General features: G+C 38.6%; 3 protein-coding genes and 1 non-coding gene across 8 annotated transcripts; 1 reads left to right on the plus strand and 3 right to left on the minus strand.

The window, feature by feature from the left end:
* Nucleotides 1-53,475: 53,475 nt before the first annotated feature.
* Nucleotides 53,476-82,133, minus strand: Uchl5 (ubiquitin C-terminal hydrolase L5). Of its 4 annotated transcripts, XR_003485690.2 has the most exons (12): nt 81,922-82,133; nt 75,419-75,482; nt 73,967-74,072; nt 71,004-71,129; nt 70,864-70,925; nt 70,605-70,735; nt 69,108-69,171; nt 63,610-63,712; nt 62,341-62,454; nt 59,680-59,778; nt 58,972-59,121; nt 53,476-54,107 (listed from the first exon to the last, which is right to left on the minus strand). XR_003485690.2 is itself a non-coding variant. In XM_027417425.2 (11 exons), exons 1-11 carry the CDS (start codon nt 81,995-81,997, stop codon nt 54,063-54,065), a joined length of 987 nt encoding a protein of 328 aa, XP_027273226.1. In that variant the 5' UTR covers nt 81,998-82,131; the 3' UTR covers nt 53,476-54,062. The 4 variants fall into 4 exon arrangements, 3 of the variants coding, with proteins under 3 accessions (XP_027273226.1, XP_027273225.1, XP_027273227.1); XM_027417425.2 differs by lacking the exon at nt 58,972-59,121 and having other exon boundaries at nt 62,341-62,451; nt 81,922-82,131; XM_027417424.2 differs by lacking the exon at nt 58,972-59,121 and having other exon boundaries at nt 81,922-82,131.
* Nucleotides 80,335-80,468, minus strand: LOC113835967. Its single transcript, XR_003485870.1, has one exon. It is a non-coding gene; the product is annotated as a small nucleolar RNA U109 (small nucleolar RNA).
* A 207-nt stretch (nt 82,134-82,340) lies between the features above and the next one.
* Ro60 (Ro60, Y RNA binding protein) lies at nt 82,341-104,425 on the plus strand. Its single transcript, XM_027417422.2, has 9 exons — nt 82,341-82,494; nt 89,310-89,910; nt 92,794-93,014; nt 93,842-93,988; nt 94,209-94,346; nt 96,662-96,778; nt 97,962-98,075; nt 98,382-98,528; nt 100,466-104,425. The coding sequence occupies exons 2-9, from the start codon at nt 89,331-89,333 to the stop codon at nt 100,616-100,618; spliced, it is 1,617 nt and encodes a 538-aa protein (XP_027273223.1). The 5' UTR covers nt 82,341-82,494; nt 89,310-89,330; the 3' UTR covers nt 100,619-104,425.
* On the minus strand, nt 100,721-119,241 carry Glrx2 (glutaredoxin 2). 2 transcript variants are annotated; one of them, XM_027417427.2, is made up of 5 exons: nt 119,064-119,241; nt 115,639-115,702; nt 111,808-111,984; nt 110,543-110,705; nt 100,721-100,871 (listed from the first exon to the last, which is right to left on the minus strand). In XM_027417427.2, the coding sequence occupies exons 1-4, from the start codon at nt 119,159-119,161 to the stop codon at nt 110,571-110,573; spliced, it is 474 nt and encodes a 157-aa protein (XP_027273228.1). In that variant the 5' UTR covers nt 119,162-119,241; the 3' UTR covers nt 100,721-100,871; nt 110,543-110,570. The 2 variants fall into 2 exon arrangements, with proteins under 2 accessions (XP_027273228.1, XP_027273229.1); XM_027417428.2 differs by lacking the exon at nt 100,721-100,871 and adding an exon at nt 109,020-109,119.
* Nucleotides 119,242-124,160: the final 4,919 nt, after the last annotated feature.

Here is a 124,160-nt window from a genome sequence, read left to right on the forward strand (position 1 = left end):
AAAGATGGTAATTTTAAAACTTAGGTGACCTTATTCAGTGGGCATGTGTTACCCCTGCAGGAATGTACATTATTCACACAGGAGTGTATTCTTCTAGAAGAGAATATATAAATAAAACACTAAGAGGCAACATCATAAGGGGTGCTTCAGGAGAGACCTATACATATTCATGAGAGCACACAGAAAGACACTGTCTTTACCTCAATGTCCCTCCAAGGATCCTTTCCTCCTGCAATTTGGTTTTTGGATTAGCTTTAGAGGCAAAAAGCCTCAGAAAGAATAGTGTAAAGCACAAAGGAACCCAACAATTCAGTGGCCATCAAGTGGGAGACCCACACAGAGCAGAGGAGGAAAGGCTGCAACTGTGGGCAGGGGTGAAATAATAGAAACAGAAGCAGACCTCCTCCTCCTAAACACAGTCTCAATTTCCTTTAACAAAATGTGCATTTTTGCAGTTATAAAACAAAGGACATAGAAAAGTGCGGTTAGAACCTGAAGCTAGACCCTCTGGACTAGTTATCTCAGAAGTACATCAGAGTGACTCTCCAAGCTGGGATCCACCAGAAAATAATTTTTTTTTACCAGCAAAAGAGGAATTAGGATAAATAAGCACAGCAAAGTGGATTTTGTATCTAGCTATATTCAGGATTTTTATTCCTTGTGTCTGTCTGTGTTCACAAAACAAAAAGAAGATCAGTGATCTTATGTTGGCATGCCTGATTTATTTTCCTTTCTCAGCCAGGAAACCTTAAACCCAGGAACCCACCAAACTGTAATTGTCTACTTTCACCACTTACTCAAAATAGCCAGAAAAAGGAAACTACACAAAGGGAAAACACAGGAAAAGAGAATCAAATTCAGAGGAAATTCCAGTGGTCCGGGAGGTATGGACATGAAAAAAAAGGCAGTTAGCCTAATAACAAATAAAACGCTATTTCCAGCAGTCTTGCAATAAATCTTTTTTTATTTTCTTTTTATTTTAAAAAGGCCTGAATATATCCTTCTTTTTCCATTTCCATGTCGAACTTCTACTTTGTGCTTTTGTAGTTTGAAGACTGAAAGGCCAGGTGTGTACACAAATCCCCTTCCTTTAGGAGATGTGTGGCTTTAGCATAGCTGGCTACAAGGGGAATTTTTTACCAAAGATACATTCATTGTTAGAGTATGTTTAAAACAATTGCAGTTTTGAGGGCTGCAGAGATGGCTCAGTGGTTAAGATGATCATTGGCTGCTCTTCCAGAGGTTATGGGTTCAACTCCCAGCACCCATACAGCAGTTTATAACTGCCTAGAACTCCAGTTTCAGCTGATCTGACATCTTCACACAGATATATATGGAGGAAAATGAGCACACATGAAACTAAAATTAATTAATTAATTAAAAAGTAATTGTGATTTTGAAAATTCTGAGAATTCCTGGTAACACTGAGTTATTGTCCCTGAATCTCAAAAAAAATTATATTAAATTTTAAAAAATTAAAAAAAATAACATGCCAAGAATTTGAAAACACTGAGAAAGTTGCCTCCTAACCCTCCATTGTAAGTTATAATTCTAAAATGTATCATTGTTGCTAAATAAACACACTTTTTAATTCAAAAACAAAAATTTTAAAAGAAATATTCACCACCATCACCACCACCACCCTTTTTTTTTCTAAATACCAAAAGCTTCCCTAGGTAGTTGATGTTGACAGCTTTAGAGAAAATGAAATGGAGTTCATGTCCTGGCTTGTGGAATACGAAGGCACTGCAAGACATTGCTGGAAATCTCATGTTAAAGCTCACTTTTCTTTTGCTTCATCTCTTTCCTTGCTCTTTTCGAGTTCCACAGGACTTGTTCCTGATTGATTTGAATGGTTAATTTTGTCCTGGGCTTGTGGACTCTATCCACAAGGGTGGTTACATGATTTCTCTTGATATACAGCATAGAACCCTGCTGTTTTGGCCAGGCTTGTGGACTCTGTGAGGGTGGCTATTTGGCTTTCACTTGGTATCCCTAGAGAGCACCGGGTCCACACCCTATTTGTTTACCTGCTTCTCCTTCCTTCACAGAGTAATAAAAAAAATGATCTTTGCCCCATAATCCTCCACCTCGATTTATAGAACAAGGTATCCCATTAGTGGTTTTAATATTTATCCTGTCAATCAATTGTGTTTTAGCAGGATATCTCAAATTAAACATCATAAATTTAGATTTCATGTCAACTTATTGCTATATACATCCTTCTCATATTTTCCTTTCTGTTTGTGTTATTCAACAATAAAAATTAAATCCATCTGCTTCTAGTATATGATCACACATATTTAGAGACAAGAATAAAAACATACTCCACCAGTGATGGCACACATGGAAAAATCCTCACAGGCAGAGGCAGGGGTATTACTTGAAGCCAGTCTGGTCTACATAATGAGTTCTAAGCCAAGCAAAACTACATAGTGAGACCTGCTTCAAATACAGATAAAAATAGAAATCAGAACTAGACTAAAAGTAGATCTATATCTTTCCTTTTGCTCCGATAGTTTCAACGCCCCCAGTTTCATCTCCATCTCTGTAGCAGTACCTGTCATACTCTCCCTTGCCTCTCTGACCCCAACCAGAATGGATGACAAAGACCTTCTCCTACAACCTTCCTTCCCCAACCTCATCCCAGTATCCCAGTCTCCAACACCAGCAGGCACTCCCTTTGAACACACCAGCTGAGCAGGCCAGGAAAACGGGCAACATACAGCCGTCACACTCTCTGAAAATCAAGAAAGGAGAGTTCAAGGTCAACCTGGTCTACAAAGGAAACTGATTTATCTCAAGACCCAGCTATATACTACTTTGTGGTATATACTCAAAGGATGCTCTGTCCTACTACAAAGATACTTGTTCAACCATGCATGTTCTTTGCTGCTTTATTCATAAAAGCCAGAAACTAGAAAGTACCTAGATGTCCCTCATCAGAAGAATGGATAAATAAAATGTGGTACTTTTACACAATGGAGCATTATTCAGCTATTTAAAAAATAAGAGGAAACTTGCAGACTCAGAAAGATAAATATGGTATATATTTACTTATATATTGTGATGGCTATTCTTGGTGTTAAACCTAACTATATCTTGAATGAACTATAACCCAGAAATGGAGAGTACACTTGTGAACCAGATGTTTTTTATTAATTTTTTATTTATTTTGCATACCAACCAGAGTTTCCCATCACTCTTCTCCTCCCATTCCCTTCCCCCACCTCCTTTCTATCCCTCCTCATCCACTCCTTAGAAAGGGTAAGGCCTCCCATGGGAATCAACAAAAATGGCATATCAAGTTGAGGCAGAACCAAGCTCTTCCCCTCTGCATCAAGGCTGAGTGAGGCATCCTATCATATGGAATAGGTTCCAAAAAGCCAGCTCATGCTCCAAGATAGATCCTGGTCCCATTTCTAGGGGCCCCACAAACAGACAAAACTACACAACTGTCACCCACATGCAGAGGGCCTAAGTCAGTCCCATGCAGGCTCCCTATCTCTCAGTCTAGAGTCCATGAGCTCCCATGCACTCGGGTCAGCAGCTGTCCCTGTGGGTTTCCTTGTCATGATCTTGACCCCCCCCCTTACTTACATAATCCATCCTCCCTCTTTTCAACTGGAGTCCCAGAGCTTGGCCCAGTGCTTGGCTATGGATCTCTGCATCTGCTCCATCAGTTACTGGATGAAGGGTGAACCAGATTTTGAAGCAGGGAGACAACATGCCTTTGATCCAGATCTTGAGGGTGGAAGACACACTTTCTTGATGTGAATCTTGAGGTAAGAAGACACACCTATAATCTGGGCTCCACTTTCAGTTGGAAGCCTATGTAAGGACAAGAACAGAAGGAAGGGTTTGTTCATTCTTCACCTGCTCGCCATTTGTCAGCACAGCCATTCCTTCACTGGCATTGGAGCCTACTTCTTCGGGATTCCAGCATATACAGAAGGCCAGCTGAGGACTACTGGATTCTTGGAATTTCCATTCATAGCTAGCCATTATTGGACTGCAGCCTGTAAGTCATTCCAATAAATTCCCATATATACATACACACATGCATATATGTACATACACACACACACACACACGTGTGTGTGTGTGTGTGTGTGTGAGAGAGAGAGAGAGAGAGAGAGAGAGAGAGAGAGAGAGAGAGAGAGATTCATTCCATAAGTTCTGTGACTCTGGAGAGCCCCAACTAACACATAGGTGAATATTAGCCATCTTAAGTAAATTATAACCAAGCTACAATCCATAGACCCAGAGAGGTTAGGTACAGTGGGAGGGTCTAGGCTAGACACATGGAACTCCCTAGGAGGAAGAAATAGATTTTGTAGGTGAACTGGGACAGGGGTGACAGGAACTGGAGGATCAGTTGGGGAGGGAAAGATAGGGTAGGGTGGAGGGATAGTATATGGGGAGAGACAGCTGCAATTGAGGGGCATTTGAGGGGAGATATTAAAACCTAGTGCAGTGGAAGCTTCCTGGAATCTATGAAGGTGATCATAATGATCTCTTATAATGGGGATATGGAATCTCAAATAGTTATCTCTTACTACCAAATGAGGCTTCTGGGAGTGGGGATGAGTTGCATTCAGTTGAGTTGCTGGCCAAGAGGGTCACATGAAAATCCCCTGGCATCGGGGCCCCATTGCTGAGGACAACACTCACACAACCCCTCGAACATGGAGAAGTTGAACGGTGCTTACATGGAGCCGTTACCTCTACACTGTAGTCTCCTTGGTTCAGGAAGTTACTCTGCAGACTACCAAAAGAGAAATGTAGACACTAACTTAGCCACAAAACCTCTGACCTACAATTTGTCCTGCCTGTAAGATATGCTGGGACAATGTTGGCACAGAACTTGTGTGAGCAGCCAACCAATGTCTGATTTGACTTAAGGCCCACTCCACAAGAAGGAACTCATACCTGACAATGGGTGACTAAGAACCAGAGACTAGAAAGCCCAGAGACAAAGAGCAAAACCAAATCCTACTGGTCTTTTTAAAAATATATATATATTAATAAAGTGCATCTTAATACTATTCTGCTACACTCATAGATCAGTGCCTTCTTCAGTCATCATCAGAGAAGCTTCCTCTGGCAGCAGATGGGAACAGATGCAGAGATCCACAGCCAGACATCATGCCATGTGAAAAGAGTCTAAAATGGATGTCTCAATAAAATCCCTCCCCTCAGAGCTTAGGCAAACCCCCTGAACAGGAAGTGATAAAAAAAAGTAAGAGCCAGAGGATATAGAGAACACCAGAAGAACAAGGACCTCTGAATCAACTAAGCAAGGTACATATGAGCTCACAGAAACTGATGCAGCAATACCAGGTCTACATGGGACTGAACCAGATATCTGTATATACATTATAGCTCAATATTTTCATAGGACTCTTGACTGAGAATGGGTAGGTCTGTTTCTTGTGCCTGCTCTCAGGACTCTTTTCCTTCTGTGGGGTTGTCTTGTCCAACTTTGAAATGATGGTTTTTGCTTCATCTTTTCATATTTTACTTTGTCATGTTTGGTTATCTCTTAAAAGCATGTTTTTTTTTTTAATGAAAGACAAAAGAGAGTGAATCTAGAAGGAATAGGAGGTGGGGCAAAACTGGGAGGAGACACTGTAAACAGGATATATTGTATGAGAAAAGACTATATTTTCAAAAAAGAAAAAGATGCACAGTATATGACAAATATATTTATAAAGTCTACACACTGTCCCAATTTTGTATCTATTTAAGCAAATACCAAAAATTAAAAAATAAAGATAAAAATAGAAACCAAAAGGGTAGTTCTGAAGACAGGTTTCCTTCCTATATTAGTCTCTTGATGTTACTCCCCATGAGTTCCTCTTTCTTTGTTTATCCCCAACTGTGAGTAAGTTTCAAGAGTCTCACTGCATTTCTTCTGTCCTGATTCTAACCAGCTTTTGTAAATCATTTCTTTTAATCTCATGCCTACACTGATAGATGACTCAAAACTCGTATCTCCAGCCCAAAGTCCCCCTTTTTATACTCAGAACTTCTACATCCCATTATTTATAAGGATTTTAATTTATTTATTTTATTTTATGTGCATCAGTGTTGTGCCATGGGTGTTGCGTCTCCTGGAACTGGAATTACAGATAGTTGTAAGCTGCCATGTGGGTGCTGAGAATTGAAACTGGGTCCTCTGGAAGAGCAGTAAGTGCCTCTAACCACTGAGAAATTTATTCAGCCCCTTACTGAAGATTTTTAACTAACTCTGAAACCAAGTCTTCCCACATTTCGTGAGTCTTATTTCTTTTTTTCTTTTCTTTTTTTTTTTACTGTTGGAGATTGAAAATCAAATGTTTATGCATTCCATTCTCTGGTGTCTCTCTCTCTCTCTCTCTCTCTCTCTCTCTCTCTCTCTCTCTCTCTCTCTCTTCTCTCTCTCTCTCTCTCTCTCTATATATATATATATATATATATATATATATATATATATATGGCTAGGGATTTTAAAATATCTACTTTGTTTGTAATATGTCTTCACTTGATTAATTTTTCATCCAATCCCTCTACTTTGTTACATAACAAACCTAATTTGTTCTGTGCCTTGAATTGTATTTCCTAAAAAGTCCTCCCGTGTGTCCACCCCCCAAGGCAGTTCCCTCCTTTCACATTCTTGCTCAGCCTCATCCTCCCACACAGCACTCCCTGTGCTTCCTGCAGAGAAGTGTTTCAGAAACAAAAAGAAGACACCTAATAATAAACAATTTAATGAAATTTCAAAGCTGATTTTAAATAAACACTGTGTATTATCTAAATTTTCTAGGCTGCTTCTTTATTTTAAAAACAACCTAAAGCAATTGGATATGATTGTGTAACAGGATTACCTATCTGGCAAGACGACAATAAGGTCCTTTTGGTTTAGACATCTGTTTGTATCACCATGTGGGGGGCTCTGTGGGGAACAGAAAAATCTGTAGAAAAGTAACTGAACAAACGTTTTTATTAACATTTTTATTAATTTATTTTTTTACATTCTGATCCCAGTTCCCCCTCCCTCCTCTCCTCTCTCTCCCCCCACTCCCCCCCACCTCCCATCTGCTCCTCAGAAAGGATAAGATAGTTTACTAGGTAGTTCCTAATAGACTAAGATTAAGATAGTCCCCTAGGTAGTCTACTAAGTCTGTCCCATCATCTCATTGAGGCAGGACCAAGGCACCTCCCAACTCCCCACACCCCTGTGCCTTGTGTCTAGGCTGAGCAAGGTTATCTCTCCATATAGAATGGGATCCACTAAGTCAGTTTGGGCATTAGAGTTAGATCTTGGACCCACTGCTAATGGCTTCATATATTGTCCCAACTGCACAACTAGTTTGGTCTTCTGCAGGTAACTGAACAAACTTTAAAAAACACTAAATAGACAAAATTTTACAGCATTATAAGAATGTAAGTGGCCATATTCTTCCTTTAATTTCCCAACAGGGACTCTAGAGCAAACAATAGAGTTTCTTTAAAAAGGCAATTTCAAATTGTAGTTTGTCAGGAAGTAGATGCAATAAAAACTGGGACTTTTTCGGCGTCTTTTTTCAGAGAGATCCAAATCTTCACAGTTCAAAATGTGGAGGAAGAACCATACCCACTGGAACACTCTGGTCATGTCATCAGCTGTAGCTTTGTAAAAGAAATTGAATGTAGATTACGGGACAATGAGAGAACATTTGTATTCTTTCTTGATAGTTTAGTTTGTCCTTAAAAAGTACATTTGAGGCTTTTCTTCTTTTTTATGGGTTGTTGGAGGGTGATATCAAATTAAATATTTGTTAAGCAATTGTATGAATAAAGAAGCCCATGGCTCACATTAAGTGGAAAGCCTTAAATGGGATCAACCCTCAGTCTGCTCAGCAGGGTTCTGAGGGACCAAGGTCTCTGTCTTGCACTCTTGCCTTGCTGACACCTTTTAGGGACTTAGAACATCAATATCTCCCAAAGACTCTCCTGCCTAAGTACTACAAAATGTCCTTCTGAAAAGACTAGTTGAGAAGCTAGGCAGATGGCTCAGTGAATAAGAGCACTTGCTATGAAAAGAAGAGAACCTAAGTTCAAATCCGCAGTACCTATTTAAAAGCTGGGCATGGCCATACTTACCTGTCACTCCAGCTTTTCTGGGTGGAGATAGGAAGATCCTGGGGGCTCATTAGCCAGTTAGCCAGGCAAAACAATGAGCCTCTGGTTCAATGAGAGACCCTTTATCCAATAATATTAATAATGACAACAACAATACAGAGATCAATAGAAGAACACACCAGCATCTTCCTTTAGCCACTCTATGTCCCACCATGGACACTGCCATCTGTGTACATGTGCATATATACTACAGCACGTGTGTTCACATGCTCGCGCGCACGCACACACACATACACACACACACACACACACACACACACACACACACACACACAAGGAGGGAGAGAGAGCGAGAGACTACTGAGAAAAAGATGAATCACAGAGAATGAATACCAGCACCCAGGAGTAGATATTACTATGAAAATAAGTACATGAGGAAGCACAGGAAATCATAGAAACAATGATGTCATGAAGGAGCCGAGGTCTGAAACAAGGGGAAAGTGTTGGTGGCAACCACAAAATACCTGACTTCCAGCATACTTCACATCTGACATGATTCTCCTTTGAATTATGCAGAAAAGTCACACTTATGAGTGTTTTCTTCTCCTGCTATGTTCTAATTTCCACAGGTCAAGACAACCAATCAGCTAAACTCTAATGTCAACTTCAGTCTTCTGTGCAGTTAATACAGAGGACAAAGCTGGACAGTGGTGCATCCCACCTCCTCCTGTTTCTGATAGTCATAGGAACAGGGATGCTATCTTGCAAGGGACAGTAGAGCGACTGATGGAGAGAGAACAGGAGGTTGTGAGACAGAGGTCAGTTGCTATAAGAGAAGTAAGTTAAGAATAGCTATTGGCTATCTTATTTTTTTGACCTAACACAGTGATATGAAAAGATTTTCAGAGAGAAACAAAACAGCACGTGAGTACTAACAAGTTACTGTAAATCAAGTATAATATGACATCCATCCCAGGCCCTATTCATTAACGGTCTGTTGATACCAAGCAATTTGGACAAGGGATAAAGTCTAGTTACAGTGTCTTCCATCTGCCCCAAACAGTTCTGTCATGATTTCTCAGGACTGGGATATCTAAATCTTTCTTCAAGACCCTGCACAAATAGGCCTTTGCTTATTGACCCTGGGAGTGACTGTAAGGCTCCGAGTTCTTTCTCTCTGGAGTTATCTCGCTCCCTCTGTGTTGTCTTGGATAGCTGCCTCCTCTAAGAAAGATTAATATTCTTGGTCCAGCCACTTTGTTCTCTTATTTGTTCTGACAATGAAAACACTTTAAAGGTTCTCTGGCCAAAGAGATTATTCCTGCCTGGAAACCATAATGAAAATAGATCTGACATTTGGGCAGAGCCTTAAAAAGCAGCAGTCGTAGTGAATGCCACCGTGCCCCTGCAGCTCTGAGGCCCAAACCCCGTTTCCAGCAGTGCTGTCTATCAAGGAAGTACAGCAGAGGCCCTCCTCAGGAGCTAGGTGCAGTTGAGGGAGCATATTTATGTCCTCTTCCCCACTCCAAGCAGCCTGCCTCTGTTTTGGATGACTCCGGCAGTCATGCTGTCTGTGAAGGTCCCATGGCACGTGCTGAGACCCCAGCTGCAATGGCACCACAAATAAGGTTTTCCTTCTGACCCATTCTGCCTCCTTCCCTCCATTATGAGTCTGTGTCTCATCCATCTCGGAGTCAACTTCACAGAGAGACTAATCATATCTGATGGCTGTATTAGGTCTACTCACTTGTGGAAACTGAAAATAATAACTGGAACAGCTCATGCCCCTGGTGCGAAAATAGTCTAACTCACTATTATCTAAATTTTGATCTTAATTATCAGTCACTTCACATTTATAAATTGTATATAACAATGCATAGTTTAATAATGAGTTTACAGGGAAAATGTGAAATCAATACAAGGTTTTATCCAAGTTTACCCACAGCACAGGTTTTGAATATCCAGTCTTGATTATTGCTTGTTTTCTAATTTTGGAATAACAGTTTTGGAAAATTTAATTTAAATGTTTTTATTGGTGATCCACCTTTGTTCTTATTTCCATAACTAGATTTAATACTAAATGTCAAGACACTTTAAAATTTCAGGAAAAGATTCAAGTAGACCTATGTTTTTGTCTGCCTAAACCTTCCTACTTGAGAAAACTCAATACCCCTTTAGCTAGTGGTCCTGATAGATGGTCAGACGGGACTGCTCTGACCCAGCCAAAGCAGAGATTCGGGCTGGCCAACAAGGGCGTATCATCTCCTTGGCATGGTGATTGATCAGAAGAAAGTTAGTCACCTTTCTGACTCTTCTCCAGGATTTCTCTGCGCTGGACTGGGAGGAAAGAGGTAGACCTGCGGAGTTGCTGAGGAATGACCTATCCACTCTGTGTCGGAGCTTCCAGGCTGAAGCTAATGACAGATTGAAGCGCAACTAAAACCGGAAATCACCTCGTGTGGGTGTTTCGAGGTATTTGATTGTCCTGTGAAAAAGTGTCACTCTGATTGGTTTAATAAAAAACTGAACAGCCAATAGCTAAGCAGGATTTCCAGGCACAGATGACCAGTGGTAAAAAGGTAAAGGAGGAGCTGCGAAGAGACCCAGGAAGCAAGAAAGCAGGATTGACATTATGAAGATGAGGTAAATGAGCCTCCAGGCAGCACATAGATTAATAGAAATGGGTTAATTTAAGTTGTAGGAGCTAGTTAAAAACAAGCCTAAGCTATCAGCTGAGATTTCATAATTAATAATAAATCTCCATGTCTTTGTTGGGGAGCCAATGATCCCGACTAAACAGCCCGACTACAGTATGGAGACAGCCTAGTGCCAGTAAAGGCCCAGCCTACCCTTTGGATTCCCCAAATATAAACATCAGTAAATTCTATCTTATTTAACTCCTGTGAGTTTCTAGAGCATTCAAAGAGGCCTGGATCAGAGTTCCATCACCACCTGAGGGCTCACACTGTTTCTCTGAGAATGCAGGTCCCAGCATCTCTCTTCTAAGGATGAAGGCAAGGACCACTGTATTCCACATTCAGGTAAACCTTCTCCAATCATTTCCCATCCCTCTGTAGTTATTTTCTATAAGTTCCCACAACTGCTGTTTTCCACTCAGCTAGTGCTTAAATTGATTCAAAACACACCACTGTTGGTTTCCTTGCAAATGTCACCTCCTGCTTCCTGACCCAAACCAGTTTCTTGTCCTGAGGTCTGAGTCCTGGTGTGTTACATTTTCTCTGACTTACCATATGCCTGTGTGAAGGTGAGTTTTCAACTTGAAACTTCAACCAGAGGAGATAGTTTTTCCTCAATGGCAATTTCCCCAAACTGTTGACACACTGCTTAGGAAAAAAATAGCCTGTACACTGCTAAATTTGCAGACCTATCTGTTGAGGCAGCAAATATCGCATGCTTCACTACAATAGTAAAGGGAAGTCAGTGTTAGGACAGTTAATTGTGGAAGCCTGCCATTTAAGGGTGTAACAAACAGGCTTCCTAACATCTTTAGCATGGTTATCTATATTCCATTTTAAATGAGTCCCATGAGAATCGCCATGACAAGGTCAGCTCATCAACATATGACTTTTCTAGTTCTAGAGTAAAATTATTCTGCAATTGACAAGCCCATGGCTTTGATTATAAAGCTAATTTAAGTGGATTTTCAAGCCATCTGTTACCTGCTGACATGTTCACAGACATTCATGTGGAGTAGTGAGGAGTCTAAAATAGAACCGAAGATCACACACAGTCATATCTCTCTGGTAGTCCCTGGGGAAGCATTGCAACTTATATAAGGCATGATTTGTACCTAACCTGCATAAGCAATTCTTGGTTACAGAATTGGAGAATGCTAGAATCAATCAGAGAGTATGTACCAGATCTCCACAGTAATTCCTTTAAATTGGCGTGCAGGGAAATGCAGTGATTCACTTCATGTCCTCAGCTAATGAATGCCACAACCACCTGCAGACTCTGCTCTCTTGCAGTAAGAGCTATATTACTTCGCATGCTCTCCTCCCACCCCCCAAAGATTTGTTATTTTTAATTATATGTATATGTGTGGGTGTGTGCACATGAGTCCTGATGACTGCAGAGTTATCAGAGCTCCTAGAGGTAGAATGACAGGTGGTTGTGAGCCATCTGATGTGGGTACTGGGATTCAAACTTGGGTTCTATGCAAAAGCGGTGTGTGTTCTTAACCACTGGGCCACCTCTCCAGCCCATTATCACTTCTCTCTTATAAATGTTGCTTTACCATAAACCTTTGGTTTGTCCAACCTTTAGCTATGTTTTGGTGAAAAGAAGTCTAGGGTCAGAGCACTTAGTGGTGGGTCCTAGATTTGATACTCTGCATTTATATTGAGGCAAGGTCTCCTGTAGCCAATGCTGGCCTCAGATTCATTGTGTAACTGAAGATGACCTTGAATTTCTGATCCATCTGCCTCCAACTTTAAAGTCCTGGAATTGCAGGTGTGTACCACCATTGTTTTGTTTTGTTTTGATTGTTTTGTTTTGTTTTTTGAGACAGGGTTTCTCTGTGGCTTTGGAGGCTATGCTGGAACACGCTCTAGGCTGGCCTCAAACTCACAGAGATCCACCTGCCTCTGCCTGCCAAGTGCTAGGATTAAAGGCATGCATCACCAACACCCAGCATGTGTGCCACCATTCTTAAACTTTCTTTTTCTTAGAAGAAGGGACAACAAGACAGGGTCTCACTATAAGCCCAGGCTAGCCCAGAATTCAGAATCTGTTGTCTCAATTTGCAGTGTCCAGGGATTATAGGCATGCCACCATCATGCTCAGTCCAAAGAATGCAACCTTTCTTGCTCTGACTTTTTTTTTTTTTTTTTTTTGCTCTGTCTCAGGGCCGTGGCAGATACAGAGGAGAAACTATTAATAAAAATTCAGATTCTAGCTATCTTGTCGATTCTATAACAGTAAGGAGTAACTAGAAATTAAATTCCTCTGAGTTTTGTTGGCATTCTGTTTTCACTACTGTGCTTAGAAGTTTTATGTCAGCTGGACACACTCTCAATTCATCTGAGTCCATGAACTTCCCCTTGCTCAGGTCAGCTGTTTCTGTTGGTTTCCCCAGCACCATCTTGACCCCTTTGCTCAAGTTATCCTTTTATTTAGACAGAAAAGAGGAGATGATGGGGAATGTACTGTGTATGTTTATCTTATTGATTATTGAATAAAATACTGTTTGGCCAATGAGACAGCAAGTTAGACGGAACTAGGAGTCAAAGAGGATTCTGGGAAATGTAGTAGAGAAGTGGTGATCCATACAGGAAGTGACATAGCAAGGAGACTCATATTTAAGCGAAAGAGAAACAGGAAGGGCCCTCTTTTTCCCCCTCGGCTCCTGCTCCAGCGGCACGATGTGATCCACCAGCTAGGAGGGACGCCAATAAGGCGTCCGATAAGATAAGTCTTCTAAAATATATAGACGTATGATAATTGAGACTGAGCTAACAGATAAAAATCCTAGTCATTGGCCAAGCAGCATTGTAACTAATACAAGTCTCTCTGGGTATTCATTTGGGCCTAACTCATTTGGGCAGGCGGCTGGCGTAAAGCACACACGTGGTGGTGGGGCTCAAGCGGCTTTTGGCAGAAAGATTTATAGTAACACCCCTCCCTCTCTATAACTGGATTCCAGAAGTTCGGCTCAGTGCTTAGCTGTGGATCTCTGCTTCTGCTTCCATCAACTACCAGATGAAAGCTCTGGGATGGCATTTAAGGTAGTCTTCAATCTCAATATAGGGGAAGGGCATTTAAGGGATGGGGGTATTGATGGAGAATATAGGAAGATGAGAGGGAGAGGGAACTGGGATTAATATATGAAACAAGTTTGTTTCTAATTTAAATAAAAATTTATTTTAAAAGAGAGAGAGAGAGAGAAGAAAATGCCTCAGCCAGGAGGTGGTGGCACAGGCCTTTAAACCCAGAACTTTGGAGGCAGAGGCAGGTGGCTCTCTGTGAGTTCACAGCCAGCCTGGGCTACAGAGCGAGTTCCAGGACAGGCTCCAAAGCCACAGAAAAACCAAGAGAAAGAGAGACAGACAGAGACAGAGAAGAAGAAGAGGAGGAGGGAGGGAGGAAGGAAGGAAGGAAGGGAAGAGAAAAAGAGACAGAGAGAGAGAAAGAAGAAGAGAGAGAGAGAAGAGAAGAGAAAGAAAAGGAAATGCCTCTGTAAGATCAAGCTGTAGACAAACCTATAGGGAGGGCATTTTCTTCTTTTGGGGGGTGGCATTTCTTAATCACTGATTGATGAGGTAGGGCACAGTCCATTGTGGGTGGTACTCTTTCTGAGCAGATGGTCCTAGGTTCTATAAGAAAGCAGGCTGATCAAGCCATGAGGAGCAAGCCAGTAAACAGCACTCCTCCATGGCTCTTGCCTCCAGTTTCCTGTCCTAACTTCCTTCAATGATCAACAGTACTGTGAAAGTGTAAGCCTTATAAGTAAGCCCTTTCCTCCCCAACTTGCTTTTTGGCCATGGCGTTTCATCACAGCAATAGTAACCCTAACTAAGACAACTTTATATACTACCTTGTTGTGGTGGTAGCCATATTTTTAAAGAAAGAGCAAGTTGTGAGTATGATAAATGTAACAGAATATGATTTTCCCCTTTTCTGTGACACAAGGTCTCATGATGTAGCTCAGGTATGCACCACCATTCCTGGCAAAAGACTACTTTTAATAATGTAGAAAAACAGTAGCAGTTTGTAAAATTGAGGACAACAATGATCTGAGATAGAGAAAATGGCATCAGATATCTGGATGTTGGAATAATATAGAAAATATGATTGGACACAACAGGACCATCAAACTAAATCAGAGAGTAAGAATAAAAGGCATTTGGGTTCAATACAGTTTTACAGAAACTGGGAATGAACATAAATAAATAAATAAATAAAAGTAAAAATCTGAGAACCCAACTTGAGCCTTAGGCTACCTGTGACTGTCATGGAGGAGTGAAGGGAAGGCATTTGATTATGTCTAATTTTCAATATCCACATAGGAGCCATCTGCAGAAATCTGAAGTATAAACACTGTTCTATTCTAACAAACAAATTTTCCACATTTTGAAAACCCATCCTCTCCAGTCAGTTTCATTTAGAGAATTGTTTTATACAGATCTATCATACATTGTCCAATAGAAGCTTCTCTACATTGTTATCTCCCAAACTTTTATGTTTTCAAGACTAGCTCTCAGCAGGAAGAAACACTTCCAGTTCCTTCCTGGTAAGGTTCCTAAAAGACCAAAAGATTCTTTTTTGTAAATTACTATCCAACACCATTTAATAACAATGTTTCATTCCTAGCCAATGTGTCAAAGACGGCTGTTTTTCATCAAGATGTTAAGCACTCTGAATTGTGCGTGTCATCCATAGTCAAACAAAGAGGCCTGGGTGATTTCCTGTGCTTGTGTATGGAGGGTTTTGTTTTATAGCTAAGGTGTTAGCGACTATCATGCAGATCAGCTTCACAGTGTTATTTCTTTTCATCTCTCCCTCACCTGAAAGTTCACTTACCACTAAGAAAACTAAAGGCACTTTCTTAACATTGTCAAGATAGAAAGTTGATTGTATAACTGTTAAAATAATTAAGTATCCACTGATACAATGAAACAGGACAAAAGTATCTGAAATCTATTTGGTGCCAGTGACAACTCTCAACCATTTTTTGGTGGCGTGAACACTTTGCATGCATGAGGTCTTGGCTCAATACAAACATAAGCAGTAGCTCTGACTTGTTCCTATGGTTTCAAGTCACTGCAGATGGCATCCGTGGTGTGGCTTACCATAGCACCTCCCACTAGGACTCTGGTTGCAATACAAGTCTCCAGCTTCCCTTAAGAGATGCTATCTGAGTCTCTGACACTGTCTTTCTTCCTTTTGTAACCACTATATTGAGATGACCCTAACTACTGTTCAATACACCTTTAATTACTGTATAGTGAAAGTGTTGGTGTTGGGTTGACAAAATATCTAAGTGCCATATGAGAGAAATGTAAATTTTGGCTTTATGAAATAATATTTTAGGGTGATTCTTGACTCAATACAACAGGTGTTTGGTGAGTCCTCAGTGAGCCAGTTCCAATCTTTTTGTTAATATGACAGTCTGCTTTATAACCATTAACTTTAATTAGATAAAAATTCAATGTAATACCCTATATGTTAAGTTAAGCTGATATCTAAGGAGCCAGAACAAGGATTAGATGAACTGATTATGCAAGTATACAGAAACAAAGTAAAGAACTTCTTTATTCTGAATCCAGTTCTTTCTTCCACAATAGACTTGTAACATACATTGCATAGACTAAGAATGACACTGGCTCCTTTGGTTCTTGGGATTTTAAAATCACCCTGAATAAGATCACCAGTTTTCCTGAACTAATAGCTTACAGGTGACATAACATGGAAGATGTCTTGGTCTCCTAAGAACTGAGCTTTTGGGGACAAAGATATGGCTCTGCAGGAGAGAGTTCCTGCAGAGTACCCTTCCCTTTTCAGCATCCACAGGGTGGCTCACAACCATCCAGGGACCCCAAGATCCTCTTCTGATTTCCATAGGCACTGGTTAACAGGTAATACGCATACATACATGCAGGAAAAACACTCATACACATAATATGAAATAAATCTAAAATAAAATTTAAAAAAAGAACTGTGGGCAAAAAACATGAATGAGTGTAGCACAAAAAATAAAAGACCCAGAGACAGATATTAGGGTTCAGGCTTCAAGCTGAAGATCAGAGAAGCAAAGCAACCAAGTCACTACCTCTTACCTCTACCTCAGGCTGAAAGGATTGATCCTATTTCCATGAGCTCTCACCAAGTCTTAAGACTTCTGCCTCTCCTCAGTGTGGCTGGAGAGAATGAATGCCTTCCTATCCTCAATGTGCTGGAGAATGAATGCCAGCTCTGAGACCCTGTTCCTGTCTTAAAAAACCTCTCCTGAGCCTTGGTATTAAAGGCATTAGCTCTGTTACTCTTTTAGACTGATCCAATCTCATGTAGCTCTGGGTGGCCTTGAACTCAGAGAGATCCATCTGCCTTTGTCTCCTGAGTCCTGGGATTAAAGGTGTGTGCCATCATTGTCTGACCTCTATAGCTTGTGGCTGACTCTGCTTTCTGAATCCTCAGGCAAGCTTTAATAAATTATGATATATCAGTATACAGTGCTACTGAGGGAGACAGGACAGAACATGTAAAGCATCACCATGCCATATTATTAAGTGTTGAGCTTCTTATGATCATGAGAACCTATTAGTTTCAAAATAAGAAAGGAAATATACAGCAACTTGGGCTGTTTTAGAAGTCTGCAATTCTCATGCTAGCATCAACTCTTTCTCATTGTATGGTTTTGATGGAGTTTCTCATTGTTTTTGTATCTTCTCTTGAATACAGCATAAAGGACGAGCCTAGCTGATCTCTAGAAGTCTGTTTGGTCTCTGTACATCTATGTTTTCCTCATTATATTCTTATGTATCCCACACCAGGCCTTATGTCTGTTACTTGAATACTAAGTTAGCAAAATTCACAGATTACACATACTATAAATTCAGTTTGTTTTGGTTTTATCATCGAAGAATTTCCTATCACTAAGAGAACAAGGTCAAGCTAAAAATGTAGACACTGTCTTCACAAGACAGGAGAAACTGGAACAAGGTCTGTGACGTCAGGTTTATTCCTCAAAGTTTAAGGATAGCAAGGTTTTTCCATGTTGATTGATATTAATCAAATACATTTGGGCAAATTAAGATAGATTATTTGGTCTTGGAAAAAAAAGTGTCACCTATCAAATTTTCAGAAGGGTCCAGTTCTTCTTTCCAGATATAATATAAAGGATATCATAGAATACAAAGAATACTATAGGGGAAATATTGACACATTACACTGAGCTCTTATTTGCAAGTGTTCCATTCTCTACTTTAAAGTATCTCGGGTCACTCATGCTGGAGAAGCAACATGGAAGACAGTAAGTTAAAGGCAGATTAATATCTCCCCTGAGACTTGTGAAGAGGGTTTTGGAGGTACTAGTAAGGAGATTGTCATTAATCCAGCAGTTTGATGAAATGTGATAAGTCTCCCTCCTATCTTAGTGAAAACATTTAGATGCTTGGGGATTTCCATGATACTAAGACTGAGAGTGACTTGATAGATCAGCTACCTAAAGATGGCTGCTCTGTCTTCATCCTGCTTTTCCTATTTGTTGAATGCAGTTGGCAACAGGCCAGAGCCACAGCAACCTTTTAACCTCATAGTGAGAGAGACAAGACCCCAGTGGGTAGCCTGGGTCCTTGGATTACTTCATGAAACAAACTCCTATCTCCCTGTATTTGAAACACATTAGCTAGCACCCTCAGCAACATTATATTTCTATTCAGTGTGTGGCAGTTCCTAGGAAGCACCTTTAAAGGGAAAGGGCACCTATTTCTTTTTTTCTCCTCTCTTTTTTTAAATTAGAAACAATCTTATTTTACATGTCAATCCCAGTTCCCTCTCCCTGCTATGATGTTCATGGACTCTGACCATCTGGAACCATGACCCTCCTAGTTAAATGCTTGATTTTTTAAGTTGTTTTGGTCTTAGTGTTTTTTTTCATGGCAACAGAAAAGTAATTAAGATAGTTATTATATGTATGTGGTGTGGCATGTCCATATATGCATAAATATGTAATGATCCATTCAGGGCAATTGTCAATTTACATTTTTATATGTTGGGAACATTCAAAATCCCATCTACTAGTTATTTGGAAATAGTCAATTCATCTTTGTTTTGTTTTTTTTTTTCTTTCTTTCTTTTTTGGGGTGTTTTTTTGTTTTTGTTTTTGTTTATTTTTTTGTTTTTTTTGGTTTTCAGGAGGGGGATTCTAACAGCTCTGGCTGTCCTGGAACTTGCTCTGTAGACCATGCTGGCCTCAAACTCATAGAGTTCTGCCTGCCTCTGCCTCTCGAGTGCTGGGATCAAAGGCATGTGCCACCACCACCCAGCCTGTCAATTAATCTTTGTAAAACACAGTTTCCTACTGTTCTCTAGAACATCCAGAAGATATTCTTCCTAGCAAACTTCATTCTATCCTCATTAACCACACTTTTTTCCCTTCTCTTTGTGGCATCTTTCAGGATTTGGTAATTACTATTTTATTTACCACATCTATAAGAGCACCTCCTTAGCTTCCACATGTAAGTGAGAATATGGGGCATTTGTCTATCTGTACCTAACTTATTCCCTTCTTGTTGCTGAAAATGACAGAATATCATTTTTTCATGGGTGTGGGCTAAATAATATATGTGAACTTTTATCTTCCTTCTTAAAGTTTTTATTTATCAATATTGATGGGTAGAACACATGCCACAGCATGTGTGTGGTGATCAGAGGACAACACTGTAGAGTTGGTGCTCTCTCTCTTTAAATTTGTTTTTTTTTATTATTAGCAGTAATATTGAAAATAGATTCTTAAAAAGAAAAGAAATAGATTCTCCCCTCCCACATTAATTCTGACCACAACTCCTCTCTCCCTTGGATCCACTCCACCTTCTTCTCCTTTCAGAAAAGAGCAGACCTCCAAGAGACAACAACCGAACATGATAAAACAAAATACAATGAGACAAGGCAGAAGTCCTCAGATTAGGGCTGGAAAAGGTAACCCAATAGGAGGAAAATGGTCCCAAAAGCAGGCAAAAGAGTCAGAGATACACCCATTTCCACTGTTCAGAGTGCCACAAAAACAACAATTTAACAGCTATAACGTGTAGGCAGATACTGGTGTAGATCCATGCAGGCTCCCTGCTTGCCTCTTCAATCTCTGTGAGCCCATGTGGACTAGATTTTCCTGGTGTCCTCTGTCCCCTCTGATTCCTTCTGCCGCCTTCTCTACAGCATCCTAGGAGAGGGACCTGACAGAGACCTCAGTGGAGCTGATTCTCTTATTCCACCTTAATGTAGTTTTCAGGAATTAAACTCAGATGGCTCAGGTTTCGTTGTAAGCATCTTACTTGCTGAACCGTCTTGCTGGATCTTTGTGTTTTTTTTTTTTTTCCTTTTTAAGTAATTATTCCTCACATTTTGCTACATTTGACCTAGCCTAATGATTATCCATGTCTACAGTCGTAGCTTAGCCTGCTGGCTAGAAATGAATGGGAAGATGAACAAAATGACATAACATTGCTTCCCATGGCTAAGACTTAAAACAAAACCAATGCTATTTGATCCACCTGGTAGAGAAATGAGACATGGAACAAGTGCTTGTTCTGAGCATATATGCATCACTTAAACCAAGATTATTAGCTTCACAATAACTGTGCAAGATAGTTAACATCATCCCTATACTAAAGAACTTAAAGATCAGAGTGAAGGAACAGGTGGCTTGGCAACATAACCCCCAGTATATAAATGTCAGAATTTGAAACTTGAATTTGAGCACAGTTCTTATGAGTACTGCCCTCTCTATATGTGCTATAGCTTCAATGTTCAAGGTTCAATGTTCCCTAAGACTCATGTGTCAAATGCATGGGCCCTAGAGTAGTGGTAATAGTATTACCTTTAGAAGGCAGGACTCAAAGGGGGCTTCACAATTTTGGGGACAGCACTACAAAACTGTAAGAGATTTCTCTTTATTTTTCCTGTCTCTCTACTCTCTGCCCCCACTTGTGATAGGCACTTTCACATAGAAATGCTCTCATGCCATGGTATGACATCATCTACCACCCTCACCAAAGGCCAAATCAATGACTCTTGCCTGCTTTTAGACTTTGAACTGTCAAAAGTATGAGTTGAATAAACCTCCTGATACTTTCTAAGTTGCTTGTGTGGGTGTCTTATTATAATGATGGAAAGATGACTAATAGAAGCCTCCACCTTATTCTACTCCTGTAAAAAAAAAAGGAGAAACAAAATACAAATTAAGAACAAATTGCTTTTGAACAAATACAAATAACTTGTGTAATAAAATAAAGATTTTCTTATAGTGGGTGTGTAGCTTAAGTGGCAGAGCATTTACCTGTCACCTATGAGGTCCTAGATGCAATCTCTGCCAGCAGGAAAAAAAGTATTCTAGATTCATAGAACCAGTTTGTTGTTTATATTTTAACCTATATTTTTAAGAAAAAGATGATTTTGTAAATTAGAACAGAGTTGTATAGTCTTCAAAGGATTTCATAGAGCATTTTCTCTTCCCTAAATCAAGGTATGCACGCGCGCGCGAGCACACACACACACACACACACACACACACACACACACACACACACACACACACACACGTGCGAATAGGGGAGAGAGAGAGAGCTCCTTGTTTGCATCCTGTCACAACAGTGCTTTTCCAAATGTTGACAGTGGAAGTCTGGACCAAAGGCCACTGTCATTGCTTCTGCTTCCTCAAATCCCACCTGGAATTTTGAATTTTTTCAGTATTCTGTAGGACCCCAAATGTTGTTGAGTCTAGGAAATAACTATAAGCAAACTAGGAAGTGTTCTCTGTATGTTCAACATCTTCTCTGAATATTAAAAGAGAACAAAAACATTAATAGATATAAAGTACATATTAATCTTTGCAGTGATGTCACAAATTAACACATGATCTTCTTTTGTACTAAAAAGCCATAGCCATAAAGAATTGGACATTAAAGACATCTAATAAACTGTCTTTTCCCAGTGTCATTAAAGTCCTTCATCCTTTCATCTTTCATCATTTAATAAATTGTATTAAATATCTGCAATAAGCAGAATAGTCTTTGGTCAAGAGCACAGACTATTTTCTTTTTTATGTATAGTATCAGGGTTTTGGTTTTTTTGGAATTTTTGATGCTTTTTATGTAAATTAGAAACAATCTATTTTATATATCAATCCCACTTCCCTCTCCCTCCCATTCCCATGCCCCCCGCAGACCCCCATCCCATCCCTCTTCTGCTCCATAGAAAGAGCTATGTCTTCAATGTGGGATCATCAAAGTCTGTCACATCATTTGGAGCAGGGCCTAGGCCCTCCTCTGTGTGTCTAGGCTGAGAGAGTATCCCCCTATGTGGAATGGGCTCCCAATGTCCATTGGTACACTAGGGATAAATACTATTCCACTATCAGAGACCCCATAGACTGCCCAGGTCACCTAACTGACATCCACATTCAGGGGGCCTGGTTCTGTCCTATGCTGGTTTCCAAACTGTCAGTCTGAGGTCCATGAGCTCCCCCTTGTTCAGGTCAGCTGTTTCTGTGAGTTTCTCCAACCTGGTCTTGACCCCTTTGCTCATCACTCCTCCCTCTCTGCAACTGGATTCCAGGAGTTTGGCTCAGTGCTTAGCTCTGAGTGTCTGTTTCTGCTTCCATCAGCTTCTGGATGAAGGCTCTAGGATGGTATATAAGGTAGTCATCAATCTTATTATAGGGGAAGGGCATTTAGGATAGCCTCTTCACTATTGCTTATAATCATCATTGGGGTCATCCTTGTAGATCTTTGGACATTTCCCTAGTGCCAGTTTTCTCTTTAAAACTATAATGGTTCCCTCTATTGAGGTATCTCTTTCCTTGCTTTCCTCTATTCTTCCCCCAACTCAATCTTCTTGCTCCCTCATGTCTTCCTCCTCCCTCCTCTTTCTCCTAGCTCCCTCTCCCTTCCCACCATGCTCCTAATTTTTCAGGAGATCTTGTCCCTTTCCCCTTCTGGTCCCCCGGAGGACTCTTAGGGTCCTCCTTGTTTCCTAGCTTCTCTGGAAGTGTGGGTTATAGGCCAGTAATCCTGTGCTTTATGTCTAATATCTATATATGAGTGAGTAGATACCATGTTTGTCTTTTTGCGACTTGGTTACCTCACTCAGGATGGTTTCTTCTAGTTCCATCCATTTGCCTGCAAATTTCAAGATTCCATTGTTTTTTTTCTGCTGAGTAGTACTCCATTGTGTAAATGTACCACATTTTCTTTATCCAATTTTCAGTTGAGGGCATCTAGGTTGCTTCCAGGTTCTGACTATTACAAATAATACTGCTATGAACATGGTTGAACAGGTGTCCTTGTTGTGTGAATGTGCATATTTTGGGTATATGCCTAAGAGTAGAATTGCTGGATCTTGAGGTTGACTGTTTCCCATTTTCCTGAGGAACCACCACACTGATTTCCAAAGTGACTGTACAAGTTTGCACTCCCACCAACAGTGGAGGAGTCCACACCCTCTCCAGCATAAACTGTCATTGGTGTTTTTTATTTTAACCATTCTGATAGGAGTAAGATGGTATCTCAGAGTTGTTTTGATTTGCATTTCCCTGAAGGCTAAGGATGTTAAGCATTTTCTTCAGTGTCTTTCAGCCATTTTAGTTTCCTCTATTGAGAATTCTTTATTTAGTCCAAGCACAGACTACTTTCAAACCAAGGCTTCTCTTTCAGTTGCTTATTCAAACTTAGTTAAGTCACTTTTTTTAAGATTTCATTTACTTATTATGTATACAACATTCTGCTTCCATGTATATCTGCATACCAGAAGAGGACACCAGATCTCATAACGGATGGTTGTGAACCACCATGTGGTTGCTGGGAATTGAACTCAGGACCTCTGGAAGAGAAGTCGGTGCCCTTAACCTCTGAGCCATCTCTCCAGCCCCGGTTAATTCACTTTTACAATCCTCTATTTTCTTATTTGTAAAACAAGACAAAATATCAAGGACTATCATGAACACTCATGAGTTGATATAAGAATTAAATAGATACACAATCAATATATAGAATATCTTTATAACCTCATACCTACATCCATTGATAGATATAGAACTCCAGAAATGCTTTGGAAAGTGTGAGGTACAGCAATGGCTTACACAGACATATTTTATCTCCATGTAACATATCTTGGTTAGAAAAAGAAAATTACAGACAATAGGCTCATTAATTGATATTCTCTCTTCTTTTCTATATAGTTGAATTTTTTAAATAATTAATTGTTTCTCTTTTAAATCTTCAGTACCCGGTCTTGTATTCAGTTTAGAACACACAGACAAATAGAAACAGTTGTGGTTCCCCTACAGCATGGCAGTATTTCTTGGTATGTTCATGAGAACATTAGGTTCACGAATGCAAGCAGATGGTAATAATAGGTTTATGGGAAACCTCAGGAGCTAGCATCTAGATTTACTGAAATTAAAATTAAAAAGTTGTGTTTGTTTGGGATGCCTTGGAGCTTTAACAATTAGTTATGTTTTATGCAGGCTAAGAGGAAGGTGCATGTCCAGTATTTCCTATATTGCCCTATTTCCTGAATGGCCCCCTCCTTTTTTTTCAGAGTCTGTCATAGTCCACAGAACTCTGTGGTTATGAAGTAACGCCCTAACTTCTGATCTGACAGATCATCAGGATCTTATCCATATGTAATTTACATCAGCTTAGGATATCAAATCGTCTTTAGACTAAATATGAACCTGTTACACAGACCCACTTTCAACTGTGTATGTTGTACTGAACTAGAAAACACAAACTGGCTTCAAGTGTTACTGAAGGACAGCTTTGACATTATACCCTGCTTAAATACTGAATATGAGTATATCCACTATCATAATTATGTCTCTGAATTTTACACTCTCCTACTATTGAAATGTAGTGGATGGAGCCGAGGGAAGAAATGGACTGCTTTGCAAGACATGGGTTCTCAGCCTCCATGCCTGACCTACTGAATCAGAATGGGACATAAAGCAATCATAATGATAGCTACCTTTCATCAAGCACTCACTATTTCCAGCACTATGCTAATTGCTTTACATGACACACTTCATTTCATCCCTACAACAGCAGCCCAGTGAGTCAGCTGCTCTTATTACAATGCTTAGATAAGAGCATTGACTCTTGACTCAGACTTAAGACATTCCTAGGTTACAGATGCATTGAGCAATAAATCCTCATTTTTATTCATTTACCTCCAAATTATTTCTTTCTTCAAATTATTAGTAGTAAAATAATATTTTCAATATTAAAAGGCCACAGGCAGTGCCAAAAACTGCTTCCCAATCCTTGAGAAAAGAAACCCAACAATTGTAAGTGAAAAAGAATCAGCTGTGAGATGGATTGGAAAACAAATTGCAGCCTTGCTGGCCGATCTCTGTCGCCCAAATTAACTCAAAAGCACATAATCCACTGGCTAAAAGAAGTTACCCACTGTGTGCAATGAGAAAGGCCACTCAAGAACAGGGACCGTGCTCCACATGCTCTGCCTTCCCAGACCTGGCCTGGTTATTTCTTTCCTTTCTCGGGCGTTACCAGAACCCCATGTCTTAGTGGACAGCATTTCTAAAAGAGTTGGGTTGAAGAAAGAAGTTGGTAGAGAAATGAAAACAAGAAATGTGGAAGGTCTCAGGCACAATCTGCGCAAACTCTATTCCAACCTCCTGGTCAGAAAATTCTTGGACATTTCCAGGAAAACCTACAGCACCAAGAGCAAGGAAACAGTGTTTTCTTAGGCACCAAAACATCAACTTTCTATTTCCTGATATGCTGCGTTCAGCAAATAACAATCATCATCTTGCTTGGTCAAACTCACTTATCCACGTCACTCAAGAAAAGGAAGCCTTTCATTACATAAGAGAAAAGAAACAGGTTAGACTTTCTTTAATGTTTTCCATTTTTTACAAATTGTGGCACCCAGTAAGGCTTCCTTAAGAAAAATTTAGGTGTTAATTAAAGGAATTTAAACGAAATATTAGTTTACTTATGAAGACCACAATTGCAATGACTTGAGCTTCATAAATGGAAGTAATTGAATCAAACTGCCTCTTCTGGAGCAAAATAAATCCTGGTTTTATCATTCATAGCCCTTAGTAAGACAGTTTTCTCTGTTCAAAATTAGCATTGTTAAAATAACCAAAATGATGTGATAGTCTTTAGAAGCTGGGAAAATGCTTCTCATGGTTCCCTAATTTTAAACTTTTTTAAACAGACAAAATTTTTTTAACAAGGGGAAAGTCTACCTTTAAGTATACTGATGGTAGTGTTTCTATGACTATAACTATTTTCCCCATTCTGTGACAACATCTCTGTAACAAGGCCCAGACCTTAGTAGGCCCCAAGACTTTAGCACAACTGACCCCTTGGTGGAAGTACCACTTAGGCTATAAAACTCAGCATGTAGACAGTACCACCTGCCAAAACTAAAACAAAAACCTAATCCATGGAAGTCCACAGTTAGGGAAAGTCTCTAAATGTACTAACCTTGCTTTTTGGCTTCTGTAGTTCTGCTTCTGTGTAACTGTTCTTGTTAATTGAAGTATGTCAAACCAGGATATGGTTTTTGTGCTTAAAAGCTCACCCTGAGAAAGGCTCCAGGTTACACTGGGATCCCAAACACCCAATGTAGTTGCCAACCAGCTAGTAGAGACTTTCAATTCTGAGTAGTCTTCTATGGTGAACACGCTACAACAATCTCATCATCATGGATTATTTTACTAACAAAGATTCCAAACATATTTACACAAGTATTAAAAATAGTGAAAGTGTTAAGCTAGACTGGTCTGGGTAAAATTCTGTTTTTGTCACCTTGTAGCTATGTCACTTAGCTAATCTACTTAACCAAGTTTAATTTTAATTCTTTCTGTTTAAAGTAAGAATTGTTAACTCTAGCCTCATATACTTTTTTATAAGTAAAAAAAATAAATCTGAAGTATATATCTGAAATATATCTTTTCTGTGTGATTCTTCTAATGAAATCTTTTCATTCCCCTTCATAAAACAAAACCTATAATAAAGTCAAAAACAGGAGAAAACTAGCAGGTACCCAAAATCATTCAAGTTTTTCATTTGTTTGTTTTTTGTAATGTCCCCAGAGTATAAAGTAGCCTATTATGGTGACTCAGAGTGAAACACTCAGCATTTTATTTCCTGCAGTAACAGTTGGAAGTTATTCCCTCTTTTGAGAACAAAAAATACAACCCCAAGAAGCTTTTTAAGACTGCAAAATAGTGACTGTTGAACATTCATTTGCATAGTTTTGGGAAACTGATCTAAATTTGTCTTTCTTCAACTTCTTCACTCAGAAAGCATATCCAGTAAATGAATTATTCTTCCTCAAAGGCATAGACTTAAAAACATTTAACATGGTAAAATCCATGTAATGTTGAAAAGTACCAAATTCTTCACAAATAGACACAAGACTACAATGACAGAGCCTATGGCAATGTTGATCATTACCAGGGGACTTGGTTTAACAGTGGCTGGTTTGCTGCTGACATAAGACCACTCCAAAATAGTCCATTCCTTTTCTCTCCAGCAGAGATGGAAATAGAGTTCAAGAAGAAATACAGAAATATAGAAAAAGGCTGGGGACTGACTTTGTATAAATAGCACTGTCTGACAGTGCATTGTGTAGATCTGAGTGCTTCAGAGCAAAATGAATTAGGAATATGGCCTGTGCTTTTGAAAAAAGTCCTATGTAAATCCTGATAGAGTACAAAATATACCAACAGCCACAAGGGAGCTAAAGAACTGCATGAGATGGATGCCAATGGGGAGGCCCCTGCACTCCTGGGAGCCTCCGGAGGTGGACTGGCGTTTTGCCCTGGTGTGTAGGGGGGCCTTCGAGAGCCCATCCCACTTGAAGGGATGTGCTCTGTCTCTGAACACATGGGGAGGGGCCTAGGCCCAGCACAGGAAGATTTGGTGGACTTGGTGGAGCCCCGGTTGGGGGCCCTACCCTGCCTGGGGAGTGGTGGGTGGATGGGGTGGGGGGTAGGTTGGAGGTGGGGGAGAAGGAATGGGGGTGAGGGGAGGGAGAGGGAGAGGGGAATTACATGTGAAACAAGCCTGTTCCCGAACTTGAATTAATAATAATAATAATAATAATAATAATAATAATAATAATAATAAGAGAAAAAAAAGAACTGCATGAGACACGAGGAAAACTGCAGCTCCTCCAGTTTTCTTTGTTTGCTTGTTTCTGAGGCATTGGGAAACAGATAAAGAAGAAAATATTTAAAATGGCTGCTGGGGCATAGTGAGAGTTTGCAGAAGATTCGAGGGAATTTGGAAAGAAGAATTGGAGGAATGGAATCATGATCAGAGAACTTCAGCATCAGACAAGCTTAGAGGAAAAATAATGAAGAGTTCCTCTGGAAGTGAGCACAACCCAAATGGAATGTGAGGCACAAGAAGAAGAGGAGGGAGAGCTCAAAGGGTGAGCTGTATCCAAATGGTAGAGATGCTGTTGCTGTGTGCATAGCATGTGGCTTATTGGCCGTGTTAGAGAAGGCATTTCAAATGTCAAATGCTTAAGAAGAAAGGTGTTATGACTGGGGAAGCCAGTCGAACAGACTAAAACATGCCACTGGGAGCAAGCATAAAAACAGAATTAGAAATCAAAACGATTATTAGTTTGAGTAAGGGTAAACTATTTCCACTAATGATGAACCTAAGAAACAGTAAAACACAGAAGCACAAAGAAACAGTAAAACACAGAAGCACAAAGAACATTTTTAAAAAATCACTTTCAGTGAACACATACAGTACAGACCTGATTTGATCAATGTACGGAGGAGATGGGAACCTTACAGTGCTGGTACAGCTCTACCAGTCTAGGGTGGTGGCCACAGAGATGCAAGGTGAGATGATGAGTCATGACTAAGGAGAACTCACTCCACAAAAACAGCCATGGAGTGTAGGAGGAGAAGGTAAAGGACTACTCAAAGATGACTACATTTAATTTAGGGTGACTAGTCATCAGTAAGGGAGCAGGTACGTCAGAAGGAAAGATGTGAGCATATTTGGGGCCATGACACACTTGGGATTACAGAAGAATATCTAGATGGAGAAGTTCAGTAGGTTGTTAGGCAGGAACTTAGGAGAGAAACTGGACCTTGGGAATCATCTAAATGGATGTGTGAGTGGAACCTAGGAGAACAGGGGAATCTAATAAAGACAGCAGGACATCACTTAAGAAGAAACAATACTATTTTCCTTTAAAGAAGCAGAATTTCCTTCTAGCTTACCCTAATAAAAGTTAACGTCTTGTTGTGCTTATTCTGAGTGTGGGAGAGATCTGAATGCAGGTGATCATTATAGTGTGGATGTGTGAATAGTGCTTGGGACAACAGAGGACTAGTCAAGCAAGACATTTCATTTATCATTTGCCCACTGGGTTGCACAGGAACCAGTATTCTTCCTGGGTACGTTAGGAGCAGCCTATTACTGATAGGAAGTGTGCTTCCAGGCTCAATGGGAAATAGGTTATTATGATCCTCAAAATGTCTCACCCTGTGTGTGGGCAGAATGTGAGAGGACAACAGAATGGTCCTAAGGACACTGTGGGAAGAACAAGTAAGCTGAGAGCCATGAGTCAGAAATCAACTCAGTCATCTTTCAACTATGTTAGAACATCCCCAAGCTGACACACATGGAGACATCAATGGAAGTCACCTAGGTCAGGAGGAACCAGAGGGAGGAGAAAATGGGGAGAAGTAGGGGAGTATGTAAGTAGTTATGACATCCACTTTGCCATTTTGTTATATGATTTTACGCAAAAACATTTTTTAAGAAGCTTTGAAGAGCCACGGTAGAGGCTGTTACCCTTGGCCAAGTACAGGCGCTTTCAATTTCTCTGTAAATGTATCAGAAATTTGGAGGACTTGGTTCTAAGCATAAGTCTAATGAAGTAAGACTAAGCAAAAACCAGCCTTAACCCTTGATAACTCTGATCACCTACTGAAACAGCGATAACCTCTAACAAAGGAGAAATATACATTTTCTCCAACTGTGTGATTTGGATGCCTGGGTTGAGCATCCACAGAAATAGCCAAAGTCCTAATGGACCACACTGGGATGGATCTGAATCCCATGAGGTCAACCACTAATTTCAGTATTTGCTTCCCTCTGCTTCCTTCCCAGATCACTAACCAACTATTTCTTCATTACTCCATCTTTTTGTAACCAAGAAATCCATAAATCTATTTGGCAGAGTGGTGGGAAATCACTATTTCCAGGCAGAAGACTTTTGAAAAGGTAAAGCCCTACAAACTGATGCCATTGTGGATGTGGACACAGTATCCTAGTGTAGCACACCTCAAAAACGATAGGCTCTCCATTTCAGAAAATCAAGGAAGCAGGCAGAATACAGAAACAAGGGTTGGATGGAAAATGAACATGGGGTAGAGTCTTCATAGAACCTGGCCCCTGGACTGCTGAGGCTCTCCGTCTCTCTGAAGCTGACTCAACCACATCTGTGGGCCAAACCTAGGAATGTGAGACATTCATTCCTTTTTGGAGAATAAAAGAAAGAAATGAACACAGAATGGTTATTTTAGCCAAAGATTTTTGGTTGTTTCTTAAGTTTAGTAGAATTATTTTGATCATAGGGTCGGAGGGATATCTCAGCAGTTAAGAGCAAACACTGTTCTTATAAAGGAATCTCCATTTGCCTTCCAACATGCACACGGTAATTCACAACCAACTGCAACTCCAGCACTTGGGAGGTAGAGGTAGGCAGATCTCTGTAAGTTCAAGGCCAGCCTGGCCTACAAAGTGAGATCCAGGCTAGCCAGAGTTATATAATGAGAGCTTGTCTCAAAAACAAAACTAAAAAAAAAAAAAAATTATTATAGTGTCAGACCTCTGACTGTCATGGGGACTCTTATTGGCAGCATGTTGGAATAGGTTATGGAATTACACTGCTACAGAATACATTCAGCTATCTCTAAAAATAACAACAAAGATTAGCGATTCTAATTTTTCCTGCAATAAGACTGTCTGAGGTAGACCATTCCAGGCTTGATATAGCAGCCAGTTCCTCCCAACTTCCTGGGCTGGCATTCTTAGCATTCTGATCAACAGTCAACCCACAACAGTACATCAATAGTCCAGGTGGACAACAAAGGAATTCTGGTAAATCCCAAACCCAAATTGGAAAGAGATCAAATTCAAGGGTTTTTATTATAATGATCTAAGTAGAGTAAACCGATATAAAATATGGTTGCCTAATGCTAAGGCAATCAGAATTTAAAAGGCAAATATTAAACAACTTTTGGTTAGAAAAATAATCAAAACCCTTTAAAGTTAAAAGCAGTAAGCATACTACACAAAAAATGTATAAGATGGGGCCAAAGCCATTCTTAATGTGAAATCCTAAATCTTAAATATATATATTAAATATATATTGCTAATAAACATTAAATTTAATAACATTAAAATATTTAAGGTTTCAAATGATAAGATCAACAAATTAAAAATATAAAAATAAAACTGATTAAAATCACATTATTAAGGATGATTAAACAAATAGTTAAATAACTAAGAGGCAAGTAAAAGATTATAAAGAAGAGAAAATAATTGCAGCAGTATATGTATATCTCTTCTTAGAGATGTGTGATACTATTTAAAATGGCAAAATTTCTTTTGAAATATGTTTATCAAATGTGACTTAAAATAGAAAACTAAACAGATCCATATGTGAAAGAAATGAAGAAATTTTCAAAGAATTATTCTTTTAAAAAGAATATTATATTCCTATATGCAAGCCTTAAGTTTGATCAAAGCAAACTAGTTACTGTTCTATTTAAACTATTTTAAGTCATAAAACACAATTTCTAAAGTAATTTTAGAAAGAAATTGTTATTTGTGAGGCTGGCTTACATATTCAGAGATATTTTTTTATATGTAGAAAATTAACTTTCCCCAAAATGGAAAACCAGCAATCGCATATTGAATATCAACAGATTCCTTCCTGCTACTTCTTTAGAAAAGTTCTTAAACTTTTAAGAGGTTTTATGGATCTTAGTACAAAAACTGAAATTCTGAGAGACAGATGGTTCAGTGGTTAGGAGCACTCACTGGTCTTCCAGAGGACCGGAGTTGGTGTCCTGCCCCATGTCAGATGGAGTCCAAACCACCTTCAACTTCAACTCCAGGGGTTCTAGCGCCCTCTTCTGGCCTCCACTAGAACCTGCATACATGTGGCATATAAAATACATAAATAAAAATTTAAAAAATCTTTGGTGTAGCTCTCACATACATATATATTCATACACACATGTGTGTGCACATGCATGTGCATACACACACACACACACACACACACACACACACACACACACCCTGAATAACCTAGACATATACCTCAGTATATGCATTTGTTCTGTACATCTGTTACACTGGCCTTGTGAATGTTTCTAAAATACTTGTTCACTCAGTTTTGTCTAGAATACTTCTCTCCCCATAAACCTGTGGTTTTTGTCTGCTTAACACCTACTCATCTTTCAGATTTCAGTTCAGATTCTCCCTTAGGAAAGTCATGTCCCCCTTTTTATAGTTTCATTGAACTTTTCACTATTTTTTGTGTGTTCACATGCACATATGTACACATGTGTGGTAGCAAACATCAGGCATCATCATCTAGCAGTCTTCGAGGCAGGGACTTTCATTGAAATTGGAACCCATTGATTGGTTCGACTAGCTGGGGAACTCTGGGAGTCTCTGACCACACCCAGTTTTTATGTGTGTGCTGAAGATCCAAATGGAGGCCCTAGAGCTTACACAGCAAGCACATAACTTGCCATCTCCCAGGCCTGGTTTGTTAATTATGCATTTATGACTGTTTCATGTCTCACCTAGTTTATTAGACAGCAAACTGCATGAACATAAAGAGTGTATCTATTGTCTGCACCACATTTCTTACTGTCTGCACAGTCAGAAACTAAGTCTCTGATAATGTATTCACTATGAACCAATCCAGGGAGCACTAGCCCAGAACTCCAACCAGATATCTATTATTAGTTTTATACTGACCATATAAGAGATCTTACAGTGGCAACATCAGAAACAAGAGTTTAGCTTTCTTTAGAAAACAATACTTCTTAAAATCTAAAGAGATATTATAAATGAGTGGCAAACAGGGTAATGGAGCAAGAAAAAAATAAAATAAATTCTCAGCAAACAAATACAGGGTAGGAACTTCACTAATGAAAAACACAACTGACCATTAAATTCAAAGGAGCCAGGTGTGGTGACACTAGCATTTGTGAGGCTGAGTCAGGAAGATCACGGTTTGAGGCAATCAGGGTCTCAAAGAAAACCTCTTTCTCAAAATAACTTCTAAATGCTTAAAGTATGCCTGTGGGATATGAAAATATTTGCCTAAGTTAAGCCAGGGTTATTCAGTGGAGACTGTAGGTCAGTTCATTCTTTAGTTTGGATTCTGGTGTTTAAAAAAATTTAAGCCAACATTTATGAATTGGGAAACCAGAATAGACCTTGGGTTTTAGCCTCTGGCAGCTATCAGCTATAGCTGAGAAATGGCTAACCTCCTTAAATAGGTGATTATTCTCCTGCTGTCAGTCTGGGCAAGTGTCCCTTACTAGATGGTGAGGGGTGACCTACAGAGAGGTCCCAACCTGCAAAAAAAATAAAAATAAAAATAACAGGGAAGTGGGGGAGGGAAGTACCTTTACTTGGTGAAAAGAAGAGGCCACACAGTCTCACTCCTTTACAAATACTCATTTACACATAGGTATCACATTCTGGGTTACAAGCCTGTCCAAGCCGACTGGGAGCCAACTGATTCTCTACACTACTTTCTGTGTTTACGTTCTATCTTTATATGTTGACTTTTCAATTTACCCTTCACCATGCAGTCTTATTTCTTTAATTTTCAGTTAATGGGAAGCCCATTATTAGGTTCAAATGCTGATAAAACTTAAACAGCACAATTTTACTTAATGTCTCCCTTGATTTTATTCATGTCAATCTTTATGTCACTTAATGTCTATCTCATGTCCAAACTGAAATGCAGGGACTGTCCCTGTCACTTTTCTCCCCTCCTCTATCAGACTAGCTGTTAACACACACTCAAACAAGAAAACAAACAAACAAACAAAAAAAAACCCTTGATAGTAATGTTAACAGTGTAGCCACAAAATATATCTATAAACAGTGCTTTAAGTAGAACTGAATCTTATAAACATCATTTGTACTTGTGAGGCTTTGCTTGTACACTGGTCTGTCAAAAGTGCAGGTAAGCTATTTATCCCAGGGTTGCTCCTCTGGAGAAGATACACAGTACTGAGTATTTTGCAATCCCACAGGTTTCACACACAGGCTCCAGGCAGCTTAGGAAACACCATCTTGACTCAGAGTAGATATGAAGACCTTCTGAGTGAAATGAATTAATGAGTTGAAGTTGTTCAAGCATAGCCTCATGTCTTTGCTCCCATAAGGATGATGTTCTTGTGATATTTATCTTCTAACACCAATTGATGCTAAAATATTAGCTCAAAGAATTAATGTTAATTCTAGCAACAGGCCTCAGAATTGTCTACATTTATTTTAAAACATATCCAGAAAAGATTTGGGTTTTCTTTTTTTGTGAGAACATTTTGAAAGAAGCTGTTAAGGTTATGTGTAAAAATCTGGCATGGTGACTCATGACCATAATCTCAGTAACTGGGAACCTAAGGCAGGAGGATTGCTGAGAGTTCAAGTCCAACCAGGGCTACATAGTTTGCTCCAGGCCTTATGAGCTACAGAGAGTAAGACCCTGTCTCAAAAGAAGAGAACATTAAGAAAGGAAAGGGAAAAAAAGAGAGATGAAAGGTTGTAAGGCTGTATAGAGAAACTACTAGATACCATTTGTAAGGGAATGTTTATACCAATAATGTTGGTGTGTGCATGTGTGATGCTAGGGGCACATGCATGCCAGACAAGCTCTCTAACACTGTTACATTCCCAACCTCTTTACATCATTTTGAAAGTTAAAACAAAAAAATCAATGAAAACAATGTCTTCAAGAAAATAGTTACATTTATAAGCTTATGCTATTGTTATTAGAAAGTAGATTCTGAAATATAGGGTAATAACTTACAAAAGGCGAATGTCCTAGTTTCATTTCTGTCGCTCTGATACAACACAATGCCAAAAAGCAACTGAGGAGGCCTGGAGCGACGTCAAAGAAGCCGTGAGCCTCAGTCCCGGAAGCAGCATCAGAGATAGGACAGAACTTAATAAGGCCTGGAGCAGCAGTCCAAATCCCAGCCTGGAAGCAGCCTCAGTAAGAGGCCCAAATCCCAGCTCGGAAGCAGTGGCAGAGGAAGAGTAGAGCTTCCGAGCTGGGGCAGCTTCAAGGGAGCCAAGAGCCTCAGACTGGGGAGCGTCGAGCATCATCAGAGGTAAGCCTGAACTTCAGGCCCGGCGCAGCATCAGAGGGAGGTTCAATCTCCAGGCCCCCAGCATCGTCAAGGGAGCCAAAAGCCCCAGACCCAGGAGCAGCATCAGACATAGGCCTGAACTTCAGGCCAGAAGCAGCAGTGTTTGAGCTTTAGACCCCGAGCAGCAGCATCAAAGCCCAGAAACAGTGTCAGAGGAAGGCTGGAGCTTCAGGCAGCAGCATCAAATGAGCCACAAGCCCCAGACCTGGGAGCAGTGTCAGAGGGAGACCCCAGTTTCAGCCCCAAGAGGGAGGAGTGATCACTGGGTGAAACGACAGCAGCTGTTTCCAGCAGTTGCTTCTAGGAGCTATTGCAACAAGTTCCTCTGGGAAAGAGCACCTGTGTCCTAGCCAGCATCCATTGCCATTTCTTGGTTGGAGATACCCCACTACTACATCGACCACTGAACCCTCAGCCCCATCTATTCCTCCAACGGGAGGAATGTCCACCAGAGCTGTAGCCCCACCTATGCCTCAAGGAGTGACCACCTGAGCACTGGGCCCACTTCCACCAGGAGAAGCGTTCACCAGAAGCTCTGCTCTACTTGTGCCTGAAGAAGTGGTCAATGGAGCCACAACCCCCAACTGTACCAATTGGAGAAAGAGAGAACTCCAGAAGCACAAGCTCCACCTATACCCATTAGAGGAAGAGATGTATAGACAACAAGGTAATAACACACTCAACAATATAAAGAGCAATACGGCACTAGTTCCTAGTGGTGCTGCAACAGCAAGACCTGAACATCCCAACACAGATGTAGCAGAAGAAAATAACCTAAAAATAACTTTATGAGGCCCTTAAAGAAGAAATGAAAATTTTTCTCAAAGAAATGGAGGAAAAGACAAAAAATTGGAATATATCAACAAATCCCTTAAAGAAAACCAAGAAAAGGAATCAAATAAGTGAAGGAAATGATTCAAGACATGAAATCTGAAGTAGAGGCAATAAAGAAAACACAAACCAAGGGAATTCTGAAAATGGAAAATCTGAGTAAATGACCAGGAACCACAAATGCAAGCATAAACAACAGAATAAAAGAGATAGAAGAGAGAATTTCAGGCATTAAAGATAATTTGGAGGAAATACATTCAACAGTCAAAGAAAATTTTAAATTCAACAAATCCTTAACACAAAACATGCAAGAAATCTGGGATACCATGAAAAGACCAAACTTAAGGATAATAGGGATAGAAGAAGGAGAAATCGAACTCAAAGGCGCAGAAAATATATTCAACAAAATCTCAGAAGAAAACTTCCCCAACCTAAAGAAGGGCATGCCTATGAAAATGCAAGAGGCTTACAGAACACCAAATAAAGTGGACCCAAAAAAAGTTCTCTCAACACATAATAATCAAAACAGTAAACATACAGAGTAAAGAAAGATTATTAAGAGCTGCAAAAGAAAAAGGCCAGGTAACATTTAAAGGTAACATTTAAAGGCAGACCTATCAGAATTACACCTGACTTCTCAACGGAAACAATGAAAACCAGAAGGTCCTGGTCAGATGTTATGCAGACATTAAAGGACCACAGATGCCAGCCCAGATTACTTTACCCAGCAAAGCTTTCAACAACCATAGATGGAGAAAACTAAATATTCCATGATAAAAAAAAAACAAATTTAAACAATACCTATCCACAAACCCAGCCCTACAGAAACTACTAGAAGGAAAATGTCAACCCAAGGAAATCACCTATGTCCACAAGAACACAGAAAATAGATGAGCTTATAGCAGCAAACCCCATCACCACCAACAAAAACAAAAATAACAGGAACTAACAATCACTGGTCATTAATATCCATTAATATAAATGGTCTCAATTCACCTATAAAAAGACACAAGCTAACAGCTTGGATACAAAACAATTCATCCTGCTGCTGCATATAAGAAACACACCTCAAATGCACAGACAGCCATTACCTCAGAGTAAAGGGCTGGGAAAATATTTTCAAATCAAATGGACCTAAGAAACAAGCTAGTGTAGCAATCCTAATATCTAACAGAATAGACTTCAAATAGACTTTAAAATCAATTTAAAAAAAAAAAAGATAAAGAGGGTCATCTCATATTCATCACAAGAAAAATCCATCAAGAGGAAATCTCAATTCTGAACATCTATGCCCCAAACACAAGGGCCCCTGCATTTGTAAAAGAAACATTACTAAAGCTTAAATCACAGATCAAGCCCCACACACTATTGGTGGGAGCCTTCAACACCCCACTCTCACCATTGGACAGATCTGCCAGACAGAAACTTAACAGAGAAAGAAGGGAACTAACAGAGGTTATGACTCAAATGAACTTAACAGACTTCTATAGAACATTCCACCCAAACACAAAAGAATATATTTTCTTTGCAGCACCTCGTGGAACCTTCTCAAAAATCAACCACATACTAAGTAACAAAGCAAACCTCAACAGATACAAAAAAAAAGGGAAAAACCCCTCCCTGTACCCTTTCAGATCACCACAGCTTAAAGTTAGAAATCAATGGCAACATTAATTTCAGAAAGCCTAGAAATACATAGCAATTGAGCAGTGATCAACTGAACCACCACTGGGTCAAGGAAGAGATAAAGAAAAAAATAAAAGACTTTCTAAAATTTAATGAAAATGACCCAAACTTATTGAACACAATGAAAGCAGTGCTGGGAGGGAAGTTCATAGCACTAAATATGTAAAGAAAGCACTAGGACAAAAAGAAGCAAACTCACCCAGAAGGAGTAAATGGCAAGAAATAGTCAAATTGAGAGCTGAAATCAGTAATACAGAAACACAGAAAACAATGCAAAGAATCAATGAGACAAAGAGTTTGTTCTTTGAGAAATTCAACAAAATAGACTAACCTTTATCCAAACTAACCAAAAGACACAGAGAAAATATCCAAATTAGCAAAATCAGAAATGATAGGGGGGCATAATAACAGACACTGAGGAAATCCAGAAAATCATCAGGTCATACTTCAAAAACCTGTACTCTACAAAATTGGAAAACTTTAAAGAGATGGACAATTTTGTAGATAAGTAGCACATACCAAAATTAAATCAAGAACAGAGAAACAATTTAAATAAACCTATAACCCCTAATGAAATACAAGCAGTCATCAAAAGTCTCCCATCCAAATCAGTATGGCAGTTGCTCAGAAAAATGGGAATCAATCTACCTCAAGATCCAGCCATTCCTCTCTTGGGTATATACCCAAATACTGCATGTCCATACAACAAGGACATATGTTCAACCATGTTCATAGCAGCATTGTTTGTAATAGCCAGAACCTGGAAGCAACCTAGATGCCCCTCAACTGAAGAATGGAAAGAGAAAATGTGGTACATTTATACAATGGAGTACTACTCAGCAGAAAAATGCAATGGAATCTTGAAATTCGCAGGCAAATGGATGGAACTAGAAGAAACCATCCTGAGTGAGGTAACCCAATCACAAAAAGACAAACATGGTATGTACTCACTCATATATGATTTTTAGACATAGAGCAAAGGTTTACCAGCCTATAATCCTCTTCCCAAAAGAAACTAGAAATCATGAATGACTCTAAGGGATAAATGGACCCCAGGAATGGGAAGTGGCATGAACTCCCGAGCTAATTGAGAGCATGAGGGTAGGGGAGTGGGTGCTACCACAATAAGAGCACAAGAAGAAGAGGAGAGGAGAAGAAATGGAGGAGCAGATATATTGAGTTGGGGGAAGAATAGAGGAGAGAGAGCAGGATGAGAGATACCATATCAGAGGGAGCCACTATAGGTCCGAGAAGAGATCTGGAACTAGAAAGATCTCCAGAGACCTACAAGGATGACACGATCTGACAGTCCGGGCAGTGGAGGAGAGGATGGCCTAGAAGCCCTTCCCCTAGAATGAGAGTGATGACTACTCTCTATGCTATCCTAGAGTCCTCATCCAGTGGCTGATGGAAGCAGAGACAGACATCCACAGAAATACACTGAGCTGAAATCTGGAACCTAGTTGAAGAGAGGGAGGAATGAAGAACGAAGGGGTCTGTACCAGGTTGGAGAAACCCACAGAAACAGTTGGCCTGAAAAAGGGAAAGCATATGGACCCCAGACGCTCTTTGGGAGGCCAGTACGGGACTAATCCAGCCCCCTGATCATGGATGCCAATGGGGAGGCCCCTGCACTCCTGGGAGTCTCCGGAGGTGGACTGGTGTTTTGCCCTGGTGTGTGTGGGGGACTTCGAGAGCCCATCCCACTTGAAGGGATGCACTCTGTCTCTGAACACATGGGGAGGGACCTAGGCCCAGCACAGGAAGATTTGGTGGACTTGGTGGCGCCCCGGTTGGGGGCCCTACCCTGCCTGGTGGTGGGTGGATGGGGTGGGGGTTAGGTTGGAGGTGGGGGAGAAGGAATGGGGGTGTGGGGAGGGACAGGGAGAGGGGAATTACATGTGAAACAAGCCTGTTCCCTAACTTGAATTAATAATGATAATAATAATAAAAAGAGAAAAAAAAAGTCTCCCATCCAATAAAAGCCCAGGCCCAGATGGATTCAGTGCAGAAATCTACTAGATATTCAAAGAAGATCAAGAACACATAAGAAAAATCCACCATGTTCAAGTAGGCTTCATCCCATAAATGCAGGGATGTTTCATCATAAAAAAAAAAATCAGTGTAATCCACCATATAAACAAACTAAAAGAAAAAACCAACATGATCATCTCAGTAGATGCTGAAAAAGCATTAGACAAAATTCAACACCCTGGTGGGCCTAGGCCCTATTCCAAAGGATATGACAAGCTCTGATGACCCCCCTATGGAAGGCCTCACCCTCCCTGGGGAGCAGAAAGGGTATGGGATACGTAGGGTGTTAGTTGGGGGCAGGCAGGGGAGGAGGGGAGGCAGAGGGAACTGGGATTGACATGTAAAACAATCTTGTTTCTAATTTAAATAAAAAGTGGAAAGAAAGAAAAAAATTCAACACCCCTTCATGATAAAGGTCTTGGAGAGAATAGGGATACAAGGAACATATCTAAACATAATAAAGGCAATATACAATAACCCAACATCCAACATCAAACTAAATGGAGACAAACTCAAAGCAATCCCACTGAAATCAGTAACACGACAAGGCTGTCCACTCCCTCCCTATCTATTCAACATAGTACTAAAGTTCTAACTATAGCAATAAGATAACAAAAGGAGATCAAAGGTATACAAGTTGGAAAAGAAGTCAAAACTCGCTTTTAGTTGATTATATAATAGTATACATAAGTGATCTAAAAATTCTACCAGAGAACTCCTACAACTGATAAACACCTTCAGTAATGTAGCAGGATACAAGATTAACTCAAAAATATCAATAGTCCTCCTATATACAGACGACAAACACGCTGAGAAGGAAGTCAGAGAAACATTACCCTTTACAATAGCCACAAATAACATAAAATATCTTGGGGAACTCTAACCAAACAAGTGAAAGACCTGTATGACAAGAACTTCAAGTCTTTAAAGAAAGAAATTAAATACCAGAAAATGGAAAGATCTCCGATGCTCTTAGATAGATAGGATCAGCATAGTAAAAATGGCAATCCTACCAAAGTAATCTACAGATTCAATGCAATCCCCATGAAAATCCCAGCACAATTCTTCCCAGACCTTTAAAGGACAATACTCACCTTCATATGGAAAAACAAAAAACCCAGGATAGCCAAAACAATCCTATGCAATAAAGGATCATTTGGGGGGCATCACCATCCCTGACTTCAAGCTCTACTATAGAGCTACACTAATGAAAACAGCTTGGCATTGGCATAAAAACAGGCAGGTGGACCAATGGAATCAAGTTGAAGACCCTGATATCAACACACACACCTATGAACACCTCATTTTTGACAAAGAAGCTAAAAACATAAAATGAAATAAAGAAAACATATTCAACAAATTCTGCTGATAAAATTTGCTGTAAACATGTAGAAAATGCAAAAAGATCCATATCTATCGCCATGCACAAAATTCAAGTCCAAATGGATCAAAGACCTTAATATAAATCCATCCACACTGAACCTTACAGAAAAGAAAGTGAGAGATACATTTGAATGCATAGGCACAGGAGACCACTTTCTAAATAGAACACCAGTAGCACAGACACTGAAAGCATCAATTAATAAATGGGACCTCCTGAAACTGAGAAGCTTCTGTAAAGCAAAAAACACAGTCAACAAGACAAAATGTCTCCCTACAAAATGGGAAAAGATCTTCACCAACCCCACATCTGACAGAGGGCTGATTTCCAAAATATACAAAGAACTCAAGTAACTAGAAACCAAACTACCAAATAATCCAATTTAAAAATGGGGTACAGATATAAACAGAGAATTCTCAACAGAACAATTTCAAATGGATTTATGTCTGGTATCCACTTACGAATGAGTGCATACTATATTGCTCAACTATGTTCACAGCAACATTATTCATAATAGCCAGATCTTGGAAATAACCTAGATGCCCCTCAAATGAAGAATGGATAAAGAAAATGTGGAATATTTACATAATGGAGTATTACTCGGCGGTATGAAATATTGACATCCTAAAATTTGCAGGCAAATGGACAGAACTAGAAAAAAAAAAAAAAAAACATCCTGAGTCAGGTAACCCAAAACTCAGAAAGACAAATATAGTATGTACTCACTCATAAGTAGATACCTGATATAAAGCAAAAGATAACCAGCCTACAATCCACAACCCCAGAGAAGCCAGAACCCTCTTCCAGAAATAGATGGAAGCAGATGCAGAAATCCACAACTAACCAATGGGCCATGCTCCTGGAGTAAAATCAAAGTGAGGGAGGAGAGATAATATGAACAAAGGAGTCAAGACCATAATGGGGAAATCAGCTGACATGAGCTAGGGAGAGATCACTGACTCAGATCTGACAAATGGGGAACCTACATAAGACCAAACTAGACTCCCTTAATATAGGTGACAATGGTGTGACTGGGACAATATATGACTACTGGCAGTGGGTCCAAGATCTAACACTGATGCACAAACTGACTTGGTGAAGCCCATTCTATATTCTATAGGCCTTGACCAGCCTAGACACAGGGGTGTGGGGGGTAGAGCGGTGCCTTGGTCCTGCCTCAACGAGATGGTGGGACAGACTTTAGTTGACTACATAGGGGAGGCCTTACCCTCTCTGAGGAGCAGATGGGAGGTGGGGGGAAGTGGGGGAAGCAGGAGGAAAGGAGGGAGGGGGAACTGGGATTAGAAAGTAAAATATTAATAATAAATAAATAAATAGGAAAAAAAAAAGCAACTGAGGGGAGGAAGGGCTTATCTGGCTTACAATTCTAGGTCACCATAAATCATTTTAGGGAAATTAGGGCAGGAAACTGAGACAGCTGATCACATCATGTCCACAGTCAAGAGCAGAGAGAGAGAAATATACCCATACTGCATGCTTCCTCTATAGCTTTCTTTACTCTTACACAGGTCAGAGTCTGGTCTATGGAATGGTGCCACCCACAGTGGGCTGTATCTTCTTATATCAATTAACAATCAAGACTACTTCCCAAAGATTTATCCACAACCAATCTGATCAAAATTCCTTATTTGAAGTTCTCTTCCAAGTTGAATCCAGTTTATATCAACTTGACAAAACTAACCAGCCTAGTAACTAGTTTTTTTTTTCAAGTTTTATAAGCCTCTATTCTTACATTTAGACTCAACAATGAGGAAACAAGGCACAGAAGTATATGGTCTGGCACTAGTTTAAATGGCCTGTTAGCATGTCTGATTGCTAATTGATGGTAGAGGATCCAGTTCACTTCTGGAGGAATTGGAAGGGCAGTGAGTGTGGTAGAAATGTTGTAAATACAGTACTCATGGATGAAATATCAAAAACATTAAAATAAATGTAAACAAGATTCCTACGGCTGCACTTAAAGATTATATAATCAGTACAAATTGTTGCACTGCAAGTTGTCCCGGGATCTCCGGGAACAGAGTTCTCATGAGTACTCACTCACCCAGGGCTGAGCTTTTCAGTGATATGGCTACCTGTGAATCACTGATTGTCCTGTAAGTAACTCCCCATCCCCCTCACACAGACATAAAGCTTGCTGGTTTGCTGAGCAGGATTCGGATAGTCACTTCATCTGTTACTGATACTTTATCTGAAGTAAATTGACATTTGTTCACATCTTTCCAGGAAAAGTGATGCAATAAACTCAATTTTCACCTGAAGAGGAACCAATGGACCCAAAATGAAGGAGGAAGGAATGATTGTAGAGTCCCTGAAAGGAGTGATATCACATGCAGCCAACACAAATGCAACTATGGTTGAAACATTGATAGGTACACACTAGATATGGCTACTTTTTCCTCTATGGGATGTGGTTTCCTTGCCTTGCTGACATTGCATGTTCCTTGTAATTAATGGGTGATAAGACATGCAACCAAGACTGAGGCATCTGAGAATGGAGTGACCTTGGGGGCATCCCAGGATGGCCATCTTCCTCACCACACTATGGGGTGGGTTGCCTTGCTGATGAATTGGATCTGCTTCTTGAGTACAGGGACACCTCCCCTCAAAATGGCTGATAGACTGGAGAATGCACTGCAATCCCTAAAGCATGCATGCATGTAACATGATTGTAAGAAAGGTGTGGTGGCTGTTGCATGATCTTTGCTATAGACAATCAACCGTGTAATTTGGTTTCATTAGTAAGTTTATCTCAAAAGCAGAGAATCTATTGACAGGGTAGCAGGAATATTTGGTCTGCTGGCGGTTACAACCTCAAAGTAAACTAATAAACTCTATTTTTTCAGATATATATTAGTGTCTTGCGAGTCTTACTGAGTTTGATTAATTAGCCAAAGTCCTTAGCATTTTCAAATTAGAAGCTGAAAGGTCACATCCCAGCCCTTGGTAACCTCACTAGGAGACACTACTAGGAAGCCCATCTTGCATAGCTTATTGACTTCTAATCGTTATCATAATTACCAGCCTTCAGGGAGCCACTGGAGCCCAGAGCTCACATGGTTACCACTTATACCACATATTCCTTAGTAACCTGTAAAGGTCATCAGTGGCCCCTCCAAAGCACCTAATGAACCCAGAGTTTTCTCCTGTGATTACTTCCACTGTACAATTCTGTATCTAATGCAATTTTTGCATAGGGCCAGATTGGGGCTACAGAGCAAACAAACATTCTAATTGTTATAATAAAGCACTCGGTCCCCCCACTTGGCAGATTCCATGGCAGGCAAGGGTGACCAAGGCAGAGGGACAAACATGCCAGACAGACAGGGCTTAAGTGAGTTTTATTAGGGAAAGTGGGGAAAGAAAGAAAAAAAGAGGTAAGGAGACATAGAGACAGGGAGAGGACAGAAGAGAAGAGGGAGACAGGAAAAGTCTTGTCTGCCCCAGGGGAACAGCAGGAAAAAGCATAAGTGAGCAGGAGTCTTTCTTTTAAAGGGGTCCTTTGCACCTGCGTGCATACTAGTAGGCAATGAACCCTGGCCAGTGTACTTCCTGAGTGCATTCTGCCAGGTGACAGGGGCAGGCCAGCATAATGCCTGAATGCTTACACTAATGGGAAGAGAGGTTGGAGTATGTGTAGGAGGAACACACATGAGTGTCACAAGGGAGCAAGCATGTAAAAAGGGAAGGAGGGAGAGTAAAGAAAGTGGGAGGAGAGAGATAAGGGCGTAGGAGAAAGAAAAGCAGGGAAATGCATTCCTTTAAATGTTTCCTTTTTTCTTTTATTTTAATTTAAATTAGAAATAAGCTTGTTTTACATGTCAGTCCTAGTTCCTTCTCCCTCCCCTCCTCCCCTGTCCCCCACTCACCCCCTAGACTCCCCTTATCCCATCCCCTTTCTGCTCCCCAGGGAGGGTGAGGCCTTCCTTGGGGGATCTTCAAAGCCTGTCATATCATTTGGAGCAGGGCCTAGGCCCTCCCTCTTGTATCTAGGCTGATAAGAGTATCCCTCTATGTGGAATGGGCTCCCAAAGTCCATATACTAGGGATAAATACTGATCCACTACTAGAGGACCCAGAGATTGCCCAGGCCTCATAACTAACATCCACGTTCAGGGGTCTGGGTCTGTCCTATGCTGGGTTTCCCAGCTATCAGTCTGGGATCCATGAGCTCCCCTTGTTCACGTCAGCTGTTTCTGTGAGTTTCCCCAGCCTGGTCTTGACCCCCTTTGCTCATCACTCCTCCCTCTCTGCAACTGGATTCCAGGAGTTTGGCTCAGTGCTTAGCTCTCTGAGTGTCTGCTTCTGCTTCCATCAGCTACTGGATGAAGGCTCTAGAATGGCATATAAGGTAGTCAGCAATCTCATTATAGGGGAAGGGCATTTAATTAGCCTCTCCACTATTGCTTAGATTTTTAGTTGGGGTCATCCTTGTGGATCTCTGGACATTTCCCTAGTGTCAGATTTCTCTTTAAACCTATAATGGCTCCCTCTATTATAGTATCTCTTTTCTTGCTCTTCTCTATTCTTCCCCAACTCAATCTTCCTGCTCCCTCATGTCCTCCTTTCCCCTCCTCTTTTCCCCTTCTCTTTCTCCTAACTCCCTCTCCCCTCCCCCCATGCTCCCAATTAGCTCAGGTGATCTTGTCCCTTTCCCCTTCTCCAGGGGACCATATATGTCTGTCTCTCTTAGGGTCCTCCTTGTTTCCTAGCTTCTCTGGCATTTGGATTGCAGGATGGCAATCCTTTGCTCTATGTATAAAATCCATATATGAATGAGTACATACCATGTTTGTCTTTTTGTGACTGGGTTACCTCCTTCGGGATGATTTCTTTTAGTTCCACCCATTTGCCTGAGAATTTCAAGATACCATTGTTTTTTTCACACTGAGTAGTACTCCATTATGTAAATGTACCACATTTCCTTTATCCCTTCTTCAGTTGAGGGGCATCTAGATTGCTTTGAGGTTCTGGCTATTACAAATAATGCTGCTGTGAACATAGTTGATGTCCTTGTTGTATGAATGTGCTTTTTTTTGAATATATGGCTAAGAGTGGAATTGCTGGATCTTGTAGACTGATTTCCACTTTCCTGAGGAACCACCATACTGATTTCCAAAGTGGCTGTAGAAGTTGGCACTCGCAACAGCAGTGGAGGAGTGTTCCTCTTTCTTCACATTCTCTCCAGCAAAAACTATCATTGGTGTTTTTGATTTTAGCCATTCTGACAGGAGTAAGATGGTATCTCAGAGTTGTTTTGATTTGCATTTCCCTGATGGCTAAGGATGTTGAGCACTTTGTTATGTGTCTTTTAGTCATTTTAGATTCCTCTATCGAGAATTCTCTATTTAGTTCTGTACCCCACTTTTTAATTATTTGGTGCTTTGGTGATTAGCTTCTTGAGTTCTTTGTATATTTTGGAAATCAGCCTTCTGTCAGATGTGGGGTTGGTGAATATCTTTTCCCTGTGGGCTGCCATTTTGCCTTGTTGACTGTGTCCTTTGCCTTACAGAAGCTTTTCAGTTTCAGGAGGTCCCATTTATTAATGTCAATCTCAGTGTCTGTGCTACTGGTATAATGTTCAGGAAGTGGTCTCCTGCACCAAGTCATTCAAGTTATTTCCCACTTTCTCTTCTAAGAGGTTCAGTGTGGCTGGATTTATGTTGAGGTCTTTGATCCATTTGGACTTAAGTTTTGTGCATGGCAATAGATATGGATCTATCTGCAGTCATCTACACACCAGCATTCAGTTATGCTAGCACCATTTGTTGAAGATGCTTTTTTCCATTGTATAATTTTAGCTTCTTTGTCAAAAATCAGGTGTTCGTAGGTGTGTAGGCTAATATCAGGGTTTTCAATTCGATTCCATCAGTCTACCTGTCTATTTTTGTGCCAATACAAAGCTGTTTTCAGGACTATAGCTCTATAATTGAGCTTGAAGTCAGTGATGGTGATGTTTCTGGAAGTTCCTTTATTGTACAGGGTTGTTTTGACTATCCTGGGTCTTTTGTTTTTCCATATAAAGTTGAGAATTGTTCTTTCAAGGTCTGTGAAGAATTGTGCTGGGATTTTGATGGGGATTGCATTGAATCTTTAGATTGCTTTTGACAAGATTGCCATTTTTACTATGTTGATCCTATCCAAGAGCATGGGAGATCTTTCCATTTTCTGGTACCTTCTTTAAATTTCTTTCTTTAAAAACTCGAAGTTCTTGTTATACAGGCCTTTCACTTGTTTGGCTAGCGTTACCCCATGTATGTTGTTAGTTTCCCTATGACTAGTGGGATTTATTATGCATGATAGAACCATTGAATTGCCCTGCAAACTGCTGGCTCATGGCACTTAACTTTTTTTTTCACATTTTCTTCCTCCTCTTTATCTGTTGCAAGTTTTCTGTCTTCACATCAATATTTTTCAAGTAGTATGTACATGTGGCAAAATTCTATTGACTTGATGGTTATATGCATCTGTTACTGTACAGAGTTTTATAATTTTAACTATTCTATTTCTTGGGAAGCTTTCCTTTCTATTCTCACGTAATTCTGTCATAGTTTTTCTAGTAACTTCATTCTTTCAAATGCTGAGGGAAGTTAAATTATTTTTAAAAACCACACCTGCATCAAATTTTCCTCTACTACTTTTGTAGCCTCCACTACTTTAATGCCATCACTATAACAAAGGACTAGAGACTGGCGTGGTGATGTATGCTTGTAATCCCAGCTCTTGGGAGATAGTACTATCTCACAAATGGTAAGAGGCAGCCTGGGGAACTATAAATTATAAAAGGCACATTGACTAGAGACCCCACCCTTGTCTGCTTATTTAACTGATTTTGATACTGATACCCCAGGTCAACCTTCATACCCCTTTTAACTATCAAACATCATTACATATTAGAATACTCAATTATAACAAACTATATGCAATCCATTTCTACAATGCTGTGAAATACTAGAGAGAAGACATCCTCTTCATTGATGGCTCTGCTTAACAGACCATCTTCTTCAAGGGCTTCTGCACAGCCATCTATAAAAGCTTCAGCCCACAGGGTTCTTCTGCACTACTGGCTTTTCAAATACACTTCTTTCAAGTATATGAAACATGTATGCCATCTCACACTTATTATCTTAGCACAATGGCAAGGATTTTTATCTTGTTTACATGGTATCTCCAACATCTGTGAGTATAAAGATGACTTATAACAGGCTGAATAAATTACCAAATAGTTGTTGAGAATATAATCAAGAAAAAAGCAAAAGTATAAGTATGCTATAAGCTGTGATTCCTTGGCTTTGTCAACAGTGGGATTTAGGTTTATTAAACATGTATTAAGGGAAAGAATAAATTAAGCACCATGGGTGTTTAACAGATTTAGGAATTCACATTACTTAAAAAAAAAAAAAAAATCCCCAAAAAAGCAAACTATCCAGTTTGCCTCTTTCTATGTTTATCATTTATTATTTAATTATGTTTATGCTGTGGGGCTTAGTTACATTCGAGCACATCTATACAGTATAATACTAGTTTATCACTAAAGCATGGTGATGCAAGTATATTTACTGACATGAAGTCTGAAAAAAGCATGCAATATTTAATAGTACCACATTCTCTAAAAAGAATACACACACACTTATAAATGTATATTCTTTGGAGTGACATTCTTTAAAACACTAACAGTGGGAGGCTGGAGTGATGGTTCAGCGGTTAAGAGCACTGGATGCTCTTCCAGAGGTCCTGAGTTCAATTCCCAGCAACCACAGGTAGTTCACAACCATCTGTAATGAGATCTGGTGTCCTCTTCTGACCTGCAGGCATACTTGCAGGCAGAACACTGTATATACAATAAATAAATCTTAAAAAAAAAATAATAAACCTACTAATGGTGACCATCTCTGGACGAACAATGTAATCATAATAATTTCTTATTTCATTTCTCTAAACATGTTATGCAAAAGTTTTTAAAATTTTTTCTTGATACAGAAAAGAGTAATACCATGTGACTGAGTAAGCTTGCACTCAGCATCCCTTTCAGTCTATGTTCCTATGCTGCAGACTGTAAAGCCAAAAAAAAAAAAAAAAAAAATCCCAGAATCCCTTGAAGGAAAATCCATGAATGATTTACACAGCCAAAGTAAAGCAGAAACTGTCTCCTGTTACTCAGCTATTTTCCAGGTGGCATGTTTAGATACAGAGCTTGATTTTTCTGTTGTTCCAGTTGTGTATCAATGTTTGTAGCAGATTCCTTGTTCCTGGAATACACAAGAGCACATTCTGACTTCACTATCTCCAATGATAGATACTCTCATTGTAGGTGAAGGAAAACATCCCTCGAGGCCAATATGCTTTGCTGGTAGTCAATTCTGGAGACTTAACACCTGAGTCCACTCTTCCAAACCTTCCAACAGCTTTACACAGAAAGGATGGTAGCTCCAAAATTCTCAATGTTATTCTTCCTTCCCTCTCTAATAACTAACACAGCTTGAGTGCTACATGTTATTAAAGATGTAAAAAATGAGAAACTGCAAATGTGTCATATGCATTCTGTAATACAGTACAGAAAAAGCATGCAATATTAGCATATAAGCAGGGACATTTACATAAAAAAATGAATTGCTAAATACACTAAATCTTGGGATCACCTCTGTTGGCTGTGTGTAACAAATTTTATTTTTACTCACCTGTTTCCCCTACTATTTAAGGGAAAAAAAGAAAAAAACTTCTATGTCCTCCTTACCATTTCAAAGAAACAAAATCCTTTTAAAAGGAAACAAAATCTAAATGTATTTTGAAATATTGTAGGCAATTAAGACTAACTGAAGATATTAATCTGAATGCAGCACCATAATTCATTACGTATTACACACCTAAAAGAGCAACATGTCCCATAATTCCAGAAACAAACATCCTTCTACCCCAGTGGCACAGTCAAGCTGTTGTTCTTTGCTAGACAAAGGGCAGCTATCTTGGGAACTAAACAGGAGGTGACATGAGGCAGTGCTGCAGCTGTTGGAAAGTTTTTTGTGTTTACAACAGCAGCAGAACATCCCTACAGTGAAATGCCTTTCTCTACCCAGTGGTTAAATGAGATTTTAGAAAAAGGCAATGTTCATTGAATGTTTTTAAAAGACTCCATCCAAAACTGTGTCCACTTAAACTAACACATGTCTAATTCTGGTTTGCTGTTCAGCTCTCCATTTTCTCTACCCATGAGCTCCATTACTTAGTTTCAAGTAAAAAACATATAGGAACCAAAACAATGACTTCTTTATTCATAAGCAGAAATAGCCATGAAGTTCCGTACATTCACAATTGTGAGACAGATACCCTATTCTTAAACTATGACTATTCTTACCACATTTTAGCAGAATTAGATCAATAAGTTCTAATGCCTATTAATAGGTTTATAAAACTACATTTAAAATACTAGTTCCTCTTAATTACATCCCTCAGTGGCAAGTTTTTAGTTTTAGTATTCTCTAATTTTGGGTCTTTTATTGCTGTCTATGACTTAAGAAACCTGTGGCTATCCTCAAGTCACAAAAATATTCATGTATGATTTTGCAAAAACAAAAACAAAACACTTTGAGTTTTTAGCTATTACATGTAGGTCTATGATTAAGCTCAAATTCATTTCTGAGAGTATTGAGGTCACAGTTCATTTTTTTTTCATATGGAAATTCAGCTATTCTGTCCATGTTGAAAAGTCTTTCCTTGATTGCTTTGCCAACCTTTGACAAAATTCATGGGATCAGATAAATATGAATCTATTTTAGGTTCTCTTTAGTATTCCATTCATTTATTTGGTTAGTAGCTACTACTTTCTTTAGTAAGTCTTTATAAAATGTAAGCCTCAATAGAAGTTTGGAAACAAAGCTTATTGCTCAGTCATGAGACATTTACATTACACCGCTTCCCCAATTCTCAGAAAACACAAAGGATAATGGTATAAAAATACAGTAAGAGCTGGAGAACAGAGGAGACTGCTGTGGACAGCATCTTCCGGAAAGAGCAGCTGTGCTCACCTGGTAAGATCAAGTCAGTCAACATTCCAACATAGAATGTGGGGCGCAGAGGAGGCCCCACTCCTAGCTGAGGAACTACTGGCGATGTGGTTGCTGGGAGAAGGGAAAGTCAACTTTCTCCAGGGGTGTGACCTCTGGTGTATTCACGTGCCCCCAATAGATGGTCTTATGCCCTCAGCAGATTATCAAAATAAGGAAAAGAAGAAACAAAAGACAAGAAGTTAGGAGGAAGGAATTGTAGTGTGGGGACAGGCTAGATTTAAAATGTTTTGTATACATGTATAAAATTCTCAACCAATAAAAACTATTATTTAAAAAAAAAATAAGCTCAAATGAGTTAGATCAATGTTGAGTCCAAAACAATCCCAGGAAACTATTTTCAATAATTATAACACAGCTTGGAAACAGTCCACACTACGGCTCTATCAAGAGCAAAGTCCTCACAAAAAAAAAAAAAAAAAAAAAAAAAAAACCTGAAAGACCACATCATCTGAAATTGAATTTTTTTTTCAGTTTTACTCCAAAGCTTTTGTTAGTTCTGAGTCATCTAATAAGACCTCTATCAGAAGCTTTAAAATAATTATTAGAAATTAATTTATAGGCAGGCAGTGGTGGCGCACACCTTTAATCCCAGCAGTCGGGAGGCAGATGCAGGTAGATCTCTGTGAGTGAGGCCATCCTGGTCTACAAAGTAAGGACAGCCAGGGCTGTTACACAGAGAACCCTGTCCCAAAAAACCAAAAGGAAGAAAAAAAGAAAAAAGAAATTAAGTTATAAATAAGCTAATGAACCAAATAAGTGTTTTTAAAAGACATGAAAATAACCAACAGATATTTTTTAAAGTATTCAACATTCTTAACCATCAGAGAAAAGCATACTAAAGCTACTTTGAGATTCTGTCTCACCTCAATCAGAATGTTATCAAGAAAACAAAGGACAACAAACTGAGGACATGGGTGACTCTGCTGGTCAGAATGAGGACTACTGCTGTTGGGAGTATAAACAAGTGGAGCCCCTAAGGAAATCACTGTGGAAGCTTCTCAAAAACAAAACAAGAACAGAACTACCAAGTATCCCAGCTATATCACCCCTTGGTACCTACTCAAAGGACTCTATATCCCAGAGATACTCATGTTTATTGCTGCTCTACTCTTAATAGCAAGGACATGGAATCAGGTGAATGGATAATGAGAATGTGATACTGTACATAATAATCTTATCCATAACAAATTCATTCATCTATAAAGAAAAACAAAAGTACAGAATCTGCAGAAGAAATTACTAAATGAGGTGACTCAGAAGATGCATACATGGCACGTGTTCTTTCTCTCACGGGATCCTAGTCTTTACAATGATCATGAAATTATAAAGGGCCCACAAGACAGACAGAACTGGTTTTGAGGAAGGTGGGGAGGTCAAATACAAGTTATGTGAAAAAAACATAAGAATGAGCAAAGAGGAGGGAGGTCAAAAAACAAATTATGTATGAAAATACTAAAATATAAACTACCACTTTGTATGCCAATTTAAATAAAGTAATCTGAATCAAACTGAAGCTAGAAAATGGGTACACAAGTTACCTAACAAAATAGGTTATGTTGTTTCACATAAAAATGTTAAAAAGTCATGTATTGATTTTAAAAGTATGCTTGAATGAGTAATTTTTTCATAGTGAAAATTTCCTTTAAAGTTTAATGGGGGAGGGTGGCAATGGGGGCTGGAGAGATGGCTCAGAGGTTGGTGCTCTTCCAGAGGTCCTGAGTTCAATTCTCAGCAACTACATGGTGGCTCACAATCATCTATAATGAGATCTGGTGCCCTCTTCTGGCCTGCAAGCAGAATACTTTATACATAATCAATAAATAAATCTTTAAAAAAAAAGTTTACTTTGGAAAAAAATAGAAACGACTTTTGAGAGACAAAGATCCAGCGTTGGGTCTTTTTATCCAATGTGAGATAACATACATGGCTCCTGCAGCATGTACATTTCAAATGGGCATAGAAGAATCCTCTATTACCACTGCAGTCTTTTAAAAGAATCAGGTAACTTCAAATAGCAAACCCTTAATTTTCAATGAATGCACAGGGCAAAATTTTGAAAATTGAGAGTAACTCTGAATTCTAAGATTTACAACATGTTCTAATCTCCAGTTTTGTTTCGAAGCAAAATATTCAGACCTTCCTAGAATAATCCTATAATATATTAACAGATAACCCCAAACAATTGAAGAAAGTTTGCTAAAATAAAATTGGGATGTTTATTGTCTTCTTTACAGATAGCAATGTAAGACATTAGATGGCTTTCCAAATGACTGGCCTTAAAAAATCAAATTGGTGTGAGATAAAATTCAATTTTAGGATCTGTAAAATACATACCAAAAACAAAAATACTGATTTTTTTTTCCATAAACAATTAGAAACAGATGGCCCAGTTTAAGTAAGATCTGACACTCAAAAATTGGATATATTTAAGCTGACAAATAAAAGTATTACTCAGAATAGCTACAGATTAAAAAATATCATTTGTGTATTTTTCAGGTTTGTTACTGTAGTTATGTTTCCAGAGTACCAAGAGCTTTCAGATCCAATATCAAATAATGGAATTTGGCCAGCACTTTTATGCCACTTTTATTTAATATGCTCTACATGCACATGATGCAGGTAGGGAAAAATTTTTTGAATCCATGCATAAAGGACAAGACAGACTGGTACTATGCCAAACGTGCACTGAGTCAATTAGGATGTTGTTCAAAATTCCTTAGTATTTAATGGTTTCCATGAAAATAGTGCAGCATAGTGTACACAGGTCCAAATATCCTCTTCACTTAGTTTCCTGAGCTTTCTTTGCATTCTGTTTTTCTTTTGCCTAAAAATTAAAGACAGCATATTACAAACTCCTCGAAGATTATTTTAGATAACATTAAAATAAAATGCATCCAATGGTATTCAAGGAAGACCTGTGTGGTAGACTGTAGCCCCAGCAACTGGGGAAGGTGATACAAGAAACCAGCCAGGCAACATGTAAAAAATAGGTATAAATGCATAAATAAGATTTCTGAGGGTGTTCTGAGGTACTGAGAATATGGCAGTTTATAATTTGGGACTTTGCCACAACTTTTGTTGAATTCTAAAGTTATTTACCCTCAGTAGAGATCATCTTTGGTTTACAGGAAATGTATTAATTGTAATAATTAAAATATACTCATTCAAGCCGGGCATTGGTGGCGCACACCTTTAATCCCAGCACTCAGGAGGCAGAGGCAGGTGGATCTCTGTGAGTTCGAGGCCAGCCTGGTCTCCAGAGAGAGTGCCAGGATAGGCTCCAAAGCTACACAGAGAAACCCTGTCTCGGGAGAAAAAAAAAAAAAGTATATACATACATACATACATACATACATACATACACACACACACACACACACACACACACACACACTCACACACACATACACACACTCATTCTAGAAAGTCAAACTCAAACTCAACCATAAGAATTCCAAAGGTATAAATATTTGTCCATTTCTTACTCAAACTAAGTTTAAAAATTTCTCTATACTTTTGTTATATTGAAATAAATGAATTCAACACCATTTTTAAAATATCACCAAAAGAATATACATCAGTGGTATCAATAAGTTATTTGACCTAAATATTTTTCCACATGATGTCATTTGACGTCATAATTATACAGCTTAACACAGTAATTCTATTTGTTCTTTAGTAGGTAAAGAAACCAAAGCTCATAGACATTACCAAAGTTGACCAAAGCCACACAATTAACAAATAGTGGAGTTTCAGTAGAGTCAAAAACACTTGTTCTCCAGCAGTGCACATATATACATTCATTCATACATACATACATACATACATACATATATATATATATATATCAACTGGGGTCCCTATTTAAATGTTGAGTCCAAATGACTGAGGTTCTACAACTCTTAACAAAGTCTCATGTCACCAATTCTTGCTGGTCTTTGAAAAAGAGCCAGTAAATTAGAATTGTGTATTATACAATTAAAACACAGGATAATTAGAACAGTTGTTAACTATTTATTATATATCAGGCAACTATTATGCAGCAGCATGAAAAATTCAGAGCTATGTATTAGAATTAATGGATGTGGTGGCACAGACCTATAATCTCAGCTACTTGGGAGGCTGAGGTAGAATGGCTGGCTCAAAACCAGTTGGATAAAAACAGCCGGGTACAACTCAGTGATAGAGTGCTTACTTAGCCTGTGAGAAGCCCTCAGGTTTAACCTTTGCACCAAAAAGGGGGGTTGGGGGGGGGACAAACCACACAAAACCAAGAGCAAATTATTATAAAAAATTATGTATGCATAAATATAGAAATATAGGTATTATCTAAAGTCTAACTACTGCATAAAAAAACAAAATTAGTTGTTATATGAACATATTTAATTAATAGACATAATTTGGAATTTAATATATATACCCTTTCATATACAAACTTTCATTTTTCAAATTTTGGCTTATTTATGTTTGAGACTTGTGGCCTAAGATGGCTCTACAGCACACAAGCCTCCTGACTAGGCTTCCTAAGTGCTGAGATTACAGACATGCAGCACTATGCCCTCCTATTTTTAAATCATGAAAACAATTCTGTTGTAGGCATAATGTGAAGAAAAGAAAAGTATTTTCTATTTTGCTTTTGGTCTCTGAATACAGTTTATAGAATGTTTGCTAAAATTAACAAAAATATTGTGATCAGTGTTCTACTTTACTTCTTTATTTAAGCGACAGAAAGAAGTTTTTAAGGGTTAGCTACTTATTATCAATTGGTTCAAAGTTCAATACTGTGAAATCATTTTGGATTCCTCAATCAACTACATTCATCATTTTATAATAGGTACCAGAAGTTTAAAAAGTTAGAACTAACAACAATTTAGAATTGTACAGCCAGGCGTTGGTGGCGCACGCCTTTAATCCCAGCACTCTAGAGGCAGAGGCAGGCAGATCTCTGTGAGTTCGAAGCCAGCCTGGTCTCCAGAGTGAGTGCCAGGATAGGCTCCAAAGCTGCACAGAGAAACCCTGTCTCGAAAAACCAAAAAAGGAAAAATAAATAGAATTGTACATATATATGCTAAAATACATACATACATATGCACACACACACACATTGAAGTAAAAACTTTTAAAGTACTGTAAGTATACCTGAATAAACAGAAGATTGACAAATGAATCTTTTTTTTTGGATTAAAGAATTTAATTTTTTACAAATATAGCTTAAGTGATATTTAAACAAGTATTAGCGTCACAAAATTCTGCTTAAGTAATTTCTCAATCTATTTCTATAATATTTCTTTCATATATTTTTGTTGATAATTCCTTTATTTTTCTACATTTTTTTATTTAAATTAGAAACAAGATTGTTTTACATGTCAATCCCAGTTCACTCTCCCTCCCCTCCTCCCCCCCCCCACTAACACCCTACCTATCCCATACCATTTCTGCTCCCCAGGGAGAGTGAGGTCTTCCATGGGGGGAGGGGGTCTTCAGAGTCTGTCATATTCTTCGGGACAGGACCTAGGCCATCCCCCATGTGTCTAGGCTGAAGGAGTATCCCTCTATGTGAAATGGGCTCCCAAAGTCCATTCCCATGCTAGGGATAAATAACCCTGTACAACAGAGGAACTTCCGGAGGCATCACCATCCCTGATTTCAAGCTCTATTATAGAGCTATAGTCCTGAAAACAGCTTTGTATTGGCACAAAAATAGACAGGTAGACTGATAGAATTCAACTGAAAATCCTGATATTAACCCACATACCTACGAACACTTGATTTTTGACAAAGAAGCTAAAGATATACAATGGAATAAGGAAAGCATCTTCAACAAATGGTGCTGGCATAACTGGATGCTGGCATGTCGAAGACTGCAGATAGATCCATGTCTATCACCATGCACAAAACTTAAGTCCAAATGGATCAAAGACCTCAACATAAATCCAGCCACACTGAACCTCTTAGAAGAGAAAGTGGGAAGTACCCTTGAGTGAATTGGTACGGGAGACTGCTTCCTGAACATTACACCTGTAGCACAAATGAATCTTAATCTAGCTAATTTCGTATTTCAAGAAACCAAACTGGTATATGGTAAAATAAGTTTTACAACTACTTGTTATCTCCTGAGCAGTTTTTATGCAATGTATGCAACTCTCATAACAAAACCATAAAATTTTAGTCTATGTCATTATAGTCATATGACCAAAAGAAAATCAAAGTCTTCCACTTTGCTTATTATTCAATAAAAAAGATTTTTGCCAATACTTTCACCATAGGCTGTATGTACAGCATCTTTGCACCACATCTTTTCTGTCTTTTCCCTCCTACTCCCTTTCACATTCTAATAGCCATTTTTCCTTAAAGGGAGGATGCAGGGAAGGGAGGGGGGACAACCAACAAACTAAATTCCATTCATTACAAATCCAAATCCACTTCTAGATTCTATAGATAATTTCTCTTGAAAGTATTTTAATTAACAAACATCATGAAAGCTTTTAACTACATATAATTTTAAAGTCTAATATTCATTTATTTCACTTGTTCCTCAATTTGCTTTCTAACATGTGTATTTAATTAGCAGAGTTTCAATGTAGTATAATAATTTGCTTTTTTTTCAAAAAAGGATGACAAAAATACATTTTCATGACTTGTGTTAATACTAATCACATGATACTATTCAGCAGACTATAATTATTTCACCCTTTCCCAAACCATGTCACAAATTGGTTGAGTAAATTTATAACTAAATACCTAGAATATAAGTGCAGCTAGACAAATGAGAAGAATAATTTAAAACAATTCAACCAAATGTTGAATCCAAATACCCTGTAAACCTAGCAGTTAGCACTGTTTATATAGAAAGAATATATACATTACTTATGTAGTATTGCTAAATAAAAATTTCTGAAAAATAGGTAAACTAGACAGTTGATAACTACTTTCCTTAAAAAATATGCAAACAGAAAGAGCAACTGAGCTGGTGTTAAACTAATATTATATATTCACATACTGCCACCTTGTGTCCAACACAAAGTGAACTAAGTAACTATGGTTCTAATGCAAAAACATTTTCTAAGCTCTCAAAAAAATTAAATAAAGTAAATAATAATGTGAGGAATATGCTATCATAGAAAAATACTTTAAAAATCATGCAAATTTTTTCCTCGTCTATATAAAAATATATAGTTTGAAAACAAACTTTAAAGCAAAATTAACATTGCATAAAGTGATAATATGTCCATAGGTTCCCAATGAGAAATTTTGTTCAGAATGACCCTGAACACTGAATCCACTTGCCTCCACCTCCAAGTACTAGAATTATAGGCATATACCACCACACCTAACTCTTAGTATTTTCAAAACAGAAACAATTTCAAAGAACACTGTATCTAGATAGCCTGTTAACAATTTTGAGGACCATAGGGTCTTTAATTGTTAATAAAAACTTGAAAATCAGTTTCCCATCTTGGTGAGGAGCAGAAACAGAAAAGAAAAGCCTATGTGGAAAAGAGAAGAGTTATCGGTCTTCTACAAGTTTGCATTTAATGCTAACAAGCGGGTCATGTTTCAGGTAATAAAGTAAACACAAATATATTATGAATTCAAATCTCAGTATTATTTGAAATGTATAATATGAAATAATCTGGGATAAAATGTATCGTTGTACGCTTTAAAATCAATAAGAAAAATATACCTACCATGTATTCTTGTCTTTAAATTAATGGTCCAAATTTTTATTTGCCTAGTAGTGTCTTCTCAAAGTGTTTCTCAAAATGTGGTACACAGATCAGTTGCATTAGAATCACTTGGGGGACTTATTAAAGATTCCTTCCCCTACGTGAGAATATCTGGGGAGGGGGCCAGGTAACATGTAATTTAAAGAGCATCCAGAGATGGTCATTTTCAGAAAAGCTGATTTACAATATAAACTTACAAACAATTTAGCTGTACTTCATTTATTACACAAATATTTTAAAGTGCCTAACACTGAAGAATAAATAAGAAGTTTCCACTTATTTATGTTAGTTATCCCTCAGTGGGATGTATTCTAGATTCTATTTGCTAGCCAAATTATTCTTTTACCCCCCATCAATGTCCATTCTAGTCCTAAATTCTATAGTATCAATGCAAAATTTTACAAAATTAGCTAAGAAAAAAATCCACTCCTTCAGTTATTAACACTGAAAATTTGTTTTTGTTTTTACGAAAGGAGTAAGGTTGTAGTACAGAACAATCTGAGTTCTAGACATTAAGAATTACGGACTGCTAAAGTATTGGGGAAACACTTTGTTTTTGTGTACTTCTCTTAGAATGCAAAACACTAGGTAAAAGAATAAAACTACAAAGCTTCAAGAAACTTTATGCCCAAAACAATGTATTGGGGGAAAACCTAATAAAATGCATACCTTTTCTACAAGTGGAATTAACTGTTGGTGCTCTGCTAAGGTCTTTAGCAATTCCATAATGAAAGGCAGGTAGTTATGCTTCCTTCTGATATTTTCGATCTGAAAACAAAACACATTTACTGATTATTTTTTTGCATCCAATTTATAATCCTCCATTCTCACAAACAGTATAAGAAATGAGATTTGATTCCTACTGGTAATAAGGACTGTAAAACAAAACATGTAGCAACATTCCTAGGCACAGCTGCTTTCCCTCAGCTTAGCAAGCAGGTGTTTATAAAGCCCATTCTATACAATCTGCCACTGTAAGAAAAAAAGTTCATTCCAAGGATATTTATAAAAACACAAGCCATGAAAACAAACTTCAGAAGATCTACAAGACAAATCCACACCCCTGCTACTGTAACTAACAACTACTAAAGCCCAGCCTAATGAGACCAGCTTTAGTTTTTGAAGATCAACAAATTTTCTTGGGGACTGTTTTTTATCAGTGAGGGTAGGTGAAAAAAAAAAAAAATCCATGCTTCATTAAAAAGGTCTGAAGTCGGCAGGCTTTCAGAGTATTTTGGGCAGTCTCCAAAATTATGTGCTTCTAGCTTTTCATGATCACTTAGTTATTAGACATTCCATCTACATGTTCAATTAACTGCTCCTTTCCCATAGTTAAAGCTTCTACCATTTCTAAGTCATTGAAACATTCCCTCATATAAATTTGAATTTAGAATTTCTTTTAAACTAGTTGTGATTTGTTACAGGTTCTTACAATAAGTCATAGGCAGTTTGTACACCTTTTTAGTATTATGTGACATAGAAAATAATGGCTGAAGCTACCATCTCTTACTTTCCTGTCCCTGTAAAACTTGGCCCTTTTTTTCTGCCCAAAATACTCTGAAAGCCTGCCGACTTCAGACCTTAAAAAATTCTACTTAGATTCAGTTACGGTCTATTTATTTTCCTTTTTTTTTCTTTTTTTTTAAGATTTTTATTTATTTAATTTATTATGTATATAACACGCTGCTTCCATGTATATATCTGCACCAGACCTCATAACAGGTGGTTATGAGCCACCATGTGGTTGCTAGGAATTGAACTCAGGACCTCTGGAAGAGCAGTCAGTGCTCTTAACCTCTGAGCCATCTCTCCAGTCCCTATTTATTTTCTTTAATCTTTAAAAGTCATTTGTTGGCTCTTAAGTACAATGTGACACTCAGTTGACACAAGTGAGCAAAAACAACAAAAATACAGTCCTTGCCTTCAAGCTTCATGTGAAAAAACATGCATAAACATAGGCATGCAGCTTACTAAACAGACAATAAGCGAAGGAGGATGGCAGAATTACAGAAATGTTAGTGATAACTAACAAAATTAAATAAGGGTTCTTAAAAACCTAAGAATTTAAAAGCAAAAATCAAGAGACGAAAATTTCAAGTAATTTCAAGGCACAGTGATTTGGTTGTACATTTAAAATGGGATATATAATAAGGAATAAAAGAGAATTTAAGAAAAAAACTTCAATTGTTGTTAACAGTACTGGCACATTTGTATGAAAATGGTATAATGAGATCCATTATTCTGTACACTAACAAATTAACTAAAAAAATTTTAAGTATTGTTATTACTATTCATGAAACAAATGAGCACAGTTCAGATGAACTAAAATTTTCATACTAAAAAATATAATTTATGTATTAAGTGGAAAGCCTTTTTAATATGAAACAAATATTAATATGAATCCACTTTTCATTAGAAACAGAAAATGTACTTCTTAACCTGAAAAAGATCTACAGTGAGCAGTCAGGCAAGCAACTAGTACTTTTTAAACACAATTTTCAGCTAGTCTGTAGTGGCAAATATGTATAATCCCAGCACTTATGAAGACAGGCAGGAGGATCACCACTGGTTCAAGGCCAGCATACTCTATATCCTTTTCAGCCCCAAATAAGCACACAGGAACGCTATATTAACTATTAAACTGTTGGCCAATGCTTAGAGCTTCTTATTGGCTAGCTCTGTCTTAATTAACCCATTTCTATTAATCTAAATATTTCCACATGGTCTTATCTTACCGAAGAAGGGTCTGGACATGTTACTCCTTCCTCCACTACATGGCTTCTCCTCAAGGTCTTTCTCTGCCTACCTTTCCAAGAATTCTCCTCATCTCCTAGCCCTGCCTATCTTCCCGCCTCCATTGGCCAAACAGTGTTTTATTCATCAACCAGTAAGAGAAACACATACACAGAATGACATCCCCTATCACACAGCCAGGGATACATTTGAGAAAAAATATATATATACACTAATTAACTTTTGCAAAAATGACTGCAAGTATTGATCAGGCACTGTACAAGAAGAACCTGAAGCATGTTACACTACACAACACAGGTACACTACACAGCACAGCAGTTCTCAAAGCCTATAGACAAGAGGTCCTGGTTGTCCTGGACATCAGGAAGAATAGTAGGCACAGTGAACTGATACATCTTACAGGGTAAAAATCTGTTCATAACAGCATTTAAAAAGTGAAACTTTGTGAAATGCCAGATATTGAATACATTATTCTGAAAACTAACCAACGATGGGAGGGAAAGCAATCAATCACTGAACATAACTTCATCTCAAAGTTTTCTAAACTGTTAAAGTAGCCCATTCTTAAAAACATACCTTATATCTCTTTAACTTTTGTACTTCTTCTTCAATGAGCATCTGGTTTCTGGCAACTTCTGACTGAATAGCACTTAACACAGTACTACCCTGATCTGTATCCATGGGTTCCTCCTTAGTGAAAAGAAAAAGAAACAGTACCCTAATGACTGTGGCTTAAATCCTAACTACATTTAAATGACTAAGATGGTATAATTATTTTCAAATTTCAACTTAATGTTGGCAAGAATATCAGAAAAAAAAAGGGTAAGAGTCCTAAATACGCCTTCCCATATTTTAGAATAATAGATGAATTTTTCACCTGCTACCAATACTGTAACATACTATATTGCTACTATCGATTAACATACAAAATAAATGTGCTTAAACTGTCTTAAGAAGTGATCAAAGGTCTTTTAAGACTTTCTCTACCATTTGCTGTCTTTTCCAATCAAATTTACAGCATTAAGACTAATAAAGATTACATGTATATTTATATATACCCAATTAACCCCTACAGAAATATATAATATTTATATAATGAAATAAAGAGAAAATAGTTAAAATAATTCAATACTAACATTTAGCTCCTGTTAGTCTTTAAGTGTTATGTAAATTTAATTCTAGTGATATTTTATGGCAAAAACTATAATCATCATAATACATTAAGAAACTAAGAAAAATACCAATTGGAAAAGATAGCAATTAAAAGTAGCATAAATTCAAACTATTTCCCCCTAATCTCTAATCTAAACACTTGATTAAATCTATTTTGAAAAAGAAAATCAAAGTAATTTTTCTAAGAGAATACAATACCTATTGCTAAAGTTTTATACTTAAAGACCTCAGGGAATGCAAAGAAGGCTCAATGGGCAAGAGTGCCTCCTGTTCAAGCATGATCACCTGAGCTCATATACAAGCACCCCAGAAAAAGCCAGGAATGACTACACACATGCCTATAACACCAGTACTGTATGGGTCAAAGACAGGAAATTCTTTGGGACACAGTGAGAGACCTTGTCTCAATAAAATAATAATAATAATAATAATAATAATAATAATAATAATAATGCAGTGATAGAACAAGATACTATACATCCTCCTCTGGCTTCCACACATATCTCCCCCAGCAATCCTCCCAGATACATAAAACCAAGGATATATATTAAACTGAATTTCACCCTCACAATATGTACAAAAAATTTATAATGTAATAAAGATTATAAAATCATCAGTATTAAAATGCTTCATTGTAACTATATGTATGTGGACATATATATAACCACAAACCTCTGCAAGTTGTCTTTGTAACTCAGCTATCTTCTGTTCATATATCATTTTTCTGTCAGATACAATGGCCATTAAATTAAATCGAATTTCACCTTCACTATACCTACAAAAAAAGTTTATAATGTAATAAAACCATTAGTATTAAGATACTACATTGTGATTACTAAATAATGGAGTAAATGAATCTATCACTAAGCTACCAATAAAAATTGGCATTTTATTAAGGCTTTGTATATGAAAGAGTACAATGCAGCAAAAGACTATCTAAATTGCATCAACTGCAAATATTTTTAAATGTTCTATACTACTATGAATTTCACTTAAAACATCTGAAATAACATGTTTTCATCATTCCTCCTTATGCTGCAAGAGATAGGACAATTATTATTTAAGATCTCAGAGAAAAGAATTACACCAAGACTTTACATTTGTTAAATTCTACTGGTTAAATTCTATACAGTTTCTACTGTTAGTTAATAAAATTGTATTCTTTTGTAAAATTATTACACTGATACAGATAAAAAGCTCACGACACAGTAAGAACTGCCATAAGAATACTATATTAGAAATTATCTGTAACATATGAAGAACACTTAACAACATACTATAAAAATATGAGCCCATATTTGCATTAGTTTACCTTTGAGGGTGTCTTATAATTCTGCTCATCAGAAAACACATGGACCAATATAACTAATACTTTGAATTACATGACAATGTTTAAAAATTTCTAGATTTTGTTAAAGTTGAAGGAGTTCCATATTCCTAATCTCCTATCAAGTACAACTGATATTTATGGAAATAATAAATCAAAAGGAAAAAGAAAAAGGAAAATTAAAGACATAGAGAAGGCAGACAAACTAAGGAACACAAGCTCCAGAATGACAAGACAGGGAATTCTCTGACTTTTCTTTTTGCCTTACATATCCCAGACTTAAAGCAAAAAACAAAATCAAGCTAGCAAACCCCTCCCCACCTACACATGACAACAAGCACAGACAAAAAAGACCTAGTAAAAGTCTGCTCTTAAATCAAACAAGAAAAGCTGAAAGATGGGAAGACACAATGCTTTTAGACTACAGTCCCCACACTATATCCAAAAACCACAGTAGGAAACCAAGACTTCCAACCTCACTAAGTTGTAATGAGATGCCTGGGTTAGTGAGGAGAAACAGGTGAGGGGAAAGCTGACTTTCATGTTTGCCAAGTGGTAATAAAAACACCCATTTGCAGTATCAGAAGCCTGAGTGGAAACCAGAACTGTCACTATCGTCAAATAGCAAAGAAGCCCCCCCCCCCCTTGAGCATTAATACAGGCATGCAGAGAACACTAGCAAGAAAGCCATACCTCCCCCAGCCACAGAGGATCACCAGAAGTCTTGTTGGTAGTCAGAACTCCCACTACTGCCCAGCAGTTAAGAGGGAACCTCTTTCTTCCTCAGGTGTCAACAGAGGCCAGGTGGAAAATGTGAATTTCTGCTCCTATCTGACATTAATGAGGTAGTAATCCCAATTTACCCTGCCAGAGCAGTGTTGAGTTTAAGAAAAAAAAAAAAAAAAACTGAAATAAGATCCAGAATCTCATTATAATAATCAAATGTTCAGGTTCTCGTAGATAACTATTCACTGTATCTGAAGACCATGAAATAAACTGTCAACCTGAGTAAAAAGCTACTTCATAGTGAAGTGTCAGACATCATCACCTTCTGACAGAGATTTCCGAGACATTATGAAACCATTCAATTAGCTATCACAGAACAACAAAATCAATACACTTTTAGAGAGTCAAATAGAAATTTTACAACTGATTTATGTAATAACCAAGGCAAAAACCTCAATCCCAAATGGATGGGCTCAACAGCAGAATAGAGGGTAAGACCAAAAGAATCAATAAATGGAGACAGAAAAACATACCAAAATAAACACAAGAAGTAAGCAAACAGCCTTGGATTGGATGTGGTGATGCATGCTTGTAATGCCAGGAGATGCAGACAAACCTATGAGACTGAGGTCAGCCTGGTCTACATAGTAAGTTGCAGGACTGCCAGGGCTACATAAAAGACCTTTATCTAAAGAAAGGAAAGGGTGAGACAGGGTTTGCAAGCAAGCAGCTGGGGGAGAACAACAAAAGCTTCAGGAATCCATGGGACTAAACAAGTGACCCAATTATTTGAGCGCTTGAAGGTCAGGAAAAAGGGAACAGTGAATTTTAAACATTCCAAGAGATGATGGCTGAAGGCTCCCCAAGTTTGGCAAAATAAATACATAGATTGCAGAGGAAAAAAACCTAAAGAAATCAACACAATGATACAGGATAGTCAGACCTCTGAAGAAAATGAAAGATGAAGAGAAAAATTCTGAGAGTAGCATGAGAAAAACAAAACAAAACAAAACAAAAAAAAAAACAAGAACCACAGAAGGCAGAGTCCAGAAGTAGTCTAACATTCTTCAAACACTGAAAAGACATCAATCACTCATTGTTTTATTTTGTTGTTGTTGTTTTGGTTTTTTGAGACAGAGTTTCTTTGTATACCCCTGGCTATTCTAGATCTCACTCTGTAGAGCAGGCTGTCCTCGAGATCCACTTGCCTCTGCCTCCTGAGTGCTGGAAATAAAGGCATGTGCCATCACCACCCAGATCAATTACGCATTTTGTATCTTGTAAGACTTCTCCCAAAATGAAAGAGAAAAACCAAGATATCTCTAAGGAATCTAAGGATGAAGAAAATGGAATATGCTAACAGGTAATCCACTCCAAATGAAAAGTCAAAGGAGGCTTTCCAAACAGAACAAAGATGGTAACAGAAGGAATCCTGGACCATCAGCAAGGCAGACAGGAAAAGTACAAACACAGCTCCACATGGAACACACACCTTCTCTTTAAGTTTTCTAAACTGCTTCATGATAAAAGCAAAAAAATTCTACAACTGGTGTTCTCCTAAAATATGCATAGAGGAGTTATGCATAGCAACGGTGTTCACATACATTGCACAGTCAAAGTACATGAAGGAAGGAACGATTTTCACGTTTAATCTTAACTGGTAAAATACTGACACAAATAGATTGATGGGAAACCACTACAAATACACAGAGTACACACACACACACACACACACACAGTGCAGAATTCCAAAACAGAAAGTAGAAGAGCAAAAAGAATTAACAGAATAATCTGAAGGACAGAATTAAACCACATGAATCATAGTAAATGTATAATGTATTTTACATGTAATCTTATGTCAATTGTATTTGGTAAAAATGACCTCAATACATTAAAATACTGATAGGATGTACTGGAAAACATCACTTGAATATACACTGCCTACAAAAAATTCATCTCAAATACAACATTAGGCAATCTCAAACTTACAAGATTGAGAGAGATGTGCATTTCTTTTTCTAATCAAAACAAAGCCAAATGGCCATGCTATTAGACAAACTTCATTCATAGCAAAGAAAATTACAAAAACAGACATTGTATGTTGATAAAAAAAAATCAATCCCTAAAGATAAAACACTGACCAAAATATGCAGGCACTAAACAACTAAACAAGAAAACATAAAAAGCAAAATTGGTAAAAATGAAAGGAGAAATTCAAAGCTGTTCCCTTATGCACATCATATGTTTGTTGAGGTAGAAAATGTCATTGAATATGTGTGTTCACTTAAGTTAAAGAATGCAAAACAAAGAAGTCAATTCTGTTAATTAGCAAGACTACACAGAAACCAAAAATTAAAGTATAATACCATTTATAATACCACTCAAAAATATGAAGTGCTTAAGTAATTCAAAAAGACAAACACAGGAGTTTTATGCTGAACCTACAAAATACTAGTGAGAGAAACCAACATCTAAATAAACAAATATACCATGATCAGGGATTGAAAAACTTCACAGTAGAAATAACAATTCTCAAATTGGTTTTTTTTGTTTTTTTGGTTTTTTTTTGGTATTTTGAGACAGGGTTTGTCTGTGGTTTTGGAGGCTGTCCTGGAACTAGCTCTTGTAGACCAGGCTGGTCTGGAAATCACAGAGATCCGCCTGCCTCTGCCTCCCGAGTGCTGGGATTAAAGGTGTGCACCACCAACGCCCAGCCTCAAATTGTTAAAAAAAAAAAAAAAAAACTAATTCCTATCTCCCAAGAACTTTCGTACCTGTGACAGGAAATATGCTAAAATATGTTTGAGAAACAAAGCAACTTTAATAGCTAAAGCAAACTTTGAAGAACAGACTGAAGGAGGCAGAACAGACTTTTAAAACAACAAACAAAAAAACTGAATGCAGAAATAGAATCACACAAATATGCCCAGACCACACACAAATTTTTAACAGTTATAGAAGGAATTCAGTGAAGAACAGGTAACCTTTCAACAACTAATGACAGGGAAATTGAATATGCACAAGGTAAAAAAAACAGACCTTAAACCTAAATAACTCACCATACACAAAATCATCTCAAAATAGTTCAGAGCAAAATTAAAAATAATAAACTATAAACCTCTTAGGGAAAACAAATAAAATGGAATGCAGGGCCTTGCAAAGAACTCTTAAACTTGACAATAAAAACACAATTCATACTGGGAAATATTGATAAACTAAACTTGATCAGAACTAAAGACTTTTTTCAAAGAGTGAACAGGCTAAAAGAAAAGAAAAATGCACCTTCTATACTATAGAGAACTACCCATCAACAGAAGCTGAACTGTTGCTGGAGATGTACCTTGGTGGGTGAGTGCTGGCTTAGTCTGCACAAGGTCCTGGGTTGGATCCCTAGCATGACAAAACAATAAAACCTCTCAAGTATTATGTTGAATAAAAAGATGTACTGTTAAAAGATGACAAAATGTGTGATTCTATTTATATAATGTAAAAATGTAAAACTAAGTATTAAGGTGTAAACAGAGGGAGAGTAGGTGTCAGGTCGAGGGAATTGGTTGTGGGTATAAAAGGCCAACATGAAGGATCCTAAAGTGAGCCTGAATTCTGCCGTGCTTTGTTTATACCATTATCATGATCTCGGCTGTGATAGTGCAGTGTAGGTTTGTAAGATTACAAGGTAAACAGTACACATAATCTATTACTTCTTAGAACTGAACATGGATAATTATTTCAAAATAACTTCATTTTGAAAGTCCTCAAAACCAAAACAATACTCCAAAACTACCTACATAAATATTAGCAGTGCAAAGCAGTTCATTTAAGGCTGGTGCTATAGTTCCGTGGTAGATAGCCTGCCTAGCATACCTGAGGCCCTAGGTTTGATACCCTGCACTGTCAAAAACAAAAACAAAAACAAAAAAAATCCTCACTTAATGGAAAACAATGTATTTACTTGCCATGTCACTAAGTAAAATTTCTAAAATACATTTTCTAAATGCAAGATTCAATCAAGAGTAGGTTACACATTTAGCATACAACATTAAAGAATTAAAACTTTAATTTAAAAAAGAACCTTAAAAACCAGATTTATACATCATCGACATTAGTGAAGCATTACTTTTGTATCCTTTTCTCTATAACTGGTCTCACTGCACTAATCCAGTCATCTTGATTGCATGCACCTAGAAGAAAATGTCAAACAGTTAAAACAAAAAATTGAAAAAACAACATTAACATTCTCTCAAAGTTTTAATCAACAATATTTAAGTAAATTCAAGACTTATACAAATGGTGTGTGTGTGTGTGTGTGTGTGTGTGTGTGTGTGTGTGTGTGTGTGTGGTTTTAAAGGTCTCGGTATGTAGTCTACTCTGTCCGAAAACACACAATCCTTCTGATGCGGCCGTCCCAGAGCTTGAACTACAGGTGTGAGCCACCATACATCTTGTCAATTTTTTTAGTGGAATTACGTTAGGCTTCAATTCTTACTTTCTGGTAACAGAAAGAATACTATCATTTGCACTGTCATAAAGTCATAAAGTCATAAAGTCATAAAGATAAAGATAAAGTCATAAAGATAACTATACTTGGCGATAGAGTGCTTGCCTAATACACATGTAGCCCTAGGTATGTTTATTCATATTCTCTCTTTCTCTCTGTCTCTCCCTCCCTGCCTTCCTCCCCCTAAACAGAAATTCCTTAATCTTTTTTTTTAGGTTATCATGTTTCATAGATGACAAAACTGAAGGCTTAAAAAAAAATCCACATGCTAATGGCAAAATCTTTATTGTCTGACTCTCCAAAAATGTAAAATAAAAAGTGGTAAGAAGTAATAGAGATTGAAAAGAGAAAATTATCATATGCATGTATAGAAACATCATAACGGATACAGACTACTCTTAATAATTACTATATATGCTAGGAAAAATTAAAACAATTGAAAATCACCTATGATGTAAGGCCTTCTAACCAAAATGTTTTAATTCTTTTTTTCCCAGAAGTTACATCACAACCACCAGCTATACAATAAATATTTGATAATTATAATGAATAAATAGTTGCTGACCTGAGAAGTCAACAGAAGACATGCAGAAATAAAATTATCAAACTGAGGAAAACAGACTTCTACTAAATTATTATAATGGGACAGAATAACATTCTTAAATCCAAACGAAATTCACTAGATGAATTATTTATAAATGTGGAAAATGATGAAAAAAATTACAAAAATTATAGACAAGACAAACTTATTTAATTATCTGTTTCAGGGATGGGAAATGAACCTAGATCATCATAGATGGTAGGTGAAAACTATATCATCACTTAGATGCATTTCTAGGCCTAATTTTTTTTAATGTATAAAAGTATAAAGTTTAATCAATAGCATGAATCAGATTCAAATTAAGCGAATGTTTTGCTGAATTTCAACCTAATACAACAAAAGAAGAAAGTTAAAGAATTCACAAAAAAGAATTATAATCCTTTTGGGAAGAGCTGGAGTGTAGTTCAGTGTTAAGAGTCCTTGCCTAGCACATACTGTAGGGCACATGTGCTCGAGCTCACCCCTCCAACACACACACACACACACAGAGAGAGAGAAAACAGAAAGCAAATTACCTAAATCAATTGGTCCTTCTCTTAATCCATCTAATTCATACAGCCTTCCATTAACTGGAACATAACTGACAAAGTGAAAAGCATCTTCTTCTTTGGCTGATGTCTTTGTATCAAATTCAAACATCTGCTGTCTATAGGGAACAAAAAGGAGTAAGGGCCAAAACTACAAAAAACAAAACAAAAACCAAGAGATGGATAGGGACAAAAAACAAACAAACAAAAAGAAAGATAGACAGATAGACAGATGCAGATCTTTTACCTGGCAAAACTGTTGTGCACTTGTCGAATCACATCTGAGTTGCTCAATGCCAACCCCTTCATCTAAAATAATTGAAAAGTAGTCTATTATAACAAGAACAATCACAAATACGTCGTTTTAAGATTAAGAAGACTACTCACAGCTGCATCAAAACTTTGGGAAAATTCTTTAAATTCTGACAATGTCTCTCCTAAGTGGACATCTCGATGGGTACAGTTCAGTAACACACTTACAATAGCCTGCGTGGCACAAGCGTTATTAATTACCTATACAAATAGAAAAAGAAAGAATTCTGAGTTTGTTTTAAATGTTTTTTAATTGACAAAACACCCACCCAAACAGTAGTATTCAAATTCTATTTCACATGGCATTAGCACAAACATTTAGTTCCCACTCTCCTCTACTTTAGGAACTTGATAAAATTTTTGAGTGGAAAATTTAAGACAGTCAAAGATACTAAGTAATCATTAAGACTGAAAACAATGGGGGTAGGGGAGGAGGGGAGGGAGAGGGAACTGGGATTGACATGTAAAACAAGATTGTTTCTAATTTAAAACAATAAAAAAAACTGGAAACACACCAACCAGCCTAACCTAAAACAGCCAACTAGAACAAAAGAATTTGTCACAGAGATATGAACAACAGAAAAACAAACTAATACAAAAGAAATAATTTTAATTGGCATTATCAGAGGTCCTTTCTAAATGAAATGTTTATATTTTTACATAAATTTGAAAATTTGGACAGACTAAAGCAAACAAAATGAAATTCATTCAAAGATATAGCAAAAAGGAACAAATTAAGATGATATATTTAAGAACTAAAGAGCATTTTTGGTTGTATTAGTATGGTTATTGTCATAGGGGTCAATGATAAGTTACAAATCAATGATCTTAATGATTTCCTAAAGATTTTTCATAGAGAAACTACATACTAAAAAGTGTTTAAGGAAGATCCAGTTGAAATTAAGGAGAGGATTGAAAGTACAAACAAGATCAACTAGGTTGTTATCCTAAGCCTAACAAAAGGGTGAAATACTAAAGAGAATATTAATAACAAAACTTTTATATAAATATGAAATAAGAAATCTAGAACTCAAGAATATGCCTAAAATTAAAATATAAAATAAGGAAATGCTAGCTGGGCGGTGGTGGTGCACACCTTTAATCCCAGCGCTTGGGAGGCAGAGGTAAGCGGATCTCTGTGAGTTCGAGACCAGCCTGGTCTACAAGAGCTAGTTCCAGGTCAGCCTCCTAACACAGAGAGAAACCCTGTCTCAAATAAATAAATAAATAAATAAATAAATAAATAAATAAATAAATGCTAATAACCACATAAAATGACATTAAAATTTTATGTCAAAATTGAGAAATTCTAAGTGGAACTCAAGGAGATATAAATAGCCTGGAGTTTTTATTAAACTTACAGAGTAGTTTACAAGAGTTTCACAGATGCCAAACCAAAATTTGGAAAAACAAAATCATCTTTGTTGTTGTTTTGCTTTCTTTTTCAAGATAGAATCTCACATCAGGCAGGCCTCAAATTCTCAGAGATCCGCCTGCCTCTGCCTCTTGAGTGTTGGGTCTAAAGGGGTGGGCCACTATGCCTGGCACTGAAAAACAATCACCCTAAAATAAAAGGCAGTCGATATACTAGAGAAAAATATAAAAGTAATCCTTTCAAAGTCTCAAATGATTTTATTGGAGGTAAATGAAGACCAAAGGATTAGGATAATACAACCCCCATTACTTGTGGGTAACACAATCATTTAGATGGACATAGAAACTATTATAGCAAGCATATTCTTGGAAAAGTGCAAGAAAAGAGACCTATTAGATACTAGCATACACGAAGAAGCAAACGTATTAAGACAGAGACAAGCATATCAGTCAATGGATCAAAATCAAGCAATACATGAATCAACACAGACATGGAACTTTGGGGTATAACCTAGGTAGAACACAGGGAAAGAAATGTCTGACAAACTAAGTAAGGAAAAAGAATGGTAATCTACATGAAAACAATGGAGACTGAATTGCTTGTAACTATAAAGCTATCATGAACAAAGAACTATGGCCTACTAACACCAAGACATGATTAAGATATGTGGTTTTATCAAGCCTAATTATGTTTTTGTTGTGGTGGTAGTAGGTTTTATTGTTGGTGTGGTTTTTTTTTTTTTAGAAAATTGTTCTCTATCTGAAGTTATAAAAAATATTTACCTATATAGTTTAATATTTTTTTTTTGACATTTACATCCAGTTTTCAGGAGTTGCGTTTTGACATAGAGGTGTGAGGGGTCCAGCTGAACGGGCCAATAGCAAGGACAGGCAGGGCTAGCAAGCAGAGTATAAATAGGAGAAAGGAGGAAAAGGAGCAACGAGAGAACAAGGAGAGGACGACATCAAGGGCCAGCTACCAAGCCATCCAGCCAGCCACAGAGTAAGACTGAAAGTAAGGTATACAGAAGAAAAAAGCTGAGAGGCAAAAGGTGGTTGGGATAATTTAAGAAAAGCTGGCAAGCCGGGCGGTGGTGGGGCACGCCTTTAATCCCAGCACTTGGGAGTTCGAGGCCAGCCTGGTCCCAGAGCAAGTGCCAGGACAGGCTCCAAAGCTACACAGAGAAACCCTGTCTCGAAAAAAAACCAAAAAAAAAAAAAAAAAAGAAAAGAAAAAAAAGAAAAAAAGAAAAAAAAGAAAAGCTGGCAAAAAAAAAAAAAAAAAAAAACAAATCAAGATAAGGTAAAGCATTTCTAACAAAGAATAAGCCTCCATGTGTGATTTACTTGGGAGCTGGGTGGAGGGCCCTTCAAAACGCCAAAAAAAGCCAAAAGAGCAAAACATCACACAACAATGGATTTTTTTTTAACCACTTGCTACTAATATTAATATGTAACAGTTTTGTTAAATTTTAATCAACTGATCATTTTAAATGCCTCAGTTTCATTATATAATACTAAGAGATAACCATATAAACAAGTTATTTCTGGCAATAAATTTTAAATTTGTAAAGGGACCCCCACAACCAAAGAAAGTACTAAAATCAATGCAAATATATAGTTTCTTGGCTCTTGTAATTTTTCAGAGAATCTACAGACCATACCTGCTTGGCAAAAAATATTGTTTCAAGTCTGGAGTCCTGAACCACAGAGCCTGCAGGTTCTTCTCCCGGTTGCCACTTGAAAAGAAAAATTAACCCATGAACTGGCCTACAAAATAAAAGAAACTAAATTAGCAACACCAAAACCACATCACCAATATATTAAGTCATAGTCAGCTATTTAACAAAGAGAATGCAAATTAACTAAGTTAAGTAAATATGGAAAATGTTTAAACAAAACAGTCATGCAGTCATTAGAATGTTAGCTTAAAAACTAATAAAACTAAAACCTAGATCATTTAGAACAGAATTATATAAATTTTATTCTCAAATATAGAGACAATTCATTTGTATCTTGTATCAACTCACTTTTAAAAATGGAAAAATAACTGAGTGAATGTGGTAGCACATGTCTACAAGCCCAGCACTTGGGAGGTAAAGGCAAAAAAGACCAGGAGTTTGAAGCCAGCCAGAGCTACATGTAATTCTGTCTTACAACAAACAAGGGAAACGGAAAATAAAGAACAGAGTAAAACTGGAAGCTATTCACCTACATCAAATTCCAATATGTACACATAAAGTTCCTGCAGGGTGTTTATATGAAAACAGCTGACAGTACACACTCCTGCATGATTACTGAATTTATGTATAATCTTCAAACTACAGTCTGAATGGCTACTGCTGTCTCAGACATAATAAAGTTACTCATTCTTAATGGAATTATAAGAAACATGAAGTCATTAGTTAAGATTTCTTATCTTTGACAGCTTCCTTATTTAAAAAAAAATCTTTATTGTATTTTAAAATACAGTTCAAATGATTCATCTGCACTTTGCCTGATTTCAAGCAGAATGAGTCTCTCATTTTGTATCAAATCACTGCTTTTTCTATGGGGAAGATGAAAGTGGGAAAAACAAACTCATCTTTTTCTAACTACTAAAGACAGTAGAGTAGCTATAAGTACCCATTTCCCCCTTTATATTACTTTGTAGGCTTTTTGTAACAAAGTCTCACTCCGTAGCCCAGGTAAGACTTACTATATAGCCAAGTTGGCCTCAAACTCCTGACAGTCCTCAGACCCCTAAACTGAGATTACAAAAAAAGTGGCAGCAGGCTCAACTGCCATTTTCCCCCTTGTAAAACCTATTTCTTGTCCCCATTGTAAGACTCTAAGAACACTCCAAAACAACTCATCTGGTCCTCCATTTGTAGCTACAGTTAATGTTTTTCTTGTTTGTTTGTAGAGACAGAATCTTTCTACATAGTCCAGGTTGGCCTGACCTAGAGCTATCTATATATCCATATATCCATCATTTGCTAGGACCAAAAACAAACAAACAAACAAACAAAACCTAAAGGTACTCAGCCTAGGACAATTCAAGTAAAACAAACAAACAATCTGAATCTTTAAAAGTATGCTGAAATGTAGGTAAATATAACTAAAACTTCACTTACTTTAACTTTTCAAAATTCTCAGGTTCTAAGCTCCATATTTCTTCTACTTGCACTCCTCGGCAACCTAAAACAAGAAATTATTTCCTTTAGAAAACAAATAACTTATTTTCTCCTTTACCAATGAATAAAATACTAACTAAAAGAAAAATGCATGCCAGGGTAACAAGACACTGACAAATTAAAAAGATAAAGCTAACACCCCCAGTCAAGTCCCCGGCTCCCTTGTTTCCCAGTGACTTACTGTGAGAACATAGTATTCGTTTCAAGTTTACTTGCATTAAATCAGCACCCTGTGATCTCAGTCTTTTATATAGCTCAATTCTTAGCTCTTTATGTTTCTTGCTTTCCTTAACTCTCTTTTTAAATCATTTTAAAAGAATGAGATGAAAAAACAGCACTTAACTATGACTTTCAATCTTTAGTTTTGACACATTCCAAGTACATACATTCCAAGTACATATTTTCTACTAGCCTCATTCCCTAACCCAAGCACACTCTTCTAGACCATTGGTTTCCAACCCTGGATATTTTGCTCCCATGGGAATGTCTATAGACCTTTTTTATTGTCGATAGTCTGGAGAGTACTGATATCTAGTAGAAAAAGATGATACACATCCTACATTACACAGGACACAAATTATCTGGCTGGGTATAGTTCTAGGTACTAGAAAAACTAAGACAGGAAGATAATTTAAATATAAGGAGTTCAAGGCCAGCCTGGGCAACATAAGGAGGCCTCCAGGATTATCTAACCAACAGTGTTAGTTCCAATTAAGAGACCTCATTCTAGAAGAACCATAGTAGTCATGTAGTAAGCTCTCAGCCTCCTAACTGCTAAATTTGAATCACGGCTCAACCACTTATTGTGTGTGATCATACTACATGTTAGCTAATATTACAATACATAAAATTGACTCTGCCTACCAGTGTCTCTTGTGTGTTTTGGATAGACTTTCTCTAACACCTACATATGACTAACAGAAGAGTATTCAGGATATTAAGTGGTCTGCCTGAATTCACCACAGCTACTACTAGTGAAAACCCACATTTGCCTGCAGTTATCTGGAAATCTAATATTCCTGATTATTTTCAAGTGAGTACCGGGGAAGCCTTCAGACCACCTATAAACTTCCGTTAACAGTTCTCTAATTCTATGGTAGAGTACATACACTCAGTCCCTAGCATAGAACCAAAGTGTAAGCTCAGATTCCTATCACCCCATGCCTCTTGCTTCATTCTCAACTGCTGAATTTATGGGTTTGATACCACACCTGGCTGTCTTGAAGCTCTAACTTGAGAAAACAGATTTTCCTCGTGCACATACAAAGCAAAGTCAGTAAAGGAAAAGTTTTCCTGTTACACAGAGGGAGGGAAAAATACCAAGCACAAAGAACTTAATTCTCCTAATATGTATTAAATAAAAAGCTGAGAACAGGTAGTAAGTCCCTGCACACAAGCAGGAGGGCCTGAATTTGGCCTGCCAGTTCCCACAAAAAAAGTCAGAGGGCAGGCTTCCATAACCCTAACCCTTGGGAGGCAGGGGAGTGGTAAAAGACATGGATTTTTGGAGCTTATTGGCTAGCTGGTCTGGCTAACAGGTAAGATCCAGGTTCAATGAGAGAACCTAACTCAAAAACTAAAGTGGAGAGTTAACTGAAGAAACTTCTAGCCTCCACAAACATGAACACATGCATAACACACACACACACACACACACACACACACACACACACACACACACACACACACACACAGAGTTGAGGGAAGAATTTTCAAAGTTAGTGAACAACCAGTATTTATCAAATACATTTTGAGTGCCATGTACAAGTAGTATGCGCTGGCAATGACAGACATTAATAAACCATTGTAACACTCATAAGTCCTATAATCCAAGAGATAAGTACATACAAACCTAAGACAGTGCAGGATTCATATATTGATTTGAAGGATACATAGGACATATTCTACAAGTTCAGAGCTAGACAGATCATTCATTTACTACTGATGTTTATGACATTTCCATGAATAATTGAGCTAAATCCTATACCATATGATCATATATGTCACCCAAACCAGAACACTCTTCTAAAGAGGTTCTAAAATTAAAACGACAGAAGTTTTGAAATATCTATGCACTAACATATTATATCGATATGGGTGGTTTTACAGAACTATAAAACTCCAAATTTAATCTCAAAAATATTCTCACTTTCTTTTCCCTGCTTAAAGTTTCACTAATCAACTGAAGTTGACTTTGAATTTGTGATTCTCCTGCATCAGCCTCCCAAGCCTGGCCAAGAAAAACAAATTGTTTTGTTTTGTATGGTCTGAAGAATGATTTACAGTAGTCATACTTCGGTTTTGAACGATTTTATTAAATATATAGCAAGTCAAAGTAAACGAACAAATAGTAAATTACAGATAGCAGAATGTCAATAAATTGGCCTCAACAAACCGGGCGGTGGTGGCACACGCCTTGAATCCCAGCACTTGGGAGGCAGAGGCAGGCAGATCTCTATGTGTTTGAGACCAGCCTGGTCTACAGAGCAGGGCAGTCTCCAAAGCCACAGAGAAACCCTGTCTCGAAAAATCAAAAGAAAAAAAAATTGGCCTCAACTTCCCTAGTTAGTTTCTGCTGGATGCTGTAAATATTGGCATTTGTTCTTTTACCTGGAAGCCTCCCTGGAGAGGATAGTCTGCTCTGCCCAGAATTCTCTGGGGAACTCCAGCTACCTCAAAGAGGGACTTCTCAATCAGTTTCTGCTGAATGTTTAGAGTACCTGATTTGATGACGTTTTTGGCTTTGGGATTCTATTATTTTATGGGTTTTTGCCTGTATGTATGTATGTATTGTGCACAGCTGTTGTTTACAGAGTTCAGAATAGAGCACTGGGTCTCCTGGGACTGGAGTTGCAGTCAGCTATGAGATGCCATGTGGGTGCTAGAAATTGAATCCAGGTCCTCTGCAAGAGCAACTGGTACTCATAACTGTTCAACTTAACTCTCCAGCCTATAATGATGCTTTTTCCTAAGTGTTTATTTTTTTAATTTTTTAATTATATGTGTGCATACACATGAGTTCAGGTATCTTTGGGACCCAGAAGGAGCCCCTGGAACTGGAGTTACAAGCAGTTATAAGTATACCTGTTCTTAACTACAGAGCCATTGCTCCAGTCCTGATTTGATGTTTTATCTCTCATCTTTTGTTATATGTTTTCTTACTTAAGCTTGCTATATACTTAATAAACTCACATATTCCAAACCAAGAGTATGGAAACCATAATTTCCTTAAAATACTTTGGTGGTGTTCTCCCAAAATGCTGCTAGTGCCTTCCTTAAATAACTGCTATTCTATCTCCCAAATTGTTGCTTCACAACAGTTTTTCATTGTCTTAACATCATCACTAACTCTACCAAAAGCAGTGGGGATGACTCCAGCTTCTGCATTCCCACAAAAAACATTCTCCCTAAGTTTTCCTCAAGCCCATTCTCAATTAATCCACGGCATACACGATCAGTTGTATACATATGTGCCACATGCCTGGCGACGTGAATAAGCAACCTCTCAAAAAAAAAGGACTACACAATTGAACTTAACTAAGCCTAACTCTGTAAATGATTCAGTGCTTTTTGGGGGATCCCAATAATTATAAGCAGTACTTATGGACCTCCCAGAACTACTTTTATTGTGTTAAAGCCAAGTATTAACTTGTCTCTTTCCTCAGATTAAAGTAAAATATACACCTTAGATGTGATCATAGGAGACCTAGTCTCAAAGAAACACCATGTTGAACCCAAGTAATTCACATCTGTATTAAAGCATGGGTCATAGTCCCAGATGAGGAAACTACTCCAGACCTCCTCTCTCATGGCAAAGACCTCTGTACTTTGCTACACTTGGATCAACACAATGAACTAAAAGTATGTACATAGTAGATACTAGTCTAGTCAATTTTAGTGAGTTCATTTCAAAGAAATCTGCAGTAATATTCTCAAGACAAAGACGTTTCACTTCCAAACCTTATTGTAAATACAAGAACCAAGCAGGAAAAAGGTAGAAATAATTGGAATAAAGTTGGGGTGTTTTTCCTTTGAAGCAGCTGATGCTATAAACTACTTTCATTTAAAGTTCTTCTTTTTAGGAGCCAATCCATTAATAACCATTGCTTTATTTTTAATATGTACAAACGTATTTCATATTACTCTAATGTCTAACTTTTCTCTAAACTATTTTCAAATGCCAAATTTTCTGTATACGTAAACTGATAACAGCAGCAGGTTATGGACTACACTAACTTCTTTTTCTATTTTTTGTTTGTTTTTTTTTTTTTTTTCAAGACAGGGTTTCTCTGTATTGCTTTGGAAGTTGTTCTGGAACTCGTTCTGTAGACCAGGCTGACCTCGAACTCACAGAGATCCGCCTGCTTCTGCCTCCTGAGTGCTGGGACTAAAGGTGTGTGCCACCAATGCCCAGCTCACATTAACTTCTTTTTATGGTGTAAGAGTACTAATGTGAATGTGCCGAACGAGTGTGTGGAATTCAGGACAGCTTTTGGGATCGGTGAGCTCCGATTCTTCCCTTTCTGGGGATGGAACCCAGGCCATCAGGCTTGGGCAGCAAGCACTTTTTGCCCATTTGTTTTATCACCAGCCCTAGACTACATGTGTTAATTTAAAAATAAACTTACTTGGGCCACTACCTCTAAAAGTCAACTTTTTAAATGATAGCTAAGATTCTGAAGATAAATTTTATCACTAAACCTCCGCACACTTCAAATTCAGTAACAATTAAAACTCATTTAATTTTCTTTCCTATTAAGCCTATTCTAATTGCACTTTATTAGCCACTAAGGTCATTTCTATCTCTTCTTTCCTGCATTCAGCAAACCAGCGTCCTGTTAATTATTTTTCTCTTTTTGTGTAGGAGAAATATACTACTACTCAACCTCTACTGTAAGGTTGGCAGCCCTGAGAACTCCTCTTTTAATGTAGCATGTTCTGGATGTATTCCTGCTCCAAAGAGAATGAGGAGAGGTATTTCCACATGCAACTTGAAATTGAAATACTATGTAAATACTAACTCCAGTTCCTCTGTAGCCCACGACTTCCAATCAAGCCAATAACCCACAAACTTACTATCTTCAAGAAGATATCTCATTTATCACAACTCTAACACTGTAGGCATAATCAATCAATCTTAATCACAAACTAACTTTATTTTAATATTTTTGGCCTTCATTCAAATCTTTCTTGGAATAAGACTTCAGTGACTATAAGGCAATCCAATCTATACAATATGGTATATTATTTGGCATGGCTTTATACTCTTCCCGTCCATTCATTACACCATGTTTTAGTGACTTTGCTAGCTGCGGCATAAACTACATTCAGATAACTGCATTTCAGATAACAAAGTACATTCAGATTATGCTTCCTTTTGCTCGGCTCTTTCGTGATCTATTTGCTTAAAACACTTTCTGTATACTCTTAATGTAAGAACGCCCATTATTATAGTTTAAACCCTCACTTCTGCAGAGCAGCAGTCCAGTTATTCACATTAAAATTTCCTAATCCTTTACTGTGTATGTCGAGGTACAGTTGAACATATGCTAGGCAATATTCCAAATATTCGGCCATGTACAATAGACATGATCTACATTCATATTTGTTCTATCTCGGGTACAAATTTTAACAAAACAGTTAAAAACAATACTTGAAAAAACTTAAAATTAAAAAAAAAACACCAAAGAGGTTAGGAACCAGGAGGAAAGTAAGGCTAAAAATGTCCTATTGGTTGACTAGGACGGAAGGAAATAACAGTCGGACAGAAATTCAGAGGTAAGCATGTGGCCTCTAGGAGAGAGCACTACCTCAAGGAAACTCACTTCACCGGAAGCCAAAAAGGAGGGAGTAAAAAGAACCAGGGAAGCGGCGTGCAGGCCCGCATAGTCGGCATCTGTCCGGAAGAGGTGCCCACACATGAAAGGTGAGAGTTCTGCTTCGAGAAACTAGAATCTCGAGTTGCTGGGCGGCCGGGGCCCTCAGACGCCACCCTGGAAAACACACGCCCTAGACCGGCTGCTCCGCAGGACCGACGGCCTGAGCGATGCACCTGGCCACACCGGGGGGACAGGGAGGCTCCGCGGGGCAGGGACAGTGGAAAGGACAAGATAAGCACGTGGGAGATGATGAGGGAGGGAGACAGGGAAGGAAGACGCTCGAGTCAATTCAAGTCGAGTCCCAAGTCCGGATAACACATCAGTGCACAAGGCAGAGACAGGGGATCCTTGCCCTCGTGGTGTGGCTCCCAAGATCACTGCGGAGACGCGGCTGCCCCGGGGCCGAGGACGCGGCCGCAGCCCCACTTTCCACGCACGCCGACTCCAGTCCCTCAAGTCACTTCTCCGACGCCGGGCGTAGGTGGCCGCAGGTGGCCACCTGGCCCAACCAATGTGGACCTCCTCCCGGAACCCCCGGCCCAGGACGGTCCCCTTGGTGCTCACCGAATCCTTTAATGAGCTCGGTGAAGACCCCGGGGTCGCTTTCCATGAGACACCACTCCCCGGCATTGCTCGCCATGGCCCGGGCCACACACGCCGCCCCACTCCACCTCGTGCTCTCCGAAGCCCCCCAAAGCACCAGCTGCCACCGGCCGCGGAGCTCAGCAAAACCCGCCGCCGAGCGTCAACCCCACGTCACCCCGCCTACTTCCCGACAGCCTCCGGGCGCCGTCACCTGCAGCGCGACGGAGCCCAGAAAGACGTTCCAGCCACCCGGGAGACGTCGAAACTCCTCCTCCTCCTCAGCCTCTCAGGATCCGTAGAGCGTCCTCCGCCCGCCCGGCCGGAGAAGGGGCGGGGCTTCGGAGCGCCGATGGGAGGCACATCCGGGACCCTTGGCACTCCAGCGCTGGGGCGGGGCGGTGGGAGGGGCGGGGCCAGGGAAGGGGCGGGGCTCGCTCGACCTGGACCTGGAGCTGTCCTCGCCCTTTCTGGCCGCCGCCTCTTCCCCGCGCTGCGCAGGACTTCTGCTTTAGGCGCGGCGCGCGGGTCCTGAGCATCGGCTTCCAGGCACAGGTGGGTCGGCGGAGGCCGACTGTGGGGCGGGGGAAGCGGGTTTTGTGCGGTCCGAGCGATCCTGGGCACTGGAGGTCTGGCTGGTGCGCACTCTCTTCCCACCGGCATCCCAGGATCAGAGGCCGGGCAAAGCCTTCGCCGCCGCCTCTGAGCTGCGGGGCAGCAGGACCGATTTCGCGTCAGGACATTTCGGGCCTGGCCCGGTTGCTCCAGAGGGTGGGTGGGGTCTTGGGGAACCCAGGACGACTCTGCTGCTTGCAAAGCTCCTGGCGGGCGGACGTGCCAAGGCCCCTTTTCACTTTCTCCCCCTCCTCCTGCGGCTTTCGTACAGAGGCGTTGTCTCGGATACGGGTTTGGAAAAGAGCTTTGTGGGAAAACGGAAAGCGAATTTCTCTTAGAGGAATTTATTATTCGTCCTAAAAGATTTGCCCTAAAAGTCCAAAGGAATAAGAGACTCATGTATCAGTGCCTTACGGAGAAATTACCTCCCCCCACCCTTTAATATAGTGCATTGCTTTAAAAACCTTTGAAATGTTTCTGGTGTATTAAGCAAAAATGGCTACTTTCAATTAATACTTCTCATTCATCGAACTCCTACAGAGTGCCGTGGTGTTAAGATGGTTTTAAAGAGTATTAGTTACTCAGCATTTCTTAAAAGCTTGTTCCAAGGAAGGCTTTTGCCTTATAGAGGAAAAAATACTGCTCAGAGCGTACTACCATGGTGACATTTTGCCACAGTCCTCAATACTTTTTATTGCATCGCCCTTGAGACACTTGTTTTCATTACCTTTGTGTATACCTATTTGAACTTGTGACCCTAGTTTTTGTAATGTAGTAAGTATAACTTCATAACTGTAAATTACCCCTAGCTTCCATTTAAAAGAAACTGCACATTTGCTTGACTTCTCAGGGTAAAAAAAAGTTAGCATTTTCAAATAACAGATGATTGAGAGGTATTGATTTCATAGATGTGTAGATTGAAGGAAAATACAGGAATCTTTGTATTAGTAATAGTAAAAAATTATATTGTGGTTTGGATGTTCCAAACTTGAAGCACAAGTGCTATGACACCAGTATTTTACTAGTGTCACCAATTTTACATTTCCAAGTTAAAAGAGCTAACAACATATAGAACAACACATCACTGGTTAACCTTATAGATAAGATCAAGTGTAAGATACTCAAAATCTTGTCATGTTTTTTTTTTTTAACAAAAGCTCTACTTGATAGAGATTTGATAAAATTTCAACTAGTATAAATTCTGGAGGCTGCTGTGTTTAAAAAAAGCTTAGGACAACTCTAAGAAGAATTAGCTTTTTTTTTTTTTTATTAGTTCAAATTAGGAACAAGCTTGCTTCACATGCCAATCCCTTCTTCTTCTCCCTCTCCCTTCCCTCCCCCCAGCCCTCCCCCCAGAAGAATTAGCGTTATTCTTGTTGTTGGTGTAGATTTTCAACACTTGATAACATAGGAGTAGGTTACCAGATAACCAGACTTTGATTTGCCTCATTGCCCAGCTGCCTTCTAAACCACTGGATGGGAGCTTAAGTTTAGAGAAAGAGGACACTGGCCTTTTGAAGAAAGAGGAAATTAAGCTGTTAGTTGATGGCTGTCTTGAAATTGTCTTGGGGCTCAGGATGAGTCACCTCATTAGTATTACTAAGATACTCCTAACAGTTGGTACATTCCAAGGGATTTTGAAACTATCAGGAACCATTGTATCAGCATGTCCTATAACATTGCCAATTTTAAAGTAATCTCTATTTCAGCACTTAGTGACAAGAAGGAGAATATATAGCTTGAAATATACTGCCATTCAATTCTCTATATTTAAATATATGTATAGTAAAGAAGTGCTGTAGGTGGCCTGGTCACCAGCACTGCAAGGTGCAATTTTAAGATGCCTGATCTGCAGCCTAAAGAAGTTCTCTTCAGAGACCTCTGCCCAAATGTAGCTGAGACCCTCTGACTTGCATTGCATAAGACAGTTTCCAGATGAGTCTGAAGCCATGTTGGTTATTGTAGTCCATGGACATCATAGCTAGTTGCTTCCCTCTCTTGGAAGCTTGCATGGTGTCTTCTGGTGTCATGAAAGCTAGTCCTCGAGGAGGCTTTCAGGTCAGATCCAGTTTGGGCCCTCTTGCTCATGTGTCTAAAATATGGATGTCTTCAGCATAAAGACTTACCTTCCAGCTCTGGGAGGCAACTACAGACAGCAGCAATAGCCTATAATTTTGGGGGCTCTCTTAGACAATGTTGACCAACAACTCAAAAGGGGACTTCTCACACCTACTGTTGGAGTTTTTTGTTAGATGGTCTCTGGGTCTTGGGGGAAGCATTGTCGGCCCAGGTAGATAAATTTTATTTAAAACTACATATATATACCCAGATTTCTATACATTATGTAATTTTAGGTCAATAGGTAATATGATTCCTTATGACTTTTTCAGATATCCATGTTATTTTACCGTCCTTCCTCATATTGACCTCCCTCCCCACTTCTAATTAGAGTCCCCACCACCACACTTTTTCACATTTAGGTCTTTGATCTATTTTAATTTAGTTGTGCAAGGTGGTACAGGATTAATTTCATTCTTCAAGTGAACATCTAGTTTTCACAGCATCCTTTGTTGAAGATGCTGTCTTTTCTCCAGTGTATATTTTTGACAACTTTGTCAAATATTAGAAGTCTACAGTTATGAGTCCATATTTAGGTCTGTTTTCATCCTTGTACCATTTTAATAAGTTATTATTTTTATTTTATTACTATGTCTCTGTAATATATCTCCAGTTCTTAAATGGTAAGCTCTTCAACCTTGTTCTTTTTGCTCAGAATTGTTTGCGTTGTCCAGGGACTTAATCAGTCCATCAGACTATTTACACACACACACACACACACACAAAGAAAAAAGATAGAAAGACAGGTTAGACTCTGGGCATTAACTATAAGAGCTAGTTAGTAAGGATTATTCCACAGCAATTAACAAAGACTTTGGAGTTTTGTAATAGTAACTGTATGGGTGATTGATGTAGCTTTTAAAATTTTATTACTCAGAAGACATAATTAATAATTAGATTTAAAGATTAAGTAATCGAAGCTTAAAATTAAAAATAAGCTAGTTTGCTCATTGCTTTTAAAGAAATTCCTTTTGTAAATAAAATTGTGTAGTAGTTGATGAAGTACAGTTTTCACTCTTATTGATGAGAATTGAGTTACTGATAAGTTTAAAATCAAAGGTTATAAGTGTGTGTGTGTGTGTGTGTGTGTGTGTGTCTGTGTGTGTGTGTGTCTGTGTGTATGTGTGTGTGTGTGTGTGTGTGTGTGTGTGTGTGTGTGTGTGTGTGTGTGTGTGTGTCTGTGTGTGTCTTGACCTTAAGGATTAGCCATTAGCTATTTCAATGCTCTCATTTAAGGTAGGGCTCAACAATCAAAGTATGGTTCTTTGAAGGGAGTCTTGAAATGTTTTGGTTAGTTGTAAAAGCTCCTGACTTTTGACCAATGAGAGATGTAAGTCAGATCATAGGAGCTGGGGATTCCTTTGCTTTTTCATGTCTCTGTAATTTTCCTTTCAGTGCCTTTCTGTCTTTCCTCTCTCTGGTTTGTTTTGGTTTTTCAAGATAGGTCACTCTGTAGCTTTGGAGCCTGTCCTGGCACTTGCTCTATAGACCAGACTGCCCTCCAACTCACTGAGATCCACCTGCCTCTGCCTCCCAAGTGCTGAGATTAAAGACATGCACCACCATGGCCCGGCCTGTGCCACTGTTTTATGTTGTACCCTGGAAAGTAAGTCAGAGAGACATACAAAAACCTAAGCCATTTATGCTGAAGAAATACTGGAGGAGCACATCTTTTTGGCTGTCTTTGAAATAATTAGCAAAGGAAAGAGTCCATTGATAAATTAGTTATGTCAAAAGATAAAATTACAACAAATTTTAAAGTATCGCTCTTCTTTTATTTACAATTCTAGAATTGGGCAATACCTTATTCTATAAAGTATAATAGTTTCATTGCACATTGGCAAAGCAGGGATCTTTGAAGGTAAGATGCCTGGTTAGCATCAGTTTACTTTTTTTTAGAATTAAATTAGGAGGGACTTCCTTGTTGACCCAGATAGATTAGCAGTTCCTGTTTTCCTGGAGGTCTTTTGGAGGATCTGTTCGGTCCCTTAAAACTGGTTTGATTTATAGCATCTAGCACATAATCACGATGTAGTCACTAGTTTGGTCTAGTCTGTTGAAGAGTATTGCAGACTTCAGAATGAGATAATGCACTCTCCTAAGTTGTATTTACATTTAAAGTACTAGAAGTACCTTTGGTGGCAGACACCTGTAATCTCAGTCCATGAAAAGCCAAAGCAAAAGTATTGCATGCACCGGGCCAACCTGGTCAGCGAGAGCACAGGAAAACTTAACGGAGAAATACTGATCTCTGTTGACATTTTTGCCCAGTTCTTTTTAGTTTACCTTTTCTTCTTGATTGTCTTTCCTACATAATATATTTAGAATGAAGCAGTGGTGGCACACTCTTTTAATCCCAGCACTCAGGAGGCAGAGGAAGGCAGATAGATCTCTAAGTTCCAGAATGGCCTAGACTCATAGAGAGTTCCAGGACACCCAGGGTAACATCGAGAGGTTTTGTCTCAAAAAAAAAAAAAAAAAAACTGGCAGGAGAAAGTGCGAACACCTTTAGTCCCAGCACTCGGGATCTCTGTGAGGTCAAGGCCAGCATGGTCTACAGAGTGAGTGCCAGGACAGGCTCCAAAGCAATACAGAGAAACCCTGTCTCAAAAACCAAAAAAAAAAAAAAAAAAAAAAAAACAACCTTTAGTTTATTAGAAGAATTTATCATAAAAAATTGTAGTAGTAAATTTTTCATCATAAATGTTGAGGCTTTTTCAAAAGAAGTGAAATACAGAAAAGAAAATCCACTGCAGCATTTCAATTAGGAAAATCGATGTTGATGCTATTTAGTTTTCCTTTAATGTCTATTATTCCTTACTTAGCTGTGATGTTCTAGATGTAGAAGTAAGATTTTAACATAAAACCCAGGCCTTGTTCTCCTAGAAACCAGTGATGTATACATAGATAAGCTTGGGATGAATAACAGAAGGAAAAGAATGGGAAAGATCTATTTTGAAATTTGGGCTCATATCTTTAAATCTCACCATTTGAACTTTGGGGGAGGAAAGGAGAAATAGTAGAATAATGTAATACTAAATATCATGTCAGTGTTACTCCTCTAACATATGTGAGTAAGCTGGAGTAGACAACTTGGAATATGATTGTAGTATTTTTGTGAAAACTAAGAAGAGGTTAGTAATGGAAAGATCAAAGGATAAGGATTTCTATTTGCAGTTGCTAGTCCTGGAAATGCTCTCCCACCTTTTAAAAATTTTTGGCAAACTAAGTAGGGGATAAGATAGCAAGCAGTAAAGGTGTTAAGCACCGGGAATTACAGCCTGTCCTCTATAACTATAAAACCTTCCCTATTCCCTAATGTGGTCACAATCTCTGCGACTACATGAGCCCAGCCCTACACTTGCCCTAACATAGGCAGCTCTGTACGTTTTATTTGAAATGTTGACTCTGATATTTCCAATGTAAATTATACTCAATGTCCCCTTTGTCACACACAGAATGTAGGACTCCCCAGTTCCCTGTGTGCATATCCCTATGCCATTGTTTGCTGTGTGATGTCCCTAGCTACTTGGCTTCCCCACCTACCGTGTGGAATTCTGCATTTTCTGCCAGAAGGGAATTTCTTCATTTCTCATCTCTCGGAGCTCTGTTTCTTAGCACATCTTTCACCCTCAGAAAGAAGGAGCTGTCTCGCTTTTGTCATCCATGGGCCAATTTCAAACTCAATGTTGTAACCTTTCCTGTCCTGTTTCTTTTAGGAGTTTCACTTGCTGTTATCCCGTTTCTGTTGTCTCCCATTCTCCAGGCTGACTGCTTCAGCACTAACCTCAATATCACACTCCCAAAGACAACAAGAAAGTTTTCTTCTCGGTTGTAGCTTTTGTCGTACCTTCCTTTCCAGCTTACAACTGTGCTTCTGTAAAGAGAACAAATCTGTGAAGTTGCTTCCTACTGCGTAGTCTCCTGTCCTCACTGGACTCAGCCGCTGTCTGTCACTCTACTGCACTTGATTCGCTAGTTACTTCTGTTTTCCAGGCCACTGCAGTGGTCATTCCCATCATTATTTGATTGTAGATGACATTGTCAACCATTATTTCCCTGAAATCCTCTTCCCTGTGGTTCCTTGTGAGGGCAGGGTTAGAATGGAGACCAGACATGCACAGTTCTGAGGGAGCTGACTTTTCTTAAGGTTGGCTATAGTTGCTCCCTTTTTGTCCTTATCTGGACCTACTTGATTAATATATTGTATAATTAATTTTTAATAATATAGTGTATAGTTCATACATTGTATAATAAATAATTGGACATAATATATTATACCTCAAAATTAATTGTTGTTTGTGATCATTATACTGCTTGCTTATTTTTTTTTTGAAAAATTGGGATTTCTCTAGATTATAAAAAATATCTGAGTAGATAATAAAAGTTTTAAATCATAAGCAAGGTCTTAACTCTGAGTCACTATTGGATGGCCATGTGATTTTTGAGTGTTTTTTTTTTCCTATTTTCTACCTTTTCTAATTTTTCTTGATGTTTTACTGAGAAAAACTGAACTCAAAAGATGTCTTTAAATTTAAAAGACTCATAACATTTCAATAAGCAGAGATTTACTATTGTTGCCTTTATAAAACATATTGACTCCATTTAATTGTAATGACACTTCACCTTTTTGATAGGTTTCCCAAAGGAGAAGGAAGATGGAAGAGTCTGCAAACCAGTTGCAGCCACTGAGTGAGAGCCAAGTAGCCAACTCTGAGGGCGGATACGTATGGCAGGTCACAGACATGAACCGACTGCACCGCTTCTTGTGTTTTGGTTCTGAAGGTGGCACCTACTATATCAAAGAACAGAAGCTAGGTCTTGAAAATGCTGAAGCCTTAATTAGATTGATTGAAGACGGCAGAGGATGTGAAGTGATACAGGAAATCAAGTCATTTAGTCAGGAAGGCAGAACTGCCAAACAAGAGCCATTGCTGTTTGCCCTTGCCATTTGTTCCCAGTGTTCAGACATAAAGACAAAACAAGCAGCATTTAAAGCTGTTCCTGAAGTTTGCCGCATCCCAACCCATCTCTTCACTTTTATCCAGTTTAAGAAAGATCTGAAGCAAAGCATGAAATGTGGTATGTGGGGCCGTGCCCTCCGGAAGGCTGTTGCAGACTGGTATAATGAAAAAGGTGGCATGGCCATTGCCCTGGCAGTAACAAAGTATAAGCAAAGAAATGGCTGGTCTCACAAAGATCTCTTAAGACTGTCACATCTTAAACCTTCCAGTGAAGGTAAGCATAAGATTTTCCTAATGGGTAGTAAGGCATAGGTGATGGATAAATAGCAAAATTTCATTTCATTTTCTAGAATTAGCTTTCACTCACAAAACATAATGCTGTTTAATTAATCCAGACATTTAAAACCAGCTTGAAAGTAAAGACCTACCATCGGTAATCCAGACATTGATAATCAAAGTTTGGACATGCTGGTTTTATACTTTGAGTTATTAATATTTAGGGTTTAATTTCCCTTTTAAGAAAGATTAGTAATTACTGTATTGCGACTAACTTTTCAAATCCCTTTCCACAGACACTTTCATACATTAATGTCCCCAGTGTCTAGTTCAGCATAGCCTTCACGATCCATGACAGACAGATTTTAACAGGAGAGGGGAAGAGTAACGGTCTAGAGCAGTGCAGTTTTGCTATCCGCCACCTGCTGTCCCAAAGATCTATGCTTACTAAGCCTGAGATCTGCCTGCCATTGCCTCCCGAGTGCTGGGATTAAAGAGGTGGGCCACCGATGCCTTATTTAGAAGAGATTTTTATGTGAAGCATTAAGCTTTGTCTTAAATCTGTAAAACAATAAATTATGACGGGTGGTGGCACATGCCTTTAATCCTAGCACTCGGGAGAGGCAGTCAGATCTCAGTGAATTTAGTCCACCTGGCCTATAAAGTGAGTTCTAGGACAGCCAGGACTGTTTGTTAGACAGAAAAACCCTGTCTCAAAAAAACCAAAATAAAATAACAAGTTACAATACTGTAGAAATTCTTAGATATATAAGTATTAACTTTTAATTGAATTACCTAATTGGTAATTCAAAAATAGCACATAGGCTGGCTCAGTTTTACTTAGAGATATGTTTCATTTAGCCTATAAAAATATTTTAAGAAAAACTTAAGTATTGTCAGTATATTGAAAGGTCATAAGACTTCATATAAAAATCTGCATTCTGACATGCCTTCAGATCAGCTGGCTTTGGTGCTAGAGTTGAACCTAAGGCCTCGTACATGGTAGGCAAGTCCTCTCTGTAAAGCACTAAGCTACATCCCCATCCTTTTATTCTTATTATTCATTCATCCATTTTACGCTTCCAAGCATTACACAGACCTAAGCTATTCATATATGAGGTAAATTCCCTACTACTGAGCTATATCTCCCATCCTCTGAACTTTCTTTTGAAGCTAGGCCTCACTAAATTGCCCAGGCTGGCCTTGAACTCAAGATCCTCCTGCCTCAACCTCTAAGGAGCTGGAATTAGAGGCCTGGCTCAAGACTTCTTGAAAGCCCTTTTGTGTTGCTGTTTTTGTATTTGGCAGCACTAAATCAGTGTGTGTCAGTTGATGCTCTCTGGCCGCCACAGTCCTAATGGTTTTTAGATCCCCATGGCCTGTTTCTGTATTTTACCTGAATTTGTCAAACTCTACCCTGGCATAATTTAACTAAGAGGTTAAGAGGTAGAAAGATTACAGTTTATCCAAAGTATACATTAAGGAATGGAAAAAGAAACTTATTGTTGGAGTGGTTTAGACCAAGAGTGAGCCCAAATTTGAATTCTCCACTTCTCTCCCTGTCTTCCTTCAGTCTAGTTTCTGGTCTGTGGCCTGTTTTCTGTCTGTAGGTTATCTCAAATCTGTTCCTATTAGCTGTCCTGACAAAGGACTTTGCTCTTTATTTGTTGAATAGCACAGAAAGCATGGTCTGGGAAAGGCATGAGGGATACTTTTCTATAAAAACCTTTAACAGGGTTTACAAGGGAAGAAGTTACTTTGCTGAACCACACTGACCAAAATAGCTCTTAAAACCAGCACAGGTGTTACCAACCTATGTCCATGTGTTGCTTCCAACAGTTATGAGATACTTTCTGTTTTAAGTTGCCTTAAACGTATGTAATTACCACAACACACACACACACACACATAAATACATTGGTCTTGGTCAGGAACATGGAAAAGTACATACTTTAAGATTTGCTTATGTTATAAAAGCTGATTACTTAGGAAATCCAAGGCATAGTAAAGTTGGTAGGATAGCAGGTTGAGTACATAGTTTTAAATGATCTCAAGGTGTATTAAATCGGTTTCAAGGTCTGACAAAAGTTCCGCCTCTTCAAATGCAAGAGGTGTTTTCAGCAAAAGATGTTACCAGAAACAAACTATAGGCTACAACTCAGATTTTCTCACTTCAAACCTCTTTTTACTATTAAAAAAAATGGTAAAAGGAATGCACAAGTTATTTTCCTTTTTTAAAATATTGGATTGGACCAGGCAGTGATGATGCCTGCCTTTAATCCCAGCACTTGGGAGGCAGAGGCAGGCAAATCTCTGAGTTTGAGGCCAGCTTGGTCTACACAATGAGTTCCAGGACAGCCAGGACTGTTTCACAGAGAAACCCTGTCTCAAAAAACCAAAAATGTGTGTGTGTGTGTGTGTGTGTATCTATGTACATATGTATATATTGGATTGGGCTTATAATAATTTCTGGTGTTAAACAGTTTAATACCTGTTTCCACTTAATCACTACTGTTCATAAATCCATATTTATCCAGAAGCAAAGGAAAATCAGTATGATAACCATTGGAATAGATCTGTTCTCTAATTGAGGTTATGGATGTGAAATAGACACTGTCTGCAAAGTTTATAATTTCAGTATGTCAGAAGAGCCTCTGTAGTACAATTGGCTTAAACTATAGACGGATTCCCCCTACCACCACATATTTAGACAGTAATGGTGTGTTTAAAAAAAAAAAAAAGACTCATTTCATTTGCTCATGTGGCAGAATATAACATCCCACTTTAAGGTAGTCAGCTGCTGTCTTTTTAGTTAAGCTGATCATGTTCATTCTATTTTCACTAATCCTACTTGCCTTTTCAATTCTTTATCTTATTAAAGGCCTTGCTGTTGTAACCAAATATATTACAAAGGGCTGGAAGGAAGTCCATGAACTGTATAGAGAAAAAGCACTTTCTGTGGAGACTGAAAAACTATTGAAGTATCTGGAGGCTGTGGAGAAAGTGAAGCGAACAAAAGATGAGCTGGAAGTCATTCATCTAATTGAAGAACACCAGTTAGTTAGGGAACATCTGCTCACAAATCACTTGAAGTCTAAAGAGGTAAGTTCCTTTGAAAAGAGAAACCTCAGGTTTCAGACCCAGGGTTCAATCCCCAGCCCCTCCAAAACAAGAGAAGGGGCTAGGGAGATGACTCAGTATTTACAGCATTTAATGAACAGGCAAGAGGACCAGCTAGTGTTCATGTGGCAGGTGGAAACAGAGATGGAAAACCAGAGCAAGGTAACTAGCAAGACTAGCCAAATCTCACTTCCAGGAGCATCGACTTGGACTGAGAGACCCTGACTCAAAAATAACAGTGAGATGCTAGTAAGGAAGATTCCCAGCATCAACATCAGGCCCTTTCTCTCTCTCTCTCTCTCTCTCTCTCTCTCTCTCTCTCTCTCTCTCTCTCTCTCTCTCTCTGTCTGTCACACACACACACACACACACACACACACACACACCAGAGAGAGAGAATCCAAACATATCTTTAAAGTGATGCTTATTAAAAATATTCAACATAACCAGGCAGTCTTTAATCCCAGCACTTCAGAGGCAGATCTCTGAGTTTGAGGCCAGCCTGGTCTACAAGCAAATTCCAGAGCTGTTACACAGAGAAACTCTGTCTCAAAAAAATAAATAAAATAAAGAAGATTCAATGTTAACGTGATACCTGTATTTTCTCTACAAAACCTTCAGTTTCTTTTTGATAAGTCTCTGATCAATTGATTTGCATTCTGGAAGTACTTTAAACCCTAAGTAAATACTTTACAGAATATACTGTTAATGTGGTTGATTTAGCTATGTTACATTGACTCATTTCCCCTTCATTCTTTACATTTCTAGCTATGCTATTCACCTTTTTTTGTTCCTTTCTCTCCTTGTAGGTATGGAAGGCTTTGTTACAAGAAATGCCCCTTACTGCACTACTGAGGAATCTGGGAAAGATGACCGCTAATTCAGTGCTTGAACCAGGAAATTCTGAAGTATCTTTAGTATGTGAAAAACTATGCAATGAAAAATTGCTCAAAAAGGTATGTGAGGCCCATGACTTGGTTAGCTGAAGAAATTGGCTCTCAAGTGATCTAAGACAGCGCTCATGACAAGTTGCGTTTAATTCTTAAATCTAAGTTTAATATTTGTTCTTCCTTTAGGAAGTGTCTTTATTACTTATAGTAATATAAAACTCTGAAGACTCATAATTGTTATTTTTACTTAAAGTTGGCCACTACCTTCTGTCTGTCTTATTTCTAGGCTCGTATACATCCATTTCATGTTCTAATTGCATTAGAAACCTACAGAACAGGCCATGGACTCAGAGGTAAACTGAAGTGGACTCCCGATAAAGAAATTTTGCAAGCATTGGACACTGCTTTTTATAAAACATTTAAGGTAATAGTTTTATTTTATTTATTTAAAAAAGACTTAGGGATTAATATATTTTATAAAAACACATTTTAATGGTAATAATAATAGTTTTTCCAGTGTAAAGTATATATGCATGGATTATTCATAATTGGTATGCAGATGGCTGCAAAACTGATATTGTAAATTTATAAGTAATTCTTACTACTCTGAGTAGCAGCTACTTATCCCAAGATCATTTTAATAGATTTTAAGGTCATATTGATAAACTACTGAATTTGAGAATTTGCATTTCTGTGGGTTCCTTCAACTTAGTAGTCCTTTTTAATTCCATTGCTAATTGAGAGCTGAGTCTCAGTCTCAATAATCAGGTTTTCAAAATGGAAATCAGAGCTATAAGTTAAAAATTTTTTATTACAAAGATTTCTGGATACACCACAAAACCTAACATCCAAATTGAGTAGCAAACTAAAAGCATTATGCATAATCAATAGGGGACATTTATGTGACACACACACACATAATAGTGTCAGTTGATGTGTAAATAGCATTTGACAAAATGTAATAATAAAAACCAAAATAAAAATCAAGAAATTACTTAATAAATAGAAGTTGATTTCTCACCATAATTAAGCTTATATTAAAAAAAAAATCATAAGTATCATCATACTCAGATAAAACGGCAAAAGCCTTTTCCTTAAGACCAAGAATAAGGGTGGCTACTTTTCCTACTTCAATGCCATGTAGTACAGAGAATTGTGGTAATTTTATAAGAAAAAAAGCCTAATTAGCATGCTCATTATTCTATGTAGAAAACCCTAAGGGATTCACACATAAGCCGTGTTAGAGTTAGAAGAATTCAGCAGACTTGCAGGTTATAAAGCAATGCATTAAACACACACCACACCACACCACACCACACACACACACACACACACACACACACACACACACACACTAGTTGGACCAGGTTTGGTGGTACAGATCTGTAATCCTAACTCTTGAGTAGTAGAAGTAACAGTCAAGTCAGAGCCACATTCCCCAACACCATAAGTTCAAGGCCATCGTGGGCTACATGAGACCCTGTCTCGAAAAACTAGGGGAAAAAGTATGTAAATAATAAATCAGTTCTGTACAATAGTGATAAACAAATTTGAAAAGGAAATTAAGAAGATACTAGTATTTAAAATAACAGTAGAAGAAAGACTAAGACAATGTGAAGAGAATAGGGCAATCCAAAGCGATATATATATATATATTTTGAAGTCCCAAATGGCATGTTTTGCAGAAAATTAAAAATCCATATAATAAAATCCCAAGTGACTCCAAATAACCAAAACAATCTTGAAAAGCAAATTTGCAAAACTAACACATCTGGATTTCAAAACTCAACTACAATGCAGCAGTAACCAGAGCACTATGCTACTATTACAAGGACAGACAGAATGACCAAAGGAATAAAACAAGAGTCTGTAAACAAACTGACCCATTTGGATGATTGATGTTAATTCTCAAAGGACAATTTTCAAAAATTGTCCTGTTAAAAACTGCACATTTACATACAGAAGGAGCAAAACGGATCATTTTCTTACAGCATATAAAAAAATATTTCAGAAGAGACCAATGGCTTAACTTTAGGAGCTAGAAAAAAAAAGAAAAATAAAATACAGGTGATAACAACTAAATAAATTGAACTTCAAAATTTGAAACTTGTAACTAGGCAGTGGTAGCACACCTCTTTAATCCCTAGCACTTCAGAGGCAGAGGCAGGCAAATCTTTGAGTTTTGAGGCCAGCCTGGCTGCAAAGTGAGTTCCAGTATGGCCAGAGTTACACAGAAAAACCCTGTATCAAAAAAAGAATGGAAGGAAGGAAGGAAGGAAGGAAGGAAGGAAGGAAGGAAGGAAGGAAGGAAGGAAGGAAAAGAAACAAAACTTGTGTGCATCATAGAGTGTTTTGAAGAAAGTCGGAAAAGATGGGATGGAAAAGCTGCATGATGGGAGAAAATATTTGCAGATTATATATCTGAAAAGGGTTTAATATCCACAAACTGCTGCTCAGTAGTGTAATTACAAGTCAGTTTAATAATGGGCCTAGGCCCTGCCCCAAATGACTTGACAAACTTTGGTGATTGCCCATGGAAGGCCTCACCCTCCCTGGGGATCAGAGTGGGGATGGGAGGCTGGGAGGGAGAGGAAAATGGGATTGGTATGTAAAATAAGAAAGTTTCTAATTTAAATAAAAATTTATAATTTTAAAAAAGGAATATGATTTCTTTTTTTTCTTTTTCTTAATCGTTTTACAATTCCTGACTTTTTCATGACTATTTTGTTTTCTTTTTAGACGGTTGAGCCGACTGGGAAGCGTTTCTTGCTAGCTGTTGATGTCAGTGCTTCCATGAACCAGAGGGTTTTGGGTAATATACTCAATGCTAGTACTGTTGCTGCCGCAATGTGCATGGTGAGATCCCCTACAACAATCCCACACCCCTAAAATGTAGTTAAAGTAAAACTGTAGAGGTAAACAGCATCAAGAATTAGTTTTTCAGGGCAAGAGAGTTGGCTCAACAGTTAAGAGCACTGCCTACTCTTCCAGAGGATCCAGGTTCAATTCCCAGCAAGCACATAGCAGCTTCCAACGCCTATAACTACAGTTCCAAGGGATCCAGCACCCTCAGAACAGACATACATTAAAACAAAATACCAGTACACATAAAACAAAAACAAAATAAAATATTAATTTTTTTACTTATGTTTTTTTGGTTTCTGTTTTTCAAGGCAGGGTTTCTCTGTGTAGCTTTGGGGCCTGTCCTGGAACTTGCTTTGTAGACCAACCAGGCTAGCCTCAAACTCAGAGATCTGCCTGCCTCTGCCTCCCAAGTGCCACCACCACCTAGCATCACTTATTTTTTCATTTCACTTAATTACATTGACCATTTTATATCTAAAGACAAGTTTATAAGGCAAAGTTTTAACTATACAGAAAATGTGCGTGTAAAGAACAATCAGAATTGTGTTGCCAAATTTTATAGCAAGATTGAATGTTATGAGTATTTGTAAAAGTAGGTAATAATATGCTTAGCAGGGTGGGGGGTCATGTTTAAAAGCTCAAGAAACTAGTGATAGGCATTGGGGAGGTTCAGGTCTCGACCATGCTTCTATTACTACATAGCAAGAAAGCCTTCTTCACTTCTGTGCCTTTATTCCTAGTTTAGTAAAATTGGAAGTGTGTGTGTGTGTGTGTGTGTGTGTGTGTGTGTGTGTGTGTGTGTGTGTTAACTTCAGAGGATGCTGTAAATACTAGTTTCTCAGAGATTTTTTTGAGTTCATCCTTTTCATTTGTTTTCATTTATGGATTGCATTGGGGGAGGGGGACCCCCAGAGGATAACTTAAGCAGTCATTCTGTACTTCCACCGTGGGAATTCCAGGGATTGAATTCAGATTGTCGGGTGGCTAGCACCTTTGCCCACTGAGCTATCTCACCAGCCATGAAAAGTGCTGTGACTCTGTATTCTGAACACAAAAATGCAAGTTTATGAACAATAAGCACCATAGTGTTTCTTTCAGAGATGAAGTTCTATAAGCCTTTAAGAGACTATAATTATTTCAGTGTGTTGAAAACTGTTCTCACTGCATTTTACAGGTGGTCACACGAACAGAAAAAGAGTCTTCAATAGTTGCTTTTGCATGTGATATGGTTCCGTTTCCTGTGACTACAGACATGACCTTACAGCAGGTTTTAACAGCTATGAATAAAGTAAGACACTGTTTTGTTAACACATCCTGTAATTTTTTACTTGGGGCATACATATGTATAACATCTATAAGAAGAAATTGTTCATCTCATAGCAAGCATAATCAGAAATATACATATGTACAGGCACGATGAAGCCTCAATACTGGTTTTACATAAAGTGGTGCTCTAAAAATTAGAGCTTTTATGTATTCATTTATAGACATCTAATGGACACTGAGGTGACTTTATTTTACTGCTCTTCCTTTCTTCCTTCCTTCCTTTCTTTCTTTCTTCCTTTCTTTCTCTCTTTTTTTCCTGAATCTCAAGGTTCCAGCCGGTAGCACTGATTGCTCTCTTCCAATGATCTGGGCCCAGAAGACGAACACAGCTGCCGATGTCTTCATTGTATTCACTGATAACGAGACCTATGCTGGACAGGTGCATCCTGCTGTTGCTCTGAGGGAGTACCGAAAGGTAAAACACAAACCTGTTTCACACCAAACAATACTCCATTCCCTTTGAGTAAGTTTTCTTCATTTGTGTAGGAAGCTCAGTGTCAGGTTGACTCAGCAGCACTTGGGAACAAAGGTAGGGCCTCCACACACATCTCCCAGTTCCAGTACTAAATATTAACAAGAATGCCCTTTGCCAGTAGCTTTTGATATGACCTCAGATATTTTTAATGATACATTACATTCCTTGGAAACTTATCACTTGTGAGTTTAACTAAAGAACTACATAAAGTTACAGCACATTTTTCAGTCTGTATTCTAGACTTTATGGGTATATCTGTTTTGATCATTCTCCTTGACAGAAATGTTCTGTTACTGTTCCGTCCATTACAGTAGACACTGATTATTAGGCTGCTGAGTTCAGTGAACATGTGGCTCACATGACTAGGAGGAGAAACAGAACTTGCTATGAAGAACAGTGGGCTTCACAACATAATTTTCCTACCAGCTGTAGCATCATTCGGTGTTCACATCAGATATGTAAATCAACACAGACCCCGTCAGATGTCTGCTGAGTCAAACACTGGGGGCAGGGTTCAGGTTTCTCATGAATGCTTTATTTTTGAGTGCCAAAAAAGGAGGAAATAGTATTTGGACTAAAAGCAGTCTGGATATGTTGTTGGTTGTTTTACTCTTTGGGGGGCCTGCCACCTAGCTCCTCAATAATTACACAGAGGCTTATTCTTTTTTATGAATACCTGGCCTTATCTTGGCTTATTTGTAGCCAGCTTTTAAGTTAACCCATCTACCTTTTGCCCCTGGGCTTTTATCTTTCTATATACTATGTATCTTTCTTTACCTCTTACTCCATTGCTTGTTGTGTAACTAGGGGGCTGACCCCTGGAGTCCTCCTCTCCTTCTCCTTTCATTCCCCAGTCTTTTCTTCCTAGATTTCTCCTATTTATTCTCTCTACCTGCCAGACCCACCTATTTCTCTCTCCTGCCTAAGTATTGGCTGTTAAGTTCTTTATTAGACCAATCATGTGTTTTAAGCAGACAAAGTAACTCAACTTCACAGAGTTAAGCAAATGCAACACATCTTTGCATCATTAAACAAATATTCCATAGCATAAACAAATTAACACATCTTCACCTAATATTCCACAACATGGATGTTAGTGCTAAGTCTCTTCTGATAACTGTGGATCTGAACAAATTGGATAACTGGCATGTCATAGTAGGTAATGGTGCATACTTTTTAGGGTGGATACAACAGTTCTACCCTGTCTCAAAAATAAATTGATCATTAGAACTGGGCAAGGTAGCTTAGCATGTAATCCTAGTACTGAAGAGATGGAGGCAGGGGACTAGAGAGATGGTTCAGTAGCTAAGAGCACGCCCTGCACTTGCAGAGGACCTGAGTTCATATCCCAGCACCTATATTGGGTGGTTCACAACTGTCAGTAACTCCAGGTCCAGGAGATCTGATGCATCTAGCCTCTGTAATCACTGCATCGCACACATACATATTAAAAATAAAGTATTTCAACAAAAGAGTCTGAGGTAGGAAGATCATTGGTTTGAGGGCAGTCTAAGCTACATAAGGAGTTTAAGATTAGCCTGGGCTACAATTATAGTGAGATCCTGTCACAATAAATAAATAAACAAGCAAGGGCTGGAGATGTATTTCCATTGGTAAAGTAGTTTACCATGTGTGAGGCCCTAGGCTCAGAACCCAGCACTGCATCATATTAGGTATAGTGATACAAACCTACAAACCTAGCATTTGAAAGGCAGAGGCACTAGGATCAGGGTCATACTCAGCTGTATACCAAGTTTGAGGCCTGGCTGGGCTAACTGAAATCTGTCTCAAGGAAAGTTTATCAAAACAAAGCCATTAAAATATTTTCTTTCATATAATTATGTATGTATTTGCTTTCCCCTCTATTTTCTGTACAGAAAATGAATATTCCTGCTAAATTGATTGTTTGTGGGATGACATCAAATGGTTTTACCATCGCAGACCCAGATGATAGAGGCATGTTGGATATGTGTGGCTTTGATACTTCGGCTCTGGATGTGATTCGAAATTTCACATTGGATGTCATTTAACCATAAGTACCAGAACGGCCTGAGGGGTCCACTGCTGCAGTGGACTTCACGAAAATCCACAGCTACTTCCCAGCTAAATGCAGTAGTAAAAAGCGTCGTCAGTGTGTGCATGATGGAAGCAGACTTTGCCAAGAGCAGGGAAAGAGGAAAGGAAGGAAAAGCATGTTGAGCCAAAGGTGCATGTACTCAGCTAGCTCTTGAGAAGTCTTCAGGATGCTGTAGCTTTCTCATAGAGAACTTCTTTTACTCGACACTGTAAAATAGAAGTGTTTTACTCCGGTGAATCACACATTTCTACTCAAAGCAGGTGAGATCTAAACGTGTAAGTAGCCTCACATGTCACTTGTTTAAGAAGTGCTTGTTTTCTTAAAGGTTTTCATCGGAACAAGGACAGTTTTTCATAATGTTCAAATCCTCTGAAGTGCACTAGACCATGTGACTGTGATGGAAATGAACCTCATGAGGTAAATTTTTATACCAAGGGTTTTTTTAAAAAACAAAAACAAAAAACTAAAGACACTTGGTAAAACTAAATTATGAATGAGTTTTACAAATTCAGAGTTTTCTAAGATCATATTAACAGCAGCTTTCTTAATCAATGAAAAATGTGTTTTATTTATACTTGTTAAAATCTACTACCATTTGGCCAAAACAACATGGGAAATCCCTAAGGGACTTGTTGAGTTTGAGTAGACTGAGGAATTTGCTTTGTATTCTTGTATTTACTGCCCCAAGTGAAGACATACTTAGTGATTCCCTCTGAGCAACAACAGTGTACATGTACTTAATGCTTTCCTGTTTTCATATTCATAATGAAAACAAAGTGTTTCGTATATTTAAGTCCCCCCTTTTATAATCCTGCTAGTATAACAATTAAAATCTCAACTGTAAAAACATAGTTTTTCCCATACCCCTAAAATACCTTTAACTATTTTTTATATTTTTCTAATAATTAAGTTTATCTGTGATCTTTTATATTTTTGCCCCCTATTCATCTTGTGTCTAATTTCTTCTTTAATAGAAATATAGAAAGTATAGAAGTAATAAAGCAAGCTAGATCCTTCAAGTTCAAAAGCAATTTTTAGAGTACCCAACTATCAACCATGTTTTGTACAAATTAAACTTCTTTTTCACCATACTAACATACATTTTTTTTCTTGAGCAGTCACATTATTTCGTTGGGAGGTTTAGCATGAAAATGGCCTATAGAAAGGCTAGTAGCTTTTCTCCTGATTTTATAATGGTATCTAAGGTAGTTTATACTAAAACTTTAATTTTTTATAGATTCCTTAAATATTAAAGGTTTACTGGGGGCTTATAAAGCCTTCTCTCTTTATATGAAAGGTCAGAAACTAGAAAGTATAGGTTGCATAACCTTATATGTGTTTCGGGGGTGAAGTTTTTACCTGGGGAGGAAAGGGTCTTTGCTATTGTGAAGATTTATATACATATTTTCTTCTCTTTCCTAAGAAAATAAGGCTGTGAAAATAAAAAAAAATGTTCCCTTCAGATAGGTTTCAAGTATTAATAAGGTTTGGTATGTAGCTATTCTTTCAGGAAAATAACAATTTGGTGTTATTAGCAAAGGTAGTGTCACCTCCCACTCCAAACACCATTGCTTCTGCTGCTATTCTGGCTTTAACCTCCATCACGTGGAATTTCACATCTTTACTTCTGATACACTAATATTTCATATTCAAATTTAATTTAAGGTTAAAAACCCTAAAAATTACATGAGAGCTATTTATTGACTTCATTAAACCCAGGATCTAAGTTTTAATATGATCTAACTATTATGAAATGTTATGTGGAGTGTTATACAAATGTTTATTTCTTTTACTTCTGAGCTATTTAGATAGTACTTTTAAGCAAGCAGAATATATCTAGGAGAGAATATTTAATCCGTCAGGGAAATCAGATTAGAGGTGGCCCTTCAACAGTATTTAAGTAGGCCTAATTAAATAGGTTAAGATTGAGACAGAAACCAAGTGTGGTGGCACAAGCCTTATTTCCTTCTCAAATCACAAAGCTTCAGAGTGAAAAGAAACTTTAGATGATTTTTTTTTTTTTTTTTTTTTTTTGAGACAGGGACTCTCTGTGTAACAGCCTTGGCCGTCCTGAAACTCACTCTGTAGACCAGGCTGGCCTCAGACACAGAGATTCTCCTGCCTCTGCCTCCAAAATGCTGGGGTTAAAGGCATGGGCCACCATGCTTACCATAAGGCTAGATGGTTTTGGAGAGGGGTGGCCTAGAAGGCTTGGTCTCTCTAGTTACCATTCTCACTTTTCCTTTCTCATACATAGGAGCATGTTGATTTAGTAAGAAGTATGGTAGAATTATGCAAACTTTTACCTTATTTAGACATTAGGAATTGATGATATGCATGATTGCTTTAGGAAATTGTGAACAACTCTCAAACGCAATTTTGTCTTAATAGCCTATGTTGCTATGTAATATAGCCCCATAGAAAGGCTTTACCTCATTAAGCATAGGATATACTCAAGTGGTAAACAAGTTTTATTTTCCAAATTACCACTAGGGTTACTCTTAAGTAAATGGTATGGAAAATACAGCTTTTAAAAAACAATCTTAAGAAAAGTAAACTTTATTTCCTAGATACTATGTAAATATTTCCAGGATTTAGTTGTTATTAGTAAAACAAACGATAATCTTTTCATCTCACCTTTTTTTTTTTTTTACTAGTAGAAATTCCAGTTATTAACACTATTACTTAGTAACTGTTTTAAGAGTGTTAGGAAGAATATGCTAGTGGGTAAAACATACTTCACCCTTTGGAGGTTCTTCCTTTCTTTCATGTGCTGTGTCATTACAGATCAGTTTAACATATGTGGTAAAATTTTGCTCTCCTACAAATTAGCATATCTTAGTCTTAGATCATAGAAGAACCAGTAGCTTAATATTTATCTAAAATTGAAACAGAAAGGAGACCTTTCAATACAAGATGTCACTGTTCTCTGATTAGAGAAAGAAGAAATATACTCCAAGACAGAACAAGAGCAAAGCTCAGAATCAAAATGACACCATGCTGTTAATAACAAGCACTGGCTTATATTAACCTGTTTAGATAACAAGTCTACAACTGACAAAATACCATTCGGTAGGTTGTTTCTCACTTTTCTAGACTTTGCAAAAAAAAAAAATCATAGCAATGTAAATTTGAGAATATAATGATTTAAGAACCATCTTCAGGATGCAGAGGTCATGAGGGAGCAGAAAGGTTGAGTCAGGTGAAGAATAGAAGAAAGGGTATGTGATAGGTAGGATTTTAGTTGGGGGGTAGGGGAGGAAGGAAGGAAGAAGGGAACTGGGATTGTCATGTAAATCAATCTTGTTTCTAATTCAAGTAAAAAAAAACAATAAAAAAAAAAAAGAATCATCTTCAGAAGCACAGTAAAGGTACATCTAAGCAGGAAATGAAGGCTGAATCATTGTAAGTTCTTGGAGTTATTTTCTTGTGACCTAAAGATATTGTCCCAGGGCCGGCAAGATGTCTTGGTAAAGACACTTGCCACCAAGCCTGACAAATTGCGCTCAGTTCCTGGACCCCCACATGGTAGGAGGAGAAGAACAATTCCTGCAAGTTGTCCTCTGATCACATGTATGCCATGGCATTTGTGTATGTGTATGTGTGTGTAAAAGTGGAAAAAATGAAAGATACTGCAACAGAATTGGTGACTGTGTGGTGGTGCTGAAAAATCTGGTCTTAAATTAGGTTGGTTTTGTTAAGGTACAAATTGTCCTCTTGGAGAAATGTCATATAGCCAGAAGGAAGGGTCAGAAAAGGTGATAGGTTCTTCAGTGAAATGAGCCAATATTAACTCTGAATTTACTGTGTTTTCCTGATACTTGTCCCCTAGTCTCTTGTTTCTTGGAAAATTATTTCACGACCAGTTTTCTCCATTGTAAGTCATCTCACATTTTTGTCTTTTTTCCAGTTTGATCCAATTGGGTAATAAATTGCATGACCAGAAAGACATCCCCATTCAAGTTTGGGAGTAAATCTCTTGCAGATTGTTTTTCATTTTATGTAAATGTAAGAGCATATTTTTCAGGGTTGGAGAGATAGCTCAGTGGTTAAGAGCGCTGGCTACTCTTCCAGAGGTCCTGAGTACAATTCCCAGCACCCACGTGGTGGCTCACAACTATCTGTGGTGGGATTTGATGCCGTCTTCTGCCATAAAGGCATACATGCAGATAGAGCAAAAAATAATAAATAAATCTTTTTTTTTTTTAAGACATTTTTCAGGGTTAGAGAGATGGCTCAGTGGTTAAGAGCACTAACTATTCTTACAGAGGACCCAGGTTTAATTCCCAGCACCCACGTGGTGGCTCACAACTATCTGTGGTGGGATCTGATGCCGTCTTCTGCCATAAAGGCATACATGCAGATAGAGCAAAAAATAATAAATAAATCTTTTTTTTTTTTTAAGACATTTTTCAGGGTTAGAGAGATGGCTCAGTGGTTAAGAGCACTAACTATTCTTACAGAGGACCCAGGTTTAATTTCCAGCACCCACGTGGCTATTCACAATTGTCTGTAACTCCAGCTTTGGGGAATCTTATACCATTATTCAGACATACATAGAGGCAAAACACCAATGCACATGAAAAATAAAAATAAACACTACTAATAAAGTATCTTTCCAAATTACTAAAGTAATGCCTGGATTAATACATCCCTTCTCCAGATCAAGGGAGTTGATACCTTTAGAGGTATTCCAAAAATGTTATGGCCATTCAGTAAGATCAGTTACTCAGGATCTGTTTATAATTATTGATAAGCATTGAAAAGGGAAGTGTTATACTATATAAGCAATTTGATAATTGACAAAAATTTCAGAAAGTGACACCTACATCCTCTTAGTCCCATCATTATAGACTCCAAGTTTACAAAATCTCAACTGAGTGCCCATGCACACATACACATACACTGAGCTTATACTATGAAAAGCCTTACAATGACTTATATTGGCATTCAGTATCTCTCTAATTGGTAATTATTTGCATTCTTGAAAAAAAATCACTGTGAACTTTAAAGTTAACTCTAAAATATTTTTCATATAAAAAACTAGTAATATATCTAAGTGTACTGTCTGAGTAAAATTGTAACAAATGACACACTTTCCCTGAATCCTAAAAATAAGATATATTAGAAAAGTGGAAAGGAAGATGTGCAAGATTCTATTCCTGGATTGTGATTATTTCCAGTGAGCATTTGTAAATATAATGAAGATATCAAAAGCTATTTCTGATCCCAGAGATATTTTTGCCTTTCTGTTTTATTTATCCCTGCCCTTGTGAACACAAGTGAATTTTAATTTTAAAATGTTTGAAGTTCTGTACCTTCTATAAGTTAACAGAATCTAGATTTGAAAAAAGAGAAACTAAATTATCTTCATTTCTGCTAGTTTCACTTTACTGTATATGTGGATTATTTAAAGTAATGGGTTAACAGAAATGAGTGGATTACCATCCTGACTACCTGTAAGTGGTAAATTATATTAGTAAAAACCATTGGATTGAAACTTGTGTCTGAGTGACTGCTTAGGCTTTATTTGAAGTGTAAATTTGAATCCCATTATGACTGAATTAGATTTTAAACTAGATAATGAATGAATACTAATAAACAGTTCTTGTTGCACTGTTCTGAATACAGACTATATATTTGGTACTGTTGGCCAAATAGCTTTTGTAATTTATTTGAGTTATAATTTCATATTAGAAACTTAATAATGAAGAATTCTCCAAAGGAATAAGATGTATGCAGTTGTATTTAAAAAGAACTGCAGCAGGAGTGTTACAGTCTGTTTCTAAACTATCCATTTCCATCATTGGCTAATTGATGGATCTTTCAGGAATCCAGAATAATGTCTGCATGAAATAAATTACAGTTACATAAGAGCCTTAAACTGGACAAAAGGACTCTTTTGACTGCCTTAAAATGTGACTAGCTCTCCTTTCCAGACATGCTAGTTTCTTTAGGGTCTGTTATTTAAGTAATGCCTTACTAGTGTCCTAATGCTTCTAAAGAGTAGAACTTACAGGGTCTTCTAGAGCTTTTAATTTTACATAATGAATGGAAATTTAACTGTTAGGTATTAAACCTGTTTGTACATTAGTAATTTAAACATGAAAGGAATAATCCGCCTATGCTGATGTGTGATAAATACATGACTGCAACATTAGTATATTTGTGGTTAAGGTTTTTTTGGTTGTTTTGTATAACCAGTTATACAGAAACAGGACTTCATGACCATAACATGACCTCGAAGGACCATGTTGCATATTTAACACTGAATGAAAAGTAGTTGTATAAAAGTACAGTTGTATAGTTCCAAACGAACTGCTTTTTAAGGGAAATTTTTGGGGCAAAAGACAAATATTTTGGTTCAAGCCTATGAGCAAACTCATTTAGAGGAATGAATATAATATTAAATCATTGACTCTTGCAATAAAAATATCAGTCCAGTGACTTGTTTCATTGAGTTCACATTTTGTGTTCACTTTGCCTTTAAAAGCAGGGATATCTTAATGAAACTGAAAGAGTGCTTTAAATTGCCATGCTGGTGCTTAAAGATATATTAAGCTTGATTTATAACTAGCTTATATTCCAAGGAAAGGAGCCTGGAGAGGGCAAACAGGCCTTTCTTAGGACTTGTGATTAACTGAAGCTGTCATGTCTTCCAAGTTTGCAATGTAAATAATGTGTAACAATGTAATGTTGCTGTTTTCTAATGAGGAATGGACAAATGCTTCTTTTTATTACATTTATTTCACGATAAAAGTTTTCACCAGTACTTGACTTTTCAAACCGAGCAAAATAACCTATTGCATACAAGTTGATTATCTCTTACATGAGATGCTTGGGGCCACAAGTATTTCAAGATTCTTTTTTCAAATATTGGAATTATTTGCATATGTATACTTTAATACCTGGGACATTCTGTGTGAACCTCATATATGTTATATGAAAACAAATTTGTCTTAATGAAATTGCATTTGACTGTGACTTGTCAATTGGTATGATATGGAACTCTCCATGTGGCATTATGTTAGCACTCTCAAGTTTTCGATTCTGAAGCTTTTTAAAACTTTGGATTTTCACATTAAGGATGTTTAAATAAGTCATTTCAGGTGTGGAGTGAGTGGGCACTACATGAATTGTTTGTCACTGGTTTATTGTAGAATTTGATAGGTGTACCAAATAAATTTTATGCATATCAAATAACTTCTTTCACCTCTTAACATCTGTTGATAAGTAGAGTCCTGGTTTGCAAATTAATTCCTTTTGATGTAATGCTAGACCCCAAGATGTAATCTTTTTTTTTAAGTCATTGAGAATAAAATTCATTACACTTGTTAGGTAAGCACTGGAAGAGTGCATTTCTTTTTAAAATAAAATTATAAATGATAAGACACCCTGTTATCTTTGTTGTTTTTGAGCCTTATATACCTTGTCTAAGAACAGTTATTTTAACATATGACCCTAACCAAGAGTTAAGTTCCACTCATGCTCTGTTTTCCACAAGCCTAGGAAGGATTAACTAAACCTTCTTAAGGATTAGTTGTGTAGTTCTGTGTTAAGACACCTGCCTCATGTTCAGGCCCTGGGTCAGAGTCAGATTACCACAAAAAAGTTCTTCAAAGCCAAGTACCATAGTATCACCTGGTCAGTATAGCTGTGCATTTAAGTAAACTGCCTCTGGCCCTAAATATGATTAATAGAAGCAACAATGACAATTGTTCCCTTTCTCATGCATAGCAGACTTCCTCTACTCTCTACCATGAGTTTTATACACAGCAAAAATATAAAATTTCTTATGATATAATGTAAAATAAAGGAATAAAAATATGCCATTTTCTTTTCCTATCAACATTAAAGCCTAAATGAACTCTCAGGGGAGAAAAGTCTACTTCTGACTTGTCAAGGTATCAAATGCTTGAGGTCCATGTAGGGAGCATTGCTGACAGCAAGCCACTTCTTCAAAACTTCTTGATGCCTTAGTCTGTCTCGACCAGAGAGTTGAAGCACTCACTCTGGAAGTCCATGTCATCCTACCTCTGAGAAAGACTCAGCATTTGATAATCTGTCCAACTTGACTGTGGGAATCTACTAGGAAATGCATTATTTCATAGGCACTTAAAATATTGTTGACCAGAGGCTAGAAACATGACCAGGTTAGTAAAGTATTAAAAATATCTTCAACTCTTTTAAAAATAAAACTTCTTAAAAGGTTAATTCTTGTTTGCTAAGTTGCTCTGAAATGAATTCAGTTTGAACAGTGTGTTCCTCATCAGACTATAGTAAGATAACATCAAAGTGACTTTAGGGGCTCTCTCCTCCATCTGTACTGCCAAAACAAAATGCCAGAGACTAAGTAATTTATGAAGAAGAGATTTACTGGTTATAGTTCATAGGTTGGGAAGCTTGAGGTTAAGGCACAAGCATCTAGTGAGGAGTTTCTTGCTACATTGTACACTGCAGAGGAAGGAAGAGCAAAAGTACAGGCATATGAGAGGTAATGGGGCCAAACATACTAAGAACCACCTTCTATGACAACTACCTAGATCTTTAATGTAGCACTACCTATACCATCCATAGTCCGTAAGGTTAAGATATCTTTATTCAGATAAACACCAGCCAAACGCAAGCCAGAGCGTGCCAGGGACAGCAAGGCAGGCAGGCCAGAGAGAAAGGGCTCCCATGTGCCTTGCAGCCCCTTAAAAACCTATCATCCTGACCTCACCTTGACCATGCCCTGACACCCACCTTGGTCAGGCACACCTGTGGCTAGCCCTTAGGAGGCATGGTTACAGTGTCTCCCTATACTAACCCATCTGCCCTCATGATTAGCCACTTTTTAAAGGCCTCCTCTTACCATATCTTGCCATAGCATGTCTTTCCAACACATGAAGTCTGTGATGAGGAACATTCGAACCATAGCAAGGACCTTCAGTCTAAACTCCAACATTAGAACACCTGGTTCCCTTAAACATTTCCAGGCTGAGCATGGTGGCTCAGCATTTAATCCAAGCTTGGGAAACAGGGAGGAGGACTGATGTGAGTTTAAGGCCAGCTTGCGCAACAGACCAACCCTGTCTCCAAAAATTAAAAAAAAAAAAAGTTCCACTAGCTGTTACAAATTCTGAAAGGAGGAACATTCTAACTGACACCATGACTAAATACCTTTCTCTTTTTTTTTTTTTTTTTTTTTTTTTTTTTTTTTTTTTTTGGTTTTTCAAGACAGGGTTTCTCTGTGTAGCTTTGGAGCCTATCCTGGCACTCGCTCTGGAGACCAGGTTGGCCTCAAACTCACAGAGACCTGCCTGCCTCTGCCTCCCGAGTGCTGGGATTAAAGGCATGCGCCACCAATGCCCGGCTTCTAAATACCTTTCTGAACTGTTCAAGAAGTTCATCCTTGAGATATTGAAACCTTTTGCCTTCTGCCAATAAACCTGTTTTCTTATCCCTGTAACTATAAAGTCATTAGCAGTTTGGTTTCCCAACTATAAACTTCATTCCATCCTACATACTTAATATGTTTCTGATGATCTAGAACTTAACACAAAAGGGTTATCATGACATAATATCCCAACTTACTGCATATCTACACCACATTAAACCTTAGAGAAATCACCATCAGTCCTCAGTCCAGAAATTTAGTGAATGTAAGTTAATTCCCTAATACTAAAGGGAGTAAGACTCTCAAGTACTTACTTCCTCTTCACTGTAAAATCCATGAATAAATCCCTGATAAACATTCTTTACTTGTGATGTAACTCCACCCCTTGAGTTTTACAGACCATCTCAAGCTCAAAAACTGGCAAGGAGGAAGACAGGTCTACGGCAATTTATTGTTCATTATTTTAAACGATTAGAAAGTGGGGTTGCAATAACTAACATTTTACTGGTCGAGGTGACTATCCACGTCATTCAACTTCTTTCCTCCTGCTTTTGTTTAAATTACATTGACGAACCAGTGGCAGCAATTTCCCTTCTTTGTGAAGCCTGTGAGTGTCAGTTGCACCTCCGATGAAGGTTCCATTGACAAATATTCTTGGAACCTGTTGAATGAGCAAAAGTTAAATGAGGCCTAATTGTAAGGGTCAGAACTAGTCCAACTTTGGAGAGAAATAAGGAAAAGTAACGTGACCAAAATTGCAATGGTAAAAGAGGTAGCGTTCAAATCCAAGATAATCTGATTCTAAAGCCCTTCCTCCTACACACCACACTAATATTAAAAGACAAAATGAGGCAGGCCCTATGAGGTTCAGCAGGGTCTGCCTGCCCTTCAGAGGCTTGTGTCAGAAAAGTTTTCCTTTTGTCTGCCTCTTTCCTTAGACCAGATCATAAGTACACTTTTTTTCTGATACTTTGGGCTTCCCTACTTTCTCTACAGCCTCCTTTCCCCACCATATGGCTGCTTGTCTCCCATGTGTCTGACCTCTGTGCTGAGTTAAACACCATGGCTTTGTTTCCTTTCCTCCACCATTCTCCTTCAGGCAACTACTGAGGTTTTCAGCACACCTGACCCAGGAGTTTTTCTTTTAAACTGTAATAAAACTGTCCTTGAACAGAAGAGAGGAAGGGAGGGAGGGAGGGAGGGAGGGAAGGCGGGCTAGGTATATGTAGTTTCTACTTGTTTACCAGTGTATCCTACAAACCTTTAAAGAAGGAAAGTGGCAACAATGGATATTTTTCTGACTATTCATATTATGAAAAAATATACAAACTTCCAGAGGCTAGAACAATGAGCACTAAACAGGGCTGGGGACTGATCCTTGTCTGTACTGTCCAGGAGGGGAAGAATAATTTTACCTTGCAAAGACCTCCAAAAGGACCTTAAAATTCCACAGACAAGCACACATGACACCATTAGCTATTTCATCCATACCCCCCTCACACACACACACACTCACAGAGAGAGAGAGAGAGAGAGAGAGAGAGAGAGAGAGAGAGAGAGAGAGAAAGTAAACACAAAAAGTAAAATGAACTATGCTGTTTCCTATTCTATGAGCCTGGTTTCTTTAAGATCTGCCATTTCTTTATCAATGTGAGATCCACAGAAATGCCAGGTTTCCTTTTTCTACCAGGAAAGGCTAGTGTCCAAGGACTGGCATGTCACCAGCTCATCACCAGGGGCATCAGGGCTGAAGGTACACTCACAGTTCTTTCTCCAGTCATCTTGTGAAGAGCATCTTGAAACTGGCTACCATATTCCAGCATATCCAATTCTACAACTTTACAGTTGACATTCATGTCATGGAAGATCTTTTTAGCCATTGAACAGTAAGAACAGGATGTTTTTGAGAAAATCACCACACAATTGTTAGAAATTGTTTCCTAAAATTAAAAATAAATACAACATTCTCAGTATTACCTTTTGGAATGAAATCAAAATTAGGGGAAGGAGTGTAATGTTGGAGTATAGAGCACAACTACAACTATTCTCTCCAAGTTCCTACCATCTGTCTGTGGTATCTACAGACTGAGGATGTAGTTCATTTCTAAAGCTGCCCATTAGAAACAAAAAAGTATCAAAGCAGTGCCCGAGAGTAGTATCAAGAACAAATAGCACTGATAGCCAATTCTTACACTGCAAACACTCCTGTATATTCTTGACATCATGGAGTCATTTCAACTTCACTGTAATCTTAACATGGGTCCATCCTATATTATTTAAACTTCACAGATGAAACTGAAGCACAGGGGGAGATAAGTAATTTACCTGCTGTCCTTGACTAGTAAGTAGATATGAGTCCAGGTAAATCCAGCCCTATAGTCCAGGTACTTAATCTCTACTGTACTTCTCAAATGTTTTAAGAGGTGTTCAGAAGGCATTACTCCATAACACTAATGACTTTCAGTTGCAAGGAAACTGTGTCATTGCTCCTGAAAATGCTATCATGGGATATGGATAAGAGCTAACTCCCCCCAACCCCTCACCACCCATCCCCCATTTTCATACAGTAAGAGCTATCAAGGTAAACTATACTTTACAGCTGATCCTAGAAAACCCACTTCCAGAAAAGCTTGTTTGGTGATTTGAAGCTGATGTCATAAGCAAGTTTTAAAATGACTCTGTGGTAGCAACCTGGTTGCAGTGTTCCCGGGGCCTTGACCACAATGCCCAGGCCTTGGCATATGTCTGCACAGCCTGGTAAGTTTTCTTATGTTCCTTGTTTCTAAATACTTGGATGTCCAAGTCCTTTAAATGAGTTGAGCAGACAACACTGGCATCCACATAGGTTTTCAATGGACAAGTCTGGCACCTGATCATCTGCCTCAGTGGTTCTTACATGGCACAGCATCATCAGTGACTTCAAGATGAAGACAGACAAAAGTGCTTCAGAACCTCTACTCACCCTAAGGGGTCAAAGGGACCTGGGTCACCCTGGATGTGGGCACACTGATCTAGTGTATGTTTTCTCCTGCTTACTAAATATTTAAAATTCTATCACAGGGAGACCAACCATACAAGATAGTATGCTACATTCATGAATCAGTCTTACAGATAACAAAACTAAGGTTGAGAGTTTCATTGTACCTTCCTCAAATTCCACATCCCACCCAAAGCTAGTAATCTTCCACCATGCAATTTAGGCTAGAGGCATGCTGCGAGTCTTGTTTAGCTTAAGAAATGAGCACACTGAGTTCTCCTATGGCACCAAAGCACTAATGAAGAGATTCCACAGCGACTGGACCTCAAGATGATGGTGCCTGGGGTTTCTCAAACACTCTTCACTTTCTCTCAAGCGCATCCTTACTAAATGTTTCATGGTGCTGTCTTTGTATTTTAAAATAGAGAAAGCCCCACATAAGACATTTCTCAAATTGGTTCCATATTCAGAAGATACTGAGGTCAGCTAAAACAAACTCAGATTCCCTATGTGTGTTGCTGGGGAGCAATGCCTAGGACATCACATATGCTACCACTGAGTCCAAAGCAGTAACAAAATATATACAGAAGATAGTGAGGAGGACAAAGGCCTCATGGGCTGGAAAAGAAGAAATATATATATATATTTATATTTATATTATTCCATATTTATATATGGAATTCTGGGGGGTTGTTTTTGTTTTCATTTTTGTTTAGAAAGAGGGATCTCAGATGTATCATCCAGAGGAGCCTTGAATTTTCTCTCACAAGTGCTAGGATAACAGTCAAATGATGCCACAGCCAGCTTAACACAAATTTTCTGAGGCAGAATTAATTAAGATAGGCAGTGAAAGAAAGAAGGGAACAAGAGAATACAGCCATGTTGAGTATCCCTAAGAGAATAATTGATGGAGTAATTATTACACAGTAGGTTCTGTGTTAGAGTAAAAAGCTGTTTGTTAAACGGCTGCCTATGCCAAAACCACATAATAACCCTGGCTCTGAACCTCGGACAAGTGGAATTAGAGCAGGAATAATTAAAAATTTAAAAAATAAAAACCTCAACCTCAAAGAATAAAGAATAAATCAATAAATTTCAGAAAAAGGAAGAAGGCAAGAGCACAGTTTTGCAAAGTTGCTTACTGTGGTGTGAAGTTGCTTCTGGAATAGGATGGTTTGACCATTACCAGTAGCTCAGAACACAAAATAGGACTTGGAAACTTTATTGTGAGGAACTTGCATTTGATGTATGTGGTCATCTACTCCCCCTCCTCAGTAATGGAAAGAACACCTTTGAAGCAGGGCAATAGCGCCTTTCAGGAGTGCATTTAAACAGAAGGTCTTAGTCTGTATGGGGAAGGCGTGTGCTACTGTTGCTGATACTGCTTCCTTACTTTGAGGCAGGGCACATCGCTCCAGTTAGCAAGGCTCTGAGGAGACACAACACAGGCTTCCTGACGACAGGCACTGCCTTCCACCAGGCTGGGCTAAGTTGCCAAAAATGACCATCAGGGATCCAGTAAGAAATCTTAGTCACTTAAGTAAATTTTATATTGCCTTTTTCATTTTAGAGATGTATTTGTCATAAAGGTTTAGAAACAATTTTTTTTTCTTTTTGCTTAGTAGTTGTTCATCATTAGCTCTGAACACTTGATTAAGATAAATTTATGGGGCCGGACGTTAGTGGTGAACGCCTTTAATCCCAGCACTTGGGAGGCAGAGGCAGGAAGATCTCTGTGAGTTCGAGGCCAGCTTAGTCTCCAGAGCGAGTGCCAGGATAGGCTCCAAAGCTACACAGAGAAACCTTGTCTCGAAAAACCAAAAAAAAAAAGAGGTTGTTTCATCAAGGCCTCATAGAACAGACCTGTCATCCCAGCTAGCTACACAGAAGTTGAGGCAACACTACAAGTTCAAGAGTAGCCTGAGTTGGAGCAGTTTACAGTTAGCCTAAGCAATTCAGGGAGACCTTCCCTCAAAAGAAAAAGTGAAAGATGAGCAGAAAGGCAGCTTGGTAGTAGAAATTTTTCTACCAGTTCAGGACAACCTAGATACAATCTCCAGGACTGTTAAAACAAAAAGTCAGGGGAAAGGCCTAGAGAGATGGCTCTGTAGGTAAGAGTGCTTCCTGCACAAGCATGAGGACCTGAGTTCACATCCCAGCATCCAGGTAAAAAGCTATCTGTGGTCACACACATACTGTAACCCCAGCACTGGGAGGTGAGGGGGAGAGGGAGGGCAGAGACAGAATTGTTGGGGCTCAATGATCACCAGCCTAACTCCAAGCTCAATGAAAGTGACTATCTCAAAGGAACAAGATGAATAACGACAGAACAGGACACTAGACTTCCCTCCTCTGGCCTCCACATGTATATAGGCATATGTTAGTGCAAACATATAAACCACACTCTCACACAAAAAAGAAACAATAAATAATAAGGCAGAAACTGTAACAAGAACAACAAAAATGACATAGGGCTTGTCTCAAGGATAATTTTGATAGGAATTTTTAAAATAAATATTAATTTAGTAATTTATTTTCTAAACTATGTCAAGTCTGAACTAGAGTAAATATATTAAATGTGTAAGACAGTCCTTCCTCCATTGCCCCCATCACTCACTTGGATCTGTTTCACAGGAGTAGCTGTTGACTTCCCCACAGATGAGGATGTGTTGTTTCCCATCCTAAAACAAAGGAAAAGACCAGCCAGTTAATGAGGTAACCCTGTATCACATGGGTTCCAGTGGAAGACAACCTTAAATACAAATACGTCCAAATACACGAAGCAGGAAAAGCTTTATCAGGACATAAAGTGCTTGTCTGCTAATGCCAACAGGACCCACGTGCTTACCTAAGTAGACTTTCAATAAATTTTGCCTGATAAAGCCAATGTCTAAAGTTCCTTGCAGTATAATTCCTAACTGAACTCATAATCACCAAATACCAGATACTCTACCCTAATGAAGGCCTGACCATGGACAATAAATAAAATGCATTTTGCATTTCTTCTGAAAGCATACAATTTGGAGGGGTGGGCGAAGACCTGGAGAGACGAGTCGGCAGTTAAGAGCACTTGTTGCTCTTGCAGAAGATCCAGGTTCCCTTGCCAGAACCCATATCAACCCAGCTCATAACCAACCACCTGTAAATCTAGCTTTAGATCTGATGCCCTCTTCTGGTCTCTTAATGCATGCACACATGTGGCATATTCTCACACAAACCCACATACATATAAATAAAGTAATAATTTTTTTTAAGTATACAAAAACTTCATGGACACTGTGAAGCAAAGAACCTACCAAGACTTGGGGGATAATGGTTTTCAACCACATGAAACATATAGTTCTCAATTCGCCAAGTAGGAAAAATAATCATACCCACTTAAAAGGGGGTTGTGAAGATTAAATGAGCTGGCTTACACAGAAAGCAAAACTGTATCTTACAGTAAATGCCAATAATACTTGATATGATTATTAGCTACTGATTATGAGGACTCTCATTACCTCAGCGTTTGTTATTCAAAACCTAGAGCTTAGAAAAAGAAGTATTTGAGTGAGCTGTGGTGGTATACACCTTTGATCCCAGCAATTGGTGGAGCTCTCTGCCTGGCTTACACCGTGAATTCCAGAACAGCCAGGACTATATAATGAGACCCTGTCTCAGATAGATAGACAGACAGACAGATAGATACAGACAGATGATAGACAGACAGGTAGACAGACAGACAGATAAATGATAGACAGGTAGATAGACAGATGGATGATAGGTAGGTAGATAGATATATAGATATAGGTAGGTAAGTAGGTAGGTAGGTAGGTAGGTAGGTAGGTAGGTAGGTAGGTGATCATTAAGTCTTTCCATTGGATCTAGAATCTTTTTCCCTCATTTTGCTCATTTTTCTTGATCAGCAAGCAAGGCCTGACAAGATTGTTGAAGCAAATTAGACATGATGTGAACTACTAATCTCTCAAAAATATCAGGAAGGCGGATGCTACGAAGGAGAACTGCTCAAATATGTAAGGATTAAGGGTAGGCTGAAGAATTCAAAAGTTCAAATGGTTTTTAATATCATTTGTGTTTGTTTGTTTTTTAAGACAGGGTTTCTCTGTGCAGCCCTGGCTGTCCTGGAACTCACTTTGTAGACCAGGCTGGCCTCGAACCCAAAGATCCACCAACCTCTGCCTCCACACATGGCTACAAATGTTTTTATTTTAAATATATTTTTGTTGTGGGATTTTTTGTTTGTTTTTGGTTTTTTGAGATAGGGTGTCTCTATGTAGACCAGGCTGACTTGGAACTCAAGAGATCCGCCTGTCTCTGCCACCATGCCCAGTTTAAAAAAAAAAATAAAGAAAAATAAAATCTCGCTTTGAGTTGGTGGGCTCACGCCTTTAATATCAGCACTCAGGAGGCAGAGGCAGACAGACCTCTGTGAGTTCGAGGCCAGCCTGGTCTACAGAGCCAGTTCCTGGACAACTCCAAAGCAATACAGAGAAACCCTGTCTCAAAAAAAAAAAAAAAAAAAAAAAGAAAGAAAGAAAGAGAAAAGAAAAAATCTCCTATGATGTTCCAGTCTGTTTTTTGAGTGAATTCCCATTAAATGGCCATTTCCAGTGTGTATTGCCCCTGGATGATGAGTTTCTGCTCTTCATGGTCATTCTGGAAAACTTCAGATAAGCCACAGCAAGCATCACATCTCATTGCAACAAAGATGACTTACAGACAGGAATCACTGCAACTAAATGTGCGTTTATCATTATTGTTCCTTGTTCCCCAAAAGATTAACAAGGAAACCACTGAAACAAAAGAACTTGTGTGCATATACCAGATACAGAGAAGGTAGGAGCAAGGGGGGAGGCTCGGAAGACTGTGCCCTACTTTGGAGGAGGCAGCTTTGAGAAACAAAACAAAACAAAAATCCGCTAGCTGAGTTTGTGAAGTCCAAAGCAGTAGGGAAAATAGATAGCCTTGGCCTGGAGGAGCGCTGGATGGCATCAATCCAGTCTATATGGATTGATGTTTTTACAAGTTTTTTTCCCCCCTCTCTAATCTAGCATTTATGTCCTCCTCAAACCTATGCAGAATTTACAGCGGATGAACTTTTTTTCTAAGAAAATGAGAGGGCCAAGGAGGCACATTCTAAAACAATGACCCCCTTCGCTGCCAAAGAAAAAGTTCCAAAAGGACACCCCTATCTTTCTTGAGGCAGCTCCATCAATTTCTAGTTGAGCTTTCCTATTTTTTCTTTAAATTAGAAACAATCTTATTTTACATATCAATCCCAGTTCCCTCTCCCTCCCATCCTCCCATGCCCCCCACTAACCCAACATTCCAACCCCCTTCTGCTCCCCAGGGAGGGTGAGGCCTTCCATAGGGGATCATCAAAGTCTGTCACATCATTTGGGGCAGCGCCTAGGCCCTACTAGTAAATGAACGAACAAGACTTCACATCCACCTTGGTAAAGCGCCACTAACTACTCATACTCCATTTAAGGATCACCTACTAAGAGGTGGTAAATGGACAAAGCGGGATATACCCCGCCGTATCCAATGGGAAACAGTTCTAAGGACCCATCAACGACTTAATGTCACGTGATTGGCGCTTTCAGAAGGGAAGTCTCTGGAAGACAGAGGAGAAATAGATGTGCTAGTGGATGTCTTGACTGCCGCCTAGGCCACAGCTGTTGTGTCAGCCCAGAGTATGTCAAGTGGGGAAGTCAACGCACAACACTCTCATCAAGCCAGAAACCACATCTACAGGATGCCTGAGTTATACTAGCTGCAAAGCCATGGCCATTTAGAAGCAACAATCATGCTCACTTCCTGCGACAGGACAGCCAAGGCTTAGCATTAAAATAAGAGCGACTGGCTTAATAAGTTCCCACAGCAGGGGATACGGTTTTTTTTTCAGCGTCACCCAGGTCTACACTGCGCTAAAAACCACTGGTATTTGTCCCCCAAACCCGGCTCGGGCTCCCGGCTCGGGCTCCTGACACTACCGCAGGGTCGGTCCCACAGGCCACGCAGGCCCGGCCCGCTGCGTACCCCGAGCCCGCAGCTCCAGCGGCGCTGCGTCGCCAAGCCAAACTGCTCCCGCTCGCCACCAGCAGCCTCTCCGCCGAAACCGCGCTGCGCCAGGACATGGCCAAGCGTCCCGGCAGCCGCGGGAGAGCAGCGGGCGAGCGCGACCACGATGCCGGGAGCCCGCCCCTCCGGCGGCCTCGCCACGCCCCGCATGGCTGCCCTCGCCACCGCCGGGCTCGGGGTACCGCCGTGCGTCCCCGCTTCCCGCCTCCCCGCGCGCCCCCGGGCCCGCGCGCCCCCGAGCCAGCTGGTTCACATCCTCGGCGGAAGAGCGAGGCGCTCACCTGCCCGCCGAGTTCTTCCGATATCTGCCGAGTTCTCCCGAGTCCCGCACTCAGGCATTCAGGGTTAAGAAAAGCTCCGGGGAGAAGAAAAATTGCTCCCGGCTGGGTGGTGCTGGGTGTTCACCTGAGGGCAGTAGCTCAGTCACTGCCTCCTGTCGGACAGGTTCGTGGTGTGAAAGAAGGGCCGGAATGTCATCTTAAAATGAAGTTATTGATAAAGAGTCCATAGGGAGGTTGGATTTTATACTCGGAAAGTAGAAGTCAAAGGCAAGCCAATGCTGAACTTTCTTTCCGAAGAAAACAAAATGGTGATTTTAAGATAAACTGAAATTAGGAAAGGAACTAGCCCAGAGATATTTCATCATGGCTTTGACAGCCATGACTGCCCCATCTCCTGATGACAAAACTGCCCAAGCCACTCAGTAATGGTAATAATAGCCCTTTGTGCGTCTCTTCACAAATTCAGGGGGAGTCAGCCTTTCGTTTTATTTACTAAGGACACTGAAGCTGTTAAAGCCAAAGGTCAAATGGTAGGTCTAAAATTATAATAATTGTTGGAACTATCCATACGTTTATTGAGCCTTCATGCTGAACCCAAAGTTAAGATTCATGTTGCCAAGGTACAAAATCAGAACTTCTGTTTATGATTATTTTTTTTTTTTATTCTCTCGGTCTGTAGTTCATTAACAAAAGAATGAAAGTTAGTTGCAAAAACAAATACCTCCCAAGGAGATAACATCCTTTTTTCTTAAGTCCAAATTTACCTTTAAAATTAAAGTTTGCTATCTATAATCTTAGAGCTTGTTTTTTTTTTTTTTTTTTTTTTTGAGGATGGGGTTTCTTTTTTTTTATTATTCACTTATTATGTACACAACATTCTGCTTCCATGTATATCTGCACACCAGAAGAGGGCACCAGATCTTACGGTTGTGAGCCACCCTGTGGTTGCTGGGAATTGAACTCAGGACCTCTGGAAGAGCAGTTGGTGCTCTTAACCGTTGAGCCATCTCTCCAGCCCTAGAGTTTTCATTTTACCAAGAAATAGCTACTTAGGAAAGTTGTTGTGGTTTTTGTTTTAAAGTAGAACTTTTGAGGTACAATTTTACCTCTTGTCTCAATCGAAACAATATATTACAACATTACCGGCCCCCTTTCTCTCCACAGACTTAGGCTGCCCTCAAATTGTCATCCTCCTACTGTCTCCATCTCTAAAATGCTGGGATAAACGTTTACCACTATGCCTTTTGCACAGTTTAATATACTGTAGATGGGGTTTTTAGCGGGCAAGTTCTCAAGAAAGAAAGAAAAAGAAAAGAAAGAGAGAGAGAGAGAGAGAGAGAGAGAGAGAGAGAGAGAGAGAGAAAGAAAGAAAGAAAGAAAGAAAGAAAAAGAAACTCATCATCCAGGTGGTGATTCCAGCACTTAGAAGGCAAAGGCAGGCAGATCTCTGTGAGCCAAAGCCAGCCTGGTCTACAGAGAGAGTTTCAGGACAGCCAGGGCTTCACAGAGAAACCACCTCCAAAATTTCAGAATGCAAGTACTAACAGCATTATGCCCAATTTAAGCATAATATGTTACATTGAGCTAGACTGATACTTTTCAACTCCCTTGGTTTCAGGAAATAGCTATAAAAATGATACGTTTTGTCTACACTTGTGATTGTAAGGATGGGCATAGTGAGACACCAACTGGACCACTCCGTAGCTAGAAAGAAAAGTTTATTGTGAATCAAACAGCTAAGGCAGGCAAATTTTATGACAGTCAGCCATATGGGGCCCTTGAGCTGGCAAAAGATGTTCTGATTACACAGGGAACTAAATTACCTTGGCTAAAGTTAGTTGACCTTTGGAGGCAGATTAAGGCAGCTTTCTGGTAAACAAAAACTGAATTTAGGTTTTTGTTTACCAACCTGGTCCCAGTCCTTCTGTTAGGACCCTGTCTCCAGCACTGACATTTTGGCTGGTCAATTTGGACCAACAGTGATGACTTCAGCAACACAAGAAGGATGTTGGTGCCAGGCAGTGGTGGCACATGCCTTTAATCCTGGTACTTGGGAGACAGGCAGATCTCTATGTTTGAGACCAGCCTGGTCTGCGGAGGGTGTACCACGGCTATAGAGAGAAACATTGTCTCAAAAAACAAACAGAAAAGGAGGATTTTGGCAGAGACAAGACTGGTAATTACTGCCAACTGGAGGAAGAGGAATATGGAGATTTTACTGAAAGAGCAGAGTGTTACTTATATAATACAAATAAATTCTAGATATCTAACATACAACCTATTAAGTATAGTTAACAATACTGTTTTGTAGTCTTGAAATTTGCTAAAGATATCGCTCTCAAGTTTTCTCACCAACAGAAAACAAGTGTAGCTCTTGGGGATAATAGATATGTTAATTATCTTGGTTGCTATGGCTACTATATGTCTGTATACATTAAAACATCAAGCGGTGGCACATGCCTTTAATTCCAGAACTCTAGAGGCATAGGCAGTCAGATCTCTATGTGTTGGAGGCTAGCTTGGTCTACAGAGTAAGTTCCAGGATAGCCAAGGTTACATAGAGAAACCCTGTCTCAAAAAACAAAACAACAACAACAACAAAATCAATTCCTGGGCCAGAGAGATGGCTCATCGGTCAACCCTTTCAAGAGATGTACTCTAACCCTGTACACATGGATAGGTTGGGTTTCAATCCTGGGACAAATGGCTAAGATGATTATTTAACATAACAAAACAGACCTGGCTACCAGGTTCTCTATGCATCCCTCAGCTCTTAACTATTGTTACAGGGCTCTCCTGGCTGGCATACCCCCACCCCCAACCCTGAACTCTCCAGCCCAATAGGGCTGGGCTGTTCTTCCCTATATAATCCAACTAGTTTGGTTACTTGCTGTCTTTGTCTCTTTCTACCTTTATGCCTCCTGTCTGCTGCATCTGGTTCCCCTCCTTTCCCTTACCCCCCCTTCCCTCTCCCCTTTTCCCACGTGACCCAGTTCAGTCTGGACAAGTCCACTCTGAATCTCCCAAATATCCCTATCCCTGACTGGTTCTCCTTTTTATCTGCAATAAACCTCCTCCATCACACTTAGGAGCAGTCATGGTTCATTTTCTTTTCCTTTTTTATATTCAGCACACACACACACACACACACACACACACACACACACACACACGCACACACACACAGAGTAAATAAATAAATAAATGTTTTAAGGACCATCAGTTTGTATGCCTTAGATAAAGAACTTTTTGTCAGCCAGGGGGTGGTGCTGAATGCCTTTAATCCCTGAACTCGGGGTACAGGGACAGGAGGATCTCTGTGAATTAGAGGCCATCCTGGTCCCATCCTGGTCTGCAGATCAAGGTCCAGGACAGCCACGGGTACACAGAGAAACTCTGTCTGAAAAAAACAAAAAACTTTTTGTCATTTTTACCTTAATAAAACTGAAAAGAAATATATATATATATATATATATATATATATATATATATACTTTGACTATAAATAGTGTGTATGTATGGGATGCATAGTGAAAATCAAGAATATATTGATAAAGCCATAAATTTGAAGCTAATGTGGGCTATAGCCAGATTGGAAAATACAGATCCTGGTTTTTGTTTTTGTTGTTTTGTTGAGACAGGGTTTCTCTGTGTAGCCCTGGTTGTCCTGGAACTTGCTCTGTAGACCAGGCTGGCCTTGAACTCACAGTGATATGCCTCAGGGTGTTACAATAAATCTTTCTGCCAAAGCCGCCAGAGCCCTATCGCCACGTGTGCACTTTACACCAGCCGCCTGCCTGAGTTAGGGCCCCAATTAATGCACAGAGAGACTTGTATTAGGTACAATGCTGCTTGGCCAATGACTAGGATTTCTCATCTGTTAGCTCAGGCTTAATTATCACAAATCTATATATTTTATAAGACTTATCTTATAGAGGATGCCTTCCATTGGCAACCTCTCTTGCCAGTAGCTCACATGGCACTGGGAGGCTCCAAGGGGAAAAGGGAACACTTCCTGTGTCTACTTTCTTAAATATGAGTCTCCTTTCTATGTCACTTCCTGCCTGGAACATCATTTCTCTACTACATTTCCCAGAATCCTCTTTGACTCCTAGTCCTGTCTAACTTGCTGTTTCATTGGCCAAACAGAGCTTTATTCAACAATCAATAAGATAAACATACACAGAAGTACTTCCCCCATCATCAGGGTTTAGTTTTTAAATGCTATTTTAAATATCTTTTACAATACAGTCTGAAATTTAAATATAAATTTAAAAGTAATTACAGCTGACGTATATGCAAGCAGAAATCTGTACACTTGAAAATTAACAGCTATAACTGTAGTATACATTAATTTGTCCTCAGATTAAAAGAATATTAAAATCAGTGGCTGATGGCTTTTAAGGAGAAAAGAAATAGGTGATATTCAGATTATACTAGGCTACTTACCTTTTAGAGATTTCTTCCATACTAATATGGGAGGGAAGAGAGCATTGCAAAAGGAAGATAAGCAATTAAACCCTTAGCCAGAGCCTTTGTCTCTAAAGGGGACAATTTTGTTTCTGTTTTACAGCACTCAGACTCACTGACCCCTTTGACCTCCTTGTCCCACAGCCTCCTGGGAGACTCTTTTAGTCATTGTTACAAAGTTATACACCCCCAGGGCTAGCAAGAGGACTCAATGGGTAAAGGTCTTATGGCCAAGCCTGATGACCTGAGTTCCATCCCCAAGATCCAAACAGTGGTAGGAGCTGAGTCGCACAAGTTGTCCTCT

This window comes from Cricetulus griseus, chromosome 5 (genome assembly GCF_003668045.3).
Source record: "Cricetulus griseus strain 17A/GY chromosome 5, alternate assembly CriGri-PICRH-1.0, whole genome shotgun sequence".
Taxonomy (NCBI): Eukaryota; Metazoa; Chordata; class Mammalia; order Rodentia; family Cricetidae; genus Cricetulus; species Cricetulus griseus.

Excerpts from the sequence above, each read along its gene's own strand:
- Uchl5 (XM_027417424.2), bottom strand. The coding sequence starts at position 81,997 with ATGGCGAGCAATGCCGGGGAGTGGTGTCTCATGGAAAGCGACCCCGGG. Across the intron at positions 70,926-71,003 it reads CCCAAAGTTTTGATGCAGCT|ATGAAGGGGTTGGCATTGAG; the intron begins GTGAGTAGTCTT and ends CAATTATTTTAG. Across the intron at positions 62,455-63,609 it reads TACAAAGACAACTTGCAGAG|GAGGAACCCATGGATACAGA; the intron begins GTTTGTGGTTAT and ends CTTTTCACTAAG.
- Ro60 (XM_027417422.2), top strand. The coding sequence starts at position 89,331 with ATGGAAGAGTCTGCAAACCAGTTGCAGCCACTGAGTGAGAGCCAAGTA. Across the intron at positions 93,989-94,208 it reads ATGAAAAATTGCTCAAAAAG|GCTCGTATACATCCATTTCA; the intron begins GTATGTGAGGCC and ends TCTTATTTCTAG. Across the intron at positions 98,076-98,381 it reads TTTTAACAGCTATGAATAAA|GTTCCAGCCGGTAGCACTGA; the intron begins GTAAGACACTGT and ends CTGAATCTCAAG.
- Glrx2 (XM_027417427.2), bottom strand. The coding sequence starts at position 119,161 with ATGTCCTGGCGCAGCGCGGTTTCGGCGGAGAGGCTGCTGGTGGCGAGC. Across the intron at positions 111,985-115,638 it reads CTCCTGTGAAACAGATCCAA|GAAACAATTTCTAACAATTG; the intron begins GTGAGTGATGGG and ends TTTTAATTTTAG. Across the intron at positions 110,706-111,807 it reads AGATGACTGGAGAAAGAACT|GTTCCAAGAATATTTGTCAA; the intron begins GTGAGTGTACCT and ends CTCATTCAACAG.